Raw genomic sequence first — 124,448 nt, 5'->3', positions numbered from 1 at the left:
CAAATAAATATTGAAAAAGAAGAACAAAGTTGAGGGACTCATACTTCCCAATTTCAAAACTTACTACAAATCAAGACAATGGTACTGGCATAAGAATAGACATAAAGATCAATGGAATAGAATTGAGAGTCCAGAAATAAACCCTTACATTTATGGCCAATTGCTTTTTCAACAAAGGTACCAAGACCATTCAATAATCTTTTCAACAAATGATGCTGGGACAGCTGAATGTTCATATGCAAAAGAATTAAGGTGGACCCCTTCCTTATACCATTATACACATTATATAATTAATACATAAAAATTAACTCAAAATAGATCATATACCTATCTGCAAGCACTAAAACTATAAAACTCTTAGAAGAAAAAACAGGAGTAAATCTTCATGACCTTTAGGTTAGACAAAGCCTTAGAAACAACAACTAAAGTATGAGCAACCAAATAAAAAATAAACTCAACTTTATCACAATTAAAAACTTTTGTGCTTCAAAGAGCACCACCAAGGAAGTGAAAAGACAACCTACAGGATGCAAGAACATATTTGCAAATCATATATCTGATAAAAGATGGAGATACATATATATATATATATATATATATATATATATATATATATATATCTTACAATTCAACAATAAAAAGATAAATAATCTCATTTTAAAATGGGCAAATGATTTGAATAGATATTTTCCTAAAGAAGATCAAAAGTAATTGTGATTTAAAAGGTTAAAAATAATTGCAAAAAACCGCAATTACTTTTGCACCAACCTAAGACAAGTGGCCACAAGCACATGAAAAGATGCCAAAAACATTAGCCATATTATGGAAAAGTAAATCAATACCACAGTGAGATACCACTTCACAGCCAAAAAGAATGGATTTAATTTAAAAAGACAGAAAATAACAAGTGTTGTCAGGATGTGGAGACATTGGAACCCTCTTACATTGCTTGTGTGATAAAATGGTGCAGCCACTTTGAAAAACAGTTTGGCAGTTCCTCAAATTGTCAGACATGGGAGTTACCATATGACCCAGCAATTTCACTCTTAGTTATATACTCAAGAGAAATTAAAACATGCATCCATATAAAAAGTAGTGCATGAATCTTCATCCCCAGATTCCTACCCCAAACATAAAATCCTATCACCACCTGCTTTTTTCCCTTCTCAGAGGAAGAGGTATTCCTACATGCTTAATTTCCCTCTCTTTGCCTTGGGGCATTTCAGGGTTCCACCTCTTCATTTCTCAAGCACTGGTTCCTTCCTGTCATCACGTAAACAGCTTAAGTCACCACCAATGAAAGCAGAGAAAACAACAAACTCCCTTTCTCTACCAGCCTATACCAGGTCCTCCTTTCTGTCAGATTTCTTGAAGATGATTTACCTTCTAGTCTTTGTCCCCTCCCGTCCCCAGTCACACCCAAACCACTGCAGCCTGGCTCTCCATGCTCCCACCCCATTCATTATTGCCAAATCCCAAGGCCCTTTTTCAGTCCTAGTCTTACTTGACTTCTCTTTGGCATTAGGTAGTCAGCATTCCCTTCTCCAAACTCCCTCAACCCCAGTTTCTGCCTCTGTGACTACCCTTCCGTGCTTTTGCTTCCGCCTTTCCCTCAACCCACTCCTTCGGGATCTCCTTCAGGGTCTTCTTCTCCTTCCCCTATTTCTTAATGTTGGTTTATTTCTCAGCCCTCTTCTCTTTTCATTCCTCAGACTCTCCCTGGAGAGTCACTTTCACACGTGTGATTTGATCCACCCTGTATATGATTGCAACTCCCATATGTATACTTTCAGCCCAGTCGTCCTTCCTGAAGCCCAGATCCACACTTACAAATGCCATGAAACATCCATAGATACCTGAAAATCAACAAGTTCATATTAGTTTGCTAAGGCTGCCATAACAAAAGACCACAGACTGGGTGGCTTAAACAATAGAAATTTATGTTTTCACTGTTCTGGGGGATAGAAGGTCCAAGATCAAGGTGTTGGCAAATTTGGTTTCCTCGGAGGACTTTCTTGGCTTACAAGTGGCCATCTTCTTGCTGCATATTCACATGGTTGTTCCTCAGTCTACACGTTGTCTGTGTCCTAATTTTCTTTTATAAAGGACACCAGTCATATTTGATTACCTTAATTACCTTTTTAAAGGCCCTATCTTCAAATACAGTCAAATCTGAAGTACTAGGGGTTAGGACTTCAACCTATAAATTGGGGAGTGGAAGGCACACAATTCAAACCATAACATTAAAAGTTGAACTCAGGCCAGCCCGGTGGCTCTGGCGTTTGGAGCTTTGCTCCTAACGCTGAAGGCTGCCAGTTCGATTCCCATATGGGCTAGTGGGCTCTCAACCACAAGGTTGCCGGTTTGACTCCTCGACTCCCGCAAGGGATGATGGGCTCTGCCCCCTGCAGCTAAATTGAACATGGCACCTTGAGCTGAGCTGCCGCTGAGCTCCTGGATGGCTCAGTTGGTTGGAGTACCTCCTCTCAACCACAAGGGACGGTGGGCTGCGCCCCCTGCAACTAGCAATGGCAACTGGCCCTAGAGCTGAGCTGCGCCCTCCACAACTAAGATTGAAAGGACAACTTGACTTGGAAAAAATCCTGGAAGTACACACTGTTCCCCAATAAAGTCCTATTTCCCTTCCCCAATAAAATCTTAAAGAAAAAAAAAAAAGTTGAACTCATTGGGGCTGCCCATGGATCAGTTGGTTAGGGGGTGAGCTCTCAACAACAAGGTTGCTGGTTCAATTCTCACATGGGTTGGTGGGCTGCGCCCCTTGCAACTAAGATTGAAAAGGGCAACTGGGGGCCGGCCCAGTGGCTCAGGCGGTTAGAGCTCCATGCTCCTCACTCCGAAGGCTGCCGGTTCGATTCCCACATGGTCCAGTGGGCTCTCAACCACAAGGTTGCCAGTTCGATTCCTCGACTCCCGCAAGGGATGGTGGGCTCCGCCCCCTGCAACTAAAATTGAACACGGCACCTTGAGCTGAGCTTGAGCTGAGCTGCCTCCCGGATGGCTCCGTTGGTTCGAGAGCATCCTCTCAACCACAAGGTTGCTGGTACGACTCCCGCAAGGGATCGTGGGCTGTGCCCCCTGCAACTAGAAATGGCAACTGGACCTGGAGCTGAGCTGCGCCCTCCACAACTAAGATTGAAAGGACAACAACTTGACTTGGAAAAAAGGCCTGGAAGTATACACTGTTCCCCGATACAGTCCTGTTCCCCTTCCCCAATAAAATCTTTAAAAAAAAAAAAAAGAAGAAAAAGAAAAGGGCAACTGGACTTGGAGCTGAGCTGCGCCCTCCACAATTAGATTGAGGGACAACGACTTGGAGCTGATGGGTCCTGGAGAAACACACTGTCCCCCAATATTCCCCAATAAAATTTAAAAAAAAAAGTTGAACTCATCATGTTCCCCACCACGACCTGGCTCCCTCTCCTGTGTTCCCTTTCTTGGTGAATCCCTCAAGGCCCTAGCAGAAACCTAGAAGGTTCAGTGTTGTCCTCTTCAAGGGTGAGATTCAAGGGTGAGACTAGGCAGAGGTGTTTCCACCAAACCTAGAGGCTTCACAGGGTACCTGCCTCTTGCCTGCTTCCCTGATGCCAGCTTGGAAGAAGTCTGAAAGGACTCAGGAGCCAACTTGAAAGGCTTCCACTGGCCAAAAATGCAACAAATAGAGTGTTTACAAGGATAATAAATCCATGGGTTGAAATACATTAAATATACTGAAATCCATAATTTCATCATTTTTAAAAATTAAATTTTTCATCATTAGAAAATGGTAAGGAGCCAACACCATTTAGAAAACTGCTAAATAAAGAGAAAGAATACAGCCTTTTCTATATGAACTGTGACAATAGGTAACAATAGTAGATGAGAAGAGTCTTTTTATAGAAGTGTTCCAGCAAATACATAAAGGAGGAACGATTGAACTGGAATATTACCATTTCGCAGCCCCTAATAAATGAATGGACCTGGCAATGATTGTCAACGGCTACTGATATCACGCCAAAAAAGAGATAACCAGGAGTTATGTGCCTCCTAATGGAAGAACACACCACCAGCTATGAAGTAGTCTTGCCCACAAAAAACTAACCAGAATCTGATCAAGCTTTTAGATCTAATTATAAATACACAGAATTATATGGGGTAGAGGAAAATGTTAAACAACTGAGGGATGTAACCAGCAAAATACAGACCATAGGAAACTACAGGACAAACAATCTTTTTTTTCTTTTTCAAAATATAAATTGCAAGGAAAAAATAGCTAGATGAGGAACCTAGAAACTTGAAAAGTATATTTTAAAAAAAACAAGTAAATACCAATAGCAAGAAGCAAATCCAGCACCCAGATAACAGTTTCTAAATATCACTCTCCAGTAAAAAGAAACAGGCTCCTTGGAGAAATGGCTGATTCTAGGACTAGGGCAGGGAAAACATAAGAGGATCCTGGATCATTTTGTAATGCTAGAAATTAAGCAAGTCCTCAGGAAAAAAAGGGAAAGGGGGGGAGTTAATGTCAAAAGAACACTGGAGCCAACCTGAAAGAACTCCCAATGGCCAGAGCTGGAACAATTTTTTTTTTTTTTTTTTAATTTTCCCCTTTAACCTTTTTTTTTTTTCTTTTTTTTTTTTTTTTTTCTTTTTTTTAGGATTTTATTGGGGGAAGGGGAACAGGACTTTATTGGGGAACAGTGTGTACTTCCAGGACTTTTTTCCAAGTCAAGTTGTTGTCCTTTCATTCTTAGTTGTGGAGGGTGCCGTTTAGCTTCAAGTTGTTGTCCTTTCAGTCTTAGTTGTGGAGGGCGCAGCTCAGCTCCAGATCCAGTTGCCATTGCTAGTTGCCAGGGGCGCAGCCCACCATCCCTTGCGGGACTATGAGGAACCCAACTGGCAACCTTGTGGTTGAGAGCCCGCACTCCAATCAACAACTGAGTCATCCAGGAGGCAGGTCAGTTCAAGGTGCCGTGTTCAATCTTAGTTGCAGGGGGTGGAGCCCACCATCCCTTGCAGGAGTCGAGGAATTGAACTGGCAACCTTGTGGTTGAGAGCCCACTGGCCCATGTGGGAATTGAACCGGCAGCCTTCGGAGTTAGGAGCATGGAGCTCTAACCGCCTGAGCCATTGGGCCGGCCTGAGCTGGAACAATTTGAGTAACAAAATAAAACACAACAGTGTTGAGTTATAACCGATAAAATAAATAAATATCCACGAGTTTATACTGCTATCTTAAGTGATTGAGTGAATAAATAAGGTAAATGAGGAGAAGAGAAAAATCTTCCTTAGAGAAAAATTCCAAAAAATATATGTAAATACTGCCCCCTCCAAAATGTGGAGTTTAATTCCACTCTCCTTGAGTGTGGCTGGACTCGGAGTCTCAACTTCAAAGAACAGAGTATGAAAAATAGTAATTTTACAATGACAAAACCTGGTGGACACCACCTTAATCAAGTGATCTAGATTAACAACCCCCATGATAAATCACATTGATTAGCTTGTACCACTGACATAATGTAACAGGAAGGGCACTTTTCACTTCTGTACCTTTCTAAAAACTCATAGCCACTTTCTAGTCGAGAGATAAATATCAGGGCCAGCCCGGTGGCTCAGGCGGTTAGAGCGTGTCCTCTCAACCACAAGGTTGCCGGTTTCGACTCCCGCAAGGGATGGTGGGCTGTGCCCCCTGCAACTAGCAACGGCAACTGGACCTGGAGCTGAGCTGTGCCCTCCACAACTAAGACTGAAAGGACAACAACCTGAAGCTGAACCGCACCCTCCACAACTAAGATCGAAAGGACAACAACTTGACTTGGAAAAAAAAGTCCTGGAAGTACACACTGTTCCCCAATAAAGTCTTGTTCCCCTTCCCCAATAAAATCTTTTTTAAAAAAGAGAGATAAATATTAGACAAATCCAAATGGAGGGGCATCCTTCAACGTACCTGAGCAGTAACCTTCAGACGTGTCAAGGTCATAATCTGTGATGGTTCTGTCGAAAGACAAATACCATATGATCTCACTTATATGTGGAATCTAAAGAACAAAACATACAGACTCATAGACACAGAGAACAAACTGATGGTTACCGAAGGGGTGGGCAGTTGGGGAGCTGGGTGAAAAAGGTGAAGAGATTAAGAAATACAAATTGGTCGTTACAAAACAGTCATGGGGATATAAAGTATAACATAGGAAATACAGTCAATAATATTGCAACAATTATGTATTGTGCCAGGTGGATACTAGACTAATGGAGGGGATCACTGCATTAATTACATAAGTGTCTAACCACTATGCCGACTGAAACTAACATAAAAGAATGTTGAATGTCAACTGTAAAATAAATAAATAAACAAATAAATAAATAAAGACGCCTTAGGCAGGCGGAGCCTGGTATATCAGAGGAGGACCCTTTTGTTTCTGCGAGGCACCAGGATTCAGAAGAAGAGAGTTGGTCTGGTAGCTGAGTTTGCAAGTAGAGGCTAGAGAACCTGAATTGCTGTGTGGAGTAAGAATGTCAAGCTCCTGGGCCATCTAACAATCCAGGAGGGAAGGGCAGGTAGGAGAGATCAGTGGGACAGCAGAGCCAGCAAAATTGCGAGAGGCATGTGCTTTTAAGCCTCACTTTAGTTGTTAATTAAAATTTCTAATTTTAGTTCATTATGGCAAGATGACATGGTCTGTTTGACATTGATTTTATAAAATGTATTGGCTCCTCTTATGGCCAATTTAAATGTTTTTCCTGTGCTCAGAAAGAATGTGAACTCTGTTGGGCGTGCACAGTTCTATTATATTTCATAGATCAACTGTATTAATTGTACTGTTTAGAACTTCAGTATCTCTACTTTGCGTCTGCTTGCTCTATTGGCATCAAAGAGGAATGAATTTGGAGTTTCACAGGCTTAAGCATATTTATTTAAAAGTGAAAAGATAAAGATTAAATTTTTTAAATTATACATTTTTCAAATTGTTGGTTGGGGGTGGGGAGGAACAACAAAGAGAACACAGGCCAGAAAGCAAATGATGGAAAGCAACAAGGAAGTATTAAAAAGCAGTCTGAAGCTATAAAAGATGACAATACTGACTCTATCTGTATAACAATAGTTGAATGGCAGAAACTTGCCAATTAAAAGAAATTACTTTCAACCTGAAACTAATATAAAATAATATTGAATGTCAACTGTAATTAACAAATCAATAAAAATAAGAAGTACTTTCAGATATGGTTAAAAAACAAAATGCAAATATATCCATCAATAAAAAGGTATGCTAAAATAAAATTGCTCAAGGAGTTTGAAAGTAAAAGAAATAAAATTCAGTGAGTTTTAAACTAACTTGATGAATTGATTCTAAAGTAACATATATTCAAAAGATAGACTTAGAGAGTGACAAATACTTGTTGAGTGCCTGCTGGGTACCAGGCATGAGTTATATTGTTGCAATAATTAAAACAATGTGGGATAGAGCCAGAAGTAGACAAAAAGAGCCAGCAGGAACAGAATAGAAAGTCTGGAAATAGTCTTACACATGTGAAAGAATTTCATCTATGATAAAGATGGTATTTCAATTATGCAGGAAAACGACAACTTGACTTTCCGTTTGTAAAAATAATAGTAATAAAGGTTAAATACAAAGTTAGAATCACAACTCATAAAAAAAAGATGTCAGATAGATTAAAGATCTAAACATTAAAATCCCACTAAAGTAAAAGAATAAACTGTAGGAGTTTATTTTGTATACTTGGCGTTGTATCTCAACTGCTACAAGAATTTGAAGAAACAGTTCACAGGGGACACAAAGGGCAATTAAATATATGAAAAAAATGCTTAACCTCATTACAAGTTTAAAACTGCAAATTAATACAACACTGATTTCCAGTGTAGGGGGCAAAAGGACACCTTTGGTGAGAGTATGAACCGGCACAGTCGTTTTGGAGATCAACTCAGCAATATTATTCAACAGTTTTCAATGGGTTGTCCCTTTAATCTGGCAATTCTGTTTCTAGGAATTTACTCTGTGGAAATCCTCACACAAGTGTTCAAAGAACTTTGTATAAGAATTGTGTCAAGCACCCCTAGAAGCTGTTAGAATGAGTTTTGTGTGAGCAAGAGTGACTCCATATTGAATGAGCAAGAGTAACTTCATTTTGGACATAATGCAAAGAACTTAGCAGGCAACGCCCAGGGAACCCCCGGATTGCCCTGGTAATTGGGTGTAACCAGCTACACTCCGAAGATCTGCTACTGAAGATATGATGATGTCAGGGTCCCGGCTGGCTGCCCTGATAAGTGAGGTCAGAAAGGCACTCAGAACTGCATAAGAACTGAGGACTTTTGCCGCTCAGAGAGCTGGTCTCGACTGAGGTGACCACACTGTCACTCGGCTCCCAGAACCCTCCACTCTGCTCTGCTCCGCTCGGACCGACCTCCTGGACCAGCCACCCTTCCTCGCTCCACGAGGACTCTGTTGACTTTGGAACAGGTTCGTTATTCCATTTGACCCAATTATTGTATTGCTCTGTGTGCTTTACTGTGTGGTATATTGATAATTGATGCTTTACTGTTTGGTGCCTCGATGTTTAATGTTTAAGTAAAGAGCATATTGAAAGGCATTTAAGATCTTGCGTGCTCTGTTCTCCACTCGTGTCATGGCTACCGCAGAGGCCTCAGTCAGTGCCAGGTAGATCCTGGGGGTCTGAGAGTCCCCCTGACTTACAGGAAGAGACTGCAGTACGGACTGTGAGCCTAGCAGTCACTGGTGACAAGAATGTTCGTTTTGCATGATTTAAAGCAGCGAACCCCTTGGGGTGGAGCCTAAATATCTATTAATAGAGAGAAAGAAGTCATAGCATGTCACAGATAAGGCCATGAGCAGGGCTGTAGGCTGCGGAAAGGGGAGCTATAGCTGTGGCTTCCCTCATCTCAGAGCCTCCTCTGAGGAATACCCTCCACCCATCACTCTCCCCCCACCCACACCCACCCCCCACACACACACACACACCTGCTCACCGCTGATCTCAATCCCATTCAGGATGGGCTGTGGTCTCCAAGCTTTAAGGTTTCTTGGTGCTAAACTTCTGTGGTGACTTTTTGTTTATCTTGAGAAAAACACTTAAGCATTGGGCCTTTTGGTTAGGCAAATTGTAAAGATACATCCAGCATCCTATTTTTAAAATAAAAAGTTTAAAGCAGTAAGAAGCTCTGCATATTTTTAATTATTGGGGATGGACGGGAAGAAGTGCCTTTGTAAATGGTTTCCTTTCATTCATTTATTGCTTTAACAAACATGGACAGGCAGACGTACCCTCTCAAGAGGCTCCCCCTATGAGAGGGAGACAGATATTAAATACATAACCACAAAAATACAAAAGTGCAAATTTCAGTAAGCACCGTGAAGGGAGAGCATCGGACTATGGAAGCCTGTATTACAGGTAGGACTTTATTTCAGCAGGGAGGTCAGGAAAGATTTCCCTGAGGAAATTCCATGAGGCAGGACCAGAGAAAGACGTGAAGCAGAAAGGAATCCCAGAACAGTTTCATTAAAGAAGGAAAGGCTTGTGCAAAGGCCTGAGACAGGGAAGATCTCGCGTGACATTAAGACATTACAATACCGGTGAAGGGATGAAGAAATAGGACTTGGTAGTTACAGAATAGTCACCAGATGTAAAGTACAGCACAGGGAATACTGTCAATGATATAGTAATAACTATGTATAGTGCTAGCTGGGTACTAGACTTATTGAGATCACTTTGTAAATTATATCAATGTCTAACCACTATGCTGTATACCTGAAACTAATATAAAATAATATTGACTATCAAGTGTAATTGAAAAATTAAAAAAAAAAAGACATTATGACATTAAGAAAAGGCTGGTGTGGCCTGAGCACAGAGGGCCACGGCAAGAGGGAAAGGCAGGAGGCACCCTTCTAGGACGCGTGGGCCACTTTCAAAATTTGGGATTTTCTTCTAAGGGCAATGTAAAACATCTATGGATTAGGAAAATGTTCCTTTTTCAAAAAGTATGATTCTGACCAGGCTGTTTCTGCAGCTATATTTTGAGCGAGGGTGTGGCCAAATCCTGGCCGAAGCAGTTACCCATAGGACATTGGGAGAAGAGCCAGGAAGACAGCCAAAATGACACACACGAGATCTCCTCTTCAGGTTGGAGACTCCTGCGGGGCCTCCAGTAGCAGTAGCAGCGCCAAAGCGCGATTGTGGGGTTATTTCATGAGTACAAGCTGTAATCCCGACATGAATCCAGACGTCGGGAGGTGCACTCAGGAGGTGTGGTGATCTCGGGTGGGGACGGGGCGCAGCAAGTGGGTGTCTTTGTGTGTCTCATTATTTTGACTTGTGACCTCATGTTCGCTGGGGGTCTTGGCTACTCTTCCCTATACTGCTAATATAGAATAATAAATACTGCCCTTTGGGGCAAGACAGAGACTACTCAGTGTCTGCTGGCCTGTTAAGGTCAAGGAGAGGACTGGGCCTCAGAAGTTGAGTGGAGCATCCCATTGTCACACAATCACAAGTCATCTCTCTTGCTTGTTTTCACCTGGCCCCAAAACTCTTTGGGGTCTTGCTTTCACTTTCCACCCTGTGCTGGAAGGAGGCTGCTTCCACTGACTGGAAAGGCCAGCCTGGGGATTAGGAGGGCAAAGCGGGGAGGAGGCGGGATTGCTTCAAAACAGTTCTTCCCCCATTTTATCAACTCTTGGCCCAGGCAGGGCTTTTATGCTGCCCTGAGTTTCATCCCCATGGACACCCTGAGCAGGGCTCTGAGCTACTGACTCTGCAGCTCAGGGGCAAATGACTGTCCAGTGCAAAGGTGAGGGACAGGCAAGAGCAAAAGACCAATCACCTTAGGATTATAGTTCCTTCTGCTTCAGGCTGCAACTACCATACGCACTTGACCACAAACACACACAGTCTAGCTGTAAGCAGACCTTCAGCTCCCCAGCAGTTTCTCCGTTGTTACTTCCTGGATTTCGCATTGCCCTCTATACCTTCTCTTTAGGGAGGGAGTCAGCGTGAATTCCCGTTTTGGCAGAACTGGAGCAGCCATGAGATGCCAATTAGTCAACCCAAAGGAGAGTAGACTAGGTCTTTGGATAGAAAAGTAAGGGGAGAGACTGGGGCTAGGGAAACATATTTGCGAGTCATGAGGTGGTTTTTAAAGTTGTGTGTTGCCACACAGCATCCTACCCGTCTGTCTCCTTGCACCTGCCCCTAAAGAAAGGAGAGTCTGTGAGATGATCCTTTCAGGGACTTTGCTTCACCTTTGTGCTTGCACCTTATGTCTCCCTGTTTGGCCCCAGAAAGATGGCTGGTCAGCCAATGACGAGTAAGATTCCCCATCGGGGGTGGGGGGGGTGGGGGGGAGGGGCAACTCAAGCCAGGTGCAGTCGAGTGGGGACCAACAGGAGAATCCACGGGGTTCATAGAGGTGGGCACAGCCCCCCACCGTCCCCCGGCTAAGGAGAGCCTCTGCCTTTGTGGCTGCATTCCTTCCCACAACCTGCAGGGGAAGTGATTCAATGGTGTGCTCTCCATCTATTCATATGCATATAGGTTTTGTCCCTTGGGGAAGTACATACATCCTGAGACTCACAGTTCAGCTGCCTGCAGGCGAGGGTGAATGTTTCCTATTATGATGTATAGGATTCACAGATCTTGAGATTGACAAGCTTTATCTCCTTTACTTCCCCACCTAACTAATAAGAGCTAATGCATAGGCCCCATTCGGTGCCCAGCCCAGTCCTTGAGGCTGACAATCCCTTGGCCCCGCTTAAACTCTATTCACGGCTACTGTCTTTTCTTAACCGTGTGCCGCCCTCCTTGCTCCCCACAACCCTCATTGCATGGGATGTGACAGTCGTGAGCCTGAATGAGATCTCCTGGGGAAGGGAGTGTAGATACAGGAGGCACATTTCGAAAAAAATATACTCCTTCCTGTAAATAAAATTTTAGATCTGGTTTGTACATTAATCTTTTATCAATTTGGCCATTGTGAATGAACCCTGGTGAGACTGCTCCCTTGGAGGACCCCACAAAATTCAAGTGTCTGGGTCAGCGAATTGAAGGCTTAGACCCTGGCCTCTAAGGTCTCCATGGTCACGTGCTGTCCCATCTCCACCACCATACACCCTCTGCTCACATTTCCTGTATCCTTTTAACTTCCTGGGATAATGTGAGGAGTAGATAAAATGGTGCTTATGAAAAAGTTTTAGAAAGACAACAGGGTCTGTCAAATACTTAATCTTTCTAACTGTAATGATCTCTTTCTGAGCGGGCAAATGGGTGTTCACATCATCACAGGATGCTTAAGAACTTGAGGACAAGCCGGTGTCTCGGCTGAAGGTCTATGAGTCAGAGGACAGCAGGTCCTAAGGGGGGTGGAAGAGCACTCCTGGGGTGTTGTAATTGCTTGGGGTGCACCCAGGAGCTCAGGCAGGCTCCAACTCAGCCAGGAAGTTGCCTGAAGAACTAGTGAAGGAGAGGCCGAAGAGTATGTACAAACCAAAACCAATGAGTAAGGAGGCTAGAGATCAAAGCCTGGAAAAGCTGAGAGACCCTGGTAGGCAAGAGAGGACCCTCCGACTCTTAATACGTATCTCTTAAAACCCTCACGGCCCTGCGATTTCTTCTAAAGATCATATCCCTCACCCACTCCATCAAGCCATAACTGAGATTTTGTTGTGACCAAAATCCAGTGTTGAAAGTTTAGCCTGTCAATATCCCGCTTTCTGACCCTAACCTCCTGTCCCACTAATTCTTATACCCTTAGTCTTACAGTACTTGCTCTTCAGACTTATTGAGGCTTCTAATCCCTTGACAACAATCAACAAATATTTATTGAGCATTTACTATGTGCCAAGTACAGTATTAGGTGATTTCTTTCCTCATTCCCTTCCTTATTCAAATGGACTCTACAGGGCCTCACTTCAACCATCTGACACCGCACTCTCAACCTGGTCCTTCAACGTTCCCCTGCACCTGACCCAAACAAGGGCCCACCACCAATTTCAACAATTCTACTTTGCAAGTCCCCTTTAGTCGGACACCAACACCCTTAGCCCCCCACCCTAGCTATCACACACAAGCATACATACTCTCAGAGAAATGAGCCACTACTGTCCTTGAATAATATTCACAGTCTGCTTCCTAAACAAATCATTCTGACCCATCTATCTACCCTTCCCAAGCCGTTCCTTATCCTTCGGACTTCCGGTTTCTGGCTTCTTGTTTGCCTGTTTAGGACCACACCTTTCCCCTCACACCTGGCTCTGGGTGTTCTTTGCTCTCTGACTCCATCCTTTAAGAACTTTTACCTACCCTGCTCTTATCTTTGTTTTCCCTGTCCTTCTCCCTCTTTTCATAGTTGAGCTTCCTGCCCCCTTGCCCACTCCAGCTCTCTCCTCACCCCTGTGAGGATACAGTCTGGCGCCCACCTCACTAGCAGCTCCTCCTGAAGTCACCAAGCCTCCAAGGTGCCAAATTCAGTGGGCTCTGCAGTGCTCCCTCGGCCTCTCTGAAGCAGTTGATACTGCAGACATCTTAACAGGGAATGTACACAAGTAATATGTAAGCATATTGTCAATATACCAAAAGAAATTCAAACTTACTGATGTATCTAAAGAGTAAAGGTCAGCCTTAGCTCCCACCCCCCCTTCAGCTTCCTTCTGCCCCAGAGGTAACTATTATTAACAGATTGCTCTTAGTCTCTTCAAGGCCTTTTTCTATTTATTTACCTGCATATATATTGACTTGAACTTATTCTAATGTACAAATTGGATCATGCCACATAGCGTTCTAGCTTGCTTTTTCATGTAACAATATGTATTAGAAATTTTCCATGGCATTACACATAGATCCATCTCCTCTTGATTTAAACTATTCCATTGTAGTAATGCTGCGTAATTCATTCAATTGTCACCCTACTGATGAATGAATATTCAAGTTGTTTCCACATTTTAATTCTACAAATTGGGCCGCAGGCTCCCACTTCCAAGAGGATGGCCTAGTAGATACTACAAAAAGGGTCCTACTATACAAGATAGCTAAAGCCCGTGTAACGTATGAGATTTTTGCTGGGCTCACTGGAAATAGGAAAGGTCTCAAAAGGGAAGAGAAACAAAACAAATACAAACAAGCAAAAGCCTGGAGCTGAAACCAGAACAGTAAAAGATAGGAACTCAAGTCAGGGTTGCCCCGAGGCAAATGCCAACAGCAGCCTTTCAATCTGTCTTGGGGACTAAAGCAGGGTGGGGACCTCAACCTGAGGTTCCAGCTTCAAAGCCAGGACTTCAGAAGGGGACAAAGCGGCTCCAGGCCCCAGTGCCCACGGTTTCCCATACAAGCAAAAGCAGACCCTTTCTAGAGGAAAGCATCTCTATTCATCTAAACATGGGTCTCAGTCAGAAAGTACCAGACAGGCTACAGGGGGGAGAGTCAGCAGAAACCATAAATAAGAGACACAGAGTCCCAATGAGAGGCTTTCATTACCAGCTACATAATAAAAACTCCTGTATCTGAAATGGTTAAGGAAATAAGAGATGGAATCACAAAAACGAGCAAGACAGAGGAGACTATTTTTGTTTATTTATTTATTTATTTTTAATTGCAAAAGCTTTTATTGAGCATGAGCAATATAAGACAGAATTTCAGTAGTTTTCAGGAAAGACAATTTGCAAATAACATATCATTGATGTTGTCTTCAATTGATGAGTTTTCAACCACTGCTGTTTGAGTTTTGCTTTTGCATTATAAATTAACATTAGTATAATAGTTTTATCAATTTAGTTTATTATGTACCATTTGGATAACCTTACAGTGTAGGGTAATGCATATATGTCCACCTGAAGGACAGAACAGGATAAAGCCAGACTGCTTGGTTTGTATCCCAAGCAATATCTCTACAGATTAGCTGTGTGACTTTGGGTAAATTACTCAACAGAGGAGACTATTTTAAAGAACAAAATGGTACTTTTAGAAAAAAAAACAAAAAACGGAAGTGTTGATGTAAGATAACTTAGTGGACATGGAACAATTGGACAATACGAGCATCTTGATGTGATACAATATAAAGCACACAGTCTATGCACAAAGTGGGCTCATCAGAACAAGAACCTAATCAAGCCTTCAGAGCTGATTTCCAGTTTACACAACACGGGGGAGAAACAGGTTAAATGACATAGGTTAAATGAGGAAGGTCAGAGATAAAACCAGAAATCTGGACGTTCCACAGGACAACTGATCTAGTTTCTTCAACATATCACTGTTACGATGAAAACAAACAAATAAACAAAAAAACGAAAGAGGGATCTCTCCAGAGTAAGAGAAATTGAAGAGACACAATTGCTAAAAGGGTGAGTCCTAATGCAAACAGGCCAACTATAAAAATATATTTTTGATACAATTGGGGAAATTTGAACATGACCTAATATTAGAGAATACCAATGAATTATTGCTATTTTTGTTAAATAAAATAATGGCATTATATCTGTGTAAGAAAACATCTACATATTTTAGAGATACAGTAAGTCTAGCTTTTGTTTCAAAATACTTCAGCAATAGCAAACACACTCACACACATGCACGTACAAAAAGATGAAGTAAGTTTGACAAAATTTGGATAATTGTTGAATCTGGGAATAGGTACATATATGGGAAATCAACAAACTGTTCTCCACACTTTGGGGATATGTTTGAAATTGTCCCTTATAAATTACTTTGAAATCTCTAGAGAAGGATATACTATATTTTGTTAACTTTTAGAAAATCTCACAAATTTTACTGTTAGAGAACGTTTTATAAATTTTCCCTAAACAATTTTATGCTTAGTCTTTCTTATTCATTTCTTATAGTGATTAATATGTGTAGAATGCTGTGTATGCTTCTTAAAGTGTCATCACTTTGGATCACTGCAATAACCTTGTGAGGTAGATATACTGCCATTATGAAAAAAAAACATATATATATGTATATGTTGTTGCCTTCTTATACATGAAGACAAGACATCTCACCTAAATTTTCTTGTTTTTTTTTAATATTCCAATATGAGGCTCATTTCTGAAAACATTAATCTTTCTGCTGCCAACTTTCCAACTTAGCTAGGAGATTTTTTTTTCTGATCCTAGAAGTAACACATGCTACTGTACAAAATTTTAATGACATACAAACATAGAAGAGGGACACATATCACAATCAAAATGCCCAGGTACAGCAATGAATATCACTGTAAAATATTTCCTTTTGCTCTTTTAAATACATGGTCTTCTTAAGTACTGTATAAATACCAAAGAATACTTGTTACATAAGTTTAGAATATAAAGAATAAAAACAAAACAAACATCAGTGGACCCACTACCAAGGTAGTAAACCAGAACTTTTGAAATCCGTCTTGCCCTTCCCAGAGCTCAACCTCCTTTATCCTCAATGACATTAATTTTGTGTTTTAAATTTTGTGTTTTCACTTCTTTACTTTTCTTTATTGTTTGACCGCGTATGTATTAAAGAGTTTCATAGAGTCTGACTGGTGCCTGTTCCTAAGCAATGCATTGTTTCATTTAGTTTTGACTTTTCTGTAAATTATACAGCATGTATTTTTCTGCAGTTTGCTCTTTCATGGTCACGAAACAATTTATTTTTCACTGCACTATTGTGTTGCATGAACCACAGTCTTATCTATTTTTCTTATCTAGTCTACTTTCAATGGAGCACACATTTATTTCTGTGCATAATTTATATATAACTGAAATAAAAGTGCATATATAATTGATATTTTCAGCTAAAATTATTTAAGATAATTTTGTACATTATTTTTAAAACTTTATCAATACCATGTAAATAACTTCATAATATTCATTTTATATACATGTAATAATGTACATGAACATTCACCTAATGATGGATTTTAATCTTCCTCCAGTTTTTCATCAACAAACATCATCAAAATTAAAAAGCACTTCAGATTAGACACAGCTAAAAGGAGAAATAACAAAGAAAGAGCTGAAGAAAGTACTTAGTATGCAGCAAAAAAAAACAGGAAATGGGAAATGTAAAAGGAGGTTAAGCTGCTATGGAGTATAGAATGAAAAGGCTTGTCATTTGTCTAATTGAAATCCCAGAAGGTCATTATTGAAAGAATGTAGGAGAAGCAATATATGAAGAGATAAAGGAAGAGTATTCCAGAACTGATGAAATATATGTATCCACAGATACAGGATGTACAATGTAATAAGAAGAAGGCTAAATAAAAAGAAATCCACCCCCAGATGCTTATAAGGAAACTGAAGCATACTAAAGACAAAGAGAGTTCTAAAAACAGCCAGAGACTTAAAATTTTGAAGTTCAGTTAAAAACCTTGTAATCTTAAAATTGAATTGGAAATATCAAAACGAACTCACGGCTTGCTTTTCTTTTAAAACAGTATGTATTTTTCAGCTCTGTCCTCTGAAGAAATGACAATCTAGTAGTAATGAGCACCTTTAGTGACAAACTTTGCTCTCTAAATACCATCTCTCGTTAATAAGAACTAGGGCAGGAAATGTACAAGATGAACCTGGGAGACCTAATTGAGCCATAAAATAAGGAAGTTGTCAAAAACTACTAGAATAATGTTAAAAGGACAAAGGAGCCAACTTGAAGGGACATTGGCTAAAGAGGGGATCATTTCAGCATCAAAAATAATAGTAAATAATAATGATTACAATTTTATTGAAGCACATGAAATTATAGAACCTTCCATGTTTTCATGGTCTCACACACACACACACACACACACACACTTACCAGTAGGTTGATGGGACATCAACTGCATTTTAGTCAAGTAGTTGGCGAAGAAAGATTTCTAACAGATGAATTCCAGCTAATAAATAGAGAAGGAGGGCCGGCCCGGTGGCTCAGGCGGTTAGAGCTCCATGCTCCTAACTCCGAAGGCTGCCGGTTCAATTCCCACATGGGCCAGTGGGCTCTCAACCACAAGGTTGCCAGTTCAATTCCTCAAGTCCCTCAAGGGATGGTGGGCTGCGCCCCCTGCAACTAGCAATGGCAACTGGACCTGGAGCTGAGCTGCACCCTCCACAACTAAGACTGAAAGGACAACAACTTGAAGCTGAATGGCACCCTCCACAACGAGATTGAAAGGACAGCAACATGACTTGGGAAAAAGTCCCGGAAGTACACACTGTTCCCCAATAAAGTCCTGTTCTCCTTCCCCCAATAAAATCTTGAAAATAAATAAATAAATAAATAAATAAATAAATAAATAAATAGAGAAGGAATGATAGAAGGAAATTACCATTTTGCACCTCCTAATTCAGTAATGGATGAATTTAACACCAAAGTATAACAGCCAAACGCAGTGTGCCTCCTGGCCTGGTGCAAAAGGAGATTCACAGCGCCACGGATGATAGGTACTTGCCAAAACAGTTTAACTTGAATTTAATTGAGGCTCTAGATATGGGGTGTCAAAACTGCAACTGCGGGCCAACTGCGGCCCACAATCCATTGTTAATCCGCAGCAAATTCCAAAAATATATTTAGTTTACTTAAATAAACCAGGTGAGGCAATACGTACTTCACCTCGAGTGAGTGGCCCGGCTGTTTGTGTATTTTACCTCATATGGCCCTTGGTGAAAAACGTTGAAAAAAGTTTGGACACCCCTGCTCTAGATATAACCACTAATTTATGGGCAACACTGGGGCTAGTGGAACAAGTGAGATGACACCATGAGGAAGTAATCAGCCAAATCCTGATTGTGGGGAATTCTGCAGGACAGATGGCCTGTTTTTATCAACAAATAAATGGCATAAGAAAGGAAGTGGGGTGGGGCTGTGCTAGATGAAAGGACACTTAAAAGCCATATCAACCTAACTCATACTGTGGAATTTGTTTGATTGCTGAGTCAAACAAACCAACTGTAAAAAAAGACCTTTTTGGAACAATCAGAGGAATTTGAACATGCATGAGGAATTAGATGACTTTAAGAGATTATCATAAAAATAAAGCAAAAAGTCCTGTCATTATCAATCAAGACAATCAGATAGATAGATAGATAGATAGATAGATAGATAGATAGATAGATAGATATAGATAGATAGATAGATATAGATAGATATAGATAGATATAGATGTAGATGATATAGATATATAGATAGATAGAGATAGATATAGATATATATGTATATGTATATATATGGAATTTGCTTTAAATGCTATAGCAAAAACAAAAAATGCCTCAGGGAAAGGGGGGCAGAATAAAGGACATACTTTTGGCAAAATGTTAACTATTGAAGTTCATTAAATTCTCTCTACTTTGGGGTACATTTGAGATTTTCTATAATAAAAGGTTTTTTAAAAAGGCAATCAGAAAAAAAGTCATGTCGCCTACAATGAAACAATTAAGCTGACAGAGAGTTCTCAAGACCAAGAGTAGAAAACAGAAGCTAGCAGAACAACAGACTCAAAAGGTTAAGAGAAAATAGCTGTCATGCTAGAATTATATATTCAGCGAAACTATTCTGAAGAATGAGGTGAATTAGGGACATATCTAGGTAAACAGAAACCAAGTTCAGCACCGATAAAGCTGTACTAAATAACTGCTAAAGAATGTTCCTTCAGGAAGAAGAAAATGATCCCGGAAGGAGGGTCAGAGATTCAAGAAAGAGCAAAGAAATTGGTAAACATATAGATAAACAAATGCCTGCATAAAGTAATTATAATTATGTCTAATTTATGGGGTTTTAAAACAATTAAAATACTGCACACCAATAGCATGTTAGAAATATATGTCTCTCCATTTGTTTAGCTTTTCTTCTTTTCTCTTAAGTAATGCTTTAGAGTTTTCTTCATATAGGTGTTGCTCTTTTATTAATTTAAATGCTAGGTATAGTAGTTTTTATCTTTTCACTGGGTGAGTACAACTAACATAAAATTCACCATTTCAACCATTGTGTAAGTGTAATGTGCAGTATTTTATGGTTTCTAGTTGCTATTGAAAATGGTATCTTTTGACCTTTATGTTTTCTAATCACTTATTACTGGTATGTAGGAAAACTTGATTTTTGTATGTTGATCTTGTGTGGGCCGGTTAATCCTCTCCTTAGTTTTAATAGTTTTTCAGTTAACTCTCTCTTTTCTAGATACATAATGATAACATCAGCAAAAATTGATAATTTGGGTTCCTCCTTTCCAAAAATTATTGTTTCTTTTTGTCAAAGTAGGACCTTCAGTGCAATGTTGAATAATAGCAACAATAATGGACATTTTTGTCTTGGTCTTACATTTTATGGGAATGCTTTTTGACATATTGGTTTCTGCTCGTTTCTCTTTGTCACATTAAGGAAGATTTTTTTTTCTATTTCTAGCTTGCTAAATTTTAATAGATTCTAATAAAACTGAGGTCCTATGAGGTCCTAGGTGGTTCAGAGATGTGTTTCACTCAAATCTGGCCTCCAAGTAGAAATCAAGAAGAAATTTCTATTTATATTCTACTGGAACACAGTTTCCAAAGCCCCTTTTTCTCTCCCTCCCCAATTGTCTTTTACCCTGGAGCTACTCTGGAGACTTTCACACTTCCAAACCCCCAAAGCTTTTCTTAAACCCCAGTGCAATGACCTCTCCTCCCCCAAGGATTTTCTTTCTCTAATATCAGCTTCCTGCCTGTTTTCAGTATGCCATTAGCCTCTCTATCTAAGGGCCTCACCTTCCCTGTGTCTCTCCTTTCCCTCTCTCTGGACCACATGCATCATAAAAGATCCTGAGACCAGCTGGCAGTTTCTTCTTTAGAGGACTGTCAATGGGGACACTCATCCACTTTTAAATTCTCTCCTCCCTTACATCCACCAGTCTTTTGGTTGTTCTAACACCTCCGATAGTCCACCCTCTCTCTTCCCTACCCCTTAAATATTGATGCTCACCAGCCCTCTGATTTTGGCCTGCCTCTTTCTCCTGCCTCCTGGGCAATCTCAGCCATGTCAGGTCTTGCATCATTGCTTACACAATGATGACCTCAAATCTGCATGCCTCACCCCAACCCTCCCCAGAGCTCCAGAATTGTTTGTCAATTGCCCGGTACACGGCTCCCATAGGATGTCCCTCAGGACCTCAGATTCCACAGGTTCAAACTCCACTCACTTTTTCTGATGACTACCACACGGCTCTTCTCCTGTATGCCTAAGTTTTAGATGTCATACCTGTGGGAAACGTGGAAGTCAGCTCACCTTGCCTCACACTTGCTCTCCTCATTCACTGCCCATCATAGTTTAATTCCCACACCCTACCGTTCATGGAGCAGAGGTGAACTGAGGGTGCCCTCTGCTGGTCATTCGCAGAACTACAATTCCTTCAAGCGGCTGTGCTGCCTGAGTGGCTGGCTGGAACGGGGTTTGAATTGGGGTCTCTCCACCAAACAAAGTTGCTTTTCCCCCAGCAACAAGGCCGGCCCCAGGGTGGACTGTGAGCAGTAAGGGAATCTGTCATCTCCTCCTCTCTCAGCCCCTGGCCATCCTCACTACCCCCCCTGCTCCACAAGGCACACCACCTCCCCACCCTTCCCCTCATTGTTCTTCCTCTTCTCCTGGCTCACAGAACGGGTGGGACCTCCCTGAGGAGGGAGCCCCCTTTCCCTTGGGCTCAGCCAGACCCAGTCCATGTGAGGGTGGATATGCAGCTTGCTGGACCGGATTCTGGGTGTGGATGGATCTCATCTCACCTTTGAACATTTAGAAAGAGGTTCGTTTCCCTTCTGGTGCAGCCCCGAGGACATGCTGCTTCAAAGGTGCCCCTTTCTTCTGGATGGCTGATGGCGGGGTGGGGGGGGGGTGGGGGGGGGAGAGGCATAGGCGAAGCCCTGTGCCAGGTCGCACAGCTTGGCGCCCTAAGAGCAGGCTGGATTTCATTCTGCCATAGCATCTTGTCAAGGTGTCCTGGGTTCACAACTCTGCCGCTTCTGGGATCAGTGCCACAGTCTAATGGAGAAACAGACAAATAACAGGCAATAGAAGGTGGTGGGGGGAGGCAAACAGGTTTTAGTGTCATTCAGAGGTGGAATCAGCTGGACTTGGTGGTTGATGAAAGTCATTGATATTAATGGAATGCTCCTGAGTGCCAGGCACTGTGTGGGGTTTGACGAAGAGGAAGGAGTAATACTCACGTTCCCAGCACGAGAATCTGAAATGGGAAAAGGGGAAAAACAGACTAAAAAAGCCAGTGGAGGCAGATAATGGGTTTTGTGTGGACAAGCTAAGTGTGTAGTGAGGTTGAGACATCCAAGTAAGAGGTCCTGTAAATGACTGACATACAAATAAGAGCTCAGGTGTGCCAGCAAGGAGCTGATGAGACCTGGTGGGAGCCCTCAACGTACAGAAGGAACTGAAGCCATGGGGTGAGTGAGCTCCCCCTAGAGGGAGTGTAGAGTGAGGCGGGAAGAGGACCAAGGAAAGAGAAGTTCCAACATCACTTGCTCTGAAAAGTCTGCTAAAGAAGCCACAGAGAAGCAGGCAGACAGGCAGGGAGGAAGTGTGTGGACACGAAACCAAGACAGAATGCTTCAGGCGCACAGTGGGAATCCTAGGGTGATAAAGAACTTCGGAAGTGTCGGCTGGACTTAGCCAAAAGGAGGTTGGGAGGTCCTGCTGCAGGGATGGAGGCAGAAGGTAGACTGCAGTGGACAGAGAGTTTGGGAGTGAGGAACGTGAAGCAGTGACTGTAGGCATTCTTGGGGAAAGAATGGTGCTGTTTGTTTTAATAGGAGAGACCTAGGCAGGGTCTGGGAAGGAATCAGGGAAGGGAGGTGGAAGATAAAGGACAGAAAGTGTTATCGAGTAGGAAGCATAACATGTGGCTCAAATCCATTTGGCCGCAAGTAATGTGGTGTGAGATAGGATGGAATTACTCAAATATTCAAAAAGGCATTGGTTAGGTCAAGTAAATATCTTAGTAATAAGGAATTTATTGCAAAATAATTGTCTAACAGCAGGTAACTAATTGGAACAAACACATCTAACGATATAATTTTTAAAGTTTTCTTATCACAAAGTAATATATACTTATTTCAGAAAATACCACCAAACAAAGGCAGTTAAAGAACACCCATAATTCCACTCACCCAGCATTACTTATACTGGTATTTTTGGTTCCAGATTCTTTTCTATGCATATATCATTATTCTGCAAAAACTGGGATCATAGTATATGTATATTACTATGTATAGAACTAGTATGTTAGGGTATACATATTACTGATCTGCTACGGAACAAATCGCCTCATTCTTAGTGGACTGAAACATCAGATATTTAAAGTTAATGCTCATTATTTGTGTATTCTGTCTTGTGAACTCACCTATTGTGAAAATTAATATATAACCCCCAAATCAATATTCAAAATGCTTTTATAGTTATTTGCATATACATGCAGAGCCCCCCAAAATTTGAGTTGCCTTAAGTGCACATTCCCAGCTGAGATTGAAAAAGGTGACTGTGACTTCTTATTTCAGCTCGAATACTGTAAATAAGTATCCTTTTCTTAATCTATTTAGTGCCATGTTTTTGCATTGTTGGGCTTTTTTTTTTTTTTTTTTTTTTTTTTTTGGTGATTTTGCTGTTTAAAATGGCTCCCTCAAACACAAGAAGGCTGGACATGTCTTACAGAAAAACCATGTGGGTTAGATAAACTTTGTTCAGATATGAGGTACAGGGCTGTTGGCCATGAGTTCAATGTTAATGAATCAACAATATATATTAAATAAGGTATCCTTAAACAGAAAAGCATAAAATACATAAAACAAGGTTATGTATTGATCAGTTGAAAATGTGACCAGGGGTGGGAGATGAGGGTAAGGGGGATCAAATATATGGTGATGGAAGGAGAACTGACTCTGGGTGGTGAACACACAATGGGATTTATAGATGATGTAATACAGAATTGTACACCTGAAATCTATGTACTTTTACTAACAATTGTCACCCCAACAAATTTAAAAAAAAAAAAGAATTGAGAGATCTTTTCTTTTTTTTCTTACCAATTTAAAAAAAAAAAAAATGTGACCAGAATTTTGCAGGAATCTCTATTTCCCCTAGGAGCAATGGTTCAGTATTTGACAATTAGTGTTCTCAGTGACTTTTTAGAACATAACTGCTGTGAATAACATGAATCGACGGTATTATCTCATAATTTCGTGGGCTGGAAGATTGAGAGCAGCTTAGCTGGGTGGTTTCGGCTCAAGGGCTCTCATGAGGCTGAAGTCAAGATGTGGGCCAGGGTAGCAGTCATTTGAAGGCTCATCTGAGGCTGGAGGACCTGCTTCCCAGGTGGCTTCCTCCCAGGGCCGTAGGCAGGAGGGCTCAGCCCCTCGGCATGCAGGCCTCTCCAGAGGGCTGCTTGAGTGTCCCTGGGACATGGAAGCTAGACCCATTAGTGACAGCACAGCAAGGGGGAGGCCATAATGCTTTGTATGCTCTAGTCGTAGAAGGCTCCCCACCACCACAGTGGAGTCAATTCATCCAGCCCACACTCAAGGGAGGCGTATCAAAAAATGTTTGGACATTTTTAAATGACCACAACCAAATATCTCTAAAAAAATACACAACGGACTAATATTTTTTCCTTGTGAGGCTGCCGAGAGACATGGGAAGGAGGGAGGATTTTACTTTGTATCCTTTTTATCTTTGGAATTTTTAACAATGTAAATCTATTCATTATCTAAAAGTAAATAAATAGAATTTTAAATGACTCTAGATTATTATTATTATTATTTATTGTTTTGGTCTGGACCAAATTGTTATGCTCTTCAGATTGATTTTGGCCAAACTGGTTTCAGTCCAGCATAGTTGCTAAAATGAGACCTCTGAGAAGGCAGGAATGGTTCAAAGGGGAGCATAGAGACTGGGATTCATGTTGAGGAGATAAGTTTTGGGGTAGGGTTTGAGAGTATTCCCTTTTTATGGACAGTATTTTCTTTGTGGAGTGGGAGGTTTTGTGGAGGAGGTATGGTTTAGCTGAGCCATAAAGGAAGGGCTGCATTTGACCTGGATGGGATGAGGGTGATGGCATTCTCAGCAAGGGAACGTGTGAGCTGAGACAGACATGTGGGAACGAGGGGGACATAGCAGGACAGCTGGACGTTTGAAAGGCTAACAGATCGTAAGGCTCTGTGAGGTTTACACTTGACTGGTAATTCTTGCACAGTGCCTGGCACATAGTAAATGCTCAGTAAGTGCCAGCCCTTATTGTTAAGGGAAGCCCAGCCCTAGGGTGGTTGGTCATGGAGTTAGAAGGGGAAGAATCATGGGGAAGGCAACATTTGGTGACTAATTAATGGGAGGAGAGAGAGTGAGGGGACGGCAGTATACGTATGTGTATGGGAAGGGAACACAAAGTCTCTCAGTTTCCTGGTGACATGGGAGCTCCATAAATAAAACCAGGGCAAGCAGATGAGAAAGAGCTTTTGAGGGTAGCAAAATGCTGAGTGGGGTTTGGGATGTTGGTCTCACAGTGTGGGCAAGAAGTTGACTAAAGCTGAGAACAGAGTTCAGAACTGAAGACATACAGTGGGAGCTGCCTGAAAGCAAGTGTGGCTGAAGCTGTGGGGGGCAGGAGAGAGCTGAGTGGATCTTGCTGAATGTTTGCAGGAGGGTTGGTGGGAGGATGTGGAAAGGGGGACGAGACCATCAGAGAGGTGGAGGAACCAAGAGACCAGAGCTGCTAAAGGGAATGTTTCAAACAGAAGAGTAGGGTCAGCAGCATCGCCTGCCTCAGAGAAATCGAGGAGGATGAGTGAGGAAGGGCTGTTGATGGGCTTGAGGAGAGCAGGTTCATTGGAGGTGGGGGCCCAGGCCAAACTGCTACCATGTTTCCCCGAAAATAAGACCATCAGCTCTAATGTGTCTTTTGGAGTAAAAATTAATATAAGACACAGTATTATATTATATTATATCTGGTCTTATGTTATATTAAAATAAGACCGGGTCTTATATTAATTTTTGCTCCAAAAGATGCATTAGAGCTGATGGTCCGGCCAGGTCACATTTTTGAGGAAACACGGTACGGGCCAAGGAGGAGGGGAAGCAGGGAACAACTGATGATAGAGGTGTACATTGTTCTTTTCAGAGCTGCACCTATGAGTTACACTCATTGGTTGTCCTCAAACAATGGCTCAGAAGCACATACAGGGATGTTCATTACAACATTGTTAATTCAAACAAAATCAGAAATCCTCGATATGGAGCTAAATAAAGTATGGTACAGTTGCATATGAAACACGATGCAGCTGTAGAAAAGAAACAGACAGAACTGAGATGATATGATCTTCAAGATTCTTTAAGTGAAAAAAAAAAGACCCAAAAAAATTGTGTAAAAAGCAAGACATGTATATTACCTACCACTTGTATTTTTTAAAAAAAGATTATATGTTTTCTCTCTCTCTCGCTCTCTCTCTCTCTCTCTCTCTCTCACACACACACACACAGACACACACACACAGACACACACACACACACACACACACACACACACACACACACAATCTTTGGAAAAATACAAAGAAAAAAGTAACCGAGTTTGCCTGGGGAGCTAGAAAACTGAGAAGGAGATTTGCTCTCACTCTTTATTTTTAAGTAACTTAACGTATGACCTGGCAATCCCACTCCTAGGTATTCACCCAAGAGAAATGAAAACTTATGTTCTTACAAAAACCTGTACACCAACATATGTGTAGCAATTTTATTTATTATAGCCCCAAACTGGAAACTACCGAAATACCCATCAACCCATAACGAATAACCAAAGTATGGTACAGCCATATGACGGAATACTACTCAACAGTTAAGAGAAACAACAGGAATGAATCTCAAAGGCTGTTGCTGAGTGAAAGAAGCCAGTCTCAAAAGGCCACATACTCCAGCATTCCATTTATACAACATTTTTGGAAAAGGTAAAACTACAGGAAAGGAGAACAAATGAGTAGTTGCAAGGGGCTGGGTGGAGGAGAGGTAAATGCAAGGAAAATAAGTCAAGAGGAAGAAATTTGGGGAGAGGGGTTGATAGAACTGTTCTATATCTTGATTTTGGTGCCTCTCTGCATATGTTAAAATTCATAAAACTATATGCCAGAAAGAGTGAATTTTACTGTATTCAAATTTAAATGCTGAGGCTACTTCTCTGGTACTCCTTTGTTCCACCCTTGTGATATTTGTTTCAATGGAGACAGTTCCAAAAGAAGCGTGGCCATGTTGAAGGTTACTTTTAATACTTTTTTGTTTTTGTTTTTGTTTTTGAAAGCTATTTTAATGAGGCACAGATTCTGGGTTAACAGTTTTGTTTTCTTTATTATTTTGTTCCTTTTTTTAAATTTAATTTATTGGGGTGACAATTGTTAGTAAAATTACATAGATTTCAGGTGTACAATTCTGTATTACATCATCTATAAATCCCATTGTGTATTCACCACCCAGAGTCAGTTCTCCTACTTTTAATACTTTTTAAAACCTGCTTTCAGGTTTCTAAATAGATCCCATCATGCTCTGATATTTAGAAGATGATGAAATTGAAAGTGCTGGCCTCAGGGCCCAGTGATGGCTGAGACAGGCCTGGCTCTGGGTGTGAAGAAGGAACCCAGCTCAGGAAAAGGCTTTGGGGAGTGCGGTGCCTTAAGGATGCTTGTAGCAAGGCTGGAGAAGAGGAGGGAAGCTGACCAGAGGATGGGCGCCCTGGGGACGAGGTGACCTTGGACAGGAACAGCGTACCTGGTGGAGGGGAGGAGTGTACCCAGGTGCAGAGGAGGGAAGTGGCGGGCCACCCCCACCTTCCCAAAGGAAATTAGGTCGGCACAGAGGGTAGAGTGAGCCATTCCAGGGGTCTCTAAAGTGTGTCTGTCTCCCACCCCACCCTATGGGGTCAAGGAGAGGGTGAGCCTGGCTTGGGGCCCATGATGGCTAAGATAGGCCTGACTCTGAGGGTGTACATGGCAGCGGGGGAGGGGGAGTCAGGGGGCAGTGGCCAGGCCCCACGGCACAGTCACAAGGGAGCAGGAGTCGTGGCTTATCAGCCTCATCGGAGCTGCCACACTCCACCTCCCCTCACCCCTACCGCTCCAGCCCACTGCCCAGCCAGGGGAGAGGGTGGAAATGGGCTCTCCCAGATTTCATTCATTTCTGCAGTTAATTGACCTCTAAAGCACTTCCCACCAGCCCCCACAGCACCTCCAGAGCAAGAGCAATCAGGAGGGAAAGCAGTATAATAAAACTAGCTTATACTTAACTGACTTCCCGCACTGTTCTTAGGGCTCTGCCTGTATTAACTCATTTTAGCTTTGTAACTCCTTGCGGGAAGGAGTCAATATTATCTATGCCCATTTTACAGAAGAAGAAACTGAGATACAGGGAAGTTAAAACATCTTCCCAAGGCCACACAGCTAGTAAGGAGGACTTGGGTTTTGAACTTGGGTGGGATTTGGTTCCATCTTTAAGACTGAACAACCCCAGTGGAAGAGAGGGTCTGGGCCCTCACGTGGAGTGTTTTGGGTTCTGGTTTTCTGTGTGTCTCTCTCGGGTCTATCTGTAATGCCTTCCTGTACAGGAGCCCCCTACAGGTGGAGTGGGCGGTTGGCAATGGTTTAATTCTTGTTCGCAATGGTTCAAAGATAGACCTGTAGGCTGGCGCCTGCACGGGCAGTAACTGCAGCCAGTGCTGCCACCGCGTGATCATGCCTGTGAAGAACGTCTCTCCCTGTTCCCTCGGGGACTTGGAATGGAAAGGAATGGAGGCTTCTTCTCCAGACCAGGGATGGGTTTGTCCCTGAGGGCTTGACGGGCAAGCCCTTCCTAAGAGGGCTCCAGAGCCCCATCAATTTAGGCAGTGTTCTCCCATTAATGCTCATGAAATCTATTTAGAGGGTCACAACCAGTATATTTAAAGGGAAAGTTAGAAAACAAATGGAAAAATACTAGAGTACACGATATATACTAAATGCAAACATCATTTTGTGGAACTTCTGTTTCGACTATATGTACATATATAACACACACGCACGCACACATACAAGGATCTGCTGAAATCCTATTTCTCACTGTGACATGAGGCCAAAATGATTGAAAAATACTGATTCAGGAATCTAGACTCCTTGGAGTGAAGAATCTAGTTTCTTCAATTTATCATAACTCCTACATCCTCCTCTGTGCCATTTTAAAAAACATAGCTATTTCTCTTTTCTCTAACAATATTTCTCCCTCAATTTTTTTTAAATTATAGAAGTGGCATAAGAACACATTCTGGTTGTAAGAGTCCAGCATCTCAGGGTGCAGAGAGTGCAATGAGAACGCTCACCTTCTCCTCACTCCTCTCCCAAGCACAGAAGTCTCCCTGGGGAACCTTTTGGGGTGCTTCCTTCATAGATGGACAGGTAGATACGTACATGTGTATGTCATTTTTACTTAAACTGTATGCATCAGTGTCTGCTTTTTTTTTTTTTTTTTTACTTACAATATCTTAGAAAGCTTTTCCTGTCTGTACATGTAAATTTACCTCATTTTTTTAAAGGGCTGAGTGATATTCTGCAGTATGAATGAACCATAGTACACAGGCCTCTCCCTAGTACACAAGCTACCCCCTCCTATGAGCCCCAGCCTCCCTTTCCTAAACACCCCTCCTCCCCTTCTCTCTCTGGCACTCATCTCCCTCATTCTGGCCTGGAAATATGCCCCCCCCCCAGCCTCCTGGCTCCTCCCACCAGCCTCTGGCCTCTTAGCATTGGCCATACCCTGGCTGGCAGCAGCCACAGCATGGCATGACGGAGCCTCCAGGACTGGAAGGTGTTTGCCGAGGATGCTTAGCAACACTCTGAGTTAATTATTTAATTGGGTGAAACATCCATTAGGGAGGATTCTCACTTTCTAGACAGCCTGTGAGTAAACATGTCGAGAAGAGTGAGGTGTTGGCAAAAGCTGGCATTCACCCTGGCTCCTCCCCCACCCCCCATTCCCCATTTGGGGAAAGGGACCCCGAAGGACTCTGCCCAGATGTTTCTGCAGGCTCATCCAGGACAGGCTGGTGAGGCAGGCCTCTGAGACAGACTATGTCCATGGGGAGGGACAATGTGGCTCGGGGCCCTCAGTCCCAGCCCTGCATATCTGAGGAATGATGCTACAGGCTGGAAAACCCATTTTATCTTTGCAGCTCCTTGCGGGAAGGAGTCAATATTATCTCTGCCCATTTTACAGAAGAAGAAACTGAGATACAGGGAAGTTAAGACATCTTCTCACTGCAGAGGGGACTTAATTTGAGAACCCAGTTATGGGAGTGTTAGAAGAGCTGAAAACGGGAAAGTGAGGCAACTCCAAGATTAACAATTGCAGGAGGCTGCTACTACCCCTGGAGTTTGGCAGTCTGAGAAAGGAGATAGTGTTTACCAAGAGCTGAGGCTGCCAGGTCAGAGCTAGAACTCAGAGGGAGCCAACATCTGGGAGCTGGAGCCATTTGGGGGGAGATGCCTGGCAGAAGCTGACTGCACAGAATAGATGCCACTGGAAAGAGAGAGAGGAGAGAAATACGCTGGCCTTTTCCCTTCTCCCGTCCTTCAGCCTCCCACCAGTGCATCTTATTGGTTGAACCAGCAGGAAACCAATGGACAGAGAAGCCTGGGAAATGTAATTTGCAGGGGTCAGCTCTCTGCACACAGAGCAGAGGAAAAGCAAGGAGTGAATGGATGTGCAAACAAGTAATAACAAGCACATGCACCGAGCAGCTCAGAGGCCAGGCTGGCACTGGGTCTGCTGGTCTGAAGGGTGAGGCTTCCTTTGGCAGAGGGAGACCTGTGTTAGGTGCTGTGCTGTGGGTATGCAGGAGAAAGAGAAGGCCTGGTTTGCACCTGTGCCTGTCAAGGTTCTATTTAAAAAACCCCTTTGGGCATTTTAACCAAGGAGAGATTTAATATAGAGAGGTGCTTTCAAAATTATTGGGAGGGCCAGAATAGTACGTTCTAACCTGAATATCTAGGAATGATATCCAGAAGAATTCTGAACTGATTCCAGTGGCACTCCAACCTCTGAGACCATTCCTAAACTATGGATTTAAAACCATTGTAGCTGCAAAACAGAGATCAAGAAGCAGAATCAAGCCACTACTGACATTGTCACCACTGTCCCTGACTCTTGACACCCAGAAGCTAGAGAACAAACTATGGGAAGCTGCTATAAAACAAACAAACAAAGAAACAAACAAAAATCACGTCTATACAATCTTGCTAGCCATTAGAAACAACCAGAGGCAGAAAATGGCCTTGGCTACACGTCCACCTTCCAAACTTCATGAGTGTAACTGATTGATACAATTCTATTCACTTCCAGAACCCTAGCTGCAAGGGAGTCTGGAAATGAAGTTTTTAGTTTTCCAAACTCGCCAGCCAAAAGGAAAGTGGCATGGGAGGTTGAGGGAGCCCATCCTCAGTGTTACCCACCCCACTCATGGGAGACTCAGCTGGGTGGAGGAAACAGTGCAAGACTGTGGACCACACTGTGATGGGGCCTCCAAATAGCACAGATGTTCTGAGAGGACGGCTCGGTCTCCCAGAGCAGTGAGCTAACATGTATGCATGTTCACGAGGGCCAGCCCCCTGCACCAGCTCATTATGTCCTCCCACTTACCTCATAAGACAGGGTCTAGTATATCCCCATCTACTTACAGGGAAACTGAGGCTCAGAGAAGTGAAATAACCAGCCTAAGAGCACATAAGAGTATAGGGCAGAGCTGGGGATAGAACCAGGGATGCTTGACACCTAAGCCCTGGCTGGGTGTGAAGAGAAGGACAGAAATAGAGTAGATGGGAGGAAGGGTCAGAGGGGCTGAAGGAAAACCGTCCAGGTGAGGAGCCCAGCATAAGCAGAGGCACCGAGGGGGCTGAGCAGTGTGGTGAACATGGGCTTCAGTGAGCAGAAGGTTTGGTGGGGGGTGGGCACGTTGAGAAAGAGGGCAGAGAAGGGGTGAGGCCATGCTTGGAAGGAGACTTCCTACTACACACACCATGAGGGCACTCAATGAGCACAGAGCGAAGGGGGCTGCATCAGGGCCTGGCATCAGGGCAGGAGCCCACAGGGAAAGGGGCAGGAACTGGGAGGCAGACACCGGTGAGGGAAAGAGCAGGGCCAAGGCCAAAGGAAGAGGCAGAGGTTCAGGGGAGCAACAGAGTATAGGAGGTTTCTTCATCACCAACTAAGCATCATTTGTGGGCTGGAGAACAAGTACTACCAAGGGAAACAAGGCCGTGCTGACAGGAGCTGGGGGATCCTGCATCATTCCTCCTCCAGAAAGCCTTCTTGGATTACGTTCACTGGGTGCTCCTGGAACCAGATCCAGCTGCGTGGCACATGGCCTGTGCGGTTGCCCAAACCCTGTGCTCAGAAGAAGGCCCCGTGCTAGGTTTAATGCTCTGTCATTACCACCTTGAAATTTTCAATAATTTTTTAACAAGGGGCCCCGCCTTTTCATTTTGCACTGGGCCCCACAAAATACGAAGTTAGTACTACCTGGAATGAAGAATAATTTAAGAAGGGTTGCCGTGACTGCTAGGGGTGCAGGGGGCTCCCCATGACCTTCCGGGGTGAGTGGACTGAAAACCTTAAAGGCATTCCTCTTGTTGTTTCGGATTTCATGTGCACCTTGATTCCTGCATCTCACACACACTTGGCATATTCCTTTATAAACGTGTGTGACTTTCCCAGATCCTGTGTGCAGCCCCGCTCTAAGCTCTGAGAAGCAGGGCCTATGTTGGCTGCTTAGTGCATCGGCCTGCACCCCCTCTGACTCCACAAAGGGTCATGCACACAGTGGGTGCTCTATGAGGCTTGCTGAGCCCGCCCCAAGGGCCAGGCTGGTCCTTTTCTGCAGCCTGGGCAGGAGTAGAGGAGGGGGAGAAGGGAGGGAGACCCTGTGTGTGCCTGTGTGTGTGTGAGTGTGTGTGTGTGTGTATGTGTGTGTATGTGTGTGTGTGTGTGTGTGTGTGTGTGTGAGAGAGAGAGAGAGAGAGAGAGAGAGAGAGAGAGAGAAGTGGAGGGAGGCAGCGCATAAAACAGAAACAAATAAAGAGTTCAAATGTGAAACGATTAAAAAAAATAAATCGAAGCGAGCGAGATAAGGCAGTGGAGCCTCTGCTCCCTAGTTAACATTCATTGGATTGAATAATCAGGCTTCATTATCTCAAATTGTCTGCATATTTGCCCTCAAAATGCTAATTTACAGTTGGCTGGAAGCAGTCTCGGCCTATTTTGACTAAAATATTATTTCACTTTATTGAGCATTGTTCTTAGCTGTCGGGCATCTTGGTTTGGGAGGGAAAGGAGGGGAAGAAATAGAGGGAGAGAGGAAAACATTTTCTATCAAAGGTCTGCCCCATTGCAGTCTGATTATGGGCTCCCTGTTTTGCGTAGAAATGGCATTTCTAAGCCTCCAAGTAAAATTAGTCTTTATCATTTTCTTTTAGGGGATAGACTGTTTATCATTAATCTCAGAGAAGGAAATAGGAGAAATAATTTTTTTTTCTGTTTTACGGAAGGTGTGAACAATCTTGCTCATCGCATGCCCCTCCCTCCTGGGTGCTGAGGCAATCAGCTCCCGCCTCCTCCTCCACTTTCTCCATGACCTCCAAAGGCCCGGAATTCTCTGCCTCTTGCCCTTCGCTGTTCTCCAGGCCCCCATGACCAAAAAAATGGTCTCAGGCTATTCACATCCATTCTGGAGTTTGGCTGGAGCTTCCCGGAATCTCAGCCATGGAAGGCTAGAGACGTGAGCTCCAAATTTTATTCCAGGATTGGGTTAGAAAGACACTACCCTCCTTGGAACTCAAAGTCTATAATAGTCCTTTCAAGTCTTTGCTCACATAAGCACGGTGTTCCAGACAGCAAGATGTGGGCCCCAGGCTGGGTTTTCAGTCCCGGGACGGGCTGCACTGAGGCATCACAGTCTTCACACCCACTGCCCAGCCTCCCTTGTGAATGAGGACAGGAGCTAGTGTTAACGGTCATCTGGGTCAGCCTTTGTCCCGGCCAGTTCTGTCTGTGGTTAGAATCATGAGGAAAAGGACGCTGAAGCTGTTTTTATTTCAACCCCCTGAATCAGACGACAAAACTGAGACCAGAAAGAAGTTAGTAGTCGGAGGTTACAAATCTAGTTAGTGGGTCATTTTGGTGATTCCTGTTACTGTTTTGGGGGGCTTCTCTCCTCTCCTTTGTCAGACTTCTTTCTGAATGCCCTTTTTGGTCAGCCCTCCTTCTACTTTTTTGTTGTTTCTTCCCCATCATAGCTTTCCTATGGGTGACAAGTGAGCATTCTGTCACTCTGTAGAGCAAGAAGTTTCTGGATTGCTGGTGGCTTCCTTCTGCCCTGCCTTCACTATGAAGGCCAGCCCAGGATCCAAAGCCGGCCCCTCCCCATCCAACCAGGCTTTCCCTCTCCTCCAAAGGTTGATGAGGATGTCCCCTTCTCCTCCCCACAGAAAGCAAAAGTTGCAGGTTCCAAGGCTAAGGTCCAGGGTCATCATGTACAGTTGGGCAGGTTGTACATTGCACAAGGGTACCTGGCCAGGTGGGCGTGGGGCTGAGATCCTGTTCCTGCTTTCTTCACTGAATCCTGTGCCCTGCCCCGAAGCTGCTGATGCCCAGAAGGACACCATATGGGCTAGCCCTGGTTCTCCAGAGCTGGCTCACTTCTCTCCCACCTGCCTCAGCCACCTGAACTCAGCCTTCTCCCAGGGCTTCTCTCCTTCTGAATTGTCCTGAGCTTGAACATGTTAACCTGGATTGAGACACAGGATCTGTGTGGTGCGTGGGGCCTTGCTATTTGTATTCAACAGGATTTGAGGACTCTAGGTCCTGGCCTCTGTATGCTCATGACAGCCAGGACCTCGCCCTGCCTGGGTCTCCATGCCCCTGGTCACAGCGGTTACTGCTATCTCTCAGCTTCCTGACTTCTGCGGCAATGGCCTTCCCAGACCCCCTGTTCATGCCTCCCTAGCCAGTCCAGGGGCTTCTGGGTGGCAGCATCCTGATACAGCCTGCAGGCAGGCACTCCGGGCACCTACAGGCATGCAGAGCAGACATGGCACGCCTGCCTTCCAGCCAGCACTGCACACACTCTGCAGACACACCCCACAGACACCACGTACCCTCACCCTTCGCAACACTACAATCACAGCCATAACCCAGGAGAGGCACACACAGCTGACACCCCACACCAACCTACGCTTATATCCAACAGAATCCATACACACCGTCTGCTTATCCCACACACACACCTCCCTAGGCACACACACGTTCATACACAGTAGACGCCACACACACACACACACACCCCTAACAGATATCTCACACACCCCCACCTGACTGCCCTGCACTGTCACACTCATTGGAGTTGATAGCCATGAACCTGATATGATATGAGGAAGCTCAGAAGCCCCCACCCACCCATATCTACACACATGTACTGTATACACACATGTGTGTATTGTACACACATGTAGAGAGTATTGTAGCTTCATAATTGTCCGGATGCAATTACTAAACATAAGGAGGAGACCCCACAGCTCCCAGGATAAAGGACCCTGGTTCCAGACAGCTCTGTCACTGCCAAGACATGTGACCTGGATCACTTTCCTCAACCAGAAGTAAGGCATGAGGAGGACGTGTCCAAAGTCCTCAGGTGGACATGAGGCGCAGGCGTTCACCACACAGCATATATTGAGGGCCACCTTGGGCTGCATGACGCAGAGAAGGGCAGAGAAGGAATTCTAGGCTAAGCTTGGTCCCTACCCTCAGGGAGTTGGCATCTGGCTGGAGAGAGAAGTGAGGCTTAGTATCAGAGGATGCGAGAATAAACACACATCAATTGTGCAAATTCCTATTCAGACAGAGGCACTCAGGATTAAATGGGGTTCAAGGTAAAGCCAGCAACCTCGGGGTGGCCACTGCAGCCAGCCACGTCTAGAGGGAAGAACTCAGACTTGGGGTGAGGAGGGTGAGAGATACAGGGTCATGTATTCATTCATCAGCTGTATTTATTCAGGACCCACTGCCTACCCAGGTATTGCTTTTGGGACTGACTATGAGGGATGAGGTCCTTGCTTTGTGCAGCTTCTGTCCCTGCTGGGCGATAGTCGGTGGCAACCAAGTGAATAGTGAGAATGATGTCAAGGTGATGTTAAGCAGCAGCAAATGCACAGGTAACCGGCAGTGACTGGGCTGCCTTAGGCCAGACGAGGGCTCACTTAGGGCAATGAGGGCAGGCCTGGGGTTAGGGTGAGGCAAGGAGGCGCTCCCTCTCAGGTGCCGACCCTGCACTTGTATGACCTTGAGAGGGAGTGCCTCTTTAAATGTGCGCCCTCTGTGGCGCCTCGCTTGCCTCACCCTAGGCACCCTGGCACCAAGACCTGGGTTCCAGTTTACTATCCAGTCCTCTGAGCCTGATTTCTCTCTTACATCTGCTTTTGTGTTCCATTTCTGTAGACCTCCACTTACCCTGGCCCAGCCTCTGCCTCAGCTTTCCTCCAGGCCCAGCTTTCCTTTCCTGGAGCCTCAGGGTGTCAGAGGAGGCCCCTGCTCCCCGGACCCTCCAGGGCCACAGGACTAAGCCTTGCCCTGGAACAGAGAAGCCAAGCTTTGAACTGTGGGCCTAGACCCAGGGAGGTAGGCTCAGAAGGCCCAGGTTGTTTTCCTGGCCTGGGGTGGCTGTTCTGGGAGGGGGAAGAGGTGCATGCTGGGGGCCTAGATGGGAGGCTGGGAAGAGGGAGGGAAGAAACAGAATTCACTTCAGCTGGGAACCAGGTCTTGTCCCTGTGAAGCCATCACCCAGGCCTCGTGGGTTTGCCCCCAAAGGCTCCCATATCACCCCATTTCTCTCTTCCCCTGCACTGACCTCTCTCATTAACTACTTGTGGTAAAGGCCACGTCTATTTCCCAGGTTGGAACACTTGGCATTCTGCCCTCCCCACCCCTATGTTCAGTGAATGAATGACTGAATGAGGTCACTGTGAGGCCCAGTCCCCTCAGCAGACCACAGGAAGTGGGTCCTGGCCACAGCAGAAGCACTGAGGCCTTGAGGGTGGTTTGGGGTACACAGGGACTTCCCAACTCCCAGCTTTATAGCAGGCTCTCAAGGTATCAAGCCCAGCCAGGCCCCGGTGGATGTTCTGCACCCCCTCCCTCATCATGCAAAAGACAGGGTGGTCTGAGGCCTCATGTCCCTCAGCCTAGGGTATACCTGGGCAAGTTTTGGCGTATTCCCCTCTCCAAACCCCCACCGTTCCCCTGGCAACCTCAGTGCTCTTTCCAGGAACATTCTCCGCCTGAAGTCTGAACCGACCTCAGCTGGAGAGGGTTGGGGGACCGGGCGACTAAGGTGGAGGGAGGCTCCTGACTGCCTCCTAGGCCCAGTGTGGGGTTTGGGGGGCCCCTCCCGGAGCCTGGCTGAGCCCACGGCTCCCGCCCTAATCAATGGGCCGCAGCCGGCGGGAGGGGCGGGTCAGAGGATTAGGGCGGAGAAGGGCAATTACAGCCGACCGGCCGCGCTCGGCTTTCCTCAGGCGCGGCTCAAATGCCACATTTCGGATGCAGCGCCGCGCTCAGCCTGTTTGCTCAGGGAGCCAGGGCCCGGGGGCAGGAAGCCAACTCGCAAGTGTATCGGAGATTAGGAGCCGCGGCGGCGGTGGCGGGCGCTGGGCAAACACGCGGCGGCCGCCTCAATCCCTGGTCCTCGATTCCGCCCGCGGCGGCGTGAGCCTGGTGGTGACTTGGCCATTTGCTGGTGTGTGGTGGGGGGAGCCCCGGCCCCTAACCCACCCAGGGGGTGGGGGGCTTGGCGCCAGCCTAAGGGGAGGCTCGGCCGCCTGTGCTGCCGAGCGGATGGGGGCGGGGGACGCGGGGACGCTGGGTTCCCAAGGAGGCGACTCGCAGGAGGCAAGCCCCCGGCGGGGGAGCAATGTATTTTTTTTCCTTCCTTTCAATGTTATAGATTTGCACCTTTTCCTCAATGAGCATACACTGGAGGACCAACTCCCGTAAAAACTGGGTTGGTACCAAAAATCATGATAGGAGAACGAGAGAAAGAAGGAGGGCACGGGAGAGAGAGCAGGACCGGAGTGGGGCGGAAGGACAAGGAAAGGGCGGAGGAAGGGGAGAGGGTGGGCGAGGGGAGGAAACCCCGCACGGCTTCCTTTAGTCCACGCTCCCGCATTCGCCCCCAGGTCTGGCTCTAACATCCCCGCTCTCCGCACCCCCAGTCCTCCGTCGGCCTTGTGGGGAGAGAGGAAAGAGCGCCACATTGGAGGTGGGGAATGAAAAAGAGCCAAAAGTGGAGATGTGAAGGCCAGAGTGGCCAGCCCTTCGTCCGGGTGCACACCCGGGTCTGGCAGCCTTGCCGCGGGGCCAGCGGTCCCGAGCCCTGGACCAGTGCGGCGGGGGCACGGCGCCCCCTGGTGTCCAAGGATTTCGCTGCCCAGCACTGACTGCCTCCCCAGGTCTGAGTCCTAGGCAGCTCTGGGAAGCGAGCCTCTGAAAGGTGAACCTCTGACAGGCTTCCAGCAGCCCCAGGGGACGTGCCCAGAGTCTGGAAGTCCAGATTTTCCAGGACCCTGGAGCTCCAGAGGTCAGAAGGACAGTCTAGCACTGCGGAACAAACTCCTCTCCTTGGTGCTGTAGGACACCCACACACCAGCCTCCACCACACCCCCTGCTAAAGATCCTCTTGTCCTGCTTTAGCCCCCTTTCCGCACCAACTCACCCTCAATCCTTGCTCCTTCCTGTAACTGAGCAGACTGGAACGCCTCCAAACATGCCTTTGCTCAGGCTTCTTGGAGGGTCCAAATCCTGTCCATCTACCAAGGCACAGGTAGCCTTTAACCTCTTCCCCCAGGAAGCCCTCCAGGGCTTCTCCAGCTCAGAGGCTCTGAACCAATTTAACATCTGATTCCATCTCAGGATCCCTCTGTAGGGGACCTTAGCCTTCTCTCTTCTCCTGACAGGCTATTTGTTCTGTTGGAGCTGGGAGATTTGGCCAAGGGTAGGATTTCCCCCCATCTCCAGACACATACTGGAGCTTGAAAGGGAAGTGGGCTGGTCCCTGTCCACTGCGCAGGGGCTCTTCACCCTCAGGAGTGACATAGTGTCCCTCCCAAGGATCCCCAACCCGTGCCTCACTTCTACAACTGGCTGCTATGCGCTACCCCACCCCATCGTGGTCCCTTGGGAGATAAGGGCACTTTGTAATCACCACTCTTCTGGGAGCAATTATGAAGTCCTTTATCTTGCTATTGACACTTCTGAACTGAACCAGCAAGCCTGCTCCCTTCCTCTTCACCCTCCCCTAAGTTCCTTAGTAAGAACCTGGGGCCTCCAGAAGTGACCAGGTCAGGCAACTACCAGTTCCAAGAGTTGGGGGGGGGGGGGTCCAGCCCTCACCTTGAGAGAGGCTGTGGCTATACCTACCCGGACCTTCCCTTCACTGTGGCTGGATATACTGACCAGGCAACTTTCATGAAGGGCAATGCAGCAACATCAGCCAACATTTCCAATGAGCCTCTCTCATCCCAGAAATTGCACATTTAAAAATCTCTCCTGAAGAATACTTTCAGGGAGCACAGCGCTCATAAGGATGCTTGTCATGGGCAGAAGGAGAAAACCATCTAAGGCCCATCAGTAGTGGGCTGGCTCAACCATTTGCTGTACAACCATTTATTAAAAATGAGTTGGAGCTATATAGAGGGTGCCAAAAAAAAGTACACACATTTTAAGAAAGGAAAAAACTTAAAATCAAGCTGATGGTAACCACTTTGAGCACCTCTTGTAATTGCAGAAGTCAAATGCGACTTGTATTCATCTTTTCTTATTAGTATATATTGAGTATTACAATTTTAATGCAGTTTTTTTCCTTTCTTAAAATGTGTATACATTTTTTGGCACTCTTTGTATATACTGACTTGGTGAAGTGTACAATATATACTCATATTAAGTGAGAAATTAAGCAAGTGAAAGAACATTTTTATAGTTTGAGTCGTTGATTTTTGTCATAATCATTATAATAAATACATGTTAGTGTATATAAGGAAAATAAATAAATCTGAAAATTACTGTTCTCAGAGGTTATTTTGTTAGGGGACTGTGGAGTGGATTTCATTTTCTTAATAGTAATTTCGGTATTATTTTTATGCAACATGTATGTTTTAGTTTTGGAATCAGAAAAAAAGTCTGTGAACCCATCCTGTCAGGACTGAAGGGCCTTAGCTAGCAGCACATTTGGGGCTGGCAATGGTTGTGATCTGGACGTAGGAAGATGGGTCTCCCCCACACACTGCAGAGACCCCAGGAATCAGTTTGCCGCTGGCAGCCGGGGAAGCCGGCGTTTGCGTCACACGGTCTGCGCGCGCCCCCTGCTGCCTATCGCAAGAAACGACACTTTCTGTCGGCTGGGCCTCTCCGTAGGACCTGGTTCCAGATGCTCCCCACCTCTCATATCGCAGTGCGTCCTGTGGCCTCGCTGGGGCAGCGCCCAGGAGGGACAGGCACTTGAAGAGCAAAACGGCGCCTCTATGACTGGGCTCAGCACCCTCTGAGGCTATCATCTTACTCCACAGGGGCCCTAAGCAACTTTCCGGTAGCACATCATGCAGCAAGGTAGACGTAGGGCCAGACCAGTCTAGGTATCCTGACAGCAGGTCCAGACCTCTACAAACCAGTGACGTAATGGCGGGCTTACATTCTCCAGGGCACTGCACGAGGAACTCCGTGAGACTGGGTCCTGCCTCCTAGGAGCCCTCCCAGGGGCCTGATTCTGTGCTCTGTTCAGGACTAGCTTTGGGAGTCCCTGTGCTGTCGCTGCGCGTAGCCTACCTGGGCAGTGACCACTGACAGAGTCCCCTACAGCACCAAGTCCAGGTGTGTTCCCAGCCAACAGAGAAGCACCAGCCCTGGAAAGCTCCAGAAGCTCCCTCTCCCCCAGGGCTGAGGTCGTAAGTTCCCTGGGGAAGGAGGCACAACGCAAGGTCAGGACCAGAAGAGAGTGGAGGAAGGAGAGGCTGCCCCTCCCTTCTGCCATGGACTAGCTGTGTCACCTGGATAAGTGGCTTTCCCTCCATTCTGAGCCTTGTGTTCTTTATTTGTGAAGTACCATAGGTAGCTACTGCAACCATCCTAGCAAGAGACGGGAAGCTTGGTCCACAGTGATATCAGGGGAGGTGGTTGGATGAAGTCAGATTCTGGACATGTTTTGAAGGTAGAGCCTTACAAGAATCATGCTGATGGACTGGACGTGAGGATGAAAGAAAGAGTGGATCCAAGGAGGACTCCAAGTGTTTTAGCCTGCGCGGCTAGAAGGATGAAGTTGCCATTTTCTGGGATGAGAAAGGCTGCGGGAGCAGCAGGATGGGGACAGATGAGAAGGCGCGAGGCTCCCCAAAACTCACAGTGTGAATGTGTACAAGTCTGATGTAAGCCAAGGTCTGTCTGACTCCAAAGGCCTTTCCTCTTCCACTCCTGCGGGCCCCAGAGAACAGGCAAAGCAGGAGGGGTCCTCTCCCTGCCCCCCTCTCCCTTTAACCAGGTCAGCATACTCTGGAGAAATCACACCTTCAAACACTCGATTGTAGTCAGTTTTTGACTGACTGTTGCATGCTGTGATCTGATTTCATCTTCAAACATCTGTCCATTTTGTGAACAAGCATTATAATTGTCATTGGTCTTAGCCCGTGAGGTTCCCAAATTACTGATCTGCCAGTGCCCCTCTCAGAGGTCTCCCATTCTATGAAAGAGTCAGACCACGCAATGTGTTTTGGTTATCTGCTGTAGTATAGCAAACTGCCCTAACACTTTGTGGTTTCAAACAACAGCTATTTTATCTGCTTACAATTCTGGGGGGGGGGGGGTCAGGAATTTGGGCAGGGCTTAACTGGAATGTTCTTCTGCTTCATGTGGTGGCAGCTAGGATCTCTTATGAGGTTGCAATCAGGGCTGGCTTCACAGGCATGTGTCATATGCAGTCGCACAGGTCCCCACATTCAGAGAGACCCAGCAGTTGGTTTAATGCTCTGCCATTGCTATCTTGAAATTTTTCATCATTTTGAACAATGGAATCTATGTTTTCATATTACACTGGGTTCCGCAAACTATGTAGCTGGTCTGGGTGCATCAGATGGCGGCTGGGACTGGAACAGTCAGGATAGTTTCATTCACAAGTCTAGGGTCTTGGCAGGTTGGCTGAGAGGCTGGGCTCTCTCATCCTCTCCTCACGGCTAGCTCGGGCTTCTTCACAAGAGTGAGCCTTCCATAGGGTCCCATATGGCAAAGGGAAAACTCCAGATCATAAGGCCCAGCTTCACAAGTTACACAGTGTCACTTTCTCCACATTCTGTTGACCAAAACAGGTCACAGGGTTAGCCCAGATCCAAGAAGAGGAGAGGGGGAAATAGCGTGGCCACTTTGCCACAGAGCATATAGGAAGGAAGCTATTGTTACAGCCATCTTTGGAACCATACCCTGCCACACAATGTTTGTCTCCTATCTGCCCGATAGGCCCAAGTTCCCAAGAGGATGAGAGAATGATATCCCTGCTGCTTTTTGCTCCTGCCCTCTCCCTACTTCTGCCACACTTGCCAACTGAAGCTAGTAGAATTGGTTTATCTCAGGCAGGGTCAGGGATCTGTTTTGCCCACTTAGACCCCGAGAATGACTAGAGGCCTGGCCTTGGTCAGAGAGGCCCGTTGATCACTTTAACGAGCAAGTGGTGGGAAAAGGGTGGGCTAAGTGAACAGGCCTAGGAAGCTGGGGGCTATAGCTCTACCCCCTTTCCCCTGAGCAGTGAGGACAATTGGAATGAGGAACCTAAAGCAGAGGTAGAGCCTGCTGCTCTAAGCATGTTTCCCGGACCAGCAACCCTAGCAGCACCCAGGAGTGTGTTAGAAATGCAGACCCTACGCATCCAACCCGGACCTACTGAGTCAGGAGCTACAACTGAATCAGATCCCCAGGTGATGCATATGCACGTTAAGGTTTGAGAAGCTGCTCACCTGGCTGTGGTGTAATCACCTGGAAAGGTTTGCCCCGGCCACACCCCAGATACACTAAACCAGCATCTCAGAGGTGGGACCCTGGCAATGGGAGACTTTGTTCCTCAGTAGGCAGCTCCCATGGTGAATGAGGAGGTCAAATTCCAAACCCTTCCCGACTCAGGGCTCCTCATTGGACATGCCCCACTGCTCTTCTCTGGAAGCCAGGGCTAAGCTTCCAGTGGGGTCCAACCCTCCCATCTCCTCATCAGGAGCTTGTAGATGTTGATTTTCCCAGACCGTTCTCCAGACCCTGGAGGCTCTGAGTTAGGCCCATAATCCCCCTTCCCACGCCCACCCCGATGTTTAAAGCCAGGACTCCATGGGGCAGTTCTCCATACAAGTGTGAACGGCAAACAAATCCGTCTGGACACAAATAAGGGCATTTCCTAACAGGAACCTCAGTTCGGTGCCAAACAAACAGGCAGCCAGAGCACCTGCCCCACTCCTAGACCCCCAGCTGGCAGCAAGGCCCAGCCTCCGCACCTGGCCTGGTTAATGAGGTTTCCCATGACTTCCAGGGCCCCTTCCCACACAAGTTCTCTCCCAGCCTGCCCCCAGCCCAGGGACTCAACCTCCCAGCCTTAGCAGGTGGTGGCAAAGGCTTGGTGACAAGCCCAGAAACCTGCTTGTGGAAGAACTTTAAAAAGGTTACAAGTGGGTGAGGAAAGGTCTGGACTGGTATGCAGGGCCTGTGACAAGTCTGTCCTCTTCTCCCTGCCCCAACACTACCCAACATCTACGTGCAAGATACACACACACACACACACACACACACACACACACGCCGACACCATCACCATCATCATCATCATCATTTCTACTATCCTTTCTTGTGAGGACAGAAACCTTTCTAGATTTCTCCCCTCTCCAACTCCATCTGCTTACAAGACTCTTGGAAAGGTCACACACATCACAACCCAACTCTTTCTGTGTCTTTCCATTTCAACAATGCCCCTGAGTTTCTGGAGCCTTGGGTCATGTCTGAATGTGGACGATGCAGAGAGGAGCTAAAGCCGGAGAGGAGTGACTTTTAAAAAAGAACCAATACCTTTGTTTGCCGCTTCTGCTGGTGTTGGAGTTCAGTCAGTTATGAGTAGTTAAGTCTAGTTACCGTGTTTCCCCCCAAATAAGACCTAAACGGAAAATAAGTCCTAGCATGATTTTTCAGGATGACATCCCCTGAACATAAGCCCTAATGTGTCTTTTGGAGCAAGAATTAATATAAGACCACATCTTATTTTGGGGGAAACACAGTAGTACTTAATAGAATTTACTGTCTCACACACACTTCTACCAACCTCCATCTCCCGTTGACCCACAAAGGAAAAAACAATACCTTTCCTCCTCTGAAAGCTGTAAGCATAGAGGAAAAATCAATTCAATTAAATTCAATTTCAGCCATTTCAATTGATACTCTCATTGTGGAATTTAGAGTCTGAGTTGGCATTCTGGCAGTTCACGAGCTGTAAAACAAATCACTTAGTTCTCCCAGATCCAAAATGGGAATAACAGCATGATTGTGGGGATCAGCAAGATGCAAAAATACTCACCCAAGCAGCGCCTGGGGTATCACAGGGGTTCTGTAAAGAACCATCCCTCTTTCTTGTCCCTTTCTTCAGACTGGAGGAATAAGGGAGAAACAGAATTCAGGTCAGGAAATGTGTGTACCTATTATGTGCTGGGCACTGCGGTTGGCATAGCGGGTGGATAAAACAACAAATAAGGCCCTGACCTGGGTGTTGGGCTGTCACAGGGATGTGGTATCGAGTGAGCTAGAAGCTCAGAGCCATGGGCTACTTTGCCTTTTGGAGAAATCACTTCCCATTTAGTTTGGCCTCAGTGTCCTTCCTTTTCTGTACAACAGAGGGCTTTGACTAGTTAGCTGCTAAGGTCCCAACCAGCTCTAAAGGACTGTAAGTGGGTAGAAAACATACTAGTCTCACTGCACCAGGGTTGTTTGCCCCAGTCCTTATTCTACCTCTCAGATCATTCCTTCTTCCCTTTGTCTTTGCCCATCGCTAAAGTCCAGCGTCCCAGTGGCTCCATACTAACTAGCCCTTCTCTCTTCTCTCACATTTTCTTTCTGCATAATCTCACCCACTCCATGCCTTCCTTTGGAGGGATCTGCAGAGGAAAGCCTCCTCCAAGGAGCCTTCCTGGATCTCTGAAGTTATAACGAATCTGTCCTTCATATTCCCATAGAATCTGCCCTTTTAGTTTGACAGCTGTGTTACTTAGTGGTGGATGAGTCTCTCTGCAACTCCCTCCCCATGAGATTGTGAGTTCCCAATGGGAAGAAACTCTATTCTTCATTCCTTTGTACTCCTCATAAACCCAGCACATACACTAGGCCTCAAACAAACAGATGTGTGTTGACTTCAGTCTAATTGAAGAGCATAGAATTTCAGAGAAAGTCTTAGAAGCAGCGTACGTAAGAAAACGTTAGGAAACAGTGGGTAACTGCAAAGTGTAATGTGTGTTAGCATATAGAGTGCCTCCCCTGTGTCACTGTGCATCCCGGGGAGGGAGGAACAAACAAGCAACCTTGTTTGCTCTTGGCCTGTCAGGTGCAGGGGACGCAGGAGGGGCAGAGGAGGGGAGGAACAGGTGTGGGCTGGAGCCGAAAGCAGGGCAGGGGGGAGAGATGTGGGGCTCCCCCCAAGGTAGCCCTCAGGCCCTCTCATTCTGCATATTCCCCATTTAGCACCTTTTTTTTCTGGATGAAAAAATACCTCCCTTTGGAAAGATGAAAGAGAAAGAAAGAGATGGAGAGCGAAACTGCAACAGAGAAAGTGTGAAGGAGAAAAAAGACAAGGATTCATGAGGGTGTTGGGAGAAAAGGTTGCACAGAGCTCTCCCAACACATCTTCCCCAACTTGCTAGATCCCCTGACGAGGGCTCAAAATGTTGGTGTTTATAGCAATGCTTCTTCCCTCAACTGTAAGCAAGTGCTTGTAGAGGTAAAAAAAAACTTTGATTGACCTACCGTGTTTCCCTGAAAATAAGACCTAGCCAGACAATCAGCTCTAACGTGTCTTTTGGAGCAAAAATTAGTATAAGACCTGGTATTATATTATATTATATTATATTATATTATATTATATTATATTATATTATATTATACCTGGTCTTATATTAAAATAAAACTGGATCTTATATTAATTTTTGCTGCAAAAGATGCATTAGAGCTGATGGTCTGGCTGGGTCTTATTTTCGGGGAAACACGATAGTATTTGCTTGAAAATAACAATTAGAATGAGACTGGGGGATTGTGTTTAAGTTCCCTGAAGAACTTGGGGGAAAGAATATGATGATGAGTCAGGGGTTTACGTTCCCACTCAAGGTCCAGGTAAGGGACCTAAGTTTCTGTGGCTGTCCTATGGGACAAATTATGTTCCCAACCTCACAGGTCTCTTCTGTTAAAATCAGGTAGTTGATTGGAAAGGACCATGAAAGTTAGGATGGAGACATATATGGACAGATTCCAATGAATCTGGGGACCTTGAGTCCCTAACTTCTGCTGAACCTCCTTTTTCAGTAGACACAGCCCTTCCAGCCCTGTCTGAGGAAGTTAGTCTCTCCTTGCTTGAAGGACCTGTAATGGCCCCGCCCTGAAGAGGTGGTCTTGATTTTTTTTCAAGGTCTATCTCCATCACCTCTCATTGCTTATAGACTCAAGTCCAGAGGGTGAAGTACAGAGCATGACCCATGAGAAAGTATGATATTCACCCAGATAATTGCATGATTTTGCCAATTTATATTAACAGAGACCTGGGGAAATGTACAGACATGAATTCCCTAAATTGTGGGATTAGAGTGGAAGGAACATAAAGTCAAATTAGGCTGAATTTATTTATTGAGGGCTCACTAGGCAGAGATTCCTGATCCAAAATGTTTACCTTGAGTAGTGATCCTAACAGTTTGCTCGGTTGGTTGACTGAAATCTGGAAGCTGAAATGACAGAACTTTTTTGAAATACTATAGAAGAAAGTATCCAAAGGCTACAAAAGGTTGGAATGCTAGATTTATCACATAAGACTTGTTTACCCCTTCCCTAAGGTCTAGAGGACACTTCGTTCACCAAGTCTGTGAGAAACTCTTCAGGTCTCAACCTGAAACCCTTGAAGAACTCTATTGTGGCTATTCTCTGTAGGCCAGAAATAATAGTAGTAACTTATGCCATTGAACTTGGCTCCCTAAATTCAATGGACATGATGGGATCCCAGATTAACAGGGTCCAGGTGATTATAGTTAATCACCAAAGACAAGTAGGTATGGTTACTGTAATGGGCTCATGAAAAATGTAGCCATGGTGGGAGGGATAAAGGTTAGACATGGGCTTAGTAACAAGGATTCCCACTCACCAAGGCCAATCTGGCTGTAGCCCTTGCGTGGCGCTCAACGAGCCAACAGCAGAGACCAACACGGAGCCCCCAATTTGGAAACCAATCAGCCAACTGGTGGCAGGTTGGTTCCATAGGAAGGGCCAGTGATTTGTTCTCACTGGAATATCTAGTTACTATGACATGGATTTGCCTTCACCCACCCTCAGTGCTTCTGCCAAAATCACCATCGTGAATTTATAGAATGCCTTATGTACTGTCATTCCACGGTCATAGGTCAGGTTTCCATATATACCTGGGTCTGTTTCTAGGCTCTGCATTCTGTTCTAGGCCCTTCATCTATCCCTAAGTTGATGTCACATTGTCTTTTTATTACAGTTTTATAAGAAGTGCTCACATTGTGGATAAGGCAGGTTCTTTCATCTTGTTCATTTTATTCAGATTGTCTTATTTATTCTTGGTGCTTCATTCGACAGTTCTTTAATCAGTTTGACAACTTATACAATTCTGTTAGGATTTTTAAAATAATAATTGCATCTAATTTTTAGATGACTTAGGCAAGAAATGCCATCTTTCAACAGTGAGTCTTCCCATCCATTTATTCAAGTCTTATTTCATGTTCCTCAACACTGTTTTCTAATTTTTCAACATTTTGCACATCTCTAAAGTTTACCCCTATGTATCTTATAATTTTTGTTGCAGTTATGAGATATATTTTTCTATTACATTTGCTGATAATATGTGCCACTACTGATTTTTTTTTCTCTTTGGATCTTTTTTTTATTATTATTAGTTTCAGGTGCACAAGACAAAGCAATACTTAGATGTTTATCATTTATATCCCACACACTACTACTGATTTTTATATATCGATCCCATATCCAGCAACTTCTGTAAATTTTCTAATTAGTTCTAATAGTTTCTCTGTGGATTTGCTTAAATCTTCTCTGTAAATGATCATACTGTCTGCAAATTAGAATAGTTTGTCTCTTCCTTTCCAGTTCTTATATGTTTGTGTGTCTTATTGCACTGACTAGAATCTCTAGTACAGTGGGATTTTAAAAGTTGTAATTGTTTTTAATTTTTAGATGACTTTGGGAAGACTTGTTATCCTTTACATTGATTCATCCCATTTATTTATTCAGATTTTATTTTGTGCCCTGCAATAATGGAAAAACATGATAATAACGAATATACATATCTTATTTCTGACTTGGAACTGCTTCTGAAGTCTCATGTTTAAATATGATTCTTGCCGTAGGTCTTTGATGAGTAACTCTTTACCCTTTAGTTTGGTAAAAGGTAGACTTCTAAAATGAATAAATGTTGAATTTTATAAATTTTTTTCTATATCTACTAAGACCATTATATTATTTCTTCAACGTGTTTATATGGAGTACTACTTTCATGATTACCTTTTACCCTTAAGTTGGTTAAAAGTTTTCATTTTTTAAATGATTGCAGAACTTTATCAAATGTTTTACTCTGCATCTGTTAAAAGTATTACATTTTTCTTTATTCTGTTAATATAGTATACTTCTTAATAGATTTTTGTGATGTTGAACTTTCTTACATCTCAGGATAAATCCTATTTGATCATGATTAATCATTATTTTTATATAAACTGCCACATTTGATTTGTTAATATCTATTTAACATTTTAGCTCCTTAGCATCATAAGGATAACTGGTTTATGATTCTCTCTTAAACTATCTTTTTTTGGTTTGGAGGTCAAGGTTACACTAGCCTCAATAATGATTAAGGTCGCTTTCCCCCTCTTTGCAACGCTCTGAAACAGTATAAAACCAGGATTACTTGTTCCGTAAAACTATTGGGACTGCATGTATTCTTGTAGGAGAGCGGGAAGTGATTCATAAAATTTTAATTTCCAATTAACAATTAGCGGTATACTGTTTTCTATTTTTTCTAAAGTCTATTTGGACAATTTATATTTTTCTAGAAAATTATATACTTCATATAAGTTTTCAAATGTATTAACAATGTTATTCATGATAATTCTTTACAATAATCTCTATTTTATTTCTAGCCTTGCTCTAGCATTCCTAATAATGTTTATTATGCCTTTTTTTACTCGATGAATCTTGACAATAGTCTGTTTATTCTATTATCTTTTCCAAAGAACCATTTTTGATTTTGTTGATCTCAACTGTATCATCTTTTTCTATTAACTGTATCATTTTTCTATTTCGCTACTTTATATTTTTATCTGTATTTTTTCATTTCTTCTATTTTCTTTAACTTTTCCTTGTTGCTTTTTTCCTACCTACTTAAATTGAACACAATTCATTTATTGCCAGTCTTTATTCTTAGTGTTACTTTTTGTTATAGAAAATTTTAAATATAAACAAAATCAGAAAGAATACTATAATGCAACCTCATACTCTCATCAGCCATCTTCAACAATTTTCAACTAATGGTCAACTTCAGGTTGGCCAATCACCAACCCAAGATTATTTTGAAGCAAATTCTGACATCACATATTTTCATGTATAAATTGTTCAGTAGGTTTTTCTAAATTTTAAAGACTCATTATTCCTAAAAAATACTATTATGTTACCTAAAAAATACCATTATCATACATAATCCCATTATCCTACCTTAGAAAGCCTTTATACTACTTGAAAAAAAAAACTAGTAATCTTTCGTGTCATTCAATATCCAGTACTCAAATTTTCTCAATTATCTCATAAATACTTACACAGTTTCTTTGCCTCCTAATGAAGTCCAATTATTGCAATTTGTTAATATGTCTTTTATGACTCTTTTAACCTATAGGTCCTCTCTTCACCTTTTTTTCTTTATAATTTATTTATTGATAAATTATTTGTTGATATTTGTTGATGGTTAGTATGTCCTGTAGCGTGTCCCATAGTCTGGATTTTGCTGATTGCATCCCTTTGGTTTAATACGTTGCTCTGGTTATTATATTTTCTGTGAATTGGCAGTTAGATCTAAAGACTTGATCAGATCTGGGTTTGATTTCTTTTTTCTTTTATGACAACAAACTTCATAGGTAAAGTTGTGTACTTCCATCAGCAGCACATAATTTCTGGTTGTCTTACTGTTTATGTTAGGAGTTACTGATGGTCATTGCCACTATATCTGATGCTGTTTTCTTTCCCATCATTTTGGTTGCCTAAAATTCTTTCTCTAGTAGATTCTCCAGGCAGAGATTGCGGGAATAGTATCCTCATATTTTTTTTTAACCCTAAACACCTTAAGAACAAACTCAAGAACGATGAAATTAGGAAACCTATCCTGGCCTACCCTCTCCTTTGGAATAGAAACACTCATCTCACTTAAACATAGGCTAAAAGTCTCTGTCTTTTATGTTGTAGTGTGACTGCTTCTCTATTTGGATTTTTTTCTGCTATTGTTTTTGTATTTTCTGTTTACCTTCTTCTTTAAATATGTTTGTCTCCTTTTCTACCTTCTAGAGAACTGATAAAATTTTCCACATGTACCCTGCCCTTCCTTTTTAAAATCCTCTGACTTGGAAACTATGGATTGTATTTCTATTCTTTTAGCCTTTGCCCTTAAAATTTATATATATATATATATATATATATATATATATATATATATATATATATATTTTTTTTTTTTTTAAATTTTTTTTTTTTGTAAATTTTATTGGGGAATATTGGGAGTGTTCTTTAAATATGTTTGTCTCCTTTTCTACCTTCACAGTGTGTTTCTCCAGGGCCTATCAGCTCCAAGTCGATGTCCTTCAATCTAGTCGTGGAGGGTGCAGCTCAGCTTCAAGTCCAGTCACCATTTTCAATCTTTAGTAACAGGGAGTGCAGCCCACCATTCCATGCAGGAATTGAACTGGCAACCTTGTTGTTGAGAGCTCGCACTCTAACCAACTGAGCCATCTGACCACCCCTTAAGATATATTCTTAACTATTATTTTTGCCTACTAATAAATAAAATTAGTCAATATTTTTAATTCTTCTCCTGAACATGACAATGACCTTAACAGGCCCATTGTTTAATATGCTCAATATTATTATTGCTGTTACTATTGCTTATTACTTCTTGCCTACTTGCTCTAGCTAAAACTTCCAGTACTATGTTGAATAACAGTGGTGAGCGTGGGAGTTCTTGCTCCTGATCTTAGATGAAAAGCTTTCAGTTTTTCACTAAGTAAGATGTTTACAGTGGGTTTGTCATACGAGTATATGGCCTTTATTATGTTGAGGTACTTTCCTTCTCTCCCCATTTTAGTGAGTTTTTTTTCATCATAAGTGGATGTCATAGCGTTAGATGCTTTTACTGTATCTATTGATATAAACAGATGATTTATCCTTCATTTTGTTAATGTGTTGTATAACATTGATTGATTTGTGGATGTTGAACCATCCTTAAATCCCTGGAATTAATCCCACTTGACTGTAGTGTATGAGCCTTTTAAGCCTTTTGATGTATTGTTGTATTCGATTTGTTAATATTTTGTTGAAAATTTTTGCATCCATGTTCATCAGAAACATTGGCCAGTAATTTTCTTTTATTGCATTGTCCTTTCCTACTTTTGGTATCAGGGTAATGTTGGCATCACAAAATTAGTTAGGAAGCATTTCCTTATCTTCAATTTTTTGAAAGAGTTTAAGAAGGGTAAATATTAGATCTTCTTTAAATGTTTGGTAGAATTCACCAGTGAAGCCATCAATCAGCTCCAGGGCTTTTCATTGTTGGGAGATTTTTTTTTTTTTAACTGATGCAGTCTCCTTATTAGTTACAGGTCTATTCACATTTTCTGTTTCTTCATGATTTAGTTTTGCTAGTTTGTATATTTTGTATGAATTTGTCAATTTCATTTAAGTTATCTAATTTGTTGGTGTATAACTGCTCATAGTACTTGCTTATAAATTCTTTTTATTTCTGTAGAATTGGTAGTAATGTTTCATTTCTGATTTTCATTTCTGATTTTAGTAGTTTGAGTCATTTCTGATTTTCATTTCTGATTTTAGTAGTTTGAGTCATTTCTGATTTTCATTTCTGATTTTAGTAGTTTGAGTCTTCCCTTTTTTTTCTTAGTCCATCTGGCTAAAGAGTTGTCAATTTTGTTGATCTTGTCAGAGAACCAACCTTTGCTTTCACTGATTTTCTCTATTGTTTTTCTATACTCTATTTCAGTCTTCATTTTTCCTTTATTCTGCTAGCTTTGGGTTTAGTTTGTTCTTTTCTCCTCTAGTTCCTTAAGTTGTAAAGTGAGGTTGTTTATTTAAGATCTTTCTTTTTTTGGATATAAGTACTTATAGCTATAAATTTCCTCCTTAGCACCACTTTCACTGTGTCCCATGAATTTGGTAAGTTGTATTTTTGTTTCGATTCATATCTAAGTATTTTCTATTTCCCCTTGTAATTTCTTCTTTAATCCATTTGTTGTTTAAAAGTGTGATGATTAATTTCCTCAATTTTATGAATTTTCCAGTTTTCCTTTTGTTATTGATGTCTAAATCCATCCTATTGTAGTTAGAGAAGATACTTTGTATGATATCTGTCTTCTGAAATTTACTGAGACTTAATTTGTGGCCTAACATATAATGTATCTTGGAAAATGTCCCATGTGCACTTCAGAAGAATGCGTATTCTGTTGTGGGTGGATAGAATATTCTGCATATGTCTGTCAAATGTAAGTGGTTTTTGAGATGTGATCACAAGATATGGTGAATGTTTAAATAAAAAAAATTGATTACAGTAAAAGACACATTGCCATTAACCCCCCTCAAAATACTCTGCCTTGCTTCAAACACACTTATCCCATCATTTTTGCCACTTTCTGAAGAAGTTCTGTAAGTCCTGTTTCATGATTGTTTACTTCATCTTCCATCATGACAACGCTCCATGACATACATCGCTTCTGGTACAGCAATTTCTGTCAAATAAAAACATTATGGTGTGTCCTCATCCACCTTATTCACCAGATCTGGGACCGTGCAACTTCTGGCTCTTTCCCAAAGTCAAAATGACCACAAAAGGAAAACATTTTGAATCAATGTCAGGACATGAAGGCAGCCACTACAGCTCAACTAAAGACACTCATGAAAGAGGACTTCCAGAACTGCTTCAGAAAGTGGCAAGAACAATGGGATAAGTGTGTTCGAAGCGAGGGGCAGTAATTTGAGGAAGATTAATGGCAATGTATCTTTTACTGTAATAAATTTTATAATTTAAACATTCACCATATCTTTTTATCACACCTCGTATTGTGTTCTTTAAGTTCTTTATTTCCGTACTTATCTTCTGCCCGGCTGTTCTACCCAATATTGAGTTGGGTATTAAAATCTCCAACTATTACATTGAACTATCAATTTCTCCCTTCAATTCTGTTTTTGCTTCATATATTTGATAGTCTATAATTAGGTTTATAATTATTCATTTACATTTAAAGTAATTACCAATAAGTAGCAATTTACTTTTGCTATTTGTTTTCTATGTGCTTTAAAGCTTTTTTGTTCCTCATTTTCTGTATTATTGCTTTCTCTTCCATCTAATTGATTTTTATAGTGAAATATTTAAATACCTTTCTCATTTCCTTTTGTGTATATTCTATGGCTGTTTTCTTTGTGGATACTATGGGGATTCCATTTAAGATCCTAAAGTTATAACACTCTAATTTGAATTTATACCAACTTAACTTCAATAACATACAAAAACTGCTCCTTTACAGCTTTGTCCCTACTTCTGGTTGCTGATGTCACAAAATTACATATTTATGTACTGTGTGCCCCAAAACATAAAACAGTAACTATTTTAAATGCATTAGTTTCTTAAATTATGTAGAAAACAAGATTTGGAGTTACAAACCAAAGTTACAGTAATACTAGCTTTTACACTAATGTGTTTTTTTAATGTATTAGTCTCTTAAATCATATAGAAAACAAAAAAGTATAGTTAAAACCATTGATACAATTAATTTTGAAATTTTTCTGTACTTGAATCCATCAATATTTTCCATTCCAGTTTCAGATTTTGACTCATTCTTTACATCTTTTCCCTAAAACCTAGTCAAAGATCAATTCTACATCTAAATGTAAATGGTTAAATAACAAAGAATAATAAAAATAACAGAAGAATATCTTGGGTAGGCAAAAGTCTCTTTTCAAGGACCCAAAAGCAGATCATTAAACTTTATTACAATTAGTAACTTTGTTCATAAAAAATTAAAAGAATGAAAAGGCAGACCACAGAGTGGGAGAAGATGTTAGCTTCTATATATCTATATTGCAACAAGAACTCGATTCCAAAATATCTACATCTATCTCTATATAAATATTTTTATAAATTAACAAGGAGAAGATAGCAACCCAACACAAAACTAAGCAAAGCACTTGAATAAGCACTTCACACAAAAGAGGATATCCAAGTGGCTGATAAGATTATGAAAAGATGCTCAACAGTCTTCAGGGAAATAAATGAAAGTTAAAACCACATTTTGCTAAAGGTCACGTAGCTAAGAGATTTGAACCGAGGCAGTCTATTAACCTCTTTTCTCTATTTACTTATATGTAAATTGGGGATATTAATGTCTATCCTCAGGAACTTACAGTCTGAGGAAAAATAAGTGAGATAGAAAACAGATAACTATATACTGAAATATAGTGAATTATGTACTGCAAATCCAGAGCTAGAGTTACACTGACCATATATTTTACCTAAAAATCAGCACAGGTAGACTTAAAATGTTCATAAGGCTTCCATCATATCAATTTTTTCTTGTTTGTCAACTTCCCCTGATTGCAGGGTGCATACTGCTGCCAGATTAACCCATTGAGAGTCTCAGTGCATTAAGGACACAGACCAGACATTTTATCTTAGCTCTATAAATCTGGCCCCATCCTATCTCTCACTGCACTGTATTAAGAAGCTTAGCTCAGCTCATCTACCAGTTGTAAATAGCCTCTTTCCTCCCCATAATTGCTGCCACTTAGCTAAAGGCACAATCTCATTTAATGTCTGTAACAATCCCATCAGGTAATTATTATTTTCTCACCTAAGAGATCATTCCCATTTTACAAGAAATTGAGGCTTAGAGTGAATAAGCTACTTATCTGAAGCCACTGAAATGTTCAGAGACAAAGCTGGGATATGAAGGCAGGTTTGTGCAATTCCTAAATCCCTATTTTCTGTCAAAGTGTTCCACTGTCACCTAACAGCATGAACTGCTGTCTTTGTGGGCCCCAAAAGGTGGGCCCCTGTGCCCCTCCTCACAAGGCATGCTGTGGGCATCTTGGCACTGCTCTCTGGGTAGGTCCTGAAGGTCGCACAGCCCCTCCCTCTCAGAGGAAAACATTCTCAAAAAGAAACATGTTGAGAAACAGAGTGGCATGTGTAGGATTTAGGAGTTATGGAGGCGGTGGTTGGGGGAGGGTCTCTAGAACTTTAAACAATCCTCCAACTCCCACTGGGTCTTACCTGAGGTAAGTCAGAGCCCCTCTCGCGATTTTGCACCCCAGTCACATCCCTTTCCCCAGGTTCTCGTTGGTGTCCCCTCATCTCTGACCCAGCAGCCCCTGGCCCCAACACAGTAAGCCTAGACCTAGGACCAGTTGGGTCACTCCGGCCACTAGCCCATTATTTCACTCACAGTCTCACGGTCAAGCTGCCTGCTCCAGCTGCTCAGAAGGGGAGGCCAATATTTGTTGAAGTGGAAAATGGGGCTGGGCAGGCAGCTGCCCACCCCAGCAAGGTTCCTCCCACCTCTACATGGCAGAGCAGAAGGGGCATGTTTGTGTCCCAAACAGGTGACAACTCTTGATGATGACATGGAAACGCTCTGCAACTGATTGAGTAGTTTCAATATCAGGAATTGATTTGGGGAGGCAGAATGCAATGGGAGCCTAGGAGTCAGGAATTCCCCCGAGCCCCACAATCACAGAATGCACAGGCCAATTCTGAATGCCTTACATGCATTAGTCATGTAATCTGCACGGCACTCCAAGAAATAGCTACTATTATCACCATTTTACAGGTGAGGAAATGCAAGCAAGAACTTGTAGCTTAACCAAGAACAACTGCTAGTAAGTGCTGATTATCCATCTGTAAAACAGAGGTAAATGCCAGCCCAACACTTACATAAGGTGAGGAGTCTTGTAGGCCATCAACTCCTGTGCGTTGGCAATAAATTAGTCTTAATCTGAAACCATTACTGTTTTCCCTCTTCCACCTTTTTGGATATAGGAAGGATTTTTCCAGTGGAACCTAGGTAAGGTGGGTGCAGAAAGTTCCTGGAAAGTTTCTAAAGAAGTTGGTAAACACAGTGATGTCAGCAGACAGGGAAAGTAAGTGGCTGGGGGACAGTGTGGGAAATTTACTTTTCACTGTGCTTGTAAATAAGATATTCAAATTAAATGAAAAAAATTTAAAGATCTGCGCTGATGCTTATGCTTCAAAGACGGCCTGCGGATAAGCGGAGGCCTAACGGGCTCGCCCACGGTCACCAGCGAGCCACAGCCCAGGGTCCTTCCCCAGACCGCACCAGGATTGGCATTTTTAAATAAGGAAGAAGGGCGGGGGATGCGCTCCTTGGCGCTGCGCGTACCTTGACTCTCCCGGGACTGAAGCGCAGCCTCGGGCGTGGGGAGCTCACAGGCTTTGGAGGGTGGGGGGCTCTGCCGTGCGCCAGAGGCCCCGCCTTGGCTGCAGGAAGAAAAGGCCGGCTCGCCCCGCCCTGTCCAGCTCAGCCAAATTTAAGAGCCCTCGCGGACAGTTGGGACGGATCCTGTCCTTTTGCAGTGTTCTCACTCGCCTCTCGCGCTCCTCTCCCTGCGCGCGGCCCGGCCAGGGACGCACGATGCCCAGCCCGGTGGGCGCTCTGGTCCAGCCCCCGAGCTCAGGATGCTCCCCCGCGCCCCGGTCCCCCTCGCTCCTGCGCTTCTCCGCCGGCCCGGACACTCCCCGCACTCCCCGACGCCTCGAATCCTCCTTCTCGGTGGAAGCCATACTCGCGAAGCCCCAGCCCTGGGCGCCCGTCACCTCCCGGCTGGCCGTCTCCGCCTCCGCTGCCTCGGGCCTCTGGACGGCTCCCTCCGGGTCTCCCGCCCCGGTTCTGCCCTGGGAGTGCCCCGCGACGTGGCTGCCCGCCTACCCAAGCGTGGGGCTCTATCAGCGGTGCACTCAGCCCCCTGCGCTAGGGCTGCGAGTGGCTCACCTGTGCGGCCTCCAAGGCCTGGGCGTCACAGGTACGAGATGCCCCGGCGCCCGCGTCCAGGGAAGCGAAGCGGGCGGGGTAGCTGAAGAGTGGAAGCCACGACCGAGGGCACAGGATGGAGAAGTTCCTGAGTTTGAGAACCACACAGGGTGGGAGTGGGAAGGGACCACTACGTATGACCCTTGACCTTGCGGTTGATACTGAGGCCCTAGAGAGAGACTCGCTGAGACCAGCCCGGGGTGGGCGCCAGGTTTCCCCCACAGGCAGCTGAGGCGGGACAAGGTGTGTGCGAGGGTGGATGCAGAGCGGGCGGTGCCGGTGGGCCTGAGCGGGGCTCGGAAAGCTACCAAGGCCAACGCTGGGGCTACAGGGGACGCAGCCCTGCTCCTGGGCTCAGCGTCCTTGACAAGGGATTTATTGAATCCTTTGCTCCCTTCCACATCCCCTTTGGATAATGTTTGGTGGCAGATTCTTCCCGAAAGTACCTCTCGTGAGCCCACGGTCCTGTCTTAGCTGGAAGAAGCAGATGCTACTGGTGGGGCTTGCTGTTCAGCTGGGCGTTGCTAGGGTCTGGCAAACTCCCAGACCCCAATACCGCCTCCACTGCTCATGTGTGTGTGCTTATGCTCCACGCTGAGCTGCTCTGAGCCGGCTTGCTTATAGCGCTCTCAGAATGGTACCTTAGGGCGCTGCAGTGCAGGCACTTAAATCCCAACGAGAATTTAACTGTTGAGGTCATTTTCTCCTCTAGCATTAATCCACCTACAAGAGCTTCTGCCATTTTTGGCTCTCTGGGTCATGCTTCCCTACGTCTCCACCAGGAAAACAAGAGCAAAGTTAGTGCAAGCCTTATCAACCCACACCAGGATTGTTGTAATACAACTGTACCTGGCTCCTATGGTACACCCTGGGCTTCCCCAGCCTGTATTTCCTCAACTGCTTTCAGCTGGGCATTCCTCCCACCCATGCTGGAGAGAAACCCCAGGCTCCCAACCCCATCCAAATTCATGCCACTGCTGCTGGGAGCCTCGCCCATTACCCAAGCCATGGTTTTCTAACCTTCCCACACACCTGAGGTCTGAATTGCAGTTAACGACTCTATATTAAAGTTGTCTCGTTTTCAAATTAGTTTTTGCATAGGTTTTACATTCACACAGTTCAAATGTCAAAATGTTTACTAAGGTATATGGAAAACTGTCTCCTCTACTAGTTAGTGGTTGACCTTTAGCCACCTAGTTCCCCCCACCCCACAAGCAGCCAATGACGCGTTTCTTTCTTCTTCCATAAGTGTTTTATGCATATTTAATACATGAATACACCCACACATACCTAGCTCCCCTACTAGACACACTGCTCTGTACCTTACTGTTTTCACTTGACCATATATTGTGGAGATTTTCCCATATCAATCCATACAAATCTTCTTTACATGGCAGAGTGGTTCATTGTAAGGATGTACCCTAACTTTTTAAATCAGGCCCCACTGATTGTTTCTCCTCTCTAGCTATTATGCTTATGCTTATGGTAAGCCTGGTGGGCCCAGTGGTTGGGGTTCTGGGCGGCCATGGTCATGGCCTCACTCCCTTCATTGGGGCAGTTTGTCTGCCAGCCCTGGAGCTTCCCCAAGGCTAGTGGGAGCTGAGGGGTCTTAATGCTGCACTTGCCGTTCCTGTCTGGAACAACCCTTCCCTGACAGCCCAGTGGCTCACTTTCTCATTCTTTTTGTGTTATGACTCAGATACTGACCCTGGTGGACAAACCTCCGTCTCCACCGGCCCACACCTAGGTGAGCCGAATGCACCTTCGTGTGCCTCAGTAAAAGGCACCCCTTCCTCCAGACAGACAGCACCTTGTCAGGGGGCAAGAACTGGCCTGTCGAGAGTGGGCAGAATTTCAGACTGTACTTACCCTCTCAGCTGGGTGCAAGCTGTATGTAGTGGCCCTGTTCAAATGTCACCTCAGTGAGGGAGCTACCCTGTTTAAAGGTGCAAACTATCCACACACACACACACACACACACACACTCACACTCACTCACTCACCCACTCACCCACTCACCCTGTCCTTCCCTGCTTTATTCTTCTCACTAGCACTAATCGCTTTCTGACATACTCAACACTTAACCTTTTCTACACTGTTATATGGGGATTTTCTGTTTTGTCCTGGAACATGGCTGACACATAGTAGACCTTCAAACAGTATTTGCTGAATGAACAAAAAGGGTGAACCGTTGCAGGTCCCTTCTCTGTGCATCCTGTGGGGCTTCCTGAGGTAGCCAAGGAAAGGAGCAGAGGGCAAGGAGACATGGAGGTTTGGCAACTCCTCTCAGGGTCAGAGGTTAAGCCCCTGAGCTAGAGAATAGTGGGGGCAGAGTTCTCCCAACATTGTCCCTTCTGTCCCGCTTGTTTGTTTTCTGTTCTTTCTGCATAGTCTCTTCCCACTCTGCCTCTTGCTGTGTTCCCTGGCCAAGGGCAAGGCAGAGCAGTGGAGCTGTGAGCATGGTCTCTCTCCTCCAAGATGGGTGGATAGATGGATGCTGGCTAACCCCCTCCTGCTGGTTGCTCTCATAGGCTTGGAACTGGCTCACTGCCCAGGCCTCTGGGCTCCCCCAGACTGGGCCCCAATGGAGGATCTTCAGGACACTGAAAGACCCCAAAAGAGGGTTCGAACTATGTTTAACTTGGAGCAGCTGGAAGAGTTGGAGAAAGTGTTTGCAAAACAGCACAATCTGGTAGGGAAGCATAGATCCCAGCTGGCAGCCCGGCTCAACCTTACGGAGAACCAGGTATGAACAGCGGCCCGGGCTGCACCTGGGGACAGACGCTACTCCTCGGAAGGCCCTGCATGGTAGCTGGAAGGAAGACTTGGGCCTTTTTCCTCTGTGTCAGCATGTTAGGGGGAGACAGGCCTAATTATTGGCATACTCTCTGTATGAATGAGAAAACCCCATTTGAAATTACATTATGGGAACAATACACGATATGAATCTATAACTTTATATTTCCATGTTCAATAAGGAGCTGACAGTGAAATTAAGTATGTATTTAAGGAACTAAATAAACATTCCCTCTACCCCCATATTCCCTTCCAGCTACTGCACCATTTCTCTGCTCTTTTCACAGACAAACTCAAGAACTGGGTATGTTCACTGTCTATGTCTTCACTTCCCATCCACTCCTTAACTCATTTCAATAGGAATTCTTTCCCTACTGTTCCTTTGAAACTTCTCATTAAGGTCTCAAATGACCACCCTGTTGCCAAAGTCAAAAGATGCTTTCCTTTCTTACTCCAACCGTCAGTACAGTTGACCGCTTTTCTTATTGAAACACACTCTTCTCTTGGGTTCCAGACACCATACTCTCTCGATTTTCCTCTCAGCGCTCTGCCCACTTCTCTGTTACCTTTGTAGGCTAATTTTCTCTTTGTGACCAAATTTTTCTCCCCAGCTATTCCCCTGGTTTTAAATGCCAACCATAAGTCAATGACTCCTAAATTTGTATCTCAGCCCCACCCCCTTTTCTGACTATCTTCTTGAGGTCTCCACTTGGATGTCTTATATGGTAGGCATTTCAAACTTATGTCTAAACCTCAATTCTTGACTTTTTTCGCTGTAAATCTGTTCCTTTCCCCACATGTGTCTCCACCATCGACCCAGTTTCTCAAAACACCTCGTCGTCCTAGATTTCCCCTTCTCACCCACTTCCAATCTATCAGCAAGTCTTGTCACCTCTACCTCCAAAATACAGCTGGAATTGCTTCATTTCTGTCCATTGCCCCCAGCCCATATCAGCCCCAGCTCTTGCTGCATCACTGCAAGAGCCTCCCTGCATCTACTTTCATCCATTCTTCACACAGCAGCCAGCTGTAAATAGGATGATGTCACATTCCACTTAAAAGCTTTGAAGGTGACACTCCTTACCCCTGGCCTTCATGGTCCTGGGTGATCTTGCCCCCACTGACCTCTCCCACTTTCCCTTCCTCCGCTTTCCCCTCTCACTCTTAGATGTGCCAGCGATACCCTCCTCCTTTCTGGCTTTCAAATACTCCAGGCTTGGTTCTATCTCAGAGCCTTCCTACAGGTCATTCCCTGCTCGGCTTGCTTTTCTCTGTCCCCACAGGCTGGCCTCTCATCCTTTGAGCCTTGGCTTAAGTGCTGGTTCTTCAGGGAGGCTCAAACCCCTGTTCGTGCCCCCATTTGTGGTTAGATACTTGTTCGTTTGCTTGTTTGTTACTAGTTTCTCTCTACTAGACTGAGCTCCATGCGGGCAGGGACCATGTCTCTGTTGCTCACCACTTATCACTACCACCTCGGGTAGTGACTAATGCATAATAGGAGCTCAATAAATACTTGTTGGATGAATGGATGAATGAACGGCAACTGGGAAGGATGTTTTGGAGGTGATACTTCCCTTAGAAGGAAGAGACAATTTTGGCCAGTGTGGAGTGGGTACTGTGGAACAGGGGAAGCAGTGGGAACTGCTAGTCACATTCTGATCTCTGCGCACTGTCTCCAATTATAGGTGAGGGTCTGGTTCCAAAACCGCAGGGTTAAGTATCAGAAGCAGCAAAGGCTGAAACCGCCAGCCACGTCTGCCATGGCTGCCTCCCCGGATGAGCCCTCCAGCAGCTCTGACACTGGAATCCAGAGAGAAGCCACCGAGTCAGGAGGAGACAGCTGAGGAATGGGATGGAGACTCGACCCAGGCTATCTGGGCTAACTCTTCCTGGAGCCACCCACTGGACCTCCTTGCCCCACATCTTAAGACAGAGCCTCATCATGATCAAAGGGCACCAGAAGAATCTGAACTGTTGAGAACTTTTCTATATTGACTCCTGGGAGCTGCAATAATGCAAAGGTCAGGGGCACAGACTTTGGCCTGCAGTTATGTCCCTGGCCATATTACTGAACTTCTGAGCCTTTTTTCTTCACCTGTATAATGGGTATGTGGATAACTTAGACCTCCCAGAGCTAAGATGACGTTTGTAAAGCATTTACAGTGTGCCTGGCCCAGTGCTAACTCTGCAGCAACTGTTAAGGCCTAGAGGCCTCCTTCACCTGGGGGAGGGGTACCTGCACCAGCTCTGACTTCTCCAGGGATTAATCTTTTCCTGGCCTGGCTGTGGAAGAGAGAGGGCCTCCTTCAATCAATGTCTGGGATAGAAGACTCTTCCCCATCAGAGATGATGGAGCTAACAGCAAAGAGGAGGGAAAGGTAGACTGTTTAGCCCACTTCCCCTCACAGAGTTCCCCAACATTTTCTTGTTTTGTCTGAACTGTTACCACTCTCTTCAGGCCCAGATGTCTCCTTGGAGCGGACATGCTACCCTGACCACCATCTCTTTCCCTCTAGCTACCTGCCTAGAGCTTCCCCTGACCCCCTCCACACACACACTCCGTTTTTATACAGAATAGAGAAATTTGACTCTGCCTTTGCCAAGGTTGGCATTTTATTATAAACTCTGCTGTATTTTCATGAGAGACTTGTTATTTCCCCCGCTTCACAACTCTGACTCATGGTTCCGTTTCCTTCCCAGGAGTTTATCTTTAAGAAGCCTAGCTGATAGCTTACCTCTGTGAAGACAGCCAACAGCATTTTCCAGAGCTGATTTCTCTAGCACTCCACATTCCTGGGTGGGCCTCTGCTGAGGTGCTGATGTGAGCTGGTGGAAGGAGGCCTGCCCTGCCACCTGGTGGTGAGAAAGGGCACGGTCCCCACTGCTCTAGAGTTTTCTGAGAGAGAAAAGGCGGGGAGCAAAGTTGACCCTGGAAAACCACCTAACCCGAAGACTGTGGACCATCCTCTCCTGGACAACGGGCCAAAGGCTTGAGGGAGGCCAGGATCCACCTCCAAAAACCCTTCTCTGTCCCTATCTTCAGGGAAATTCTTTCTAATGCTGGATCCAAAGTCAACTCTATTAATCAAAGGAACCCAGCTGAATCTCATCTGGCCTCTTCCAAGAACAATTGGCTCACGTTTTTCTTTTTTAATCAAGTCAGTTACCTATTCAGCAATTCCTGGACTCTACCCAAGCCCCAAATGTCACCATGAGACCATAGCAGAGGCAGACATGGGTCCATTTTCAAGGACACAGAATCAATTGGAGGACAAGGAAAGGAGACATGCAGGTCAGTCCTGTCAGTGGTTTCTCTCATTCAGGTTCCGGGTCCTGAATGAGAGAACAGCCCTTCTCCTGTTGTCAGGACAACGTACATATGCACACTCAGTTCTGCACACAATTTCAGGAGACCTCAGACCTGAGGTCCACAGTGGGTCCCTTCCCCCCCCCCCCCCCCCCAGGCTGCAAAGTCCCTAAGCCACTGAAGACTCTGAGACAGGCACAAGTGCAGCTTGATCATTCATAGGACTGTCTGTTCCGTTCCCAGAGGGGCCCACGGAGAAGGGAAATCTTGAGCCCGACTTTGTGGCGCAGGCTAGTCATTCCCTTCAGGTTGAGGGTCAGTGAGGATAGGAGTAACTGGGCCTGCGGCTGTCCTACCCCTGGGCTGGGTCCAACGACCTTCTACGCAAGACGGACACTGAATCGACAGAGACAACAACAGACAGACACACAAACATGTACACAGCTGCACACATCAAAACTATACACGCACAATGGCTCTAATACAGAGGTACAGACTGGCCGCGAAGACGGAGACAGACGCAAAACTGTACAGATATAAAAGCACAAAGTCAGGTCCAGCTCCACCCAGTCAAGAATCCAATGCACCTAAACATACGTAGATCAAATTCGGAATCGCGGGTTTGTCAAATCTTAGAGACTCCGGGACACACACGCCGGGAGCCGGGCCAGAGGGCGTGGCTCTCGGGTCGGGTCTGGTCAAAGGTCAGAAGGCGGAGGCGCGCCCAAGATGGCGGCCTCCATGTGCGACGTGTTCTCCTTCTGCGTGGGCGTGGCGGGCCGGGCCCGAGCCGCCGTGGAAGTCCGCTTCGTGAGCAGCTCCAAGGTGAGACCGGGGCGGATCCCGCCGGGAGTTCCTACCCAGTCCGGACTTAGAAGCAGGCCCACCGGACCCTATGCCTGGAGTCTGGCGGCTCCTCTGTCGTGCGGACGCTGCGGCCTGGCCCTTGCTCGCGGCCGGGGAGCTCCCTGGTCCCTGGCTGTCTCCGCGGGCCGTCACGCGGTGGACCTCCAGAATCTCAGTGCGCGTCCCCTTCCCGCGGAATCGGGGTTCACCCTCCGGCGGCCCGAATGCGGCTGCAGCAGGAGGGGCTGGGGGAGCCCCCCGGATCTCCGGGCCCAGGCTCGGGGACACTTGCTGGGCTCCGGGAGCGCTGGGCGGGGCGGCGCTGAGCAGAGGGAACTGAGGTATAAAAAAGCTTGGGTCCTCAGGGAACTTTCGAAGTGAGATTTGGGATGGGGGATGACGAGAGAGGCCAAGACCCTTCACGAAGGGCCTCGGAGTGGTGAGGAATTTGGACGGGAGCCTGCAGCCCGTGGGAGCATTTGAAAGGTTTGAGCAGGAGAGTGACGTGATTTTGTCGTTTTATTATCCTTTCTTTAAAAGTTCGTTGCAGAAGAAAATTGAAAATGCATGTAAAGAAAGAGGGGGTAAAACTCACTTATAATCCTATTCTTGTTCAAATATGTGTATATTAAAATCGCGTTTTTAGAAACTGCTTTTTGATGCAGCAGTAAATCCATATCAATAAACCTATTTCTATGTATTCATTTTTAAGAGCTGAGTAATAGTCTATTTCATGGGATGGCCACAGTTCCCTGAACCAAATATTCATGGGCCCTTATGTTATATCTTATTTTCATTCCTGAGGTCCAAGGTCTGGGAGTTGATTTTCTGTGCACACATCTTTTTGTTCTCTCCAACACTGAGTGTTTTCTTTCCTAGTTATCTTTGCCAATTGACACGTGCAAAATGTTATTGCTTTGTTCTCATTTACATTTCTTTGTTTATTAGTGAGGTTGAGTAATTTATCCTGTGTAGGGGCTGTGTGTATTCTAGTCCTTGGCCAAGATACCAGTCTTTTAGTCTTCTGTCCCCTGCTGTCAGCATCTTCATACTGATCCAGTTTCCCACCCCGATTTTCCATTGCCCTCTTTCTACACCACAGGCATCTGGAGCATTCCTTTCCTTCCATAGAATATCAATTTTACGTCCTTGGTCTCCTCAGCTTCTCACCTCTCCATCCTATGTTCTCTAATACTCTTTGTTTTTTGTTGTTGTTTGTTTGTTTGTTTTTTAAGGAGTGCAAAGCTCACAGTGACCCATGCGGGGATCGGACCAGCAACCTTGGTGTTATCAGCACCATGTTCTAACCAACTGAGCTAACTGGCCACCCACCTCTAGTACTCTTGATTGGCTCACAATTTGATGGTGTCTCAGTTCCATCACTCTTGGCATGTAGAAATATTCACCTTTACCTTCGCTTAGCTTCCTATCTCTCGGCCCCCTCCTTTCTTCACTTTTTCCCTCTCACTTCATTACTTCAGCCACTCTTCTTCCCTACTTGTGCTGTCCCCGCCTTCTATCAAAACCCCAGCTCTGGAAGAATGAGCTCTCCATGACTACACCTGATCTGCTGCTGGAGAAAAATCACATTCCTACCAGACTGGGTGACAAGATAGATTATCGTGGGCTTTTTGCATCCATATTTGTCAAGTGAGATTGGTTTGTGATATTTTTTTCTTTGTGCTATTTTCCTCAGGTTACCACATCAGTTATGCTTATTTTTTTAGTAAAATGGAGAAGCCTTACACTTTTTTTTCTGTTAATGAGTAGTTTAAATAGCATGAGAATTATTCTTTAGTTTGGTAGAGTTGACCCATGAAACCATATAGGTTAGTGGCCTCATGTAGGATAGTTGACCACTTTATTGCTTTTATAGATACTAGCAGGAATGCTATTTAAAAGTGCACCAACTATTATGCCAGGGATGTGACCAATCGCAACAGAAACCTAACCAAATACAGTGGATGCCAACCAGAGTGCCATACTGGTGGACCACAGCTATTAATAGAAGGAAACACTGTTTAGTAGTCTGTCTAGGCTTTCCTACTTTTGAATTCAGCTTTGGTAATTTATATTTTTTGTAAAATCATTTAATAAAGATTTACAAGTTTCTACATAGTCTTAGAGTTTTGCATAATCTTACAAAACTTGTTCTTCAAATTGGACATATCTTTGCACTGTTTGTGCCCTTTGCATTCTGGTTCACTTTTCTCCAAGCTTCTTGGAAATATGAATTAAGAGCTATTTTTCTTGAAACACTTTTATGTTTTGGGGATGAGCAGTTTCATAGAGGAATAGCTCTGCTTCTTTTCGCTTTGTTTTGATTACTAAATATTTTTCACATTTGGTCCTTTAGGAAAAGATCAATATCTAATATTGAGATTTGAGATTGTCTCAGATAATGTGGGGCCCTGTTCATATCTTTTCTGTCCAATAGCAGAAGGCCAAGTTTTCATTTTGCTAGACTGGGTCCCAGGGGCTACAAGGCGTGGAGGTGGGGTTTCCGGAAAGACAAAAATGCATCCACAGCTTTGCTCAGCAGTTTTGTTCAGCTGGCCCGTCTATTAGAGCTCCCAGAGTTGTGCAGAGGGTTGAGATTTGTGACTCATGGGTTGCTGAAGGCCTGTCCTAGTCCACACTTCCCTGCTTCTCTGACTTTGGAAGGTGCCCCTGTCTAGCCAGAGTGCCAATGCTAAAAGGAAATACGGAGCTACCCGGGAGGCCACATGACAGGACATTTCACGGCTGTGTCAATCATTTTTCTTTCGCTCCCTTTTTGTGACAGTTCAGTGTTACAGGGGCACCACCTCTCTTCTCTAAGTGAACAGTGGGAGCAAGTGCCCGGTGGGGCCGATAACTTGCCTGGGTTTGAAGTTGTCTCCCAAATCCCTTTGCACATCTGAGAGATGGCATCGGTGACTGTTTTCTCTCCTTCGTTCCTTATGTGGTGTATGGTGTTCTAGACACTGCCTCTCAAATTTTAACATGCATATGAGTTACTTGGGCGAATTGTTAAAGTATAGCTTCTGATTCAGCAGGTCTGGGGTGGGGTCTGAGATTCTGCATTTCTAACAGTCTCCCAGCTGATGCCCAGGCTGCCAGTCTGTCCCCTCACTTTGAGTAGAAAGGAGCTAGGACTCATGAGGCACGTTCACCTGTGCTATATCACTGCCTCCTAGAAACTACCTGGTAGGTATTATTATAATACTCACTTTTCATGTGGGAAACAGATGCAAAGAAGTGAAGCATTTGGCTCAAAGGTTCACAGCAAGTTAGCATTCGTACTGGTACTAGGAGTAGTCATTCCTTTCAGAGTAACCCCTGGAAGTTGTTGGGTGCGAGGTACTGTGCTAGGTTGTGCGAGTACCCAGCCAACCTGGGAAGTAGGGCACAAACTAAGCCTCCCTTTCCCTTGGTGTAGGGTTTCTTTGCAACCCTGGGCAGTAGCAGCACTGCCAGGATCCTGGAGGGGCATGTGGGTGACTCAGAGAAAACTGCCCTACTGTTACCAGCTCCTGGTACAAGAGGCCCCTGCCTGCTTTGAGCCTTGGCTCTGCTCTGGCCAATCGAAAAATTCTCCTCCTCTGTGTAGTCTGAGATGGCTGATATGTTGGCTCCCTCCCCATCCCAGGCCCTCTGCTCTGAACAGGCTGAAGGAAGTGTGACTCAAAGTAGGTCAGAACTGCATTTCCAGGAGGAGGCAGTTACGGGGGTGCTGACCGAGCTCCATGGACCCTCCTGTGGCAGGGGCCTCTGCTGACGGAGCACATGGGGGTGAGTCTGGGCGGCACTCTGTCTCTTCTAATGGCCATTCTATTCCTTCTCTGCCCTCTTAGGGGAAGGGGCTATTTGCCACACAGCTGATCCGGAAGGGGGAGACCATCTTCGTAGAACGGCCCCTGGTGGCTGCGCAGTTTCTCTGGAATGCCCTTTATCGCTACCGAGGTGCGCACCCCTTGCCCACTCCTCATGGCTCCTCGGCCCGGCTGCCTTTGAGTGCGGAAGACAGCTGCGTACATCTCCATCGGCAGCTGTGTCTGGAAGGCTGGTGCTGGGAGGAAAGGCTGTCTTCTCTCGGAGAACCGCTCCTGAGAACCACACCTCTGTCTGATCTCAGGCCTTTAGGGGGCTGTGAGGCTGTAGGAGAGAGGCTCTAGCGAAGTGTTTCCTGGCGTGGAACTCAGGTCTAGTGTAAGGGACTGGTTGTCATGCTGAAGGGCTCTGTGCCAAAGTGGAGCCCTCTGCCCGGAGGAGGCCACATGCCCCTTGGTCAAAAAAGGCAGTGTTAGGAGTCAGAAGCAAGGGGATGCCCTTAGCTTTGCCAGCCCCATGCTTTTTCACACACTTTTCTTAGTCCAGAGACAAACTGTGGAAGGAGGATCACTTGGCTCCAGAATGCGGGGAAAACCCAGTCTGGGGGAAGGAGGGGAGCCCTATAGACTAAGTCCCATTGAGAAAGAGGGGTGGGGACTCCTCAGAGGGGGAAGAGGGAATCATCTACCTTTGAATGCATGTGAAATTCATTCATGCATTCCATTCTTTAGCATATTCACTCATGTCCCAAACATTTATTGAGCACCTACTAAGTGCTTGGCATTATTCTGGTCCTGCGGATACTGCTGTGAAAAGGACAAACATGGCCCCTGCTCTCAGAGACTTACACTGTCATGTCTGGCTCCCTCCCCCAGCCTGTGACCATTGCCTGCGGGCACTGGAGAAGGCAGAGGAGAATGCCCAGAGGCTGACCGGGAAGCCCGGCCAGGTGCTGCCTCACCCTGAGCTATGCACAGTGCGGAAGGACCTCCACCAGAGCTGTCCCCACTGCCAGGTGAGTGTCCTTGGGGAGTGCACCTGAAAGGGGCTTAGCTGAAGTCCTCTGTGGGGAGACAGGAACGAGGACACCCCGGTCATGGCCCTTGAGAGCTATAGTGTAGGGTAAGACATGGAGGGCTCAGCCACTGTGCCAGTTTCGTCCTCCCTGTTCCAGTCCCAGTATCTAGAAAATAGGCTTGGTGGGAGCTTGCCCTCTTCCTAGCCTAGGGGAGCTTTCCCCTCTACCTGCAAAGCTCTCTGTCCTTCCCGTGGTTTTACAAGCCTGGGTTAGGTGCCTCCTCACATGCCCCCAGAGCACCAGATGCTTTCTCATGTCATAGTACCACTGAGCTACTGCTCGGGCTGTTTGAGGGAGAAATGCAGTTAGAGGAGGTGGGTACCACATGGGACGTGTGTGCCTCGCCCTGCGGCCAGAGCCTAGGGTGCTGACCGCCACCCCTTCCAACAGGTGATGTACTGCAGCGCAGAATGTCGGCTGGCAGCTGCTGAGCAGTACCATCGTGCCCTGTGCCCAGGCCCCTCCCAGGATGACCCCCTGCATCCTCTCAATAAGCTGCAAGAGGCATGGAGGTAGGTGGCATTTCAGCTCTTCTTTCCTTTACCCCTCTCTCCCTGTCTGCCCAGGCTCAGCAGATGCAGCCATCTTTCTTGTTACCATTCCCCAGATCTTACCCCATTCTTAGGGTTAAACAGAGGTCACGTCACCCAAGTCCCTGGCTTTAGTCTGAACTGCCAGTCCCACCATCCTCGGCATTTTATACACTTCTAGAAAGTTCCTTGAAGTCCATAGGAATGTGACGTCCTGCCCAAGCCCTTGCCAATGACGTGCTCTGTTTGGTTATAAATAGGGTTGATAGGAAGGATTCTCTGTGGCTATCAGACTGGACTTCCTTGAACTTAGCTATTTAGGAGGGAGTTTCTAGGCTAAACCTTTTTCTTTCTCCCCAGGAGTGTTCACTACCCCCCTGAGACTGCCAGCATCATGTTGATGGCCCGGATGGTGGCCACAGTGAAGCAGGTGAGCCCAGCTGACCCTCCTAGGGAAGCTGACTCTAGCCTCATTCAGCCCGTGGCCTCAGTCTCCTCCTCACCTCAAGACTGTGGCTTGGATGCAGAGTTCCTCCTGGGTTCCCCAAAGCACAGTTCCTTACTATGCAAACCTTAGGAGTCGCTAACCATACATCTGGCAGGGGGTGTCTGGGCTCACCTTGCCTTAGTCTTTGATCTGTGAGAGGACTTCTTATGTAGCAGCAATTCATGCATTTGATTTCTAAGCACCCCTTTTTTAGGATTGTGTCTCTTAAATACAGCAAGAGAAGCTATTCTAACCTCTTCTATTAATATTGTTGCTCCTCAGCCTCATTCTCCTGTTTTTCCAAGTGTTGTTAAATTGGCTAGTTTGGCCCCAGTTGGGAAGATGCTTGGAGATACCTAGGGTGGGGAGGACGTCCCTAGGCAGGGGAAGGGTTTACTGAGAAGGTCAGGTGTGATGGTATTTCCCTGATGGCTTTAAATCATAGCTGCCGCTCCCATATGGCGAGAGTGGCAGTAGGATGTGGGTTTCTGTGAGTCCCTGTTTGCAAGTGCACACATGGGCATGTGGGAGCGTGACCCTGAAATACATCTGTTCACTGCAGGCTAAGGACAAGGACCGTTGGATCAGGCTCTTCTCCCAGTTCTGCAATAAAACGGCCAATGAGGAGGAAGAAATTGTCCACAAACTCCTGGGGGACAAATTCAAGGTTGGTCTTCACCCACGAGCTCCCCTCCAATAGCTTGGGATGTTCTGTGGCAACCTGAGGGAAACTCCACATTTGGTCCCTTCCCAGCCACAGGAAGCAGTTAGAACCTGAGGCCAAAAATCTATTCAGAGGACTTACATTCCTGCCACTATTTAACTTTGTGACCTAACGTGGACCTAACACTGGGAAGTGGGGTGATGACAGAGGAAGGAGGGGTTGGGTGTCCTGGTGTGGAGAGGCAGGACCTCATGATAGGGTAGCAGTGGGCAAGTCAGGTATAAGGGAAAATGGAGGGGTGGGGGTCCACAGCGTCAGGAAGCAGTGTGAAACAGGAGAATTTTAGCTGCTAATGTACCGAGTGTCCACTCCCAGGCAGAGAATTACAGATCTCACTGAGGACAGCAGCCTTCCACACAGGAGCTGCCTGAAGGTGGGGATAAGTGTGTGAAAAGGCACCTGGGGTGGGCCTTCCTGCACCGAAGCTGAGGAGAGGACGGGGAGAGGCAAGCTGGTCTGGAGGCCGGGTAGGGGAGCCTGGAGGCTGGTGGTAAGGGCTGATGTTCCAAGCCAGGCTTCCTCGGGCCTGCTGGTCGGAGTGCTGGAAGGCAGGGAGGGACTTGGGGCTTGCCACTGTGGATTGAAGCAGGCCACGGACTGCCATGGCTCTCTGGAGATAAGGACTCCGTGGCCTTCCTCTGCCCAGGGAAAGCTCAGTCTGCAGAGCTGGCCCTTTTCCTTCCCGCCCTTCCACAGTCTTCTGGGCCCTGCCTGGGTGTTAATGGGAAATCCTCAGGGATGCAAGTCTCTCCCTGCTTCCCCTAAACCAGGGCCAGCTGGAACTTCTGCGGAGACTCTTCACAGAGGCCCTTTATGAGGAAGCACTCAGCCAGGTGAGAGTGGGGAAGGTGGGACCAATGTCCTCCCCAGTCACTCCAGCTCTCCAGGAGCAGCGCAGTCAGCAGCTTCTACGAAGACAGCTAAGCCAGAGCTGACTTGGTTTTCTGGAATTGGGATGGGACTGATTCATGGAAGCCTTCCTGAACAGAGTTGGATCAGGAGGAAAATCAAGTGGCTGTAACCTGACTGCTCATGTCTTTCTCCCCCACAGTGGTTCACTCCAGATGGATTCCGGTCTCTCTTTGCTCTTATTGGGACCAATGGCCAAGGAATTGGGACCAGGTTAGGAGACACTATTCCAGATATGTTGGACTTGTCCCTCAGGGCTCAGGGGGAGATTGACTGAGAAAGGCAGCCACAGCTCCTTTCAGGATTAGGGAGGGGTAGGGGGTGACTTTGTGTCCAGAGCGCTGGACTGGACCCGGTGATGGGGACCAGAAAGACTGAGATGGTGGAGTCTGCCCTGGGGAGCCTTGGTCTGTTGGGGAATACCCTGGAGAAAGAAATGGGATTAACTTGCCTGGAGGTGGAGAGGCCCTTGAGCCGGGCCTCCTCCTCCCCAACCCCGGCTGCCTGGGACCCGCAGCTCCCTGAGCCGGTGGGTCCACGCCTGTGACGAGCTGGAGCTGAAGCCTCAGGACCGCGAGCAGCTGGATGCCTTCATTGACCAGCTGTACAAGGACATCGAGGCAGGTTGGTGACATGGAGACACCCCCTTCATACCCCCAGGGAGATGGTGGACACGGCCTTCCCCCAGTGAGTGGTGGGGGACGTGATCCTTGTATGCCTGTGGGACGCTTCGGATCTGTGCACAAGACACGCAGATGAAAAGTGGCCCTGAGATCCATGCAGAGGCTTGATGCTGGGGGTGGGGGCGTGCTGAACAAACGTGGTGCGATCATTTATAGAAAAGCAAGGCTTGTGCCTCAGAGGTGTAAGTTCAGGAGAAATGGTAGGGTGGTGGGACAGTGAGCCAGTGCCTGTCCTTGTAAACCTACTTTCCTTTTCCCTGTAAAATGGGTATCATAACATCTGCATATTCTGTCTTACAGCTACTGGCGAGTTTCTTAACTGTGAAGGATCTGGCCTCTTTGTGCTTCAGAGCTGCTGTGAGTTCTGGCCTTGAGCAGGGGTGGCCTCGCAGCCACAGTTCACCCCTTTTGGTTGGCCCTTTCTAGGCAGGTAGGGTTGAGTCGGAGTGGCGTTAGGTCTGAGCTTCCGTGGAGATTCCTCTGGGCCTTTCAGTCCATCAGTGTTCCATTCATTCATTTATGGGCTGTTTATGCCTTAATATATGTTTCTATATAAAACCTTCCAGTGGGCCAGGCCCTGTGCTCTGGCATAATCATAGATGGAAGCATGGGCCTTGCACCACCACTGCCCTGTGAGATTTGGCAGAGGAGTGTCAGGGGAGCCTGGGAGACCTTCAGCATCCTGGGAGGAGGGAGCTCAGGCTGCCAGGCGGTCTCATCACCACCTGATGGGGAGGAGTAGTCAGCTCAGACTATTGTCTGTTCTACATCCAGCCTCCTCCCAGGCTCCAGGACCACTACCCTCCCATAGCAGGCTCTCAGAGGCAGACAGGACTGAGTTAGTGGTCTGGCGTGGGCAGCCCTTTCATAGCCCTGCCCTCCCTTTGCGACACTCTGGGAACACAGCTGAAACTCAGGGTGACGGGTAAGGAGGAAAGCGGGCAGCCGTGACGGTGGGAGAGGGCGTGACGCGGACCTGTATTTGTGCCTGTGCTCTGCTCTTCAGGAAAGAGCGCTGCACAGGAAACCTGAATTCCAGGACCTGTGCAGCCCTAGCAGGGATCAGAGAACAAGGAAGGATGGGACCTAGTGCTCTGCAGAGTTGAGGCTGTTACTTTTATTAATCAAGAATCCTCATTACCTGCCTCTCATGGCCTAGGCAACCACAGCTGTGTCCCCAATGCAGAGACCTCCTTCCCAGAAAACAACTTCCTTTTGCATGTCACCGCCCTGGAGGATATTAAGCCAGGAGAGGTGAGGGGGCTGGGAGCTGGGGGGCAGGGCGGGAGCAGTGGGCCTTGCAAGTTCTCCCTAGAGATTGGGGGCAGCAGTGGCTAGAGCCCCAAGTTCAGGCTGTTGAGTTGAATCCCAGTGCCCAAGGCCATGAGTCTTTTGCCCATGGGTATGCTCTAACCCTACTCCACTTCAAAAAGTAACTCCAGAAAGCCTCAGAGCAGTGTTTGGGAGACAGCTGTATGCCAGGTTCTCGTCCTTAGCCACCTTTTGATCAACAAATCTGAAGCTTCTGAGAAAGGAGATGGCTTGGGCGGTAGGGTGCTAGTGTGGGTTTGGGGTCCTGACTGTTAGCACAGTGTACAGAGCCTGGTTGAATTTTTCTTCCAGGGCAGGTAGCATCGCATCAAGGTAACCTCTGAACCCAGCCTCAGACCTTGGCCCTTGACTGCTTTTAACAGTGGCCTGCGGCTAACTGCAGTCCCCTCTGTCTCACATGCAGACTGTTAGAGCCTCAGAGGGGCCTGCTTGCTGAGGGCCTGGGAATGGGTCCGGGCAGCCCACCCCTTCGCCGAAGGGCAACTCAGGCCCCTGGGGTTGGGGCAGTGGTTGGGGAATCCCTACTCCCATTTAATAGAGCACAGACCGTCAGACCCCACTTCTCGTCTGCTCTCCAGGAAATCTGTATCAGCTACTTAGACTGCTGTCAGCGGGAGCGTAGCCGCCACAGCCGCCACAAGATTCTCAGGTGCCAGCTGGGACTGTGGTGGGCACCTGGGCTCTGGGGTCCTCCATCCTGGTGGCTGCCTGACTTCACCCTCACTGCTATCCCCCCACCCCCTGCAGGGAGAACTATCTGTTTGTCTGTTCCTGCCCCAAATGCCTGGCAGAGGCTGATGAACCTAACGTGACCTCAGAGGAGGACGACGACGAGGAAGAGGAAGGAGAGCCGGAAGATGCAGAGCTGGGGGATGAGATGACTGATGTGTGATGTCTCCCTGCCTGGAAGGGGCCCTACCCCAGACCCTGCTGGAGACGGGGGCCTTCCCCCAAAGAAGAGGTTTGGAAGGAGCGCCCCACTCCCCTTGCCTGCTTCCCCCAATTCCAGCTCTGTGTCTGCTGGAGGGTAGGACAAAGGCTGGACCCTAGGTCCCCCATCCCCCACCAGACTTCGTCCTCTGGACACTGCTGCTGAGTGGCTCAGGCTCTGCGCTGTCACTGAGCCTCTCAGAACTGGCCTTCCCCTGAAGGACTCCACTCTAGAGTATGAGCAGCTGGAACCAAGGTCAGGGCCTAACAGTTTCTTCCCCTGGGCCCGATGGCCACGCTTACCCATCCACTTGAGGCTTCACCCCTCTTACTTGCTATGGAGGGGGTAGCAAAGTGGCAATCTGAGGGCAGCCTTACTTCACTGAAGAAGAAAGGAGAGAGAGACACCTTCACCTTCTTCCCCACCTCCCACCACTAGCTGATAAGGCAACTGCCTGACCACTAGCACAGCTGGGAGAGGCAGGAAGGAAGAACGGGGCCTCCAGAGCACCTTCTGTAAGGCTCTCTGCTGGGGAACACTGAACCAGGGGGATAACTTCCCTCTCCCCACCTTCCTACTCCTGCCATTTGGACATCTGGGGGAGTAGAACTTAACCCCTTCCCCAAACTCCAGAATCTCTGTACCTTGTGCCTTGCCTCTCAGGCCCTGGCACAGCGGCTGGCCCCATGGGGTATGGAAGAGGCCTCTCCCTCCCTCAGGAGGGGCGTGTGGGGGCTCATCACCCCTTCCTCATACCTTCTTCCCATTGAGGACTCGAGCGGCATGGTTGAGACCTGGGGGTGACAGGCCTGTGCTCCTTACATTAGGATGCTCTGGAGTCTTCCTTGGGACCAGCTGAACATGGGGCAGTGAGGGGCTCTCCTGGCCTGTCTTCATCTTTAGGGTCTCCACAGAGGAACACTGAAGTCTTCCAGAAACCTAGAGGACCTGGGCTAGATGCTCGGAGACTAGCCCTGACTGTGTCGCCCAGCCTCATATTGGCACTACCACTCACTTGTGTGGGGTGCTGTGGGAATTATAACCCATCACTCGCAGTTCCTTTCTGCATACCTTCCCTGGGAGACCTGCTGAGGGATCCCAGGAAGGCAGGTGCCTGCCCCACAGGCCTTTTCCTGGCTCATGAGTCAGGTGGAGCCTGCCCGTCAGGCCCATTGGGTTCTTACTCCTTCACAAGCATCCCCTCTCACCCCCGCTGCCCCACTGTTCTCAATAAAATGTGAGTGGTGACAGGCCTTTGCAGGATTGCTTGGTGGAGAATGACTTGACAAGCTGCTGGGGCATGTAGCAGTCACAGGTGGTGCAAAGGCGCGTAGGGGACCAGGGAATGGCAGGAGGTAGGAGCTCAGCTCCCCAGGTGGGGCTCATCTCTGGTCTCATCTATTCTGCTGTGCTAATGTTTCTAAAGCCCCAGGGCAAGGGTCTTCCATGATCCACTGTGGACCCCCAGCACCAGGCAGCAAGGTGAGTCTTCTCCTTAGGGAGCTAAAGCTCCTGAGACCTTACACAGGAGGCTGTGTTGGTATCCAAGATTAGCACTGGTCCGAAAGGACTCTAGGCAAGTCATTTATGCTCTCTGGGCCTCAATGTCGTCCCCTCAGCACAGGGTATGGGACCAGATGAGGGAGTGTGAAGACCCCTCCCACCCCGTGTGCTGTTTATCTAGGACACAGTTACAACCCTGATGAGAGGCTTTATTGCTAAAAAGTCAGTGAGGGTTTATTAAGTCCTCAAATGCCAGCTCCTCAAACCACTCCAGCAACTGCTGTGGAGGTCACTGAGGAGACCCTGGGTGGGGGAGGCCAGAGCCAGGTGGGATGTGACAGGTCACAGATGGCTCTCAGGCCATCTGCCTTTAGCCCCTTTTATTCCAGGTTTTAGCCAAGAATCCCTGGGGCCTGGCTCTTGCCTCTTCCCATAGCATGAGACACCCTGGGGGCCCTGGGGAAATGACAGCAGTGGAGTGGCTTCCCTTAGCCTAGCCAAGGCCCAAGCCTCCTTCCTCTGTGTGGCTCCACCTGTCCCCAGATGCTATCCCCAAGTCCCAAACAGCAGAATTCCTGAATTTCCCCTTCCCAGCCCAGAGTTACTTATGGCTAGAAGGTGGGACCAACTCTTCTACCAGAAGGTCCAGGGCGGCTGCAGCAGCTCAAAGGTGGGGATGCTGGTGACATTGACGGGGATGGAAATGACGGCCCACGGCAGCCCATGCTGTTCCAGGGAGCGGCGGATCATGTAGCTGGGAGGGCATGAAGAGAGGTGCTGGCGGTCACTTTCTCAGCACCCCATCATGCCCCACTGTCCCCAGCACTCTGGGAGTTACCAAGCCCAAGGACTTTTGGGGCCCTCCGACCAGGGCGCCCCAAGATGAGGCTTGTGGGAAGGGATTGGTGATTGCCCTTGACCTCCCCGAGTCATGGCACCAGCCTGGTGCTGACACAACCAGGAACAAGGAGCCCTCACCCATCTCGGCCGAGCAGGAAGAGGGCGGGGATGTCCGCCGTCCGCCGGGTACTGTCCTGGATCATCTCCACGTAGAAGCTGTCATTGTCAACCGCGTTGTCAGAGATGATCACTGCCCGCCCGCCATGCTCCTGGACCACCCGGGTCTTGGAGAGGAAGGAGCAGCCCCTGGAAGAGGTGATGATGAGACCAAAGGAACGGCAGGGGCCAAGCTACCCCTCCCGCAGGCATCACCCTAGGAGGAAGAAAGAAGGACTACGGATCATTTTTAATAAAGGCTCGTAAGTGGCCAAAAGGCATGGATCATCTTAAGACATTTCTTAAAGATCCTGAAAATGATGAATTATTTAAAAACAATTTCAAAGCATCACCACCACCACCACTGATCTCAGAATCTACCCTACGCCTGCTCTCCCCTTGTGCCGCTCCTCACCCCCTCTCCACCAGAGCGATCTGGTCCTGGATGAAGAAACCGTTGCTGAGTTCTCCACAGGCCTCTGAAGGTTCCGCAGGGACAAGGTGAATCTGCTCATACCTTGTGTGCTGGAAGACATTTAGACAGGTTAGAGGGTGAGGAGATGTACGTGCTTTAGGACCGGCTGACAGTCCCATCCGATCAGCTCATAAGGTGTGGAGTGATTTCTGTGTGCTAGGCTTATCCAGTTGTCCTACCCCACCCTGCCTTTCCAGACGGGAGTTGGTCTGGACCCAGAGGGGCAGTAACTTGCCTTAAGTCACATGATTTCAGAGGTAGAACTAACAGGGCTCTTGGTTTTTCACCAGTTCATGTTCCCAAAGACAGCTCGTCCCTCCATGGTCTGTGTTATGCCCAGGAAAGTAGCGGGAAGCCCTTCTTTCCTACACGGCAACCCCTGGAAGGCAGAACTGGATTCTGCTCCCTTTCCCTGTCCCAGCACGCAGGTTATTGGTTGAAGGGATGAGAGGGTCACCTCAGGTTAGTGGGGGAAAGATGGAGACAGGATCAGAGACGAGGGGCCTTCCCTGAACTTACAAAGATACCACCAAAGTCCTTTGCAGGTGTAGCTGTGAAAATGTATCGAATGTCCCCAGGACTCAGCACTTGGAAGTACAAATAATCATGGATACGTAAGCCTGAAAAACAAAAGAGTACAGGTGAGAAGTCTCCATAGACCCTGTGTCTTCAGCTGGGCTGGCTATAGTGTGCACCCAGCTTCTTCACCCAGGGACCCAGCTTCAGCGAAGTGGATCCTCCAGAGATGGTCCCTGCCCTGGGGAGGCAAAAGTTGATGCAGACAGAGTTAGTAACCCCTGAGATAGCTGCTGTTGCTGCTTACACAGGTGAGCCAGGAAGACTGAGAGCTCTAGCATTATCTCTCAGAGGATTAATCCATCTTTGCTTTGAAGCGGACCTGAGAGTTTCAAGGTGGAGGTGTGGTAGTCTGGGTACAAAACAGTTCTCACTAAAACTTAAAAGTTGATTCGGCGGTCGGTCGGATGGCTCAGTTGGTTAGAGCGCGAACTCGGAACAACAGGGTTGCTGGTTCGATTCCCACATTGGCCAGTGAGCTGCGCCCTCCACAACTAGATTGAAGACAACGAGCTGCCGCTGAGCTTCCGGAGGGGCGGCTGGATGGCTCAGTTAGAGTGTGAGCTCTCAACAACAAGGTTGCCGGTTCAATTCCCACATGGGATTGTGGGCTGCGCCCCCTGCAACCAAGATTGAAAACAGTGACTGGACTTGGAGCTGAGCTGCGCCCTCCACAACTAGATTGAACGACAACTTGGAGCTGATGAGCCCTAGAGAAACACACTGCCCCCAATATTCCCCAATAAAATTTATTAAAAGAAAAAAAAGTTGACTCTCTGGTCCCACTGCCATTGTCCTAGTTCACCACTATCATTTCTTGTCCTGGCTGGTCTGTTTTCCTCCATTCTTTCTCCCTAAGGTCCATTCTCCAAACAACAGCCAAGGGTCTTCTTAAAACATCTTAAAGCAAATACGACCATGTCACCACTCCCATGACTGCAATAACCTTCAATGACTTTCGTTTGGACTTAAAAATCTATAAACTTTTAATTATGGCCTGTGAGACCCTGCTCCATCTGACCCTTGGCTGCTACTCCAATCTCATCTTCTCCTTCCTCTGCAAGCTACACTGGCCTCCTTTCACTTTCTTCACTTCTCTGAGTCTTCTTGGAAGCTGTTCCCTCTCTCTGGATGGCTTTCTACTCTCACCTCACCCACCTCTCCCCTCTTTACCTGAATCACTCCTACTCATCTGTTAAGTCATAGCTTAAATGTCACTTTCTCAGAGAAACCTGCCCTATGACTGCCCTCCCTTTATGCCCATTCAAAATGTATTTTTTCTCCATTGACACTTTCAACATAATTTGCAATTATACAGTATTCATAATTTTTTGTTTACTGTCTGTCTTCACCAGGGCAAGGATAAGTTTGTAGCTTCATTCAATGCTGTATGCACATTACTTAACATAGTGGCTAGGATATAGTGGGTATGCAAGAAAGGTTGTTGAATGAATAACAACTATTTCCAGCTCCACGGCACTGAAGAAGGGAATTGCCAGAACCAGATTTTCCTGGGGTGTGGGAACTTCTCTTCAGCACCAAAGGGTAATGTTTCACTCAGACTTGAGTCCCTGGTTTCCTGAGTCCAGAGAGACTGAAGAATGTGGAAGGGTGGAAGCTGCTGCCACAGGTCCGTTAGTCAATCGACAAACCTGGAAATCACTACTGTGTGCCAGGGTTAGGACTGATTGTGGCTTCAGTTCTCTCGTCTACTGCCCAAATCATAGCCACCAGGCAGAGCTCAACTGCCTTGGCACTGGGCTATTCAGCCGTTTGTTTTCTTTTATCTTGGCAGTGAGAACGTCCCATCAGATACAAATACACCCCCAGGAAGCCTTCCTAGATTACCACTAAACTCCCCCTCCTCACACACCCTTGCCTGGCCTTTGCATATGCCGATCTGTGGTAATCTAAATTAAGCGTGGTAGACATGTGTGTGGCTGTATATGTTTCTGTGATCCTGTAGTGTGGGAGCCCACGTGCAGGAATGTGTGTTCCCGGTAAATGTTATGTGAGTGCTCACATACATATTTCCAGCTTTTCTATCTCTACTTGTCCCTTGTTCCTCCTTTGGTCGCTCCCTCAGCCATCTGGGTAGGCGTTAGTAAGGGCAGGGGAGAGTCTTGCTTTGACGTGGAGGGATGAGGACTCAGAGCCCAGATTCAGGCTGCGCCCAGCTCAAGTCCCTTAGGACCAGCACCCACCCACTCCAGCTGCCCATCCCCAGACCTGCCATGTCCCGAACTCGCGGGGTCCCCAAGGTGACCCGTGGCCCCCGCCCGAGCCGTGCGCAAGCCTGATGGCCCGCCCCGTCCTGCAGCACAGCCCCGCCCATTGCCACTCACCGTGGGCCGCGACGCATGCGGGGAGCCACAGCACGAGACAACACCAGCCCGCGGCGCCGAGGACCATCTCCAGGGCCCGGCCGGGCCGGGCGCCACACTTCCTCCAGCCGCCCCGCCGCGCGTTGCTCGCCGGACTTCAGCCTGACAGCTGCTCCGGCCTCCCGCCCCCAGACCCGATCTCGCTGCTGGTTGGCGGATGGGAACGAGGTCCACGCTGATTGGCTCCAATGCCTGCTCATGTAGCCACACTTTCCGCCTCTGCGCCTTAGCCCACTTCCTATTGGTCAAGAAAAGTGGGGTCGAGGGCTGACTGGCCTAAACTCTCAACAGCAACTGCCTCCCAGCCCCGCCCCAGCATTTCTCAGTTTGGATTCGACTCTTCAGGACCTCCCACCAGGGGGCGGTGGTGGGAGGGCTGATGGGGGAGGACCTGGAACTGGGGTGCGTTCTTCGCAGGACTCGCTTCAGCCGCCGAAAGTACTAGCCGTCAGCTCTTGCGGTCTCGGCGGGATTCTCCCCGCGGCCGACTCGCACAATGATTTGCCTTCGCCCAGCGGCTCTTTTCTCCTCCCCATCCCCTCCTTGAGAAGGTATTCGTCTAGCGCCCAGGTGTGATCTTCAGCGACTCCCTCCTGGCTTGTCCATTGCCAAATCCCACTGGCGCCTGCGCGCTTACAGTGGTAGGCGCTGGAGACGCGGCCAGATGCACCCCACCCTCGAGGAGTCTCTGGCCAGTGCAGAGCCAGAAAGCAGGCATTGATTGGGACCAGGTGCTCACGCCAGCTTCTCTACCACTTAGTGACTTTGGCCACTTTTCCTAACTGCTCAGCCTCACTTCCCTCATCTGTAAAACGGACATGATAACAGTACCAACGCGATAGGCTTGTGAGCATTAAATGAGATCACTCGCGTTAAGAGCTTACTTAGCATAAGCTTACACCACAGCGTTCAATAAAAGTTTGCGTTTATTGCATTCCTTGGTATGGCGCCCGGGGTCGTGGAGAGGGGGGCCTGAAATTAGTACTGGTAAGTGTCACGGGCGAGCTACGATCCTACATGCTCAGCATAGCACGACCGGAAATTGGCGAATCTTCGATATCCGATGATTCTCGCCAGAGCGCCTTCCGAGGCTCCGCCTCTGGCCCTTCTAGCCACACCACTCTGTGGTAGCAAACCATAGAGTGGCGGAAGTAGCCCGTCCCTTTCCTCTCCGTGTCCAACGGCTCAGCGTGCCTTCTGGGGACTTCTCTGGCGCGAGGCATTGTGGGGTTGCTGGGAGGTCCGGACGCGGAGCGGAGAGGAGTAGCGGACCACTGAATAAGCTTCCAAAATGATGGTGAGTGGCATCTTGTGTATCCGTCGCCATCCACTACCTTCTGGCCGGTGGCTGACGCCTCCTGGCCGGGACCTCCCCCTTAGGGCTCTCTCCTGCCTACTTAGATTCTGTCCTCGCCCCGGTCCCCAGTTGTTGGCGGCTACGGCCCGCTGCGGCCTGGCTCGGCGCGGGCACGGAACAGGAGCCTTTGGCTAGGGCTATGTGGGATTCGAGGGGAGGCTCTGGTCGGGTCGGCTGGGGACTACAAATCCCAGGGTGCTTCGGTGCCGCGTACCCGCGTCGGACACCCGCTTTTTGGAGCCCCCCACAATCATGACTTGTGGTAAATTAGTGCGGATTGAGCGTGCATATGCGATCGGCGGCCAGGCTTGGAAGTCCTGGCTGCCCTGGGAAATGTGGGTGTAAAGACGGGTGCTTCCTAGAATGGGTAGAGCGCAAGGTGTCAACCATGGGGTCTGGCTGTACCCCAACCCTCCCGTTGCTGCATACTTTAATTCATTCACTCGCTCGTTCATTCATTAAGTAAACCCGTTTCGTGCTTACTGAATGTACCATGCCCAGCTGGGGCGCAGCTCCTCAGCCAGGAGAATGGGCAGGGCAGATGGCGATAGTGGGTCAGAGGTGGGGACACCCAGGCTCCCACTCCAGGCCACCAAACTCGGGGTCTCATTTTCTTAGATTAGGGGAGTTGATGAATTCTGGATGCTCCCTGTAGCCCTTCCCCCTTCCACACACGGCTTCCCTTTCCTCCATCTCATAGCTGCAGGTACCTTCCATGGGTCCCAAGCCTCTATCTCTTGAGTTGCTGTTGAACAGGGCCAATTGTTGTTTCAGGAGACGTTTGAGGCAAAACCCTGACTGAGGTATTGCTTTCTGTGCACTTGGCCGTTCACTCATTCATTTTGACCTATCAGTCCGACTTAGTTCTCGTTTGTTTGTTTTTCCTGCTTCCTGCAGCTTTTTCGTCCTGTTAGATGCCAAACTGACACCTATGAGGTGTTCATTCTGCTACCAAATGCCCTATGAATCCAGCTTGTACCCAAGACAGAAGGAACCTGGCATTGATCTGTACACCCTCTGCCCTTCATACTTCCAGGGCGGCCCTTTTTCAGTCCATCTTCAGCATTATATATTCCTGAAGAGATCTGCATCTTTTGTGCAGAGGCGGCATAGTACAGAACAGTTGAGAGTAAAGGCTCTGGGGCCATGCTGAATGCCGAGGCTTATAACTGCCACTTACTAGGTGTGTGATTTTGAGCCTGTTAATAAAATTCTGGTCTTCAGTCTGTTAGTGGGGATTAAATGAACTAATACATATAAAGTAAGCACTCAGCAAATGTTAGCTATTTTGCTCGGTAAGTGGTTGCTTGCTTCTTGCCCTCCCTGTAATCCATCCTCTACCAGGGCTACCATGAGTTGGTTGCATTCACAGAACTGGATCAGAACCAAAGTTCTGTCTGGTGATAAAACTCCTTCACCAAGGGGCTCCCGACCACCACACTTGGGTTTTTCCCTGCTCTGTTTCCCTGCTGTATTGGTTGTTTATATCCTTCTGAAACTCCTGTTACCAAGAATCCTCCTTGCTGTCATCAAATGGGTCCCTGATACTCTAGAAGCCTTCTGTAACTGGAAGAGAGGTAAAAGGGTCCCCCAAATCCTCAGTCCTGTGACTTGAGTACAGCATGTGCACAATGTATGCCCTTGCCTTTTGTCGTGAGCGCTATAGGCCTTGGCATATAAATACCTATTGCGGTTTTATAGAAGAACACTGTGGTTTATAATGCTTCATAAAATTTTTTAAGGAGGGTGAACAGGAAGACCATGAAGCCGAAATTCCCAAGCCTTCTATGATACCCTTGACAGATTATTGGATTCTGTTTTTGTTTCGCTACTCAAATAAAAATGAGTGTGATCAAAAGTAACTTAGGGACAGAAGCTGGGCTTTCCATAGCAGTGTCCACCCCTGGGGAGCTGGTAGCAGAGGACCCATCCTGCATGACCTGGCTTGGCTCAGTCTAGCTCTGCTACCTTTCCCTCTCCATAGGATCTCTACCCAGCCTGCCATTTCTCTAGGATCTGTAAAGCATAGAGAGCTTGGGGACAATATGGTCAGCTGCTTCCATGCCCTTCTTGTTTTGTACTTAAGAATTCTCCGTGAATGTAGCGTCACCACACTGCCAATGCTTTTCCAAAGTCGAGGAGCCAGTGCTATCTTACTTCATCGCTATTTTAAGCACTTTCGAGTATGTATATTTAACAGTTGATTTTCTGGCACCAAAAGCTGCTGAATATTGATTGCTTCATGTGTGGCCTAATTGAGGCACTCTACAAATTGAGGTTAGTATAGTCCTTACCTTTGGGAAGCTCATGCTTTAAGAAAGGATGGCAAATAGAAAAGCTGTGCGCAAGAGGAAGCGAACAGAGGGTTATGGGATCCCCTGTTCAGATGCCTGTTAGCTGCAGTTGAGAAAACTTCCTGGAAAAATTGAGTCTCTGAAGAATTGCTGGCCTGGTGGTAAGAAGTAATGTTGGTAGAAGTGGCAGGGTGGCTCTAGTAGATAGGGGTACAATTTGGAGGTGGAGGTGAGGAAAGGTCTACAAAAGTGTTGGGTAAGTTAGCCTGGTGGAGGCGTAGAAGAACGCGTTGAAGGCGCTAGGAAGGGATTGGGACTCAAGTAGGTTGTTGATGTAAAGTTGAGACCACCTGGGACAAGCATGGAAGAGAAGACGTGGGGCTGCCATGGGAAATGATTTAGCTGGACTGGAAGAAGGTGGGGCTTTTGGGGGGGGAACGCATCGTTCCTTACAGAAGGTATATGAGGGGCCCAAAAGAATGCTGAGAGTATAGGGAAGCCATTTCTTGCTACCAATCTTGGGGCACTACCATGAAAAGGAAGCACTTTTCCCTCCAGTTCCTGCCTGGCCCTGGGTTTAGTGGGCTATCTAATAGGAAATTTTTTTTAAAAAAGCAATGTATGGTATGCTCATTAGAAAAAAGTTGAAACGAAACAAAATACACAACACAAATTACCAAAACCCTATTTACTACCACTCTTACTTATTAGAGTTTGTTGGGCGTCTTTTCAGCCCCTTGTTATGCATTTACACATTGTATTTTGCTCATTCTTACGTATTTTCTAGTTTTTTGGTTTTTGTTTTCTTTTTTTAATGTAAATTAGACTATGCCATTCTTCTGCTGCAAATCTTTCCAGGGCTTATCTTCTTTGTAGGAGTAAAATCCAAACTCCTTAACACAATCTACAAGTGAGTATGTGGTGTGGTTCCTGCCTCTTCATCCTTATTCCAACCTTCCACTTATTCACTACCCTCCAGCTGCTCTGGCCAAAGGACTTGAACTTGTAAAGGAATTGCCCAGTTCTTATGATGGCGTCTTCCTCCCAGGTTGCTAGACTGTTGTGTGTGAAGTCCTGAGTCCTTGTTGTTAGGGTGAGACAGCCCTGTGCTTTCCTGGGCCTTCCCTTCTCAGACACCTGAAGTACCCCTAAGGGTGGACGTGGGCAGTAGCTTTCGAACTGTATCTTGTACTTCACAGTAAGAAATAAATTTTAAATCATAGCCTAATAGCACACATATACCCAAAGCTTTGAAACAGTGTGTACCCTTACTGTGTTGTTTCATACACAGACGACTAGCCATAGGCTCTGGGGAGACTGGGTCTGGTTCATGAGCTCCTCCCTGAAGCACAAGTTTGAACGCAGGGACAAAGAAGTCTGGTTTGCTAAGCCGAGGAATTACTGTCTGCAAAGGTATCTAAGCAGTCCCTTTAAAATAAGCAAGTATCCCTGTCTTCCAGAGTTTCTAAAGCAGCTCTGCCAATTAAGCCTCTTTAGGGATAGTGACTATTCTGGGGGCCGTTGCAAAATAGGAGAAGAACTTCTTTGGTGTGTCTGATTGGAGATGAGTCCCGGCAAGAGAAACAGAAAGGTTGCTGTATGAATGAGATGTGTTGTCATTCTGTGAGGCAGGACAGCAGTGCTACTTGTCTCTGTGCCTGACTGCTTCCTGACATTCCTGCTACACATCGTCGGTAAAGCTGCCTGCCTGGGCCTCCAGGACAGCGCCGGCAGCTATGGACACCTCGTGTTGTGCATCTCTTCCACGCTTGTCTCTAGGATTAAGCTGTAACGCAGATAACTGGAGGTTTTGCTGGAGGGTGAATGCTGAGCATACCCTGCTGCTTCCTCCTGTGCCACGACCTAATTCCTCAACCCTGGGAATGGGGGCAGAAGTTGAAACGGCTGTGCTCATTCACCTGGGCACCAGAGACCACATTACTATTTGATTGGTTCTTTTAAACAAAATCATTGCTTCTCAAACCATTTTCTAACACACCTGCCAGGTATGCTGTGGTCTTGGCAATATCTCTGGAGGTAGAGTCTGTTTAAGGAATGAATGTGGTGGACAGTGGGGGAATGGTTTGAAAAGGCCACCAGATATTTCTGTTATGGGGGAGCTGGGAGTATTTTTCCTCACCCTTCCCTCCTTGAATATAATAGTAATAAATGATGATTAAAAGCAGTCAATTGCTTTTTCTTTTCTAGCCCACACCAGTTATCCTGTTGAAAGAGGGGACTGATAGCTCCCAAGGCATCCCCCAGCTTGTAAGTAACATCAGTGCCTGCCAGGTGATTGCCGAGGCTGTAAGAACCACCCTGGGCCCCCGTGGCATGGACAAGCTCATTGTGGATGGCCGAGGTGAGTCTGCAGGGTTCCTCCTGCCAGTATACAGGACAGGAGGCTTCTGGGGAGTGTTTGGAACTGGCAGAGGTTGGCATCAGAAATCCAGCTGCTTCTCGATCTCTGAGTGATTGCCCACATGAAGCAGTTCCGTTTCACACATGATCCTGAATGCTGAGCCCTGCGGGACTATCTGGGAGAATCTGGGCTTAGGCGACTATTACCTTGTAGCCAGATGCAGCCTAGAGACATGAAATAGAACTATCGGGAGTTGCCTGGGGTCCCTCCCATTGTATCGTGTTGCCAAAACAAACAAGTTCCCTTTTCTGTTTTAGTGTATTGATTGACATGTGAGATACTGGGGTATTAACTGTTACAAATATCTAAATGATTGCTCGTTTTCATTTCAAAAACATTTTCACATCCAGTGAGGTGTGCTAAATACTGTTCAGAGAAAATCAGGAGCTCATGGCCTTTGGAAGCTTGTGATTTTAGATGGCCCTTTGTGCACAGAACTAACTAAAAAGACCGGCGTGTTCCCGCCGTGATCCCTTCTGCCCCACCCCAATACAGGGCCCATGGGCTCCAAGGCCAACTAGAAGACAGAATTTAAGAAACGGTCTTTCAGTTTTTACTTTGTGTTTGTTCCTTTCAAGGCAAAGCCACAATTTCTAATGATGGGGCCACGATTCTGAAACTCCTTGACGTTGTCCACCCTGCAGCAAAGACTTTAGTGGACATTGCCAAATCCCAAGATGCTGAGGTAGGAAAGTCAAGCAGATGTGTTTAAACAGAGGTTGAAACACATGCCTACTACTAGCTCCTTGGCTTGCTTCTCTTTGACAGTTTTTGATTTTACATCTACAATTACAGTTTCAAGAGTAATGCATGCTTGTAAAAATACTTAGCTAGAGCTTATAATCTTTTAAAATTCATACTGTTCCACTGCATGTAGCTGAGATCCGAGGACCAGGCCTGGGTGTGGTCATGCATTTGAGTTGCTAGGTAAATAATTTAACCTCTCATCTGTTAGTCAGCTTATAAAATGGGGCTGGAAACTAAGGTTTCCAGACCCTCCCCCCCTTTTTATGGTAGTAAAATATACATAACAAAATTCACCATTTTAATGTGTACAATTCAGTGGCATTAACCAGGCTGCCTTTTAAAAAATCATTTCTTACACTGGAATCTTGATAATAAATGTTGAGAGCAACAGGTTTATATTTTAGAGTATTACAGATATGTCCTGAAGTTGTATGAAAAGGTTTATTTGGACCCAGTAGCCTATACAACAGTATGGTTTATATAAAATAAAAGTGAGAAGACATTAAAAGCATTTGACCTTTTGATGTCTTCAACAAGTGAGTAATACCTTTCTGTCCAGGAATTTGGCAGCTTAAACCCTTTAACCCTTTTCCCCCTTGAGAAGTCTCTATATTACACGATGGACATAAGTAAGTTGCAAATAAAATTATTCCAAATCGGAGATTGGCCAGTTTCCTTACAAGCTCTTACTCTTTTTCTCCCTCATTAAAAATAGAGTGTAGATGCCATCATAGAAAATTGCTATGTAAGAAAGATTGGCAGACTTGCAATCTGCTTATTCCAAATAGCATTTAACATATAAAGGACTTTGTCTGGTCCCGGGAGGTTTGTTTCAGTGGGACTTGGCTGGAAATTATCTTTTTTGTAAACTGCTGTAGTGCTTTGTGCTCCTTAAGGAGCATTTATCTCATGCTTCTTGCTACCATGCTTATTTGGGACGTGTAAGCCTTGTATTATAAGCATGACTGGGATGCCTGATTCATTATAGTGCCTGTATGTGATGAGTAAGTTCTCAGTTAATTTGCATATATGATTTCATATCCCAAGGAAATTTGATTGTCCACATCAGTCCTCTTTGGAGAATGGTCCTGGTCTGGGGAATTAATTTTGTAGCTCCGGACCATTTGGTGGCATGGGTACCTAACTACCAGCACCTTCTTTCAGCTTGTTATAAACACCTATGCTTCCAGAAAGAAGCTTCACAGCCATTTAAACAGTCATCAGTTTAAATGGGTAGATTGCCTAAAAATGGAGTTTGGGGGCTTTATCCCTGAACATGAGAAAACATGAATTTCCTGTCATCCTCTTCCAGGTCGGTGATGGCACTACCTCAGTGACCCTGCTGGCTGCAGAGTTTCTGAAGCAGGTGAAACCCTATGTGGAGGAAGGTTTGCACCCACAGATCATCATCCGAGCTTTCCGCACGGCCACCCAGTTGGTATGGGAGTGCTGGCTAACTTCGCCTGGGCCTGGGCACCTTCGTATTTCTCTTAGGATGACACCTTCCCTGGGGTGTGGAAAGACTGGGAAAGCGTTCCTTGGGCGTTTTCTGCATCCTGCTCCCTACCATTCAGTAGCTGTTTGACAGCTATATTACCTGAATCTCTTCAAGCCTTAGGTTTCCTGATAGACTATGATGTCGCCATGTCATAGGCTCTCAGTAAGTGAGAGCTATTTTGTTTCTCAAGTACTTCATTGCACGTCTTGAGACCTGGCTCTTATTGACCTTAGATTTTCATTCTGTGACTTGGGGCAAGTCATTCCCTCTATGTCTTAGTTTCTCCCTATGTCTTAGTTTCTCCCTTTACTATCTCAGTTTTAGGCTGGTGACATTAAAATGAGGTATATGAGAAGTGAGATGCATGTATAGCATATTATATAATATATCTAATTAATATTTAAAGTGCTAGAAGTTGTCATAGATGTTTTTCATAAGCCAGAGGTTTGGCCTAACTTACTCTCGTAGCTTGTTTCCACTCATTTGTTTTAGTGTGTTACCTGCATATCCAGAGCTAAATCCTGAAAGCACACTGAAGGTTCTTCCGAACTACACCTACCCTACATTTCTAAACTATAGAGATTTACATTTTTCTGGGCAGCTGTAAGAAATATTGTTTCAGTTGTAGAGTAAAAATGCTTAAGATTTGGGAATACACAGGTTAGGGTCTAGCAAGAGAGGCTGGGATGCACTTCTCCCGTTTGTCTATAGCAGGACTCACTCAGCTTCTGTTCTTGGCAGGCAGTTAACAAGATCAAAGAGATTGCTGTGACTGTGAAGAAGGAAGATAAAGTGTAAGTGCGATGGGCTTTGTGAGAACCTTGACTCTCTGTGGCCAAATTGGATGCAAAGCATGTTGCGATCCCTGTATGGGCCTGGGGCTGTTTGGCTCTTGCTGGACCCTTGGCTGTGCCCCCGGCCACTCAGCACAAAAGAGGCTGATAGACTGTAGTTTAAAAGCTGTCACACATGAGGTCTTTGACTGCAGTCACCATCTGTCACTGATAATCTTCCCTAAAGACACAGAAGAAGTTGGTGGGGATTGAGTTTAGAGGCCGGAATGGAAGGCACTTCCACACTGTAGTAGATTCAGACAAGAGAGGCTTTCAAGGCCTGATGCAGGTTCCACCGTTGTGTCCCAGGGAGCAGAGGAGGCTGCTGGAGAAGTGTGCTATGACTGCTCTGAGCTCCAAGCTGATCTCCCAGCAGAAAGCCTTCTTCGCCAAGATGGTGGTGGATGCGGTGATAATGCTCGACGATTTGCTGCAGCTCAAAATGATTGGAATCAAGAAGGTGCAAGGTGGAGCCCTAGAGGTAAGCCTGCTGCGGCCTCCACAGGAGGCTCCTGCTTTCTCATTGACCTTTCACACAGCGTGGTGTCGGAGAGCATACATTACAGGGGTAGAGAGAACGCAAGTTGGGCTGGAAGTCAGGCTTGGGCTGTATTCCCCATCCTGCCCGGTAGGCTGTGACTGTACACACATTATGTAACCTGTGGGCCTATATTGTCAGCAGAATGATGACAACTGGCTGAGTTTCAGAATCTCAGTGTTGATGGGGGATGGGACAGGGCTAGCTCTGATAAATTATCGATGACCTTCTCAATGAATAAATCTCAGCAGTACTTTCCAGTGCATTCTTCTTCAAGTGATATGACCAAGCTCTCCCTTCTTTTATTCATTTATCTTGAATAGACGATACATAGTTCAAACTGCATAAAAGGGCTTAAAGGAAAAAATAAATGTCCCCTAAACCACTCCTGCCTCACATTCGACCACAGTTGAGTCTGTCTGTGTGTGTCTCCTTCCAGAATGATCTGCGCATCTATAAACACGTGTAAATATTGCTTTCTTAAACACGAATGCCAGCTTGTAATACATAAACTTATGAAACAAAAGTTTTCTGCAACGTTTGTCCATTTAACTACATATTTTAGAATTTGATCTATGTCAGCATGTGTAGCTCTTAACTCACTGCTGCCCAGTCACTCAAACCAGAAATCTAGGGTCATCCTTGAAAACCTTTTCAGCTTCCCACAACCTGTCATTTTGCCTACCAATTTATTTCTTTAATCTGTCTCTTTCACTTATTCCCAAGACAGTTGTCCTGGCAGTGGTCACTGTTCCTCCACTCTTGCATCCCCTCAATCCATTTTACTTTCCGTTGCAGGATGAAGTTCCCCAATTTGTTACCCTTGTGTAAAGCCCTTTGGGGTTCTGCATTTCGCACAGGATAAGAACCAGGCCTTAGCAGAGCCTGTAAGAGTCTCTTAAACTGGTCCCTGCTTTTTACTTTATATTATAGCAACTGCACATGTTTTCATTCCCTGATTCCACCACATTGCTGCCGCCTCTTGGAAACACTTCTTTGTTCCTTTTTTCTGTTTGACTAATTTCTGCTCAGCCATCTTGATTCAGCTCAGGCCTCACCCCCGTTAAGAGGCTGTGGATTTGATGATCTGTTCACTGACAGGCTACAGGAGTAGAGGTCAGGATTGTAGGTTAGCACTGGCAGAGAACATTCAGGACACTGAACTGAATGCCCCATTTTATGGACTGGGAAATGACCTGGTCATTTAGTGAGGAAGCGATCTGAGATTTGCACCTGAGTCTCCGATAGTGCTGAAGTCATTCCCAGGTGCAACATGCCTTCTGTTATTCCTTGCTGTTAAATCCAACCCACAGGGAGCTCTGTTAGGGAACAAGCAATAGAAGTTCACGTTTTGAAGGATTGAGATGTGGGAAGCCACAGTGATAGCTTGGGAACTGTGCAGGGTATTTCTGACCCTTCTGACCTTTTGGCTTCATCTCCTGGGAAGAGGAAGCATCTAGGCTGCAGCATACATGCCAGAATATATATATGTATATAGGTAGGTGGGTGGGTGAGTGGGTATGGATACGCGTAGTGCAGGTAGGGGAGGGGATGTGTAGGTGTGTGCAGTAGAAGACGGGGTTGGGAGTGGGAAGGCGAAGGCATTAGACAGCCTGTGGGTCATTTGTAAATGCCTCGCTCGTTTCCTGGTGCTGTAGGTAAATACAGCATTATCCCTTGGCACCTGCTTTGGAGGCCCGTCTTTCCCTAAACAGACTTTTACTGTGCGTAGGCTCTGCAAGCTGAATGATTTTCCTTATACTGAAGGGACAACCAAAATATGGTGTGTGTTTTTCCCAGCTTTTATGATAATGGCAAAGGTTTTGTTAAAACAATGAAACAGATGCACGGTTAACTCTTTCAGGTTCACAGGCAAGGACATGTATAAGTCAAACATGCCACCTGCTTGATTTCACGCCGGCACCGAACTGTTGAACTGCTTGTGTTTTTGAACAGGAGTCCCAGCTGGTAGCCGGCGTTGCATTCAAGAAGACTTTCTCTTACGCTGGATTTGAAATGCAACCCAAAAAGTACCATAATCCAAAGATTGCCCTTTTGAATGTTGAGCTCGAACTGAAAGCTGAGAAAGATAATGCTGAAATCAGAGTCCACACGGTGGAGGTAGGTCCCAGCAGCTGGCAGTGGTGTGGAAACGTGCAGCTTTCTGGGCGAAAGCCTTGGGGTTTTTGGCTGTCTTGGGTCCAGCTCTGCTTTTCAGGCTTCTGTAGGTCCCTTTTTCCTCCTGTCCCCCTAAATATTGATATCTAAATACTGAGCCCACTTTTTTTTTCTTGCTGAATAGTCTCTCTGAGTGACCTGGACCTGAGGAAATTGGGATAGGGCAGACCTGCTGACGTATTCTCCTCTCCCCAGAGAAGGGGCTAAGGGCTCGAGCTGTCTAGTGAGCCCAGTATTTTGATTCCTCTGGTTTGGGCAGCTGTGGGCACCTCCCCTTTTAGACTGCAAGGGACTGGTGTGTTCCCTTCATGGATCTTACCAAGGCTGTCTCTGCAAAGAGCAGTGACACCCAGGTGTCAGCAAATACACATGGGAAATGTGTCTCAAACTGAGAATGGCCTTTAGGGGAAGAGGTCTTGTCACTGGGAACTCCGGGGGTGCAGTGCCTCAGAGGCGGCCAGAACTCACCCAGACTAAACTTATTTCTCACACCTTGGCAGTGCCAGCTCTGGAGTAGCTCCCCACTCTGGGGTTACTTTCTGCTTTTGTGTTTGAAAGTTTTAGGTGATTCCTGAGTTGTCTTGTAGGGTCCTTGGTTACTTGGACTGAGGAGTGGCTATTCTGTTTACCACCGTTGATTCCCAAATAGATTAGTACCTTTTATCTTAGGAGCTATGTCGTAGCCTGCCGTATATGCTCACCTCCACTCTAAAGCAGCCTTTTCTGGGTCTCTTCAGGATTATCAGGCAATTGTTGATGCTGAGTGGAACATTCTCTATGACAAGTTAGAGAAGATCCATCATTCTGGAGCCAAAGTCATCTTGTCCAAACTCCCCATTGGGGATGTGGCCACCCAGTATTTTGCCGACAGGGACATGTTCTGTGCTGGCCGAGTGCCGGAGGAGGATCTGAAGAGGACGATGATGGTAACCCAGCTTGCAAAGGCCGCTGCTGGCCCTGCGCGGCCTGCAGGGCTTTTTATTTACCTTTCGTGTGGTTTACGGAAGAAACAGCAGTCCCTGCGTGACGCCATTGTGGTTGTCAGACAGCCCTTCACGGTGCTGGGCCGGTGGCTTCCTGCCTGCACGGTCAGGCTGGCATGTGAATCCAGGCCTGTCTTAACTGTCTTTGCCCGGAAGCACTCCAGTCCCGGTGTGTGTGTGCTCAGATAAAAAGCTAGTCTAACCAAAACAGCTCAGGAAATCAGTCGCGAGGAGCCTAACAGTAACGCTGTGATTAGCTGGATAAGTTCAAGCAGTGATGTTTCCAGCCAAGTTTCCTTCCTCTTTTCTTGAGTGTCTCACCAAAGGCGCTTACAACCTAAAGCACTGATCCTGACTTCAGTTGCTGGGCCTAAAGCACCCTAGTTTGCTGGAGGGGTGCTGGGTGAAGCAAAGGGTCCCCGTCTCCTTTTAACTAAGCCCTGTCTTCCCTTAGTTCTGTTTTGTTTTCTCCTTTTGGATGGGGTAAGCATCAGCTGGAGGTCAAGGGTAAGAGTGGGGTATCCACTGCAGAGGGCTCGGCCTCGTAGCAGAGTCCAGCATGGCAGTTGGTTGAGCCCGGGCAGCAGGACGCTTGCTGGTGCAGTGTGAGCCCTCACTGGTAGATGACCTTGCCTTCTTGTGCTCCTCAGGCCTGCGGAGGCTCCATCCAGACCAGTGTGAATGCTCTGACAGCAGATGTGCTGGGCTGCTGCCAGGTCTTTGAGGAGACCCAGATTGGAGGCGAGAGGTGAGACGCAGGCCCGGGCTGCATCTTGCCTGAGCTCACGAGACTTGCCTGGGTCTGGCCGCCTGCCGTCCTTTGGATGTGGTTTATAGCATGTGCTACTCTTTTTTGAGGTCTCACCTTTGGGGGCATAAAGAGCTCAGATAGAATGTGTTTGGTTGGAAGAAGACCGCGTTGGGTCTAAAGTCTGCAACCTTTTACGTCCCAGTGGTCCAGCCCCAGACCTTCCCAGGAAGATGTCTTTGAGGGTGGGATTGGAGAACCTTAGTGAGGAACAGAAGAGCAGCTGCTGAGTTTTGGGAGGAGTTGGTGAGGTCAGAACACAGCAGGGTGGCAGCATGCAGGATTTCACACGTGTGATTTGACCCCGGGTGTAGGTACAATTTCTTCACCGGCTGCCCCAAAGCTAAGACTTGCACCATCATCCTCCGCGGTGGCGCCGAGCAGTTTATGGAGGAGACAGAGCGGTCCCTGCACGACGCCATCATGATTGTGAGGCGGGCCATCAAGGTACTGGCCGGTGGCTACCTGTCTGCACGGCCCGTTCTCCTTCCCGAGTTGATGAGACCCGGATTTGTGCGACGATTCCTTCCCCGGGGTGGCATGCAGGCCTTGATTTGCCTCACAAATCATAGAGAAACAGCCTCAGTCTCTCAAAATAGGTCGTGCTACTTCTTGCTTGGTCCAAGACTTATTCTTGTGAGCAGACTGGAGCTGAGGTAGCCAGCCATCCAGGATTGTGCCAGTGTCCTCAAGCCACAGGCGACCTTTAAGCTAGTCAGGAACCAGAAGGTTCACTGGGTTGAAGTTGGGATGTGCTAGACGAGGGCCATGTCGAGGCCTTCTGGGGCTGGAGATGGGGGAAGGAAGGAGGAGGAACCACTCTCTGGGCTGGGGGACCTACTGGCTGAGTGGCCCAACGCCTCTGGGGCTGGAGCTTGGATCAGGGGGGCCACGTGTATTGAGAGGTGGGTCTGGTCTCTGCAGAACGATTCCGTGGTGGCTGGTGGCGGGGCCATTGAGATGGAGCTCTCCAAGTACCTGCGGGATTATTCAAGGACCATTCCAGGAAAACAGCAGCTGTTGATCGGGGCATATGCTAAGGCCCTGGAAATTATCCCACGCCAGCTGTGCGACAATGCTGGCTTTGATGCCACAAACATCCTCAATAAGCTGCGGGCTCGGCATGCCCAGGTAGGTCTTTCCTCAGGGTCCAGGGATTGGGTGGATGGTGTGGATTCTGAGTGTGCTGTGCTTGTTCAAACTCTGCTCAGCCCAGGTGACAGGGCTGGAACTAAGCGCAGTACCAACTAACTGCCTCCTCTGAAGGCAGAAGCAAAGCCAGGACTGGAGGCCCAGGGTTCCTTCGGTGCTTCTACCAAGAGTATGGCCACGCCACAGTGTGGTGAGGGGAACCATGGAACCCTGTGGTCCCCGCCTGGCAGCACCCTGACCACATGCAGTAGTTTCTGGGTGTGGTGAGCACCCCAGAGCCCCACTGACACCTGGGCCAGCCGTGGCCCTACCACCTGCAGGTTGTCACCTCTCTGAGAACGTCATTTGTTCATTTGCTGTTGAGCAAATACATGTTTAGAGGTGTTAGGTGCTGGGCAGCCCTCGGTGACTGACCTTGCTTCTGACACAGGTTAGGACTTTGAGCAAGTGACTGCCCTCTGTGTCTGTTTCCTCATGTGTAAAATGGGGATTAATGGAAACAGTGAGATGATACGGTGAGAGAAGGGATTGGAAAGTGTTTCTCCTGAGAACCATGGTTTGATACATGCAGTCCTCCCAAAACTGCACCTTGCCTCGAAGCGGCCAGAGCTCCCGTGTGATCAGCACATCCAAGGTTGGCAGGGGGAGGGGTGGGAAGAGGTACACTTCAGCTTCCTGTTGCCATGCCACAGGCAGATGCCATCTTCCTCAGGGAAGTGCCAGGACGTTCAGAGTCAGGATTCTTAACATTCCGAGTCTTGGGGAAGGAGGGAAGGAGGAAGGGTCTGCGGGAAGACATGTGAAAGCAGTTCTGTGTTTCCCTGTTCCCTCAGGGGGGCATGTGGTACGGGGTGGACGTCAACAACGAGGACATTGCTGACAACTTTGAGAGCTTCGTGTGGGAGCCAGCGATGGTGCGGATCAACGCCCTGACGGCCGCCTCCGAGGCCGCGTGCCTGATCGTGTCCGTCGACGAAACCATCAAGAACCCCCGCTCGACAGTGGATGCCCCCCCGGCTGCAGGCCGGGGCCGAGGTCGTGGCCGCCCCCACTGAGAGTCATCGCACCCCTCACACGAGTGGCTGGCAGGCTGGCTGCAGGGGTGCTCACTCGCCCTGTCTTGGTTCATCCGTGTTACAAGGAAGGAATAGTAATTGGCCCACTCTGTTCTCACTGGAGGTTATTTAAATAAAACTTAAGACTTAGAATTCGCTTTGCAAATTATTTGGGTCAGGAGTTTTACTCATAAATGCTTTGATTACAGCTCAAGATTTTCGTTTTGTGTGTACTCACCCAAAAGGTGGGAAAATGGTCTTCCCTCCTGTTGGGCTGTCTTCAGCGATCTAGTCCTTACAGCAGAATGTGGGCCACTCTGCCAGCAGGGAGTTAGCTCCACCTGAGGCCCCTGTCCAGAAGTTTCACTTTGGCTGCTTTCATAGTCCTAGAAGTCGCTGGGAGGTGTGGAGTCTCTGACTTTTCTTCCGAATTCGTCTTACTCAGCCCTGGCCTAGCCAGACACTGCTCCCAGGGCTTGTGGGCTTGAGTAAACGTGTTTCGTGACCTAGTGTGTCCCCTCTATGTTCATAATCTTTTAGCCTAGTCTTTTTGGTCCCAACCTTATCCAAGGTTGAGGGCTCTTGGAAGACCATCTTAGAGAAGCCACATCCTCTCAACTCCATGACTTCTTAGAAGTCCATTGAGGAAGTGTCTAAAAGAGCACCCACCTGGTCTCAGTTCAACCACCGATAGTCTTGGGGGTTCCTTCCATTCTCTTCTGTTCAGTGCAAGTTTGGGTTGGCCCCCTCAGACCAACTGGAAATCAGCTGGGTCTAACCACCTTGTTTGTACTAGCCCCAAGAGCTGGCCTGTAGCTTGCTGTAATTAGTCATTGTGGAAGCTAGGGTTAATGTCAATAAGTCACCTTGAGGCATTGAAGCTTTTGCTGCTTTAAACTGGGAAATGGTTTTAGAAAAAGGAAAATCTGAGTTGGACCACTCCTGGGTAAGTGGACTCGAAAGTGGAATGAGGTGTGGGCAGGTCCAGACGTGGGAATCTGGTATCCCACCTCACTTGGTCTTTGGGCAAACTAATTTTTCTGAGCCTCAGCTGTTGTACCTGGAGGATGAAGAACAGCTGGCTCGAGTTGTGGGGATAAACGTTCATCTGCTTATTTGATGCTAGAGCCACACACAGTTTAAGCCTAAACACCTGTTCTTTTTTCTGATTTTAAATATTTCAAGGCCTAAATAAATCGGTGGAGCAAGTTCATTTTGTAAAACGGGGAAGTAGGCCATGATGGGCAACTTGGTGTCCCCTGGGCCAAAGCCCGATTGGCTGGCCAGAGCCCCCTGAAGAGGTGGCTAAGCCAGGTAGGGGTTGGACAGTGCCTGCTGCTCCTGTTGTTTGTGCCGGGGCGCCCTTAAACCTGGCCTCTCCTGGCTGCGAGTCAGAAATGGCATCCCAGGGCTTCCCCGCATGCAGACACTCAGGGAGCTTGGCGGGGGCAGTAAGCTGCCTGGCCTCCCTCCGGCAGTGTCTGTGGTCCAGAGATAGGTCTTCTCAGGCCTCATTTAGCCCGCTGGTGCCCTTGAGGTCATCCACCTCCTTCCTGCCGTGGTGCATGTTAGCTGCTGAAAGGCTCAGTGCAGACTGACAAATGCACCATTTACCAGTTACCTCCCTGAGGCAGCTCTTCCAGTTTCACCATCTTTTATTGGATACAAAGCCGTAAATTCTCTGATGCCCATGTGAGTCCTTTTTCAAATACATACACACTCAGGTACATTCAGCAAAGGGCATCTATGGGTGACATGAAGCAAAGTGCTGGGATGGTGATGCCTGGGTGGGGCAGAGAAGTGGGGCCAGGGAAGGCCCCCTGGGGGCTGGAGGTACAGGCACCACTTCAGAAACGAAACCAAAAAGTGCTCCCCACCCCTCTGCCTGATGTGCTTGGGGTGGGGAAAGCTAGCCTCTCACAGCTCAGGCCAGTCGCGGCCTGGCTGTGCGGGGAAGGCAGGGCCTGGGGGTCAGCTGTGGAAGTCCCCACTGGCAGTGCCCACGGGAGCCAAACCTACTGGCACCAGCCACAAGGCAGGCCTAGGTCACCTCAGGCCTCTGTACCTGAGTGCAGGACCCCTGCCAGGGCAGAGCTGAGGCTGGGGAGCCCAAGCCCCCGAGGCCATGCCAGCGTTGGGCTCACAGTGGGGAAGCCTGCCTGATTGTCAGGGCAGCCTTGGGACTGGCCAGGGTCCCAAGGGATTAGGAAGGGAGTAGGAGCTGGTTGCCTTAGTCGGCCCTGGTATTCTGATCGTCACCCAATCCCACAACTTATCCTCAGGCAAGACTGCAGATGAACACACTTATCCAGGAATAAATACATACGTAACACAGCAATATATACAGAAATGCAGACCTGGGACAAGGCTGGGTGAGAAAGCATGGCCAGCAGGGCTAGAGACGTGCCAGGCCCCCGGGAAGGGAAGTTACACATTGGACTGACAGGCTGGGACTCATCCATCAGTTTGAGTTAACTTCTCTGGGCACTTGGGCCCTGTACCCACACACCATCTTTCCTGTAACCATCCCCAAGTCCTCCAGGAATTGGGTCTTTGGCACCAATAGTCACCCTGGAAAGGTCTTCAACTTAGCGCCTTAGAGGGACTGGGGCCTGGGCAGCTCCCCACATAGGGCCCAAAGGACTAGAGACCAGGACCAGGGGGGCAGGCAGAACCCAAAGGCAAAGCATGGAGCCAACCCTTGGAGCAGCAGGCCTTGGGGAAGGAGGCGGCTTTTGTTTTGTTTGGTTTTTTTTGGAAGCAACTCCTAAGGGGCTGGCTGGCTTAAACTATTCTCATGGGGCTAGGAAAACGAGCTGCCTTGGCTGTTAGGTGGTTTCTCCCGGCCAGTGAAAAGCCATGGTTCTGGGCAGCCCACTCCCTCCCCCTCAGGGTTCTAGACACACAGCATCTCCTTTGTTCCCTGCCGGGGCTGTGAGGCAGCCCGAATAAACATGATGAAGTACTCGAGCCAGGTACACCGATGGGCCCAGGTGCTGGGGCTGGGCAGTGTGGTACGGCGAGGTTAGGGACACGGAGGGGCTACCACCCATTGCACCTCTACACATCCCGGGGACCCCTGGAGCAGGTTTGCTCTCTGACATTATTCTTTGCATCATTACGTGTGAGACGGAGGAGGGCTCTCCTTTGGGTGAGTGAAGGATGAGGTGCTTCCTTGGGATGGCAGGGCCCTCTATCCCTTTCCCCATCCTCAGCCCTAGCTGATTGTTGCCAAAAAAGGAACAAATGGAGCACCCCAGCCTATAAAAGCTACCACCCTCAGTAAACAGCCTCATCCCCATGAGAGGCAAAAATGTGCATGGAGTTGGTAGGGGTGGGAGCCTGCCAACCTGCCAGTTCCTTGGGCAGGCATGAAGGCCAGGCCGCACGTCCATCAGCCCCAGGGGCAGGTGTGACATGGGACGTGCTGTGACCCCATTGCGTTCCCCTTGGTGGAGGCTTGGACCTGTGTAATGTGTACTCCCACACATCCTTCCCACACTCGGCTGGAAAATACAGGGTGGGGCACTTGCTGGGTTTCCTGGAAACAGCCAAACCTGTGAGAGGCAAACTTCCCCCCAGCAGGAGAGGGGGTCTTGTTCACTGCTGCCCACTGTGCTGGTGGTGCTCAGGGCCGTTGCACAAAGGAATGAGTGCATGATGCTAATACGGCACCAGTCATTTCAGCACCTCTCAGCACCACCTCTCACCCACTCTAGCTCACTGCCCATGCACCGACTTCCTCTCCCAGGGCCGATGCTGGGCATTCCGGTAGGCACCGCCACGGGAAAAATTGCCCAGGGGACGGAGGTTTCCTGGGGCAGAAACAAGCCCCTCGGTAGGGCAGGACCTGGCCATGCGGGGCATCCCTTTGTGCTTTGTCCAGAGACGGGGAGGGCAGCCCCTCTGGTCCTGGGGTCAGGGAGGAGGGCTCCAGAGGATGCAGTCGGAAGGTAGGGCTGATGCACCCAAGGCAGCCAGGTCTTGAGTGGACCCCCACTTCCCTTCCAGGCCAGAAAAGTTGTGCTTCTCCCTCCTGGGACTCCTGGGGACAGGGCTAGGGACGGGGTCAGTGGAGCCGGCTGCTCTGGGGTGGGAATGCCGCACAGCCAGGGCTTTGTGCAGGATCAGACAGGGAGTTGCCAACATGACACCCTTGGTATTTGGGGGTCTGCAAAGAGCAGGGCCAGAACAAGCCATGGGAGCAAGTCAGCAACAATGCAAAGTCGCATGGCCGGGTGTGGAGCCGGGGAAACTGTGTGCACTGCTGAGTCGGGCCGAGCTCTGGAGGACTCAGCACAGGGTAGCTGGGCTGGGTCTTGATGTAGTTGTGGCCGAAAGTTGGATTTCTGGAAAGGACTAAGGAACTAGATGAGCCCAGCCCGTCAGGACCAGCTCTCTAGTGGTTAGGGCTGAGAGGCAGTCCTGTGCAGGAGAGCAGGAAACCCAAAGATGGACCTAGGTGAACATCTGAAAGAACTTTCCAAACGAAGGTTGGCAGGACCTATGACCTCTGAGCCACTGGGAGTTCCGAGGAGGAATCTGGGGAGACCTGAGTCTTTAGAGCCTTAGTGCTGGGACCTGGTCCTGTGGGCACCGTGCAAGGGTCAGTGAAAACCCCTATTTGCTTCTATAGCTTCTAAGCCAAGCAGCTCTGGGTGGGGCCCCAGGACTGCCCGCAGGCAGAACACCCCCAGGAGAGCCTTCGGCCTGGGGGCCCGTGAAGACCCAGGAGGGGAACAAATCCAATGAGGGTGTTCTTCCTCGTTCTTGTCCCCACGGGCCTAGCTCCCTACCTGGGCCACATCTTCAAGCAAGCTAGCCAGCTGAGGGAGGAAGCCAAACGGCCCTCCTCCCCTCTCCCCCAGGCCCCTGCACAGAGGGCAGGCTAGTCCCTCCCTCCCACAGAGCCCTGGGGACCCAACGGCCATCAGAGTCCTGCCCGAGCACCTGGATGAGGTCATTCCTTGAGGACAGGTACAGCTTCTCACAGGTGACAGGGTTTCCCAGGGCGGGGGGGCTTGCGCCACCAGAGGCTCAGGATTACTGATAGGTATGGAAACATGCACATTTTAGCTTGGAATTGAGCTCTGGTGTGTTTGGATATGTGATGGCTGGGAGGACGGGCCTTGTCTTTTCTACAGCAATAGACAGTTTTTTTTCTTCCTGGCAATTTCCCCCTTTGGGAAGGATGGCCTCGATGTCCTGGGGAGTTCTGGGTGAATGTTTTGCCCTTCCAAGCCCACTCTCACTACCTCACTGTACCCCTGCCTCCCATCTCGAACTGACCACATGCCCAGACCCCTAGGCCTGTCTGTGTTAACCTGGAGAAGGTGGACGCAGAGCCCAGGCGGGTTGTCTGAAGGGGGTGCCCCACAGAGGGTTGGGACAGGGCAGGGTGGAGACAAGAGCCCTCCGTGCCAAGTCTGAGCTGCCTTGCAGAGTGCCCTCTGGCCTGGAGTCCGGCAGGGGCCCCTGCCTGGGATGCTGGGTCCCAGGAAGGCGAGGCCCGCCCAAGCAGCCTAAACAGCCAAGGAGCCACTGGGTGGTTATTGCAGATCCTTGGGGCAATGGTACCAGGTGCTGGTGGTAACTCAGCTCCTAGCTGGCTGTGCCCAGAAGGCTGCTCCAGCTGGGGGTGCGGTGGGGGCCGGGGCAGCTGCTGTCCAAGCCCCTGCCCTGGAGAGGCAGTGCCCAGGGTCAAGCCTGTTGCTCCACTGTCCCAGGAGGAGGAGGACAGGAAACTGTCGACCCCTCCCTGGAAGCCAGGGATAACACGAGGCCTCTGAAAGTCTAGTCCAAATCAGGGTCCCTCTGGAGGTCCAAAGAGAGTGCCCTGGTGTGGGGCTGGCAGGGGCCCTGCCGCCCCCCACCCGGGTTAGCAGCCGCCTTCCACCTTGACGTGCAGGATCTTAGAGAAGCCGGGCCGCCGTCGCAGGGCCTGCAGACCACACCTGGGTTAGTGCCCCTCAGGGCCAGACAGTTGGGGCCCTCCCATCACACACTCAGCCCACCAGCCCCAGCCAAGGGGTGCCACGTGGGGTCTTGGGTGGCCTCAGAGCCAATTCCTCACCTGGAGTTTTGTCACCATGTCCTCAAACAGCTTCTGGGCCTCGGGACTACTGGGCTCTTTAAAATAATCGGCAATCCCAATCTGGACCACAATGGACTTGAGGTTCCGGCAAATGCCTAGGAAAAGGCGGGTGAGGTGGAGACGCGTGTTTGGCCTGGGCAGTGGGGCTGCCTCCTCTCCTCTCACTAATAAAATCACAACCTACTGAGAGCCAGTGAGCGTCAGGCATAAAGAGGAGAGAAGACCCACACCACTCAGGGGTTCAACAGGACAACGGGAGGAGGAAGGTCGAATAGCAGAGGCTGTGGTAGAGTCTGGAGGGTTAGTGGGCAACAGGCAGGTGTGCAGGGGCTCTGGGAACTTCCCTGGCAGAGGGGATAGTTGTGCTATGACCTGAGCACTCGGCAATGAATTAAAAGGACAGAGCAGCTGACATGAGGCTGATGGGTCTCGGCTGGAGCATGGAGGAGGGGAGACAGGGAGCAAACAAAATGGGAGCATAGGCCTTAAGGGGCTGGATGTTGCCATGCGGTCAGGGAAAGAAGAGAAGGTCCTGGAGGCTGAAGGCGAGGGAAGCAGAGGATGCTGGAGATAATGAGGTCGAGGAACCTTCAGGGCTCAGGACACGGGGTTTGGCCAGGGGCCAAATGGTCCTGGATGGCGGTCTCACCTGATGGGCGTGAGCAGCCCAAGCTGGGCACCCACGTCCTCAGTGAAGGTGGAGGGATGACTGGGAGTGGCCTGGGCGGCTGGAGGGAGGTGGGGCCAGAACAAGCATGATTTGGAGTCTATACCAGGAAGAGAGGCGTCTTCCCCCTGAGAACTGCCCTTGGAGGCTCACACACATGATCTCATTTAATCCTCCCAGTCATTCTAGAAAGCCAGCTTAGAAGATGGGGCTATAGAACTCAAAGAAGTCCAGTAACTTGCCCGAAGTCACACAGCTAATATGCAGTAGAGTCAGAATTGAGAGCCAGGTCAGTCCAGCTCCGGAACCTGTGCTCTTAACCCGTCTACTCTCTGGCCCCTGCCCTTGGCTAGAGGCTCACCTGGGGGCAGACGATGGGCAGAGCACAGGGCAATAGGTATCTATCGAACTGAACTATTTGGACCAGATGCTGGCAGGCCTCGAATGCCACACTGGTTTCAGAAGGCACTGGGAGCAAAGCCAGGGCTAGAGCCCTGGTCAGTGTGACCCCCGTGCTAATGCTGGCTGAGGAGGAGTGACAGGAAGCTGGTTATGCTACTCGCTGACAAGGCCTGGTTAGAGGTGACACATGTACCCCAACCCTGCATTCCCCATCGCTCACTGTTGAAATGAAGCAGGGCCTTGGGGGTGACAGGGGTGGCCGTGAGCACCAGCATCTCCAGTCCTTTCAGGCCTTCTCGGCAGACCTCAGCCGCCACCTCCTGGGTGATCTCCGACACGTGGTCCAGCTCCAGGACCTGCAGCCGCATGCAGTTTCTCGCTAGGAAGAGGGAGGAAGAAGGGAGGTCCTGCTGAAAACTCCCCAGGTCACCTCCTGCCCAGCGCCCTGATGCTCCTGCCACCACCCACACTGCAGCCCCAGGCCCTCTGGGATTTCGGTGTTGCACCCAGGCCTACTTTCCACTAAGCCCCATCTCAGTCCCACGGAAAGACTCACCGAGTGATGCCAGGCCCTGCACCCCACAGCCGGCGCCCCCAACTCCCAGGGCCCGGAGGTGGGGCCAACAGCGACCAATCATCTGCAGGCAGCGGTTACTGAAGCGTGTGGGCTGCTGGCTGGAGAATGGGGGGAGGGGCAGGAAGGGCCATCAGGGAAGCCACCGGTTGCTAGACACCCCAAGCCCACCCTTCCTGCAGCGTCGCCTTGGCAAGGGCTCCACCAACCACCCAGCTGCTCAAGTCTGAAACCTGGGATCATGCCTGACTCCTCCTGTCTCACCTTTGCCAAGACCTGCGGATTCTGATTCCCGAATAAGTCTTCAACCCACAGTTCAGACCACCATCAATATTCATCTGGATTATAACTCGTCTCCCTGCCAATTCATCCTCCAAGCTGCTGACGGTGAGCCAGTCCTTCCTACATTGTCTCACTCATTCATGGTTCTAAGTGTCTACTAGAGCCAAGGGTAACTGAGCAAGAGCCTGGGGACATAGTAGTGACAATACTGACATGGTCCCTGCCCTCAAAGAGTGGACAGAGGGACGAAGGGAGGACAAAGAATGTCATCCACCCGATGTAATCAATCCAGTTCTTTAAGACGTAAAACCCCCAATTGCTTTCCAGCACTTTCTAGATAAAATGCAAAAATCTAAATCCCTTCAAGTTGTTGTCCTTTCAGTCTTAGTTGTGGAGGGCGCAGCTCAGCTCCACAACTAAGATTAAAAGGACAACTTGACTTGGAAAAAAAGTCCTGGAAGTACACACTGTTCCCCAGTAAAGTCCTGTTCCCCTTCCCCAATAAAAAATAAAAATAAAAAAAACCAAAAAACTAAACCCCTTAGGCCAGGCCTTCCTGACCTTGCCAGAACCTGCTTTTCCACACTCACTCAGCTCTGCCCAACACTCACACCAAACTTGCCATTTTCCTAAACACTTCACCCCTCAACACTCGCCCAGGCCACAGATGTCGCTGTAGTGTCTGCTGCGCGCTTGGTACCAGGGATGTGGAAACAGACATTTGCAGCCACTACCTGAGAACCGTGAGTCTACTGGAGACTAGAATACAGAGAAGTGGTTGCAGAATGGACTACAGCAGGGGTCGGGACAGGCGCAGAAGGAATGCAGGCAGGGGAGCAGCGACAAATTGGACCAGGGTGTTAGTGAAGAGACACTGGAGGATCTGGGAGGAGCTGACACTTGGAGAGAGAGCTTGCAGGGCAAGGTGCAGGGAGCAGAAAAGCCCAACACATTTGAAGAGCCATGAATGACCTCACACCCTTGATTTGCTAATAACCAGCTCTTTTGTACTTTATAGGCTGACCAGCCCTGCCCTGCCTTTCATATGCCAAACCGACCTGTCTGCGTTTACTCAGCACTCACTGTGGGCCCTGCAGGCTTTATGGACACACTCATTTGAGCCAGCAACAGTCCTAATAAGGTCGACATATCACTTCACCTTCACTTTGCAGGTGTTGAAAGTGAGGCATGACTGGGTTGCCCAGAATCACACTGCTAGTAAGCCAGGGCATGACCTCAGGTCTGATTTTAAGCCCTGCTCCTAATGCCTAAATACAGATTGATAATGCAAACCTGTCTCCCCAACCAACTGATGGAGTGGGCCCACATCTGCTCAGTCCATAGCCCCAGACCCTGCCCAACTCTGCCCCTTGCCCACCCCTGCCAGGGCTCACCAGGGATGAAGTGGTGCCACCTGGAGGGAGACAATCTCTCTGCAGCCAGCGCCCAGGGCCCAAATGACCTCGTGGCCCACCGGGTCCGTGGCGCTCCTGTTGAAAAGACAAAGCTGGGGCAACCCACCCTGGTGGCCCTCTGCTCCCTTCTCTGGGGCCACAGAGTCTGAGTCCCTTTGCCTGCAGAGCAAGGCATGGGACTTGCTCTGGTGCGGTGGACCCACCTGTAGGTGACGGCCTGCAGGGCGCGGCAGTAGCAGCTGGCCAGCCAGAGCGAACGGTCAGTGAGGATGTTGGGACAGTGGGAAATGCGCAGGATCAACAGGTTGCCCCCTGCAGCCTTCAGCAGGGACTCCAGCCCTGCTTCCAGGCAGCCCCTGGGGATGGCCGAGAGGTCAGGGAGCTGCTTGTGGCTGCCTCCTCCTCTGGGAAGCCTCCCCAGGGGCACCCCCTACCCACCCAACCACCCACCGTGGCCTCACCGGGTGCTCCGGGCATACTCCTCCTTGCTCTCCTTCTTGCCCCGCTGCCGGGGTTTCAGGTTCTGCAGTGTCAGCGAGTGGGCCTGGGTGCACCACTGAGCCAGCATTGCCAGGAACTGCAGGGAGAGAGGGGTTACCTGGGGCTGAAGGGTTGAGCTCGGCTGGCTGGAGGTGGACCAGCTGTAGGACAGGAGGCCTCCTGAGAGCATTTCAGGGACCAAGCAGGAGCTGGGGTATTGTAAGGGTTGCAAAGACCACGCCTGGAGGAGCCAGACGCTGGGGACGGGAAGGTGAGTTCACAGCAGGGCTGAGTGGGAGGGCAGGGGCAGCGGGCAGGGACAGGCACCTTGGAACAGACACGGGCGTTCTCGAGCAGCACCCGTGTCCAGACGGCAGGGTGGCGGGCCACGAAGCGCCAGTCCCGGCAGACCTCGGCGGCATGCAGCAATGTGCGTGTGTCCAGGTAGGTGAAGATACAGAACAGGGCAGCTCGCATCTTGAGGATCTCTGGGCTGATGACCTCGTTGGAGCGTGAGGGGCTGCCCCTCTCTGCTCGCCGACCCCGGGCGCTGCCTCCCTCAGAGCGGGCTGCACAACACCAGGAAGTCAAGTGTCGAGGGTCAAAGGGCCAGCATTAGGATGGGGAACTGAGGTAAGGTTCAGGAGGTAGGGGCTCGAGAGACCCATGCCAAGGGACCAGCCTTGGGAGGAAGGACATGGGGCCTCTGCTTCCCCCTCCTGGCTTTCACCCCCATTCCTAATTTTGCGAATTAGAAAAAGGTGGCCTTTCCTCAAGTGAAGTCTTAAGATCACATATTATCATATACTCCAACGTCATCCCCTAGATAAGGCAACCGAGTCAAGTTTGGAGAAGAAAAGGGTTTGGAGGGCTAGGGGATGGATGGACATAGACCGGGTCTCTGTGAGCAGAAGGCGGGCGAGAGGCTTCCCAGAGCAGTCACAGGCGTAGCCATATAACCCCGACCTGAACCCTTTCACATTCTGACCCTGACCCATCCACATGTGTATGGTCTTGTGCATATGTGAGATGGTGCTCTCCCCAGTGGCTCCCGGGGGTTCAGAGTCTGGAGTCAACAACATTCAGCTACTCTCCTGTAAATGTCAATGAGCCCACATATAAACGGACCCCCTTAGATGTGGCATCCTGTGTAATACCCGACCTGAGAGCCCTGTGCTGCAGTACTGTCGCACGAATTCCTGCCCGGGCTTGCAGGGCACTGTGGGAGGGAGTTTGTCATGGGGAGCCTGGGGCAAGGGAAAAGGAGGTGCAGGAGCCCAGGAGGGGTACTGCCTCAGCCCTTGTCCCCTGAGAGGGCCAGCACCATGGAAAAGCCTGGCCTCTCTGCCCACCCTCCCAGGACTCACCTGAGAGCCGGCAGCTGCTCAATGGCCCAGCCATAGCAGGCCCAGGGCGGGGGGTGTCCGAGGGGCCCTCAGCCTCTGACTCAGTGGTTCGGGAGCCCACATCTGAGACGTCACCTTCCTCCCCCTCTGTGCTGTGTCGGCGGGGTCGGCGTTGCCAGTTCTGGATCGCCTGGCGCCGCAGGCCTGAACTTCGAGGGGGCTGGGCTCGCTCTGAGCCACCGTTGGCAGCCTGGGCCCGTGTGCCCAAGCCCCCAGGACCACTGTCCTCTGGGGCCCCTTCTTCTGGCCGGGGCAACTCCAGACTGTCACTGTCATAGCAGCCTGAGCTCTGGGATGCAGCTGGGACACGGCTAGAGGCCCTGGGGTGGGGTGGCCCAGATAGTAAGGAGTGAGAAGGGTCAGCGAACAGGCTCACCCGAACTCCCCACACTGCCCCTACCACCAGCAAAGGGACGTCCACCCACCGTACTTTTCAAGAGCCCCCTATGAGTGTGGAAAGGCAGACAGAGGTGACCCAAGGAGGATGGGGGAAGGAGGAGCCAAGCCCCCAGACAGGTCAGCCATCCAGTGGGCCAGTGGATCTCTCCAGGGTGAGGGTGGGCTGCGTGGGGCGGGCCAGGCCCAAGGCTTACCCTGTGCTGGGAGAGGAGCCATGCCGTGCCACCGCGTATGTGCTAGGCATGGCCGGGCCTGCATGGTGTTCTCGCTGTGGGCCCCCAGAGCAGGAGGGAAAGGAATGGGGGTGGGGCAGAGGAGGCAAGAGGATGAGAAGGAGCAGGAAAAACAGGGTACAAGAAGGAGAGAAGAGAGGAGAGAGAAGAAGGAAAACAGTTGGGAAAGATGGACAAATAGACAGACAGACAGCCCATAGAGGCAGGCTCACCAGGCCTCCTCTCCACAGCCACCCAGCACCCCAGACCCGGCTTATGGCTCCTGGGCTCTCATTTACAGGGATGGGCAAAGATGGGCCCACGAATCACACCTCATGACAGCCTCGGGGCCTGCACTTCTGCCCAATCAGAGGGGCCTCTCTGTGCCTAGACACCTACTTCAGTCCCCTCCTGGAGTCTGCTCATGGGGGAGAGACAAAGGAGGGGAAGCATGGAGCATTACGGGGGGATGTCAGGCCACATGTGAGGGGAGTTTGTGGGGGCCCGGTGTGCGGGTGGAGAGAAGGCAGGTAGGAACTCACCAATCTGCCTGGTGCCCGGGTCCCAGGCCCAGCACCACTTCCCCCAGCTCCACGGCCCAGGCTGGCGCTTGGTGTGCTGCCACAGCTGCTGCTGATGACCTGGAGTTGCCGTTCGGCGCGATCAGCCCGCTCCAGGAGCTCCTCAATGAATTGCTGTAGCCGCAGCTTGGCGCTGGCCTCCCGTGCCGCCGTCTCCTTCAGGAACTGATCGATCTGCACCACCTCCCTGGGCCCGGAGCAGTCTCTTACCCCAGTGCCTTGGCCTCGCTACCCGCCCACCCTCTGGAGGAGGCCCCGGCCAGTGGGGAGTGACATGGGCAGTTACTCACGGTATCTGCTGATGATTACACGGGTATATGCAGAACAGTCCCAGGTACACTGCCCCACATGATGGCACATACAGAAATGCCAGCATACACTCCAAGGCAAACACTCACACCCCACCCATCCAGCTCCAAACACAAAACCAGACATCCTGCTCCCCACAGAAATACTCATAGGCATACTCAGTCACTCACAGCCACCTCCCTCCTCCAGAAACACAGGCACACAGTCACATAGCTACGTACGCACACATAGCCCAATACACAGCCCCACACTGATGTACCTCTACTCATATGTCCAATCACAGGCACACACATTCTGAGACAGGCACAGTTCCACCAACACAAACACACATACACATTTTGAGAAGCGTTCTCGGATGGAGAAGCATCCCTCCAGTAGCACCAACCTCCAGGAGTTGCACGTACACACAGCACACTTAAGAGTCACAAGAGTATTTACTCCCAAATACATTCAGTTTTTCATGCATCCACTCAACACCGAGCACCTTCTCAGCCAGGCACTGTCCTAGGTATTGGGGACGGAGCAGTGAACAAAGCAGGAGAAAAAGTCCTGCCCCCATGGAGCTTGTATCTCTGTGGGGACAGATAAATGACATCTATATATTTCATAATTCTACATTTAAGGACCAGCAAAATAAGGAGAAGCCAGCAAAAAAGACTGAGAAGAAGCAGACAAAAGATAGAAGGAGGTCCCGGGAGAGTATCCTGGAAGCCAAGTGAAGAAAGCATTTCCAGGATCAGTTGTGTCAAATGATGCTCATGGGCCAAGTAAGATGATGGCTTCGCCTTGGTAACATGAAGGTTGTTGGTGACATGGAGGACAGTGGTGGAGGTGGACACCTGATCAGAGAGAATGTGGGGAAAGAAATTGGAGACCAGGACGATGAACTGGAGGGTTGTTCTGTAAGAGGGAGAGAAAAGGGGCAGTAGCTCAGGGGTGAGGTAGGGCTATGTCCAATGGAAGAAAAGAGCTTATGTTTATATGCTTTTGGGAATGATACAGTAGATAGGGACAATCTGATGAGTGCAAAGGGAGAGGGGAGAATTGAGCTATGTCTTTAAGTGGGCAAAAGAAAAGAAGATCTGGTGCCATAATGCGAGCTGGGCTTGCCTGCCAGAATAGAGAAGAGAAACAGTCTTTACAGGCAGGCGAACGGTCATACTGCCTTGGACTCACGGTCTTAAACACACTGTCATGAGACTCTTGGCCCCACATAACCCACTATTGTATGTTCTTGGCCACGGATCCCATGAGCCCTGGCCGCAGACACAGACACACTCATAGCCACACAGGGTGGTGGCCAGGGCACAGAGACACAGGGTCACCCACTCAGGTACATTCGCAGGCACACCCATCCACAGGGCCCTGTGAGCCACTCACTGCTGCTTGCGGCTCAGCTCCTGTTCCTTGTGCACCAGGTCCTGCTTGAGCGAGGCCAGCAGCTCCACGCTCACGTCCACCTGGCGGGAGAGCTCAGACGCCCGCTCCTCCAGCTCCTCCTTCTCTCGCCCCAGGCGCGCGCTCTCCTGCCTCGCAGTCTCCAGCTCCGCCGCCTTGCGCTCCAGCTCGGCCTGCAGCCGGCCCACCTGGCCCGCGATCTTCTGCTCCACCTCCTCACTCAGGCGCTCCAGCCGCCGGTCCACCTCCAGCTTCTCCAGCGCACGGATCTTGAGGCGCGCCAGGCCCTCCTCGTAAGCCACATCGGCGGGCGAGGGGGATGCAGGTGAGGCGGACGCGGGCCCGGGGCAAGGCCCTGGGCCAGGGCCGGGCGGCGGCGTCGAGCAGGCCGAGGAGGCCACGGACTTGCGGGCGAACAGCTCCCCCAGCGGGATCTCAATCTCGCGCAGCGCGTAGCGCGCGGCGGCAGCGGGCACGAGGCCCGGCTCGGCCAGCTCCTCGCAGGGCAGGCTGGCGGGCACCAGGTCGCTGGGGAAGTGGGCGAGCGGCGCGTGGTGGTGGTGGTGGTGCAGCAGGTGGGGAGTGGCGGACGATGGCCCGGCCGCCTGCTCCTTGCCCTGGAAGGACGTGCTCTCGAAGACCTCGCGCCGGGCGCCGGGCACGGCCAGCAGGGCGGCGGGCTCCGGCGCCAGCGGGAAGCCTGAGGCTGCGGCGGCTGCGGCCGCAGCGGCGGCGCCGTCGCAGATGCTGTTGGTCTTGGAGAGAATGTAGAGCGTCTCATACGTGTGGCTGTACTCCAGGTGCGCGCGCAGGGACGACAGGCTCCGGAAGCGCTTGTGCTCCCCGCAGCGGGGGCAGCGGTAAGGCAGGTCCAGCGAGGCCATGGCCCCGCCGCCCCCGCGGCGCCCGGGCTCCACCGCGGCCGCCCCCGCCAGTCAACCGGGTGCACTCATGGGGCGCTGTGGGTGAGCCCCCCTGCAGGATCAGGAAGGCTCAGGGTGCCTGCAGCCAGGGGCCAGGAGGCTAGAAGAGAAAGAGTAAGTCTTTGGAGGGGGTATCCCTGTTCCCCCTCCTCCCACCCCGTATTCCCCCACCCGTGAGGTAATTGACTTCCCCAGAAAACAGTGTCCAGAAGAGAGGGGTGAGGGGAGACCGATGGCCTGACCTCCCAGAGAAGGGCTGGCCCATGCTGTGGTTCCTGTGCGAGGGCCTGTCCATAAACAAGTGAGAAAGAATGAGAATGCTTTAAGAAAATAAAAAGACATTAGTCTTATTTGTAATAGTTCCAACCTGGGCATAATCTAAGTGCCCATCATCTGTAAAATGACTAAACTGTGATATATTCATAAAGGAATATTACCCAGCAGGAAGAAAAGGAACCATTGGTACATGCAACAACATGGATGAATCCACTCAATGTTATGTTACATGAAAGAAGCCAGTTTACAGTGCACACTGCAAGATTTCCATATATGTGGAGTCCAAGAACAGACTAAATTGAAGATGACAAAGTTAGAACAGAGGTTACCCCTGGTGGCTCTGTGGACAGGGAAGGGGCAGGAGGGGTGCTGAAAATGTTCTATACCTCGATATGAGTGGTGGTTATACAGGTGTATACATATGTAAACAATCAAGCTGTATACTTAAGATTAGTTAGTGTACTATATGTACTTCACTATATGTATATTACGTCTCAAAAAAATTTATATATATATATATATATATATATATATATATATATATATATATATATCCTTAAAAGAAGATGTTTATTTCCATGTCATGCAAACCATAAGACAGCCTGGACTATTGGTAGCATGTGGCAGTGACCAAGATGTCACCTCACCAGATGATACCTCTGTGTGTCTCACTGTTTGTTCCTGTCATTGCTTCTGTACCATACCCATCCCAGCCACTCTAGGCACCTAGGTTCTTTTCTCAGACTTCTTTGCTAGATTGGTCTCTAGTAAGTGCCCCTGCCCTGCTCTTTGCTCCAAAGGCCACAATATTTGTCCTCCCTAGGCCCCTTCTGGCACAAGCCACCACCCTTTCCTGGAATCCCGCCCCTGGTCTTGGCCAATCCTGCTGCCCATTCCCCCTCATCTCTGGCTTCCGGTCACCCTTCCCCTGCCTTGTGGGATCTCTACCCCATTCCTCACTGCAGTCCTCTTCCTAACCTGCTAGTCAGACAATTCAGTTGTCTCAAGGGTCTTCACCCACTCGGTCCCTTGGCTGATACTCCTGACCCCTCCGTCTGCATAGGCTATTGCCCCACTTGGGTTCTCTGACCTCCTCTTCTGGCTGCCTTCCTAATCTTCCTATCGCCTGATGGGAGATCTGCCTTCATGCTCCCCAGCAAGTCTGATTCACCAGCACAGGTTAACTCACCTTTAAGCCATTGCGTTTCAGCTTTGCCTCTCCGTCCCAACCTACTCTTGAGTTCCGTTTGCTTTTGCATTTCCACATGGTAGTACGGGTGGATGTCTGTTCCGTTTTGCTAGCTCAGGACCTAGTCCTCCTCCTGAAAACAGCGCCCTACATTGACCCTGGGGAACCATTCTTCCTTCCCAACTTTCTCAGTCCACATGGTCTGGGTGTGGTTTGATGGTCCACCCCTGGCTCCAGGGGTAAGAATGTGAGACAGGCCTGGCAGATCAGAGTCCTGGCACAGAACACCCAAGTTGAGTCAATGAATCTTTTCTCATTGAGTCAATGAGTCATTTCTCCAGGACTTCTCTGGAATTCCTGGGGGAAAGCATTCTCTGCGGGCTCAGGTTTCTAAGCTGATGGGGAGGGCCAGAGGTGCGAGGGCTATCTTTGGGAGGAAGCACCTGGGAATGAAGCCAACACAAAGAACTGAGGTGGAGAAAGACAGAATCCTCACAGACACTGCTTGAGATCCTGGTGTGTTCAATTCTGTGAGCCAATCAAGTCCCTTCTTTGTTTAAGCCAGTTGGAGTTGGGTCTGTTACTTGCACCAGTCCTAACCCAGAAATTAGAATCAGAAATGGAGTTTTTAAAAAGCAACAGCCCATACGAAGGAATCAGCTGACCTGAGGTGGGGAGTAAGATAGTACCAATTTCCCCACTCAGAAGTTTGTGAACCCTGCTGCACAGCAACAAAGCAGCTGAATAAACGCTCCCACCGCCTCTGGAACTCAGGTGATGTTCCTACCAAGGCTGGAGCTTGAGGGGACTTGTAGAAAAATGTCATGATGTTGGGGTAGGACCTTTCCCAGTGCTTCAGTAAGGTCCAAGAAGAAACAGACACACTCTGGCTGAAAGGGACCCATCTGAAAGCAGAAAGGAAGAAAATGCTGCTTTGCTCAGAGAAGCTCTTTCTGCCTGAGGCCAGTAATCCAATATGGCTGAGAGTCAGATAATTAAGAGGCAGTTCTCTGCTTCTAGCTAAAGTCAGCTCAAGCAAAGACAGGGAGGCTGGAAACACAGAGGGAGACAAGCTTGGAGCCTGGGAGGCTATTGACTCCTCAGACCCTCCTGAACCCCTCCTGCTGTGCACCCCAGCTTGGCAGAGGCAACCATTGCTTCCATTATAAGCAGCCTCCCACTGGGAGGCAACTTGAGTGGGAAGGGGCAAATGAACACTGCCTCCCACCCTAGAGTAGGGTTTGAATTGCCCTGTGGCAGAAGCCTAGCTAGAGGCCACAGAACTGTGGGCTCCTGGGATGTGCAGAGCACCAAGGCCTGTTGCTAAGAGACAACCCCTCCTCCTTCCCCAATACCATCACCAGGGACTCCATTCAAGAATTATAACTTCCAGTGAGGTCTCTAGTTTGGTTAATAGCTCTGGGGATGACTGAATGCAAATTGACTGAAAGCTTCCTAATGATTAAGGGAATTGTATTGCCAGGAAAAAAAAAGAAAAAAAGCAAACCTGGAAAACAAAGGCCCTAAAGTTCCCCACCCACCAAGCCTGCACCAATGGGAGGGGACTCCTCAATGGTCCTCAGGCCACAGAGCACAAAGGACTAGGGCAGCTCTGAAACAGCAGAACCAGAGCAGCCAATGGGGAGCAGGAACCTCGTCCTCACCAGCTGGCCTAGCAGGAGAACCATGCTATGGACCTGGGACCCCTGAGTGTTGGTAGCATGCAAATACCTCAAGCTGTGTGGTTTTCTTTTATACATTGGAGTTTTGATCCATCTAGAAATTTTTGGTATGTGTGGTGAGACAAGGATTAAAAAAACAACCACCATTTTTTTGTTATGGACATTTTCATACATATTCAAAAATAGAATACGATGATGAATTCTATGTAACCTGTCTTCCAGTTTCAACTGTTATCAACTTATAGCCAATTTTCTTTCATCTATATATTGCTACCTTGCGTCACACTTCTCCCACCCCCACCAATGGCTAATTTTGAGCAAATCCTAGATATCAGATTATTCCACCCCAAAATACCTTAGTCTGTATAAGACAGGGACTTAAATTTCCTTTTTAAAGACACTAATATTTTTTAATTGTTTTAACATTACCTTCCTCTAGCTATATTAAAACCCCAAAAGTAGCCTTGGGAGGTAAATCCAAAAGATGGTTTTCTGAAAAGACCAACAAAATAAATAACCCTCTGATAAATGCAAAGAGAAAAAAAGAAAGACAGAAAACAAATACATAACACTATCGTGAAAAAAGGGATATAACCCACAGAGGTTGTTTTTCAAATTACTGAACTGCTCCTAGGTACAACTCTTGGCCCAAATTTTGAAAATCTGGGTGAACTGAATGCTTTTCTAGGAAAATATAAATTATCAAAATTGACTCAAGAAAAAATAGAAAACCTGAATAGACTAATAACTATAGATACAACTGAAGACGTTGGCAAAGTGACCAGGAATATTACAAATAGAATTCAGTACACACACACACACACACACACACACACACACACACACTGTTGAGGAACAGGGTTCTTCTCTAATGTGTGGCAGCCTGGTGTCAGGGCACTTGTGTGTGCCTGTTCATCCCAGCTAGTGCTGGTGGGGGCACATTTCAGGGCCTTCCTCCCCTCCCCATATACCCTGTGCTTGCATAGTACCCTGCTTGAGCAGGGGACAGGGAAAGATTGGGAGTGCAAGCCTGTGTGTGCGCAAGGTAGAGGTAGGAAGGGGCTTGTAGGTCCAGGTGGCTCTTCACCTGAGGCCAGCCCCAGAGTTTCCCTCCATTTGCTGGAGCTGAGGAATGACTATGAAAGATTCTTAGGAATGTTTTTGCCTAAATGTCCACACCTCCTCAGCATGAGTATGAAGCTTTGCCTGAATGCAGGCAAGAAGGTGATGGAGGCAGGGGAAGGAGGGAAAGGAAGTAAAAGAAAAACAGAAGTATTGTCTGTTCAGATTCCATCACAATCCTGTACTATGTGCACCATGACAGAACAGTTGAAGAATTTCCTTTGTATTCTAGTCTTCCCAAATCAGCAACCTCTGCAGCCCTAACACCTGCCTCCTTTTTCAGCCTAGCCCTGCCTCCTCAGTATCCCTGGGACCTGTTATGCTCCTTCCCCCGTCTAAGATGCCTCTCTCAAGTTTACTTTCGATAAGTCCAGTTCAAGGTTTTCTTTGGGTAGGAGAACCAATCAGAGACATTAGCCTTTTTTTTTTTTTTTTTTTTTTTTTTTAAGGCTTTCAGGTATGTGAGCCTCATCTCCTCAAACAAGACTAACCATCTCAAGATGTGTGTCTTCTCTGGTTCCTGTTTACTCTCACATTCTCACGTGTTGACTCTGCCAGAAACACAGATAATCTTGCATTTTCATGGCTTTCACTACCACGTGGTCACTGAGAATTTCTACAGTAGACATTATTATCTGCTTAGCAAGTCATCTTCACCTTTTTAGTAATAGCAGTATCTTGTCTTTTCCTTGGTGAGCTACCACTCCCTACTCCGTGTGGTTCTGACAGGGCTGCCAATCCTAATAGGGTGGACACATGATCCAGGCCTGGCCAACCATAGACCCCATCTTCTTAATGATTGACCCAGGGATGGATACATTCCTCAGGCTGAGCCAACAGAGTCTTTCACTGGGAATTTATATGAAATATTAAGGGGTCCTCTTGTCTCCCCAAGATCACGTGCTAGGATGATAAAGCTGTCTATGGCTTTGTGTAACCCTTACCCACCACAGTGAGAAAACTCATACATGGTCGGGGGGAAAACGTGGCAACACTCAGAGTAAAGCTGAGCCAAGAGCTAGAGAGAGAGTCCTCACTCCATTTTTGAGAACTTGGGTACAGTTATGCCCAAGATCCACTTAACCCCCTTCTTTCCAGTTATATGAATTGGTACATATCTTTTTTTGCTTAAAATAGTTTGGGTTGGATTTCTGTCATTGTAATCAAACGTCCTAACTGACACTCTTGCAAATCTGTATTTCTAATCTACAATTCTCTCCTAAGCTCTATTCAAACATGGATTCATTCAGTGTACATTTACTGAGTACCCGCTCTGTAGGTACTATGAACTATGCCAGGTGTTGTGCTAGGTATATTGAGGACACACACAGACCAACAAGATCCAACCCTTGCCTTCAAGAAGCTTGGGATCTCCTGGGGCAGACTAAGATTTTGGATGATACAGCCATGAAATAAATGCTAGGCAAGAGGCTGGCACAGGATTCTACAATTAACTTAGCTTGAGGAATTGGGGTTGGTTGTGGAATGATGGAATAGCAAGGACTTAATCAGGTACAGTTTAGAGAATGGACTACAGGAAGAAGGTTGTTGGAACATCGGAAGTAGAAATTGTTAGCCAATGTAGCAGGAGTGCAAATGAGGAGATGAATGGATATGGGAATAATTAAAGAAGAGAGTGGAGAAGGCGTGGTGACAGAATGACTGTGAAAGATACAAAAAGGAAGAGTCAAGGACCAGGCTGAGGTTTGGGTTTGGAGCATCTAGGTAGCTGGCGCTGTGGTTCAGTAAAGAGGGAAGAGGAGGGCAGGTTTTGGGGAGAGAATGAGTTTGGCTGTAGATTCCATGAGTTTGAGGTTCCAGTGGGCCTTGGAAGTCGAGATATTCAGTATATAGTTTGCAATATGGAGCCAAAAATACAGTTTTGGCAATTTGAACATAAAAACAAAAGTGATGAGCAGGACCAGGGAGAAGGTACAGAGAGAGGAGAGCAGGGGGCAAAGGTAGACCCTCAGAGAGGCAGAGGAGGGAGAAGAATCAAGACGTTTCTAAGAACCAGCAGCAGAAATGGGAATTCTGGTGGGAAACGTTAGGGAGGGGAAGATGTCAGGGAAGGAACAGGCAATAGTTTATTTAACAGTGGAAATTACAGGAGTTGACGAGTCAGAGCAGAGGTGGAAAAAAAAGGTCCACTGGTGACTTTAGAGAGGGTTGCTGTGATGAGCCTGGCTAATGTGGGTTGAGGAGAGAGTGGGGTAAGGATGTGAGTAGAGACAGTGAATGGACACAAATTCAACTGTGAAGGGGAGGAGGCAGCATGGGAGAATCCAGAAGCAGTAGTTAAAATGAGAGACACCTGAAGATATTTAAATGCTTCTTAGAAATAACTTAATTCTAACTTACACCATCACTTCCACTAGCCCTAGGCACGGATAACTCAATGCCTTAGACCTGAAATTTATAGCGATTCTTTTTTTCTTTTCTTTTTAAGTGCTTCTTAGAAGCAATGAGTAGGGAGGGAGAGGATGAAATGGATATTTCAATGTAGGTGGCTCAGTGTAATATAGTAATAGTGAATTCACTATACCACAGTACTCACCAGGAGACCTGCTTTCTCATGTTTCTCATCTTGACCAACATCTTCATTATCTACTCAGCACCCTGCATGCAGCCCCCAAGGCATTGCTGAATTCTCAAAGTCCCCCTCAGATCTCATCAGTTGCTGAGTTTTTGTCAATACTGTCTTCTAAATATTTGACTCTATGTCTTGCTTTTCCTATAGCCACTGCTCCAGATCTACTATCTTCTTCTATCTGGACCATTGATACAGTTTCTAACTGGCATCTCTGACTCTACCAGCTTTGAATCCTTTGCCAGGTTAGGAAATTTTTCAGTCATTATTTCTTCAAATAGGTTCTCAATCTTACTTTCTCTCTTCTCCTTCTGGTGCCTCTATGATGCGAATGTTGTTACACTTGATGTTGTCCCAGAGGTCTCTTAAATTATCCTCATTTTTTTGGATTCTTTTTTCTTTTAGCTGTTCTGATTGGGTATTTTATGTTACCTTGTCTTCCAAATCGCTGATTCGATCCTCTGCTCCATCTAGTCTGCTGGTGATGCCTTCTAGTGCATTCTTCATTTCAGTTATTATATTCTTCACCTCTGACTGGTTCTTTTTTATGGTTTCTATGAGGGTGTCCTTTTTTATGCTTGCTATCTCTTTGTTGAAGTTCTCACTACGTTCCTTGAGCATCCTTATAACCATTATTTTGAACTCTGTCTCGGGTTAGTTGCTTGTCTCCATTTCGTTTAGTTCTTTTTCTGGAGTTTTCTCCTGTTTTTTTCATTTAGGACACATTTCTTTATGCACATTTTGGCTGCCTTTATGTGTTTGTTTCTGTGTATTAGGTAGATCTGCTATATCTCCCAGTCTTGGCCAGGTAGGTGTCCAATGGGGCCCAGTAGCACAGTCTCCTTGGTCACCTGAGGCAGGTGCTCCAGGAGTGTCCCTTGTGTGGGTTGTGTGTTCCCTCCTGTTATAGTAGAGCCTTGGTTGCTATTGGCATGTCAGTGAGGGATGTTGACCTTCAGGCTGACTAGTCAGGCTGTGGGGTTTAGCGACATCTACAGCTTACAGGCTGCTGTGTGGGAGGCCTACCCCACTGAGTGGGATTCAACCCAGGGGGCTCTGGTGCCTGTTGAGACTGCTGTTTGTGTGTGCTGCTTGTGGAGCTAACTGGGTGGTGATTTAACTGGGCTGTGGTTTGAACCAACCTTCAAGTATGTTGGTTCTATGGCCTTTTGGGAGGGGTTCCAGTACAGGGCTAGGTCAGCCACTGCCTGTGTTGGCTGGGGGCTACCGGGTAGGAACTACAAAGTGATCCACAGTTGTTTGCTGCCTGTGATAACCCTGGAGGCATGTGGGAGAGGGCACGCTGCAAATTGAGAACAGCTGCCACCAGTATTGTGTTTGGGGTAGCTCCGCAAAAAGCCAGGGCACCCCAAGGCCTGCTGCCACATGCTGGCTCCCTTAAGCTTCAGCCACTAATAACACCTCATGCAATATTTGAATTGGGTGAGGCAGGGTCTCAGGGAGTCACAAGAGTGGGAAGAATTGTGGTCACCAGGTTAATGTAAATTAGGGTTTGGTGTCAGTGCTGAGCCTGGAGCAACTCAGCAAAAGTCTTAGAGCAGTCACCACCCACCTGCAGCCTGCCGAACTCTGATAGTTTTCCAAAAAACAATGCAATGCAGGCAGGCAAGGTTGGCTGCTCCAAGAGAAAGTGTCTCTGGAGCAGTGTGAGAGTTGGGTGGGGCGGGGTCCCAGTGAGTCAGCAGGACGGAGCCCCAGAGTTCACCAGACCAATCAGATTCCGATTTGGCTAGAGAGGGCAGGTTCAACACAGGAAAGATGGCACCTGACTGCCAGCTGCACGAAAGGTGGACCCCTCACTGGGAAAATGCTGACTGTCCCCCAGTTCTACCTACAAAGCCACACACCTCAGTCTGCTTCCCTGTATATCTCTGAGGCACCGAGTAACTGTCCCTCTGCTAGAGCCCAAGGTGAGTGCCTGCGATTGAGTGAGTCTGTGTACGGGCTGTTAAAAGGACCTCTGGGTTTCCCACAGCCTCTGTCCCACCCGAACAGTCAAAATCCCCACCATTTTTCACAGCCAGATGTTGTGGGGCTCCTATTCTCGGCACCAGTAGTCCAGGCTGGAGAGCCTGGTGTGGAGGGTTGGGGTCCCTCGCTCCTCCAGGGGGAACCAAGGCGGCTGAGATATCCCTCCTGATTCTCAACTGCCACATGCAGGTGTGGGGCCTGTTCCGCATATCTGCCCCTCCTACCAGTCTCGACGTAGCTTCTTTATATTTTTGGTTATAGGACTTCTGTTTGGCTAGACTTCAGATGGTTCTCCAAGTTGATTGTTCTATAATTTAGTTGTAATCTTAATGTGTTCACCTAAGAACGCAAGCACAGTGTTCACCTACTCCATCATCTTGGATCTCTTGACATTAGTGTATTCTTAGAGGAATCACACTGAATAACAGATGAATTGATTGCTTTACGTAACCAAAGTGACTTCCACTATTCATCGTCATGGAACCGGGTGAATTTGGTTACAATTAAATCAATCCAAGAATTGCTTTGAATAACAAGTCCTTCCTGGCTCTGCTCATTGCCCACTGGGAGGTAAGGACTTGCTGTGTCTTCATGACACCATTGTTCTAGCAGAGCTCCAAGGCTTAGGACTTGTCTGCTTCATTCTATTATATCCACCCATCAAAAAGATGTCAAACACAAGGCCTGTACCAGGCAATGGGGACACAAACATGAGTAAGACAGTCATGCTTTTATGGTGGTTGCAGTCTGATAAAATGAACATTTACCTACTAATGATTCTGGTCAGACATTACACTTCTCATTTAATTCTCACAACAGGGCTGCCAAGTAAGTGGTATCCTCTCCACGTTAGGATGAGGAGGTTGAGGCTCAGAGTGGCCAAATCACTTTCCCAAGGCCAATAAGAGACTGTAACACTGTTGCTTTGGTGGCCACCAGTGAGCCATGCCTCCCACTATTCTTGCTCTTATGGGGTCCCCTGCCACATTGACTCAATGCTTGGCCACATGATTTGCTTGGCCAATAAGATATTACCAAGCCTGAATCAGGCAGAGATTTGATAAGCAGTTGTACCTTAGGGCTTATCCTCTTAGAATCCTTCTTCTTGGGATCCAGCTGCCATGTAAAATCTTGGGCTAGACAACTGCATGATTAGATAGATGCCATGTATAGAGAGACCCTAAAGGATGAAAGGCCATCTTGGTGTTCCTTTCCAGTCCGTCTCTCAATGAAGCTGAGAGGTGCCAAGGCAGCCCACAGCCACAGTCACACCAACCCACAGATCATGGGAAGTAATAAATCACTACCGTTTTAAGCCCCTCTATTCTGGGGAGGTTTGTTACACACCAGTGAATAGCTGAAACAATGACAAGCTAATTTCAAAGCCAGTGCTACTTGACTTTGAAATTCATGCTCATAGTGTCCCAACACTATGTTCCTTCTCAGGGAGTGGAATGTCACACCAATACTAGAATATTTACAGGTTGGCCCATAGTAGCAATCAATAAATATTTGTTGAATGAATAAATAAAGGGTGTGGTATGCTACCAGAGAGGTAGGGAAGTCCAGGGAATTCAAAGGCAGAATGGCAATAACCTTTCAATAACCCTGGCGACCTTCCTGCTACAAATATTCCAAACACAAAAACAAGCTAGGCATCCCTAAATCTAGGAACAAGTGTGTGGGTATCAACAAATTCCCCTTCCCTGTCCCTTTCTCTGTTAAATGAAGATCAGACAAAACTGAGAAGTTAGCAGAGCTTGGTTTTTATGGTCGTCCCCCTTACCCCCAAATCCCCACCATGCCACTGGCATCTCCTCTCCCTCCCACTGGCTGTCTGGGCCCAACAGCACTTTCTCCCTCCTTTCATATAAAATCTACATGCAGGAAAGGAGCAGAATAGGTAGCAATTACAGAAATGGGGGAGAAAGGTTTGAATGTTAATGGTGTCTTCATAGACCAAAGAAATGAAGCTCTAAGCTCAGTGCTTTCAGGAGACATCTGCCAGCAGGTGGGAGAGGTATTCTAAGGAAGGGGAGGTTGCAGGAGGTGTCCCTGTGGATGGGGAATAAAGGAAGTCCCCCTGACTCTCTAAATCCCTCTGAATCCCCCAAGAAGGCGGGGCACTGGCTCTCCACACCTGAGGCTGTGGTCCTGCCATGTGTACTTCCCAGAGTAGTCACTCCAGCTTGGTGAAGACCCACAGGAGTCAATGCGTTCAGTCGTCTGCTTCCTGGCAGTCCTGACACTGCCCTTTCTGTTCTAAGCTCCCTCTCATCTCCGGCTCCTGCGAATGCACACACCTCCCAAGGTCACACACACATGGCTCCAGCACCTGGATCCCACACCCAGAAAACCATCTGGGCCCCTCGCTGCAGACTCAACCTAAGGAGAGAGCAGGCCCTACTCCTACTCACAGCAGACTATGTAAAGAGCACACGGGCAGCGTGTCACACACTCACATGCAAAGCAATGCAGTGGGGCACACGCATCCAGATCACTGTGGGAACAGTCACCGGCAGCGGCACCGGGGATATGAGGAGACAGAAACATGCGGGCACACACATGCACACCTCCAGAGCATCACACGTGCACACCGGCACGCACACAGACATCCAAACCCACCCACCCTCAGACACCCGCACAGGTGCCTAGCCAGGCCTCAAGACCAAGCCCCTCCCCCACCTTTCAGAAGCAGGTGGGGGGGGGGCTGGGGTTTGAGGGTGCTCCTCCTCCTCCCTCCCTCTGGCCCCTGTTCTCCAAGGTCCACAGCCCCAGAGGTCTGGAGCCCGCCCCGCCCCGCCCCCCAACCTGGCTCGGGGAGCGACTGGCGAGAGGGGGAGGGGGATGGGAAGCCTGGTCTCAAATTGTTCTGATTTTAATTTCTTAAATTAACCCTTTCTTTGCCTCTGGCCTGGCCTGGTCTGGCAGCCTTCAGGCCTCCAGAGGGTTGTAGCAGCGGCGGCGGAGGAGGAGACAGCGGCTGGGGTCCTCCCTTCCTCCTCTCTCCAGGAGCGGTCCCACAGCGCGCCCGTGACTCGCCCTTACCTCCTCCACCCCGCGGCGAGGCCAGGCCCGGCGGCCCTCGGCTGGGGTGCAGAGGCAGCCCCCGCGTGCCTGGTCCAGATGCAGGGCCGCCTCGGGGCCTCGGATCTCGTTCCCCTCTGCAGCCTCGGGTGGCCGCCGCGGCTTGCGCCCCCGCCTCCCTCTCGGGGCGGGGGCGGCCAAGCCTCCCAGTCAGTCGCAGCGGGAGGGGCCCACAAACCGGGTGGGGGAAGGACGGAGGAGGAGGAGGGAGGAGGGGGCGCGCGGCCCGAGGAAGGGAAGGGAAGAGGGAGGGAGGCAGTGAGGAGGTGGGGCGGAGCCGGCCCCTCCTCCGGGGCGGGCTCTCCTGCGAGCTGGGGAGCGGCAGATGCCACCAGAAGCGGCTGCGCCGGGACCCCACGTTTTCCTCTGAAGGTGGTTTCGATGGGGGAGGGGTCCGCAGCGCCGCCCTGGGGGTGCAGGGACCGCTCGGGCTGCACTCTTCCTGAGTTCGGTCTTCCCTGTACACTCTCCCTGCTCCGGCACCTCGGGTTGTGGCTT

The 124,448-nt window shown here is 48.0% G+C and overlaps 5 protein-coding genes and 1 long non-coding RNA gene across 7 annotated transcripts; 3 read left to right on the top strand and 3 right to left on the bottom strand.

Moving 5' to 3' along the window:
- Positions 1-21,822: 21,822 nt before the first annotated feature.
- On the bottom strand, positions 21,823-63,389 carry LOC141571565 (uncharacterized). The gene is made up of 3 exons (XR_012496403.2): positions 63,167-63,389; positions 44,627-44,696; positions 21,823-21,972 (listed from the first exon to the last, which is right to left on the bottom strand). It is a non-coding gene; the product is annotated as an uncharacterized LOC141571565 (long non-coding RNA).
- On the top strand, positions 56,930-63,185 carry NOTO (notochord homeobox). Its single transcript, XM_019712842.3, has 3 exons — positions 56,930-57,627; positions 60,167-60,381; positions 62,117-63,185. Exons 1-3 carry the CDS (start codon positions 57,240-57,242, stop codon positions 62,273-62,275), a joined length of 762 nt encoding a protein of 253 aa, XP_019568401.3. The 5' UTR covers positions 56,930-57,239; the 3' UTR covers positions 62,276-63,185.
- Positions 63,390-64,411: 1,022 nt separating the features above from the next.
- SMYD5 (SMYD family member 5) lies at positions 64,412-76,324 on the top strand. The gene is made up of 13 exons (XM_019712850.3): positions 64,412-64,563; positions 68,421-68,529; positions 69,273-69,412; positions 69,866-69,987; positions 70,366-70,435; positions 71,055-71,159; positions 71,987-72,049; positions 72,268-72,338; positions 72,643-72,749; positions 73,109-73,165; positions 73,968-74,062; positions 74,719-74,789; positions 74,888-76,324. The coding sequence occupies exons 1-13, from the start codon at positions 64,468-64,470 to the stop codon at positions 75,030-75,032; spliced, it is 1,251 nt and encodes a 416-aa protein (XP_019568409.2). The 5' UTR covers positions 64,412-64,467; the 3' UTR covers positions 75,033-76,324.
- A 438-nt stretch (positions 76,325-76,762) lies between these two features.
- Positions 76,763-81,125, bottom strand: PRADC1 (protease associated domain containing 1). Of its 2 annotated transcripts, XM_088796092.1 has the most exons (6): positions 80,967-81,104; positions 78,869-79,241; positions 78,565-78,665; positions 77,986-78,095; positions 77,553-77,720; positions 76,763-77,328 (listed from the first exon to the last, which is right to left on the bottom strand). In XM_088796092.1, the coding sequence occupies exons 2-6, from the start codon at positions 78,900-78,902 to the stop codon at positions 77,208-77,210; spliced, it is 534 nt and encodes a 177-aa protein (XP_088652218.1). In that variant the 5' UTR covers positions 78,903-79,241; positions 80,967-81,104; the 3' UTR covers positions 76,763-77,207. The 2 variants fall into 2 exon arrangements, with proteins under 2 accessions (XP_088652218.1, XP_019568413.1); XM_019712854.3 differs by lacking the exon at positions 78,869-79,241 and having other exon boundaries at positions 80,967-81,125.
- A 1,038-nt stretch (positions 81,126-82,163) lies between these two features.
- On the top strand, positions 82,164-97,023 carry CCT7 (chaperonin containing TCP1 subunit 7). The gene is made up of 12 exons (XM_019712849.3): positions 82,164-82,302; positions 86,865-87,018; positions 87,657-87,763; positions 89,138-89,263; positions 90,065-90,117; positions 90,466-90,637; positions 92,651-92,815; positions 93,610-93,798; positions 94,506-94,603; positions 94,978-95,110; positions 95,588-95,794; positions 96,649-97,023. The coding sequence occupies exons 1-12, from the start codon at positions 82,297-82,299 to the stop codon at positions 96,868-96,870; spliced, it is 1,632 nt and encodes a 543-aa protein (XP_019568408.1). The 5' UTR covers positions 82,164-82,296; the 3' UTR covers positions 96,871-97,023.
- Positions 97,024-98,507: 1,484 nt separating this feature from the next.
- Positions 98,508-124,089, bottom strand: FBXO41 (F-box protein 41). The gene is made up of 13 exons (XM_019712847.3): positions 123,912-124,089; positions 111,072-112,112; positions 109,344-109,569; positions 108,784-108,857; positions 108,152-108,510; positions 107,112-107,353; positions 106,766-106,881; positions 106,508-106,660; positions 106,284-106,379; positions 104,590-104,708; positions 104,254-104,412; positions 102,944-103,059; positions 98,508-102,811 (listed from the first exon to the last, which is right to left on the bottom strand). Exons 2-13 carry the CDS (start codon positions 111,971-111,973, stop codon positions 102,749-102,751), a joined length of 2,625 nt encoding a protein of 874 aa, XP_019568406.3. The 5' UTR covers positions 111,974-112,112; positions 123,912-124,089; the 3' UTR covers positions 98,508-102,748.
- Between the last annotated feature and the right edge of the window lie 359 nt (positions 124,090-124,448).

This window comes from Rhinolophus sinicus, chromosome 2, assembly GCF_057876585.1.
Source record: "Rhinolophus sinicus isolate RSI-liver-muscle chromosome 2, RSI-T2T, whole genome shotgun sequence".
Taxonomy (NCBI): Eukaryota; Metazoa; Chordata; class Mammalia; order Chiroptera; family Rhinolophidae; genus Rhinolophus; species Rhinolophus sinicus.
The sequence above is the reverse complement of the archived record's forward strand: the minus strand, read 5'-3'. Positions and strand labels throughout refer to the sequence as shown.

What these genes read in the sequence shown, in the direction of transcription:
- NOTO (XM_019712842.3), top strand. Translation starts at nt 57,240, where the DNA reads ATGCCCAGCCCGGTGGGCGCTCTGGTCCAGCCCCCGAGCTCAGGATGC. An exon ending in CCAAGGCCTGGGCGTCACAG is followed by an intron (nt 57,628 to 60,166) that starts GTACGAGATGCC and finishes TTGCTCTCATAG; the next exon opens with GCTTGGAACTGGCTCACTGC. An exon ending in TCAACCTTACGGAGAACCAG is followed by an intron (nt 60,382 to 62,116) that starts GTATGAACAGCG and finishes CTCCAATTATAG; the next exon opens with GTGAGGGTCTGGTTCCAAAA.
- SMYD5 (XM_019712850.3), top strand. Translation starts at nt 64,468, where the DNA reads ATGGCGGCCTCCATGTGCGACGTGTTCTCCTTCTGCGTGGGCGTGGCG. An exon ending in TGCCCTTTATCGCTACCGAG is followed by an intron (nt 68,530 to 69,272) that starts GTGCGCACCCCT and finishes TCCCTCCCCCAG; the next exon opens with CCTGTGACCATTGCCTGCGG. An exon ending in ATGAGGAAGCACTCAGCCAG is followed by an intron (nt 72,050 to 72,267) that starts GTGAGAGTGGGG and finishes TCTCCCCCACAG; the next exon opens with TGGTTCACTCCAGATGGATT.
- PRADC1 (XM_019712854.3), bottom strand. Translation starts at nt 81,033, where the DNA reads ATGGTCCTCGGCGCCGCGGGCTGGTGTTGTCTCGTGCTGTGGCTCCCC. An exon ending in CGCATGCGTCGCGGCCCACG is followed by an intron (nt 78,666 to 80,966) that starts GTGAGTGGCAAT and finishes TTTGTTTTTCAG; the next exon opens with GCTTACGTATCCATGATTAT. An exon ending in AGGACTTTGGTGGTATCTTT is followed by an intron (nt 78,096 to 78,564) that starts GTAAGTTCAGGG and finishes AATGTCTTCCAG; the next exon opens with CACACAAGGTATGAGCAGAT.
- CCT7 (XM_019712849.3), top strand. An exon ending in ATCTGAAGAGGACGATGATG is followed by an intron (nt 93,799 to 94,505) that starts GTAACCCAGCTT and finishes TGTGCTCCTCAG; the next exon opens with GCCTGCGGAGGCTCCATCCA. An exon ending in ACCCAGATTGGAGGCGAGAG is followed by an intron (nt 94,604 to 94,977) that starts GTGAGACGCAGG and finishes CCCCGGGTGTAG; the next exon opens with GTACAATTTCTTCACCGGCT.
- FBXO41 (XM_019712847.3), bottom strand. Translation starts at nt 111,973, where the DNA reads ATGGCCTCGCTGGACCTGCCTTACCGCTGCCCCCGCTGCGGGGAGCAC. An exon ending in CCCGGGCACCAGGCAGATTG is followed by an intron (nt 108,858 to 109,343) that starts GTGAGTTCCTAC and finishes GGGGGCCCACAG; the next exon opens with CGAGAACACCATGCAGGCCC. An exon ending in ACGCCCGTGTCTGTTCCAAG is followed by an intron (nt 106,882 to 107,111) that starts GTGCCTGTCCCT and finishes CTCTCCCTGCAG; the next exon opens with TTCCTGGCAATGCTGGCTCA.